Raw genomic sequence first — 131,162 nt, 5'->3', positions numbered from 1 at the left:
AAAACAGTAAAGAATTTCAACAACCTCCTCTGCTAGCAGCTACCGTGTCAACAATAACGCAAAGCTCAGCTGCACTCGGAGGGGCGTACCTACCAACATGGCGGAAAGGGGGGGGCTTACACGGCTTACTGTGCCGTGACGTCAACTCCTCATTCCTAAATGAGAACACAATTCGGTGTTTAGCTAGGCTAGTTGCACACGTCTTTTTTATGTAGACTAGCCTAGTCAAGGCCTGCGGTTCGATGAATACTTTTCTATTAGATTAGGTACCCAATGTGTTCGCGTTATCCATACAGCATGGCATTTTCATGCATTTTAATTGCCCATAGATAGGCTACACCAGCGGTCCCCAACCACCGGGCCATTCAGCTCTTAGCAAATCTTAGCTAGATTCCTGACCGGGCCTATGGCCGGCGGCGGAACCCCGACCGCGGAGCCCCCCGGCGGCGGAGCTAAGATCTGAATATTAGCCCCAGCTTGATGATTCGGATCTTAGATTATGGTAACTTTAAATACTTTATTTACCGCGCCGTATTAATTCCCAAGTTTTGAAAAGAAAAGAAAGTATTTGAAGCGAATAAGCGACGACACACACGCACGAACACACGTGCACGCACGTTCATTCACGCAAGCAGGCACCCACTACAACCTGGAGAGGCTGTAAATGCTTTTAAAAATGATAATGGCTATAGACAATTTTTGACAGGTTACAAATTCTCCCAATTTACTTACTATTCCTCTGTACATATTTGTTTTTTCCTGCATTTTACAGATTTGTGAGGAGTTTTTCTGTATTACAAACATAGATCTACTCGGAACATTCAGAGCTGCTGTAGAAAAATATGCGCCCCTACTGCTGAGTTTGTACCGCGCCCGAAAAACAGAGTTTGGCAAGGATCTGAAGGAGATACTGAGAAAGCTTGATGATGAGGTGTGTGCACAGTACAGTACCAAACAATACTTTTGCCCAGATGAAATTCAATCTGTTGAATTACAATTAGTCTTGCTATTATTAGAGCTATCTTTCTGTTTTTTCTTTTTTTCTTTGAGACCACCAACATCGTCAGACACGGCAAGGAAGCAGCCATGAAAGGACTTCCTGTGTTCCTGCGTGAAGATCCTAATCTACTTTTCAAGCAGTGTCTTGTAAGTATTAATGGTCATTAATATACATTTTACAAGCATAGAGATACAATTGTAAAATGAAGATACTGTAATTGAAAATACTAGAAAATCTGAAAGTTTATTTCTGTTTCGCCCTCGGACTGCTTGAGAGAGGGAAGGGAAGTTAATTGCCTGTCTTATATAAAAGCTTATTGGTTGTGAAGTGAGTCCCTCTAGCACATTTGACAGGGGTTTCAGATTATACCATGAGGAAGATGCTGCTTTGATATACAGGTTGTTGTCGGCAGATGTTAGACCGAGGCTACCTGCTTTGGCTAGAACTAGGGGGCTAGATCACAGCCATATCACTCACCACCTGTCAGGTCATTCTTTTGATACTAGTGATTAGGTCTAGGCCTCTAGGCTACAAGCTATTATTTTTCTTACAGTCCGAGTCAAATGTTCTGGGCCACATAACTACAAGGGTGATATACTCTTCTACATTGGGTTGGAACCATTTCCTTGGTTTTGTGGACATTGCAGGTTATGCTGGTGAGCTGGCACGCATCTCACAGGGGTGAATTATACCATAGATTATAGATAGATAGATTATACCATGAGGGAAGATGATTTTATTGAGCTGGCTCCTCTTTGCTCTTTTATCTGTTTAAATGTGCACTATGCATGATGGTGGAAGTTCAGTTTGTATTATTTGTTTAAATTTCTTGGTTGATGCTTTTGCCCAACAGAACGTAGAGTAGGTTTAAAGTTTAGGATCACTTTGAATGTTCTTGTTTTCAATGGAAACACACATGAGTTATCCTGCATAGGAAATATAGGAGACCAAATCCTGTCTTTATTCATTTGTTCCAGATTCATATGGCGGTCTTATCATGGTAAACTAGCTCATTGTCAGGTGTTTAACAGCGACACACACTCTGAGACAGTAAAGAAAGACGGGTCCGAGCTGCTACGCGCGTTTGATGTGCTCTCACCGTTCTCATGCACACAATTGTTTTTTTAATACATAAATCAAAGGCTTGCGTTTTGTCCACGATGCGGCCTATATGCGGGAAATTACGGTAGTGTAGTTTACTGAGGGTGTTGTGAGTTTTTTTACAACACCCTCAGGGGTCGCATAGCTATTGGATCATGAGGAGATATTAGCTGAATGCTTGGCATGCTATTTTATGGATGCTTTAATAAAGGTGTTAGTGGGCCCCTAATACAGTACTTGAAGACGTTTACTACAAGCCAGTCCCACAATGAGCTCTCCACAAACGTGCCGTTTTTAGAGGCGGGTCAAGGTGGCGGGTGGGGGTGTGGCCCTGAGCAGCTTGCAGCCACGGTACCATGCGCTAGTGTTTACAGTGGAACACTGAACACGGGAGTCCTGGAGCTCTATATCTAAATAATATCATATTATATTTAGATATCTATATAATATATATTATCATGGTCAAAAGCTGTTTGCGCCTCCGTATGATATTATGAATCTCAAACGACTGCGATGGGTTCTCAGACGCCTCTGGTTCTTCCACTTCCACGTCAATATTAAGTAGGCTACAGACTCAACGGAGAAATGAAATGGAGGAGAAGGGGATTGTTGCCCGGGATTGTTGCCCGGGATTGTTGCCCGGGGTTGTCTGCGTCGGGTTGGTTGAGAAGGAATTGGGAACCGCGACATGGAGGAGAAAAGGATTGTTGCCCAGGATTGTCCGTCGGAGCCCCGCGGAACGCTGGCCGCCCCCGGGGCTGCCCGCCCAGCCCTGCTGCCACGGCAGCGGTCCGTCTGAGCCCCGCTGCCCGCTGGCCACCCCCGGGGCTACCTGCTGAACGCTGGCCAACCCCGGGGCTGCCCGCCCAGCCCCACTGCCCGCTACAGCGGGGCTCCGACGGACAATCCTAGGAAACAATCCTTTTTTCCTCCATGTCGTGGTTCCCAATTCCTTCTCAACCAACCTGACGCAGTCTAGTCTTTTCACCAAATGGGAGCTACATGCAAGCTTGCGTTATTGTGTTGCATGTTATGCGCCATGAAGGCCGCCTCATACCTCCGGATCCGGACGAAATTTGTCCGTCCATACTAAACGTTGTCTCCGGGACTACCCTTCATACCTCCGTCCGGTTTCAGTGTGCTCATTGTCTCATTGGCGGGCCAAATTCTCTGGGCGGGCCAAGCAGAGAAAGGGGAGGTAACATGGCCCCATATGACGTCATATGGGGCCGGAAGCCAAATCGAAGCGTTTCAGCGATCCTTTTTTCAAAGACGGCGCAAGATAGCTACTTCTCGGTTTACACCTAACGCAATTTTTAGCTACTGGGGGACCATAGGGAGGCTAGGGGAACTCGACTTAATGTTAGAAAACCTCAAAGTGAAAAATTTTAAATGGCTTATAATTCATAGGGCTCCTTTTTAGGTATAGGCCCATTTGATTGTTGTTTCTGCTGATCAGGTGCACCAACCCATTGCAGCAGCAAATTTGATGATGGAGGTGTGATTGCTGCTCTGCAGCGGGTGCATCACATAGCCCTGGGCAGAGCCCTATATAGAGAGAGTTCTGCCAACTGAAATCATGGGTGCCATCTTGTAGACCCAAGTCAGCTCACTGTACAACGTCTGCCAATGGAACGAAGATGGGATGTTGCAACAAATCGCTCATTATCATCATAAACTGTTTGTGAATGTTAAAAGGTTTCTCATACTTTGCTAAAATATAAACGCTTTTACAAATATATCACGTTGAACGTCTCGAGAAGACAGACAATTATGCCTACATCACCTACAGGGCTCCAGACTAACTTTTTGACAGGTAGCACTGGTGCCACCTAGCTTTTCATTTAGTAGCACCAAAACAAATTAGGTAGCACCATATTTTTCTTTGTAAAGCGTGTTATTAATACATGACCTTATGTTTATGAAAGATTGACAAATAAATAGATAAAGAATAAAAATAACGATAGATAAACGCCTTAAATTAAGCACGTAACATGGAATATTTATATTTACACACACACACACACACACACACACACACACACACACACACACACACACACACACACACACACACACACACACACACACACACACACACACACAATTCTGTGTGTTTTTATAAGATACCTGGGCATGATGGCATTAAATAATAATTTGATTCTAACGGAAATTATAATTAACCTATAGAGCATTTTTCCATATAGTTATTATCATTTGGCTATATGAGACACACTCCTTACCTTCTGCATGGCCATGTTCAACCACAATATGGCCAATAAGAATATTGGTTTTCCATCTTCAACGATACGGGCATATATAATCTCGCACTCTTTGGTGGATTTGTCAGTGGAACCGTCAAGCATGAGCGAGAGGTAGGGGGCGGATGCGACTTTGTCAGCGGTCTTTCCCTTGAGTGTGTCTGCTATAACTCCCATAAATTGTGCACACGCAGTGTCGTTGGAATATGTGGGGTTGATGTTCAGTCCGTTATTCTTCATCATTTTGTGAATGGGAGTTCCTCTTTAGCGATGTTGTAGGCGGTGTTAAACTTGATGATCATTTGTTCATTCTCTGCCGAGCAATTGGTCTCATCTATCCGATTAAATGAGGTGGGGAGAGACTGGGAGCTTCATGTGATGCAGCGGTCCCTGCACGTCTTGTGCTTTTGGCTTTCATTGTGTAATTTTAATGACTGAACTTTGAATTGTGTAGACCCATTTACAAAATGTGTTTTGCCTGCAATGGACAGGCCACATGTCCTGCAGTACACACACCATGTTTTGTCCCTCATAACGCAACCACGGGAACTGCGCCAGCCATTTTTGTTGAAAACAATACTTTGTTTTTTCTCCCCACTGCCCCCCGCCTCTTTCACCAACCTGTCACTGTCCTCTTCAGAATAAGAATCTGATATTATTTTTGCTTCCTCTGCTAACCCTTCTCCAGCACCAACAACAGCCTCATTTGTTTCCTCCTCTGAGACATTTTTCTTCTTAAAATAATCTACTATCGACCGCTTCATATCTGCTCGTCCTCCTGCAAGTAGCACCGGAGCGACCTCATTAAATTTTAACTCACACCTTAAGAAATTAGGTCGCATATGCAACCTAATAGGTCGCACTCTGAAGCCCTGATCGCCAGTCAGTGGAGCCGCGTTCACCTTCTCCGATAGCCGTCGCCGTGTAGCCTACGATTACTTATTGAGACATTGGCTAAAAATTACAACTTCTTGGTTATTTATTTTAATCTAGACTATAAATATTTCCCCTAAACATCAAATTAACCCTTCTCGTAGCCTACTTAGGTGTCATGATCAGACTGTGTCTATTGTTAAAAGTCTGACTGATGACTAATGCCCAAGGGAAAAAAGACCACACACGTATGATTTTGTTTATCAATTAAAGAGTTTTCTCTTTCATAAAAAATGAATCAGACGTTAGCAATATAAAAATAACTTTGGTTACTTCTTAGACTATAACTTATAATACATTCTGAATGTTTGCATTCAAATCCTAGCAGTACGCAATAATTTGTACAACATTTGAACAACACTCTCAGGAAGATCCTCCAACAGGAAAATTCATATTCAATATTCATATTAAAATATCAACAGTGAAATCAGGGAAGAGCCATTAAAACATCTCAAATATTACGGTAAAAGTATACATTTTGTATTAGACAATCTTTAATATCTTTACTTCTTACACTATATAGCGTATAATACATTCTGAATGTTTGCATTCAGAGATGGTTCATCTTCAGTCCGTTTCGTTTGGTGGGTCTGCTGGGCGGTGTCGGTGGGGTAAAGACGAACAGTGTTGGGATGGAATTTGGCTTGAGCTTCCTAACACCATCAGCTCTGTGACTCTAACTGTGTCTCATCGAAGTGGTCCTACAAACGGAGTCAGACATTTTAATGCAATTTCAAAGAGAAAGTAAATGATGGTAATGGATTTTCACAGAATGGCATCTAACCAATCCATAGTTATTGCATGGATTACATAAGCGCTTTGGCACCATGCTGTTTGCACTAGACTCTAGACAAGAGTAACATAAATCTCTCCAGCAAACATGAACTGACCATGTATTATCTGTAACTCGAGAAATAGCTGACCAAGCAATGCTGCAAAAGGGCATTTGTTTGCAATATATCCACATGATTTCCGTGCAAAGTTAATCACAATCTTTCTGACATGCATGAACATAAACAAAGACAATGCAGCCGGTGTTTTGAAAGAATACAGGGTAAAATGCGGCAGTGCAGAAAGATAGCACGTCAAGTAGGCTAGCCTTGCAATGATGTAGTATTAATAGTTGTCATTATTCTAAAAATTGCATAGATTTTCACAGAATGGCATCTAACCAGTGCATACTTATGCATAAAAGAGCCTGGTGGAAAAATACAGACGGCAGATGCAGGTTGTTTGTCCCGGAGTTCAGTGCCTGCATTAGCATAAAAAAGGCGCAAAGAGCTAGCGAGCATCGTGTAGCTTAACACTACTAGGCTAAGTTCAAATCAAATTCACTTTGGTTAGTACTTTTTTGCATGCCATGAATTGATGGGGTACAATAATATTTTCCAAATGTGTTTTCTTTACAAAGTCCATGATAGAAATGTTCTTACCTCACACAACAAGGAAAGATTATTCGGCTTCCAGTTCATCCTTCTGACCCTCTGCTCCCACAATTTCCTCCTAGTAGGGTCCTGAGGGAAATGATGCAGACGTTTACCACGTCCGGGCCTTAGAGAGCAACCATAGGCTACACAACACGACATTTTCTTTCGAAAAGTAATGATATTACAGATATATATTCCTCTCTTGTAAGTTGTCGCACTTGCCTTGATAGCATGGTAATGACGATTGATTAATGTTTGGTCTGTAAGATGGCGTACAAAAAAACAAAAAAACATGTGACTACCTTTGAACCAATCCACGACAGAATTGTCCTGAACGTTCTAAACAGAGTTGGCGGAACTCTCTCTATATACGGCTCTGGCCCTGGGAAGAACTTGTGCTGAGGGATAGTGGATGTCACATATTCTACTCTGGCCACCTGTGATCGGTTCTTTTAAGCAATCTTACACAAGATGGCGTTCTTGAATGTCATTGGTACGCAAAGCACAGCCGTAGGAACGAGGCGCTTGCGCCGAGTTCCGAAGTCCTGTGCTTCAAGTACCAATAATGACATTCAAGAACACCATCGAGTGTAAGATTGCAAATCAATAACACAAACCATCTTCATTATCAACAATATTGTAAAATGTTTTCATATTGTGGGTTAATTTGCCCTCAAATTCAAGCTTTCTGCCCGAGTTCATCTCCATCAGAAAATAGTTCCTATAGTAAAAGCGCCTCGTTCTTACTGCGCAAGTGAAACAATAACAGTTGAACGTTGTTATGGAAACTAGGCTCATGAAAGTAGTTTCAGCTAGTTAGCGTAGCGATACTTTCTGTAATTAGGCACATTATTTTTGTCCGTTCTTTCACCAGGCAGTTAAACACACTCTAGAATGGGAATTGACCAATCAGAGTGCTTGCTTAAACTTGTGTGTTATTGAATACCACATTAAGTCAGCTTTACAAATTTTTCCCATGGACAGCACCAGATAGGCTTGAATGACGGGGATATGGATCAGTATACACCGGAATGGTCCTTCAACAACAAAGCTAAAATGACAGACAACTTCATATTGGATATGACAATCCAATTTGAGATGCCTGGCTCCCTACAAGACATGTAGTATGTGATGTGAGTTTGAATTGAAAATCATATTTCTTAATGTCCTCAAACAGGAAACTGATCCAGATGACATGGCTGCCAAGGGAGTCACTGTGGGAATTCTGTATGTCCTGTGTGGCTGAAGCCTCATCCCCCAAGATCCAAAACATCGCACTCATCTTAGAGGAATCCATAGTAGTAAAGGACCTTCCGGATACTCCCATGGCCTACCTTCTCGGCCTCCTTTATGCACTCAATATTTCCTATCCGGAGGACCTTAAGTACACCTTTGAAACACGTGTTCCTGGATAATGGCCCAAAATGCTCTGTGTGCGATCTCTAAAGAAAAAGCTTTGTTTTGTCTAAACGTTGCAAAAAGAAAAGTGAAATAAAGAAACAGGTTTTCCCTCTTGGAGTCAGCTCTGATTAGCAGCTGTGAAATTTGACAAGTTCACATAATTGTTTTGTGTTGTGTTCTCAGACTAATTGCTGGTTAATAACTCAGAAGTTTGTAAAATGTGTGTTACACCCATTTGTAAGTTATGTAGTTATTTCTAATAAGGCAACGTGAAATTTGACATTGATTTATTTTATTTATATTTTTCTACATTGATTGTTCTAGCAAAATGTTAATGCAGAATGTATTTTCAAGTTAGACCTGTGAAGCCATACGTGTCAAGACAGCTGTGAATGACATGTTATGTGAATTTTAACAGAACTTTTTCATGTTAATTCTCTTGATGCCCATAGTCATCTCTGACCAGCAGCTGGCAAACTAATGTTTTAAGTGTTTATCACACATTTTATTGTTTTAAATTGTATTTTAGATGCATCTGAGCAGGGATTATTGTTCTAGCATAAGTGTAACTGCAGAATGTTTTTCAAGTTATACCTGAATATTTGGCCATATTGTTGAATTTGAAATTCACACTTTGATCACTGACTAGCAGCTGTGAATGACATGTCATGTGAAATTTAACACTGAACTTTTTCATGTTAATTCTCTTGATGCCCATAGTCATCTCTGACCAGCAGCTGGCAAACTAATGTTTTAAGTGTTTATCAAGTGAAGAATGGGGAGATCGCACACTAGGGCTGAGAAGTTCCAAAAGTATTTTAAAAGCCGAAACAACAATTACAGGACACATAAACAAGGGGAAACGTTTCGGGTCTAGCCCTTCATCCGTGTTCCTTGTACGTGATGCGTCACAGGGCGCAGCGGCATTTTATAGGCTCGCCTGCCAATCACCCAATCACCCCAAGACACATGAGTGTGTTTGGGGTCACAGTGTATCCAAATCACCAAAGTTACACCACAGGTACTATAATATAATTATATACAAACATGTACAGGAGATATAACATTTGTATACAGAAACATAGTCACAAAAAATATATATATATATATAAAACAATATTTAGAAAAAGGTACACATCACCCTTATCAAAAGCAATATCATCATAGCACATTAGGTTATCTTGCGTCCATGTTGGCCTAGTCCATTATTCAACCAACTATTCTAATTACAACAGTTACAGCGAACATGTTAAGGTAAATTCATCATTGATACCACATAGACGGTCTCCTTAGACCAGTTCAGACCAAAGATTCGCGACGCAACGAGACTCTTGGGACGTCGCAGGGGAAAAGTTGCAGCAGTGTGAACTGGTCGTCGCAAGGCGGCTGATGCCGTTGCAAGGAGTCTCCAAAGATTGAACATGTGAAATCGCCAGGTCCAGTTTTAGAACGCAACGATGTGGCGATTTCTCTTCAGCTAATCAGGACACCACAACAATTTAGGCTTATTAAATACAAGTTGTAGATGCTAACGGTATTATCTTTGGTTTTACACCGCACTTATTTAACATGCCCTGCAAATGTATAAATCAGTGTTCGAATTACGTGGGAGCCAGAGGGAACCGAGCTTCCAAAAAGGCAAAGTCCAAAAACTGAGGGGTCTCATATCTGAAGGTGTCTGCCATATTTGGCATTGTAATTTCATCTTAAACAACACTCATCCATCCCCGTGCAGTCTCTTACCATTAAAGATGTTAGATTAAAATATAGGCTAGCCTACTATACGTCACGTAGACTGACTCATTTCACGGATTCCTGTGAGACCGGGTTGCCTTAATTACATCGGTCGCATTTGTCAGGTGAAAACTAAATGTCAAGGGAAAGAGGCGGTGGTTGAAAAAAGTATTTCGATCGCTTATTAACTCGTTCACTCGTGGCGTGTAATGATTTATTCGTTTCCCTGTATCATTTCCTTAATTTAGAAGACAGTTAAAAAATAATAATTAAAAAATAATAATTATTAAAAAAAATGATATAAAAAATTTTATATAAAAAAAAATTCTGAAAAAAAAATTATATATAAAAAAATTATATAAAAAAAAAATTATATAAAAAAATTTATATTAAAAAAAAAATTAAAATTATAAATTAAAAAAATAATAATAAAAAAATTGGACCTGCGCACAAATGTTTTTTTTGGACCTGCGCGCGCATCTTTTTTTTGACATGCGCACGCGCATCTTTTTTTGGATCTGCGCGCGCATCTTTTTTTTGACATGCGCACGCGCATTTTTTTTTGGATCTGCGCGCGCATCTTTTTTTTACATGCGCACGCGCATCTTTTTTTTGGATCTGCGCGCGCATCTTTTTTTTGACATGCGCACGCGCATCTTTTTTTGGATCTGCGCGCGCATCTTTTTTTTGACATGCGCACGCGCATCTTTTTTTTTGACATGCGCGCGCAGGTCCAAAAAAAGATGCGCGTGCGCATGTCCAAAAAAAAGATGCGCGCGCAGATCCAAAAAAAGATGCGCGTGCGCATGTCAAAAAAAAGATGCGCGCGCAGATCCAAAAAAAGATGCGCGTGCGCATGTCAAAAAAAAGATGCGCGCGCAGGTCCAAAAAAAAACATTTGTGCGCAGGTCCAATTTTTTTTTATTATTTTTTTAATTTATAATTTTAATTTTTTTTATATAATTTTTTTTTATACAATTTTTTTTATATAAATTTTTTTTTATATAATTTTTTTTATATATTTTTTTTTTATATATATTTTTTTTTTTTCATTATTTTTTTTTCAGATTTTTTAAATATCTTTTTTTAAATCTGTTTTTATATATATTTATATATATTTTTATAATTATATATTTTTTATTATTTAATAATAGGTAAGACCGCACGGGGATGGATAATGAGCCTTGTTTAAGATGAAATTACATTGCCAAATATGACACCTTCAAATATATGAGAGACCCCCTCAGTTTTTTGACTTTGTTGCCTTTTTGGGAGCTTGGTTCCCTCTGGCTCCCACGTAATTCGATTTATACATTTCAGAGCTGCCAACTTGCAAGGTGCACCGTGTGACACACGTTTTTGCCTGCTTACACACGCCACACATCCAATTTCTCACGGCCAAAAAAACAAAAAACACGCGTCCCCCCCCCCCCCCCCCAATCCCGATCGTCGGTCCGTCCGTCCCCCCCGTCAACAATCACGATCGCCCCCCCCCCACAGTCAACATTTAAGCCCAGTTCAGACCAAAGATTCGCGACGCAACTGCTTGCAACTCGCAACGAGACGGGCTGAGACGTTCTAAAAACGGGGCAGTTCACACTGCTGCACCGGGCGGCAGCGGCAGGTGGTCTCCCTAGCAACTGTGAACGCTCTGGCACAGCTGAGAGCCGCATCAGCATCACTTCCGTCCTGCTAAAAAGTAACCTAACTTAGGTTTGCGATTAGTTTTATTTTGGTTGAGAGTAGGCTAGAGTTGCTGTGTTTCGCCATTCTCCACTACTTCTGCATTGTAGTAATTCGCTGGAGCTTAGTTTGTTTAGATCCCGCTAGTTGGATACATTGCATTCTTTCGTAGTGGCGACTTCTCGACTGCAAGGGAAGCTCGGCTTCCCCTAAAATTCCCCGAAAATGAAATGGTCAGATATATACTGTTGTGTTAACATTTCATTGATAAAAAATGCGTTAGAACACGTCCATCTCGAAGACGAGTTCGTTCAGAATCAGCTGCTTATCGCAGGTCGACTGACTCGATGTCCTTCTCATACACTTACGTGTTTAATTTGCGTGTGTTTAGACAGATGGGCGTGCACACACACGCGCACCAAGCATCACCCGCATTCATTCATTATTTTAAACACTCACTCGCGGTAAAACTATATTTTCTCACGATCAAATACTCATCAATCCTAAAAGTAATGGGCTTGTACACGATGTCTTTGTCAAGAACATATGTGTTTGCTGTACGGTGTTTGCAGATGCATTGATTTAAAAGTAGGCCTACAATTTACCGCTGTATCAGCTGTTCTTTCCCAAATCATTTAACCAATCATTTAGGCCTACCCTAAAACTAGATTTTGTTTTGGAAGCCTGGAATATACTTTCTCGAATGTATTATTGTTATTATTATTATTATTATTTTAACGCATGGCATAGCTTACTATACTTCATTCATGTTCATTCATGCAGCCCTATGGAAAAAAAAATGTTTCCACAATCCACACGCTATTTCTATGCAGCTTCACACGTATGCATAATCTTTGACATCATATGGTGCCTGGTTGCTGCGGGGGAAAATCAGCTTTGTGCCGGGTGCAAACTAGCAACGACACATGCGTCGGTGTAGAAAGTCAATTGCGCCGGGCGCAAGACAGGGCCCTTCTTCTGTTTGGCGCACATGGCTAATTTGCATACGCGCACAGGACTGTCGGAATGGGAACATGTCGGACTGGCAGCATTACGGGGGCGCGATTACGGGCTGGCGGAGTTACAAAAAAAACGCGTTCAAGTAAAAATAAATAAGAAAAGCGGAATCAATTTGTGGCGCTCGTTGTTCAATCTGTGGCGCAGCGCCACACATTGGCCTATGTGTGGGAAACACTGCACGGCCATCATCACACATGTGCTCATTCGGAGCATTGTAAATAATTTATTGTTTCATTGTTGTAGCCAGTTCATTTATGTAATAAATGAACCGTCAACAATGCGATCGGGATTTTTGACGGGGGGGGGGGGAGCGATCAGGATTGTTATTGTTGTTGGATGTGTGGCGTGTGTGTAAGCAGGCAAAAGCGTGTGTCACACGGTGAACCCAGCTCTGCAACTTTAAAAAAAAAAATAATCGTTCATACTCCGCGCACCACCGTTTGAGAACCACTGCCCTAGTGGGTCTGTGTTTTCCTTGGCTCACGCATCATTCTCACCTTTTTCACCCCAAACCAATGTGCATGCCTGCAGGTGGGCGTGTCCACCTAGATGTGTGACGGATAGATGAGCAACGTTTGCTACAGTCCACTGGGTAGACTGATATACTGATCTATCCACCACACATCTAGGTGGACACGCCCACTTTCTGCCCCTTATGTTATAAGGGACAGATTTCCAAAACAGCTTGTAACGGCTAATCACACCACACCTGGTGGCATGTCATGGCACCTTTAAATGATTGATTAGTTGCAGGGACCGATGCAGCTTTGGCTGATCTTATGAATGATCCAACAAATTAAAGTTTTTGCTGACTGGGTCTAATGTCCACAAGTGACATTAGTCTTTCATTGATTTGTTCGTTCTTAGCCTGGCAGACTGATGTGTTAAGATTCAGTACCATTTCCTTTCATAGGAATCCAGTAGTAGCGCTTACCCCGTTATCCCCTGCAGCATCATGTTAGCGACGAAACCAAGCTACATAGCCTGTTTTTACATGCAGTGTTTCAACAAACGTACCAGTAACACAACAGTATAAAAAAAATTCAAATTTATTTGAAACAAAAGCCCACTGATACAAAAAAAGCAAAGGGCCTTTCAGCCTGAATGGAAGAAGCCATGTTATCCCATAGTGGTTACGTGTGCTTTTTTTAGCAGCAGGAATACAGCCAACCATTGAATTCTGCCAGACTGGTTCAGAAGACACAATTACACAACTAGTCGCCTTTTGTGATGTCCTGACAAATACATGAGACACAGTTAAACAAAACAATTTCATGACTCTTGCATCTTCCGAACCAAGCCACACTGACGGTGAACCAAAATCTAAACCTGATGCACATTCTTTTGTCCTGCACAAGAGATTCCTTCAGAGGTTTTCAAGTAACAAGTCGATGTACAACAATGCGCTTTGTAAAAAGACGTTATTGGGACAATTATAAAAGTAAATGAAACCTGTCTTAACATTTGATCAACTGGCTTAAGAGGAACCCTGCTGTTTAACAGAAGCCACACCCCTCCTTTTGACTGTAGTCGTTTGCATGAATACCAATGCAAAGTCGATGATCCGGGCCCTTCCAGGTGAAACAAAAACCGTTGGTTGGACTGGTTCTTATTTGCTTGTACTTTTGCTGTAAAATAGCAGCACACACACACAGAACAACCTGCAGTGTGTGCTCAACAAACCGGGACAGAATACTACAGACTTGACCAGTATGAACAAAGTGTTCAAGAATTAAGTCTCGACCAAAAAAAAGAAGAATCACTAGGTATATACATATAAATCTATCTTAAAAAAGGTCAGCATGTTCTCGGTGTAATCATCGTCTTCGTCGTCTATTTTACCAGCCCAATCTTCTTGGACTCGGTTTCGTAGATGAGCAACCGCCACATCTTCACTATGAAGACTTCAGCTTCTTCATCAAGAACCTGGAACATGGGAGAGAAACCATGAGAAAAGCGTGTGAGAGAACCCATGTGACCGTGGAAATGTCCAATAGGCCATATATGACTCATATAGGCCATGTGGCTGGTTGATACATCATCTTTATTGAAGATATTCCCCATGTACATGAATTACCTAACCAAGCCACACTAACAGTGACTCTAAATGCAACTGGCTCCAGTTTATCGTGGCTGTAAATGCGTGGGTGCTCTCAGCTCAGGAGTGAAAACCTAGCAACTAAGAAAACCATCGTCTCCCATCCGGCCGTTTACTCACCATGGCAACATCATCCAAGATACCCTGCGCCGTGCCGTGAGCCATCACCTAAAGGAGTGGGGGTGAAAACAAAACGCTCAGGGTCGGCATCTTTATTTGATTGTCATCATCTGCTGACTATCATTCAGACCATGGAGGAGTACCTTAGAGCAGACAAACTCCACCAGTGTGGGCTCTTCCTCTCCGATGTACTCTATGATCTTCTTGTTGATCCAGGGCCGGACGCGGCGCTCCATCAGGGTCTGAAATAAGAGATGAAATAACAGACGTATTTAGAGGAGATAAAAGTCCACTGACCGCTTCGAAATGACACCAGTGTGTTTGTGTGTTCATGAATTCATTTTGACAGGGAAGGAAAAAAATAAGTCTGGCAAATGGCAGACAATCGCTGGAAATGCATTGATGTGCAATAATCAATTGATACATAAGTCACACCGCTGGTCAATGATGATATCAATACCCCATCAAAAATACAACGGCCACAAATGTTTGCATTGAAAGTCGAGGAAAGGACCATTGATCCATCATGAACTACACGTTGTTTCTCTTCCTTTGTTTCTCTTCTCATGGCATAATGACATTGAATATTGACGACCAGACTAAGAGCCTGTGAGCCGCATGTGTTCCCCTCGGTCCCCTCACCGCGTCCACCATGGTCCAGTCCAGCGGGTAGCTGAACAGCTCGGGCTTGGCTGTGGGGATCTTCTCGATCAGGCTCTTGATGTGCTTGCGCTTCTCCTCGCTGCCGTCGTCCGCCTTGCCGGCGAGCGCGTCGGCACCCAGGCTCTTGTCGTCGTCGTAGTCCAGCGGCACCAGCTTCCTCTTGGGGATGCGCTCGTCCGCCTCCTCCTCGTTGAACTTGTTGAACACGCTGTCCACCGGCAGACGCTTGCGCTTGCCCACGTGTTGCTGGCCAGGGCTGCCTCCGCCGGCTGGTGGTGGGGGAGGAAACGACAACAGTGAGGACATTGTAGTGTTCCGTTTTTATTCACAGTGCCAAAGTGTTGCTTAAGGCCACTACGTATAAAGTTTGGATCTCGAATGCATAATTACCCTGTCTCGAGGCTGTCCCCTGTTTCCAGTTGAATTAAAACTTTTTGCTTATGGTGGAGCAGGGTGTTTTTTTTGTTGCAAATATGCAAGTTAAGGCAAGATAGATTGGAGGTTTTGGTATCTTGACTATTGTGATGAAGAGAGTCCCTCACTTGATTGATACATTCATTCTATTCAATAGCGTTTCTCCTCAATGGTACCTATGGTATGCGGAAAGCCAATGATTACCCTAAGTAGTAAGCACTGGCGACCACAACAAGAATTGTTTCTTAGTAAAAAAAAAAGACCTACCCATTTTGAGGCTGAGTCCGATGCGGGGCCGCTGCGGCTCCTCCTGGGGCAGGGTGTCGGGGGGAGAGTTCTCGTGGGGGATGATGATGCCGCACGGCGAGGCGTCCTCCGGCGTGCCGGGCGACGCGTTGGCGCTGGGTGGCGTGGCCACCGCCGGCGCGCTCACCACGGGCCGCATGGCGGGGGCCTTCAGCTCGGCCCGGGGCTCGGGGTGACTGTGGCTGTGGTCCTCGCCGGCGTCGTCGTCGCAGTCGTCGCCCTCCTCCACCACCTCGCCCTCCTCTGACTGGGCGCCGTGCGGCCCACTGGGCTCCTCCTGGCGGTGCTGGCGGCCCTTGTCCTTCTGCCGCCCGCTGCGGTCCCGCGAGGAGGCCTTGCGGCGGAGCTCCCGCTCCTGCTCCAGCTGCTGGATGACAGGGGGCTGCTGCAGCTGCAGCCGCTGCTCCTCCTCCTCCTCCATCTGGACCAATGGGGGCGCAGAGAGGCGGCGGGTTAACAGCCAATGTCAGGACGGCTTTTCTTTTTTATATATATATATATATATATATATATATATATAAATAAAACATTAGCCAAGCAGACATCAACACATTTACCACACAGGGATGTAAGATAACCCTCGGATGCCTCAGTGACCTTCAAACACATGCTAGGGAGCAAGCTGGGCTAAATATACATAGACACCAACACACAAACACACGTGCGCACACACAGACATGCGTACCCTGCGTAGCTCTGCGTCAGGGTCCGGGTGTCCTTGGTCCAGGAGCCGCTGTCTGACTTCTGCCAGCTCCTCCTTCTCCCTCTTCCTGTCACGCTCGTCTGCCTCCATCTCCTTCTCTCGCTCTCGGAGCCGCTTCTGCAGCGCACTGCCCCTAGGGGTCACAAGGCACAATGACACCCTTAACCACCAATAGCTGCAACTGCAGGAGGGAGGGGGGGGGGGGGGGGCGCTTTAAATAGCAAAGCCTGTCGGGGAGGATCGCCTCTGCAGAGAGCATCTAGGCATACATGGAAGAAATGCATTTGTCCACATGCCCATCTTTTTGTGTCAGATCTATCTCTATTATAATTACAACCCTGCCCGTTTGACAGTTGGATCAAACGACATGTGAAACAGACGTGCATTGCATTATATGGGCGATGCTGCAAAACAAAAACACACATTTGGTTGGGTCGGGGCCCCGCCCTGCTTACCTGTAGAATTTTGGGTCGTCACGCTCGTCGTCGTAGTCTTCAAGGAACTCCCTCAGCCGCTTGCCCTCCTTCAACTTAAAAAAAAAGACAAGCTCTCCATTACCATCCAAATGTCACTCAACATAGCACTAGCAGATCCCCCCCCCCCCCCACACTTCCTTGGCCAGCTGTGCAACATCTGTTGATATTGCAACAGATGTTGCATTTGTAGCAACTGGGATTGTGTTGGGACACACACACACACACACACACACACACACACACACACACACACACACACACAACAACGTGAGGCCGCTGTGGGAATGGACGGGGAGGGGTTCTACCATTTCCCGGAGCCTCTCCTCCTCCCTCTCAACGCCCTTGCTGTGGTCCCGGGTCTTCTTCCTCTCCCGGAGCTCCCAGTTCTTCAGGCGCTGTGGGGGAGAGACAACATAATGGTCAGACACCCTCGTCGAAAAATGCCTTCTTCCATAGACAGAATTGATTGTCCCCTCATTACTATGAGGAGCCTCCTCCCAAGCCTACCTCCTGGTAGGCCGCCTCCTTCTCCCTCAGACGCCTCTCCAGCTTCCTGCGCTCATGGAGCCCCTCCTCTTCCTCCGGATCCCGCTTCTTGTCATTGTCACGGCCGCGACTCCTGTCCCTGTACCCAACAAAAACACAGCAACACCCTTTCAGCATTCAGGCACCATAGACACGTTGGTGGAGGGAATGCTTCTGAGAAAGAGGGTGGGGTGGGGATGGCCTCTAAAATTGTCCTTTCTAACAAATGACAGTCAAATGCTAGGTTTTAGATCATATAGTTAGGCTATAGGCTATAGGATTCTTCAATGGTGGAAAATTTGGGTTTTCTTTATAAATTGGGAAATTCTAAAAGTAGTACATATCAGGATACTGTACTCAGATGTCTGTATTTTTATCTAATTAATTATCTGAACATCCAGTTTTCAATGTATTTTGAAAACTGGGAAAACAATGGGAAGGGGATACACCAATATTGAAACCCTGGACACATAAAGCAAACTTTTAAATATAGGAAGATGTTTTGAATAGAGGCTTTGGTTTAAAATAGAGGCATAGTTTAGAATACAGGATATAGTTTTAAATAAGAGGATATAGCTTTAAATAGACCAGTGTTAAAATAGATATTTCTATTACATTCATATGATACATGAATTTCCCCATCCAGGATCAAAACAAAAGAATGACGGCATTTTAGACGAGGAGGGCCGAGCGCTGAGCTCACCTGGAACGGCTGCGGTCGCCGCCTCGGTCCATCTCCCAGTCCTTCTCTTTGGTGCGACGCTCCCTCTCCCGCTCAGCTCTCTCCCTCTCCCGGTCCACTCGCTCCCTCTCCCGGTCCACCCTCTCTCTGTCCCGGTCCACCCGATCCCGGTCCACCTTGTCCCTGTCGACTCTGTCCACCTTATCCCGGTCGCCCTTGTCCCGGTCGCCCCTCTCTCTCTCCCTCTCTCGCTCGCGCTGCTGCTCCTCTCGTTCCCGCCGCTGCCGGTCGCGCTCCCGGCGGTCCTGCTCAAACTCCTGCCGCTCCTTCTCGCGCTTGTCCTTCTCCTCCTCCAGCTTCTGTGGGGGCAAAGCGGAGACGGTGGGGGGGGGGTCAGCGGGAGATTTGGGAAGCATGGCGAGCTGGAGTGACTCTCAGAAAGACCCGTTCAAGTGGTTTCTAGGCCCCTGAGGTTAAGCCAAGTTCAGTTCTACTTCCTTGAGGTCCTTAATCCCCAAGTCAAAAGAAGGGGGGGGTGCAAGACGGCTGGAACTAACCCCCAAGACCAAGACCTCCATGGACTTAATAGGCCGATTCCCCCACCTTCATGCCACTCAAAACTTAGCAGGAATGAAATCATGCTCAACCCTCGCATGTTACCTGTGCTAGAGTCACTTGAAACCACTTAAGCGGTCAGAAAAATCGGCCATTGGACATAGCGAGAAAAAGGCTCTGTGAAAAGACATTGCTCTTTTTCTCTCTCCTTAGGAGTCTCCCCGTCCAGAGAACAAGGATAAAACAGAACCAAACCAAGATAATAACGACAGTTAAACAATTGAAGGAAATAAAAACAGAGTGGTGAGTCTTTTCATTTAACTTGTTGATTGTGACTTACAGGTGTTGAACTATGGACTCAGCCCTTCGCTGCCCCTACAAGCCTTTTAACTTAGGCCTGGGAGGAAAGCAGGTCACAATGGTATGCAAAAAGGAAAAAACATTACGGAGTTCTTCTAGCTTGCTCAGATATGTAACATCAAAAAGCGGCTCACTTTAACGGGTGCAGTGGCAGTTAGCATAGCGCCCAATAAAAACAGAGCAAATGATCAGTCACATTTCTGTACAGGTATAGTTAATTATTAGAAGCTGTCTTACCCCTTTGCAGGAATCCTGGGAGGGTTGTTCTAGATCCATTACTCAGACAAACCCACACACAATCACACTCGCACCTTGCTGGACACTAGACACAAGGCTTGTGTGTCATTTTAAGAATGTATAGCTCTGTGCTACAGCTAGATCATTGGAAAAGTGACCATAGCAATGTTACTTTGGAACTCTATACGCCTAAGTGTCCACATACAAGAAACACAGGAAGCTCAAGGTGTATGATCCGATTGTCATTCGATGAAGAAAACATCTTCAAAAAGCTTCAAGTCCCTTTGACCGGAAGCCTTGTGGGTAATGTAGTCAATGTGGTTTAAATTAGAATGGTATGGATGAATACATTTGATGAACAAATATAAGAAGCCATTGGAAAATATCATTCATGGAGCCGCCTCTCATAAGAACAGGCTTTTTTCAGTATACATTTTTACAATTTCTCATTTTACTTACCACTCAAGAGCTGATGCTTGAACAGCTATCGAGACAGACAAAATGTGCGTGGTTTTCCCTTCATCTTTTTTGAGTTCAGGTAGACATGGCAAGCCAGAATTTGAATTAGGAATTTTGGCCCGACAGATAAATCTTTGTCCCTTATAGATACGACAAACATAACATGATGTGGTTTGAAGCATTACATTTTTTCACAGAAATACTTATAGTGCCTACTATTACTCTTAGGTTGTTTCCTTACAATCCTTGTGTTGCTGGTCGGACCAGCATCGCCCTTTGCGTATGTGTACAATGGATGCATTAAATCAATCCCGTCTCGCCCACTGACATGAAGGATAATGACGCAATGAGGGACGTGATGAAAGAAAAATGTATAGAACTCACATGCATTCAAAGGCGTACGCACCTTGAGAGTCTTCGATTCGCTGTGCTGCTGTGGAAAGGACGCCCCCCTCCCCAACCCCACCCCCTCCCCACTAGCAGTATATGAGGATACGTGTCCAAGAAGACACTGGCAGTGGCTATCGACATGAACACCATCCAGACATAGCAGCAGTTTGCTGAGGACTCGCACAGGTTCACTGGGCCCTGAGGCTTTGTGGGGCCTAGACTGTCACCAAATTCAAAAACCCTTTAAAAAAAAAAAAAAAAAAGGGAATGTTGCTCAAAAAAATAAAGTCTGGCAAAAACGCCAGAGAGCCTATGCAGTTGCTCCCAGTGCAAGCCCTCAAGAGAGGGGCGCCCGGTATATGTAATTAGTAAATTAAAGCTGATACTTACATCCTATCCTCGCAACCTTTTCCCAAAGCTCTGAGATTCATCTTGCTTTAGTCACCAAATGATCACTATCATATTGGTGGGGTTTAATGAATAGATTAGCCTTCTGGTAACTTTACATTGTCTCCATGCATTAGTTTTGTTCTGTGTGAAGAATGAATCATGGATCTATTATGGTCACACCTAGATAGCTTGATTTAAGGTGATCACAAGTGTCAATTCGGGCCTCAGAAAGCTAAATATATTGTTCCTGCTGACATGCAGCCCATCATGTAGGCCTAGGATAATACACTACTCAAATCAAGTACTGGGCAACTTGTGTGCATGTTAATAGTGCATATGGTCTTTTCCGAATGTGTATCTGTGGGACCAATTTACGCCTTTTGGTATGCAAGGTGTCTTCTAGCACAATGTAGACTATTGGAATGCACTATGTGAGGGGCTTCTGTCCAAAGGAGAGCCTGTATTGTCACTTCAAGTGCATCAAATGGGCCACTGTACCTTGTGGGTGTCACGGAATTTACTAATCTCGCGGGAAATTAGGTCCCTCTTGTCATCCTCCATGTCGATGGCATTTAGGTCCTCCTATAGAAAAATGTCACACACAAAACACTGAATGAGCGAACCCATTTGAAATGCAACTTCTTCTGCAGGAAGGCTAAATCAATGAAACAATTTTAATCTGCATAATAGTATTTCTAATTCATTTAAAAGTAATTTGTCAAGTTAACATTACAAACTCAAAGAAAAACATTTTCTATCCATTTCAGAGAATGAAGTCATAAGTTCCAATCCTAGTCTGAACAATACACTTTTTTCTGCCCATACATATAACTGCACAAATACTTTTAGTAAGAAAATTAAACATCACCTCTTCTTTTTTCTCCCTCTTTCGCTTGCGTCGGTTGGACTCGTCGTCCTGCGAAGGAGCGTTCAGCTCACTGGCGTTCTCCTGGATCAACGCATCAATGGCGCCCTTCACAGTCTGGTCCTTCTTCTTCGTCTCCTCGTCCATGTCTTCATCCTTCTCCTCCTCTGTTCCCTCAGGCTTCCCTGTCTGAACCAGGATTCAAATATGTATACTTTTTTTTTTTAAATTATCACAGTAAATGCACTAAACTCTCATCTTATTATAGTACATTAATTTGTATATTTTCTTGGCCTTTTTTCCTTTGTATGTCTTTCATTCAGTTTGCACTGATATTTGTAAGCATAGTTGAGGATGCCTGGTAGTATAGCATTTCATGGTCATGCCTTCTCGTTCTGTAATGCACATATTACAAATAAACCTCAAAACGCACAACTTGATCAGCTAGTTGAGTCCAGAACCCTTTTACTCAATGCATAACCTCATCCATTGCAGCCCCATTAACTAAAGAGGAAAAGAGCTCCTCACCCCGTTGGACGCCTTTTTCTTGGCCTTCCACTCGTCTAGCTGGGCTTTGGTCTTGGCATCCACCTTCACCAGCAGGTTCTTGTCTCCAATCTGCAGGTCGTGGAGCAGACGCAGGGAACGCAGCGTCGACTCGGGCTCCTTGTACTCGCAAAACCCGAACGCTGGGCCAAGAGTGGGTAGGAAGAAACGTCAAAGAAGCACAAGGAGGAAAGGGATTTTGGCCTCTCAGGTAGAACTAGGCCAAGACACTGCAACAGCGATGACCTTATTGAACAGTTAATTGTTACCTTGTAGCTTCCCAGAGGCTCCTTGGACTCTTTTCCAGCTCAAGACGATTCCACATTTCTGATAAAAATGATGTGGTAGAGAATACATAGTTTATAAAGCCAAATGCTGATAACATTGTGTTTCAAACATAAATTGATACAATAAAGACTAGAAGCCAATGCATAATCTAATCTGCATGGCAAAGCAATTCCAGAGATGTTGCAACACATCTGAACACCAAGACTAGGAAGGAAGAACTAGCCTAATACATAGCGTACAATATAAAGTGGAAGACATTGGTGCAGTTTCCCAGACAGGGGTCTGTGGCGCTGCCACTAAGTCTCATCCCTTACCGCCAGCAGTTGTCTGATGAGCATATCCGAGGCCTTCTCCGATATATTCCCTACAAACACTGTGGTTGTGGGCCCACTGCCCTCTTCCGCCTCTTTGGCTCGGATAGAAACGACATCCTTCTTAAGGGCCGCTGGTTTACTGACCACTGCTACTGATGTAGGCATCAAGACAGCACGGGCGGGAGTCATTAAGCCCATGTGAACAGGGATCATTGGGGCTGCAAAAACAACATGATATATCAACAACATGTATAAGTGGTAAAAACATTTACATTTGTGCATCATTTAACATTTAATATGCTTACCTGAAGGGAAGCCAGCATATTGGGGAGGCATTCCTGGTGGTGGCAGCAGTGGTCGGTTTAGATGAGGGAAGGACATCTTGGGTGCTAACTGGGCCGACCTCTTGAAGGAAGAGAAGAAAGTATTATATATGGAAATAGTACAACACGATTATGTGTGTGTGTGTGTGTGTGTGTGTGTGTGTGTGTGTGTGTGTGTGTGTGTGTGTGTGTAAAGTTGGTATAGGCGGTACACAGCAGTTCCTTTATTATTTGATCAGTTAGTAAACGATTATCATTAACAAGACGAGCAGTGTTGCGTTAATAATACACCAACGTGAAGGGGGTGATATTCACCCAGATGACGATTAGTTTAGCTTAGGCTCATATCAAAACATATATGTTAATCATCCTAATTGTTGTTGAGTTGGCATACTATATTATACGGAATGTTCTCGTTCGGTTATTTATACGATCGATCAAAGAGATATTTCGAAACAGTTGCTTATACAATAACTATTTTGCAGCAACCCGCGTGCTTTGGGCTGCCGTATGTGAAACCGTCCCTGTGAAGCTAAAAGTAGCTAAGCTAACACGAGTAAAACACACAATACTACTGCCGCCCAGACTCATTAGATAGAAGTTTAGATGTACAACATACCCGAAATCAGGTGGCACGTCAATTGAAAAACAGCTACCAGCTGGTTATTGCCGCTGAATCGCTTACTCCACAATTTGTTTAAGCAGGTAGGTCTTGGGGGCCTTCAAAAACATAGACGCAAGTGAGTCCGGAATTGCGGTGCGCTTGTTTTGTATGTCGGCTCTGCCCTCTGAAACGGGGCACACTGAGAGAAGGCCCTATGCACATCGTTCCATTAAAAGAACACGTACACCTTCGAATTTAAAATAGAATATTAATAACAGTATCACCGACATATTAAATATCGTGCATTTTGCGTGTAGTCTCTGTTGTATAGTTTAATGTCATCCACGTATTACAACTTGCAGAAAACGTACAAGAACATTATCAATAGATAAAACGACTACTAATATATTATATGTACGCGTATCAATACATTTAATACATATGTAGATATAGATATAGATATAGATATATATGTAGATGTAGATCTATATATAAATATAGTTATCGAATATGTAATGTTATATTCGTATCGATTGATTTATAATTTATCCTTGATTATTTATACTTTTAACTTCGATTCAATTTATACGAATCCAGCCTATTGCCGAAAACAATCATTGGTGTATCATCAAATATTCAATGTTTGGGAGGTAGGTTGCTATAGTGTTTTTTGTTGTTGGCAGCACAGTATGACAGCAGTAGCCATAGCGAGGGCGGCCTGCATCTGACAAGATGGTGACGTCAAATTCAGGCGGGTTTTTGATGGAAAGTGCTAGAACAAACGAAGCGCACCCTCTCAAACGATGATATCCCTCCGACACATAAAATAGATCCGTTTCTACACCAATTTTAAATCATTTATCGTTTTAATTTGTATTCAATTATATCGAAACATGTAATATATAGCAAACCTAAATATAGTCATCATTTGTTTTGCACGAGTTTCCACTGAATAAACAAAGGAAAGAATCAACATTCTTCATTAAGTGTGATATTTGATATAATATATACAAGGATATATTCAACCAGATACATGGAGGACATGATTTCTATGCATATATCCAATAAAGGATGTATCGTTTGAAACCATTATAAGATGCTCAGCATTATGTTATTACATATAACACATGTACACACGTACTATTACAATGGTTAACTAGACTAATTCAAATATGTATGATTGTTAATATGTGTGACAATTATGTGCATATAAAGTGCACATTTTAGTTGGAAACAATATCCTTTAGTCAGGATGAACTGCAGTTATGAGTGCGGAGGGATACGGCCGCACGTTGAAAACGCATGGTTATAAAGAAATCGGTCTTTTGAAACGGAAGTCCCTTTCTATCTTCCTGCGTCTGAGTGCAGCAGGGATTTTGTATTGGTGGCATTTTATTCAAGAAAAGTCAACGAAACAATCAAGGTATGTGAACAAATGTTACACATTCAGTAGTAGTTATATCAGCGGCTTTATTGACGCTTTTCTTAAATCGCCGTTTTGCTTTAAAAAGCTCAATATCAGTGTTTTTCCATTTCATCGCTAGTCACGACATTGTGTTAGCACCGCCATTACCCATTTACCCCAAATAACGACATGTCTTTGTCCCTTAACGGTGGAAATGCATTTTGTATTCGTACTGGCTTGAGAAGGCTGAACATCATTGCACACCCCTGGTTTTCACAGTTGTGCTAATGTGCATCTCGGCCCTGCGTCAAAGCAGGTGTGACCAGGATGACTGTGCTAATGGCTTTATTGGCCCATGCATCTTTATTTAACCCCATGTATGGTTTAACATTTCACCTTGCTTGCTCAATTAACATTACAGGCTATTACTACATTTTTTTTAATCGTATTTTTGAGAAATCCTGCGGTATGGCTGTTTCAGCTTGGGGTTAAATAAATGAATTGACTGGGAGGAATACATGGTAGTCTCCATTTTAATATCCTAACCCCCCGGTTCTCTCAACATGGTAAATGGCCGCTAGTGTAACACTCGGCCCATTTTCAGAATGGCTTCTTTTGTATACGCTTTTTAAATTATAATTAGTACCATCGGGGTTTTTTTTAAGTTAAAATGACTTATCATTTTCATTCGATTGTGATTTCTTCGAATTTGCCCATGAAACTGACTTTTTATTCGTGGTCGGCGGTCGTTGAACTTCCGACTGATGTACTGCGCTATGACTTTTGGTCTGGCACTAAGAGAAACTCAAGGATGTTATATTTCACCAAACGTCTCGCCCGACACGTGCTTGTAGTCTCCATTGTCTATGTGACGGCGCCATGTTTGGTTTATGGTTCCTGTTCGGCAAGTGTTCCCGGTATGGCCAGACCGTTGTCTGCTAATGTATCGAATTTGCATATTTCCATTTCTTGGGTATTGACTGGTTTCCTATGTCACTTTTCAGATGCCTGAAGATATGCGCCAAGAAGAGGAGCCGGAGACCTTTGCCTTCCAGGCAGAGATCGCCCAGCTTATGTCCCTGATTATTAACACCTTCTATTCCAACAAGGAGATCTTCCTTAGGGAGTTGATCTCCAATGCCTCTGATGTAAGTTGATGCGTGTGTACTTTTACTTTTAGACTCAACAACCTGAATTTATAGGGTGGGAAAATAATTTAATGAATGTACATTTTATTTCTGGGATTTCTAATGGAAATATTGTTTTTGAAGGAAGGTTCGTTGGGCACTACAGATTAAGTTCACAAATTGTCTTTTAATAATTAATTGCATTTATAGAGCTATTTTCAATTCAACTAAGCACTGGGGGAGGATATATGTCCCCTCATCCATAACAAAGTTCTCAATTAACAATTATTCACTTTTAGGCTTTGGACAAAATCCGTTATGAAAGTTTGACTGACCCCACCAAACTTGACGACGGAAAAGAGTTGAAGATAGACGTCATCCCCGATGTGGCTGCACGTACCCTAACCCTTATTGATACTGGAATCGGCATGACTAAAGCTGACCTCATCAATAACCTTGGAACCATCGCCAAATCTGGCACCAAGGCCTTCATGGAGGCTCTTCAGGTATGAGAGCGACCGGTCATCAAGTTTTGCTGATAACCGTGTGTTGGAAAGCGTTGCTATTTTTGCTACAGCTATAAACGAGTGGGTCAACATTAAGTTAATGAGGGAAATGTATTAATTTAAAAAGGAACAAAAATTGTGGTTGCTTATATGCGTTTTTCTTTTAAGGCTGGAGCTGACATCTCCATGATTGGTCAGTTTGGTGTGGGTTTCTACTCTGCCTACCTGGTTGCTGAGAAAGTGGTTGTCATCACCAAACATAATGATGATGAACAGTACATCTGGGAGTCTTCCGCTGGAGGCTCTTTCACAGTCAAGGTTGACAGTGGTAGGTTCACAATCGCTATTTCATTTAAACAAGTTAATTTATTAGGATCTCAAATTTGGCTAATTTAAATTATTCCAATCTGTTAAATCCATCGTAAATGATGTTCTCAGGTGAGCCCATTGGCCGTGGAACTCGGGTAATTCTGCACCTGAAGGAGGACCAGACTGAGTACATTGAGGAGAAGAGAGTCAAGGAAGTGATCAAGAAGCACTCCCAGTTCATCGGCTATCCCATCACCTTGTTTGTAAGTATAACAAGATCACATCCCTACTGATGGTGTTTATCTGTGCTACAGGAGTTTGCTAGGATGACTATGCATATGTTAAAGCAATGTATATTTCAAATGCACCCACTAAAATTGAGGACTCATCATTGTAAACATTTAATGTTTAAAAGCTAACACTAGGAACTGTTGTGCTTTACCATAGGTGGAGAAGGAGCGCGAGAAGGAGATCAGCGACGATGAGGCAGAGGAGGAAAAGCCGGAGGAGAAGGAGAAGGAAGAAAAGGAGGAGGGCGAGGACAAGCCAAAGATTGAGGATGTAGGCTCGGATGACGAGGAAGACTCCAAAGACAAGGACAAGAAGAAGAAGAAGAAGATCAAGGAGAAGTACATCGACCAGGAGGAGCTGAACAAGACAAAGCCCATCTGGACCAGGAACCCAGACGACATCACCAACGAGGAGTATGGAGAGTTCTACAAGAGCCTGACCAATGACTGGGAGGATCACCTTGCTGTCAAGGTAACCACCTGCAGTGGATTGTGAATGTGTTCATAAGTATACAACCAGTCATGTGGCGTTAAATCACAACTATTTTATGTGGCGTACTTAACTTTTTCCCTTTTCACAGCACTTCTCAGTGGAAGGCCAGCTTGAGTTCAGAGCCCTGCTCTTCATTCCCCGTCGTGCCCCCTTTGACCTCTTTGAGAACAAGAAGAAAAAGAACAACATCAAGCTGTACGTCAGGAGGGTCTTCATCATGGATAGCTGTGAGGAGCTCATCCCAGAGTACCTGAGTAAGTTGGCACTCCTGTGTTACTGATGTGGCTTCACCCGTTTCCAACCTTTGGCGTTGTGGTTGCCCTTATTGTAAACTTGAAGTCTGCCTGTTCAAATGAGACAATTTGTTTCCCTTGCAGACTTTGTTCGTGGTGTGGTGGACTCTGAGGATCTGCCCCTCAACATCTCCAGGGAGATGCTGCAGCAGAGCAAGATTCTTAAGGTCATCCGCAAGAACATTGTCAAGAAGTGTCTGGAGCTCTTCGCTGAACTGGCTGATGACAAGGAGAACTACAAGAAGTTCTACGATGGCTTCTCAAAGAATCTGAAGGTAAGATTGGCATCATTTTGAACGCATTAGTCATTTGGAGAAAACTTTGTCCCAAAAGACCAATTGTTATTTACTTTACTTCTAAAAAATGTTTTAATGAGTTCCCTGACTTTAATTATAGCTTGGCATCCATGAAGACTCTCAGAACCGCAAAAAGCTCTCAGAGCTTCTCCGCTACCACAGCTCTCAGTCTGGGGATGAGATGACCTCCCTCACGGAGTACCTCACACGCATGAAGGAGAACCAGAAGTCCATCTACTACATCACCGGTGGGTCTGCCTCTGCTTTGTGCAAAACTAGAACCTAACTTTCCCAAGACATTAATTTGACTACATCTTACAACTTTATGTTAAATAATGAAGACTACTTGTCAGAAGTCTAATTTTTATAATTCTTCTCATAAGGTGAGAGCAAGGACCAGGTTGCCAACTCCGCCTTCGTGGAACGCGTGCGCAAGCGTGGTTTCGAGGTCCTGTACATGACCGAGCCCATCGATGAGTACTGCGTTCAGCAGCTGAAGGAGTTTGATGGCAAGAGCCTGGTCTCTGTCACCAAAGAGGGTCTGGAGCTCCCCGAGGATGAGGAGGAGAAGAAGAAGATGGAGGATGATAAGACAAAGTTTGAGAACCTCTGCAAGCTCATGAAGGAGATTCTGGACAAGAAAGTGGAGAAGGTCAGCAATGTGAAGTTATATAACGATCAATGAGTTAATATAAATTACTTAAAAACCTTGATACAATTGACATGTCTTATTTGGCAACAGGTGTCCTAAAATATCATTTGATGTTGGTGAGTTAGTGTGGTCATTGAAATGGTTTTGTATTTGTGTGAAGCATTGCGTCGAAGATGGGTAGATCGCACGTGGAAGATGGAAAAGCATTTTTGAAAGCAAATGTGTAGCATAGAAACAATTTTTCTGACTTAAGGATGTGAACTTGCTGTTTGGTTTTTGTTGTACCATGTTGGTCATTAACAAGGCTTGGCTAAGATGTTTTGGTTTTTGCAGTAACTCTACTAAGACTTAATGGTATTTGACTACCAGACACTGTCTGTGTGTGACATAACATTACTTACCTGCATGCTTCACTCACATTGGAGCTCCACTTGATGATTTATGAATACATTTAATGGTCTGTCAGAAAGGTAATTTCAGACAATGTGCTGTTTGCTGCCACCTACAGGTAACCGTGTCCAACAGACTGGTTTCATCGCCTTGCTGCATCGTCACCAGCACATACGGCTGGACGGCCAACATGGAGAGGATCATGAAGGCCCAGGCCCTCAGGGACAACTCCACAATGGGCTACATGATGGCCAAGAAGCACCTGGAGATCAACCCTGATCATCCCATTGTGGAAACCCTCAGGCAGAAGGCCGACGTTGACAAGAACGACAAGGCTGTGAAGGACCTCGTCATCCTGCTGTTCGAGACGGCCCTGCTGTCCTCCGGCTTCTCCCTGGACGACCCCCAGACCCACTCCAACCGCATCTACAGGATGATCAAACTCGGCCTGGGTGAGCATGCTTGACCATTGCAGCTGTGGCGTGTATCCTGACTAGTGCCACCAGTTTGCTAACCCAGTTGTCCTAGTAACCGGATCCATGGACTGCAGTAACTTAATATGCATCCAACCTAACCTGCCTCCTCTATCCACGTTCAGGTATCGACGATGACGACGTACCCGCTGAAGAGCCCACCTCTGCCCCCGCACCCGATGTGCTCCCCCCACTAGAAGGTGAAGACGATGCGTCACGCATGGAAGAAGTGGATTAAAGCAAAGCTTGGTTCCAAGCCTTTAGCCTCACCTTTTCAATTGTACATCTTACTGGGAAACATGGTCATATCTTTGGTTCTAAGAAAGTTTAACTCCTGTTGTCCAGTGGACGTTGTCTATCCCAGACATTTTTCCTTTTTGCTCAATATAAAAGTTAATGGTGACAAACACATTTTAACCAGTACCCTGTTGCACTGAGTTTGATTACTGGCCGGGTCGATGTGTGAACATGGGGAATGGACATTCCATGGTGGAAAGGGGTCCGGTGGATCGGTTCATGTGCTACAATTGCATGAGTGGACTGCAAGATTCCTTTGCCTGAGTTCAGGCTTGTCTGTATTCAGTCTTTTTGTTTTGGAAAAAATTAAAAGATGTAATACCCTAAATATTTTTGTATGCCTTTCTATGTCAGCGTGACTGAAATCAATGACTCCCCCACAATTATTGAGCACTGTATTGCATAAAAACCACCACTAGGTGGCAGTGGTTTGCATAACGTTTTGTTAAACTAACATCCATTAAAATATGGGTATGGGGGGCATGTTAATATGCAACTGCTATAACAAGTACACAATCAACCAGGGGCCTCATTACAGAAACTTCCTAACCCTATCCTAAGATGGGAAGGCATTTAGAGGTTTTGGTATTACAGAAGGTTTCCTAACGTAACTTAGGAAGTAATCTTATATTAAGATAGGAATTTAGCCATTACAAAACTATCCTAAGTTAGGAATTTCTTAAGTTAGGTGGCCATACACCCTGTCCTCAATTCAAAATAACTCGTAACTGAAAAAAAAAATGGCAGCAGCACTGCTAGTAGGTCTGTATGACAACAGACAAGGAACATCACAACAAATGTAATGGCTGGTTACTGAGACCGCGTTATGGGTTTCCCACAGAACTTTACAGCTTACACACGCCTGCCACCTTAACTACGACATCCAATAAAAGAATAAATGTTTTTCTTTTTCTTTTTTTAATTGTGAATCGTATACAAAAGTATAAAATATTCTAAACTTAATTCATTTTCTGTGTATATATCAGGCTGCAGGGCAACAGTCTGACAGCCTGCAGGAAAATAAGCATAAATGGTCCACCTGTAAAAGAGTGCACTCTTCACAGCGGTTTCACAGGTACACCATGTATTTCAATCTCAAGGAGGTCACCAAAGCCATCTGCAATCTTGCACGTAACTTACAAAGATCCTTTATCAACAGTCTCTGTTAACGTTAAAAGTAACGCGTTCTATCAATCTCGTGCACATTCTGAGTGCAGAAACATACAAACATGATGATTGCCGATCGAAAAATCTGATTGACAGAACAGTTAGGATTTCCTAAATTAAGATAAGATAGGAGGCCAAAGATATGATAGGGAATTAGGGACTGCTTCTGTAAGTTAGGATTTTTCCTGTCTTTGAGTCCCTAACTTAAGTTAGGAGGAGCAGCTAGGATTTTTTTCTGTAATGAGGCCCCTGTTGGTGTATAATGCCATGCTACCATGTTAGCTTAGAGCAGGGCTGATTCGTTTTAAAATGGACAATGCTGGCTCTACATCTAATTTAGTTGTTGGCTGAACGTTAACCTACTTTCCATGATTAAATGTGGCTGCACCCATCTCAGCCCGCATGTTCACATGAAGCTATGTTAAGCAGGCTTTGTTGTAGGGGAGATTGGCCAAACATTCTGCTTTCAAAAGGGAGGCTTGTTTGACTTGTTCGGTTATCTGGTTCGGAGAAAGGGCTTTGCTAAGATTTTAGTTTGCATTGTAAACAAGTAACCTGACACTAGTGTAGGGTACTGTGTTTTAGTAAATGAGATTCAAAGGCTTTCATCTGATAACTGAAGGAGTAACTATCCACACAAGCTGGTAAATGGATAACTGGGTGTGGCCCAAGCTCACCATGACCATCTTCGGCTTTCCCATGCATACAACAGATGTTTGAGAGCTGATGCTCATAAATACTGCATCAACAAAGACAAAGCTGCTTTATCCAGAGTCAAATAACCTATGAATGGCTGCCACCAATCATGTTATGAGTATTGTTAACATGATACCCTTAACAGACTACTTTATTCAGATATAGTTAATAATTAATCCCATCTGGAGTGGAAGATCAAACCACACAGAGGTTCACAACATTCATGTATTTTCAAAGTACAAATTACATTTTTTGGGGAATTGTGGGGTTGTGGATAAAGTAGTCCAGGGGCCTCATGTAGGCTACTAAGACTTGCGTGGATTTCTGACTACAACTTTGCGGACGCCAAAATCTGGAAAGCTGCTGCGCACAAAAAAATCTTGCGTAAGCACGATTTCACGCAGATTCTCTTTGTACATCCCAATTTACGTGAAAGTGAGCGCACATGCACGAGCCCGACTCTCCGCCCAGTCTCCTCCCTCATTTAATATGCAAATTAGTATAAATAGGCCTACAGTAGTGCCCTCGTTAGGAGAAAGGAGAAAATGGAGAAGGGAAGAAAAAATGACCTTAGTGAATGCGAGGTGGAAGTGCTGATTTCGGAGGTAGAGGCCAGAAATAAGAGCTTGTTTGGCTCTATTTCCTCCGGAATCAGCACCAAAAGCAAAAAACTGGCGTGGGAAAACGTTGCCAAGTCGGTCAATGAGGTTGGGGCTGACATTAAAAAAAAGTGGTCTGACATCAAGGTGGACGTAAAAAGAAAGGTCTCTGCCCACTGGAGAAGAGTGGGTCAGACGGGCAGCGGGGCCGGAGTCGGGGAGCTCGCCCTATTTGAGCAAAGAGTGGCAGCTGTGATTTGGGATCGGCTCCTTTTTGACCGAAAAATCATAATAGTCGCGGAACACCCGTTCATTTCGAATGCGACCAACTTCAAGGCCAACACTGCCATTGTCAACCTATCGATTATTGCCACATTTTGCGCATGCTTTTATATTCTCATTTATTTGGATGCATGCTGACGATAGGTTGTATCCATACACCCAAGGTGTCAATAATATGTAGGTACATAATTCGAAATTGGCCGACTGGTTCATTGATGGATTGATTTTAAGTAATAATTTTTGGCTTGTGCTTACTCCACTCAACATCACATAATAATATTGCAGTCAAGAATTTCACAACAAATGTGTGAAGAGAGATCATATGTCATGCGTGGTCCGGAAAATATGTAGGCCTAACGTTTAATAAACAAGCCATCACTGAAAATAATATTGCTGAGGCTTCCTTTTAATTCCAATATTAGTTTAATTACAATTTAGTTTTATGGGTCTGTTTAAGTTTAGCCTAACAACAGAAATCATCACAAAAATATTCAGATTTATAAAACCGTGCGGCGCACACCAGCTGTACGCACTCTTCTCGTTATAAATACCAACTTGCGTTGAATTTGGCGTGCGTGCACGAGCGCCATGCTCCTCCCAAGTTCGTCCCATAATAGTCCTTATAAGGTCAATGCTAATTAATCAATGAATATTCCTAGTATATAAGGAGCCTTTGCTGACCTATCATTACACGGGAACACACGCATGCATTACACGCGCTCGCGTCTCATACCCCTCGCTAAATTCTCGAGCAATTCCAAAGCTGCCATATTTTAGCCCGTTAGAATACAGAGGCCAACAGGAGCATTATTTATTGGCCTTGTGCCAATATGATAATTAATTACTATGTCCTATAGGCTAATTTGATGTAGGCCTACATATATGTATCAGGAAAATTAATACAACTTAAGTGATACAGTTGGTCTGGCCGAGGATTGTGATTTGAATGGGTTGTAGCCTAGTGTGTTGAACATAATATTGCCTTAATTCATATTTCATAATGGGTGCTTTTTATAAAATGAATAAATAAATCCGAAATCATAGTATGTGGTGCGCAATGTGCGTTGGGTATCGGGAGGCATAGACATCTTATATCAGATGTCTATGTCGGGAGGTAGCGTGTTCTTCTTCTTTTGGCGTTATTGGCGGATTGCAAACCGATATGGTGCATTACCGCCACCAACTTTCTGTTGTCGTCTCCGGAGATCACTGTTTGAAAAACTTTGCGGGACCTTTACTCCAGGGTGAAAGGATGCGTAGAACTGCGCACTCTTTTCCGCAAGGAATTTTTTGTATAAATCACGACATTGGCGGTGAAAAATGCGTACGCACATTTCATCCCTGTTTCCGCAACATTTTCGTGCGCAGAGACCTTCATAAATGAGGCCCCTGGACAGTGAGGAGATGGGGCTTGTGGATAATGAAGTCCATGACTCCATGAGAAGAGAGGGAAGGGATTCTGTTTGGTAAATACCAGCAACTGAGAGATGGACCCTTTAATATTACCCTGGAAGAGAGACATAAAGACAGATATATAGATCTCTGTATATCAAAAACACACACCATAAAGATAATGTTGACATTTATATGCCTATATAAATGTTTATCATATAGATGATTTGCGAGGAGCGGCTGCACTTCAAAGTGGTCCAGCTTATTAGGGACCGAGCCAAACTTGGCAAGGACCCTATTGAAACCCTCGTGTTTCTTCTTCTTATTATTTTCCCTCATCTTCGACTGCATTTTTCCCCCCCTGCACATATTCGAAAACTCATTTTTATTTGGCACATTTTGTGGGACTGGTGAAAAATTTGATATTCTAGCCCTCAAATTCACATTCGCCCCTAGGTGGCGCTATACCAACTATGCCAAAATTTCAACGTTTGCACAAGCATAACTCGTCACCGGTTGGACCTAAACTCATGAAACTTTGCACACATATGCAAATCCTCATAATGAAGAAATTTGCAGATACTAACTTAGCACTTCCGGTAGCCACATTTCCCGCCATTTTGAATTTAGTTAAAAACAGTAAATTCCCCAAGGATCCCAGGTTTTTCGACTTTGACAAAAATCCTTTGGCAGATATATTCTATGGCCCATTATCTTCAATCTGACATAAGGATTAGTCTGTAGGATAAATTTCAAAGTACCCATGAGCCATTGAGTTCAAAAAGGGGTGTGTTTTTCACCCCAAAAATAGTAAATTGCACATATCTACATTAATTGGACTCCTATGGTGTTGGACCTCTCTACTAAAGTTGTTCATAATCGAATTCTGAACAAGAATAAGTCAACAATTTTTCAAATGGGGCGTGGCATCGAAGTGGGCGTGGCCCGTTACTAAAATAGCCACAGTTCATAGACGCAATGTTTGATTTGAGCGGGACCAACTCAATGGCCGTTAGGTACCAAAGTTCTAACTGCTCACCAAAAATTAAGTCGATTTAAAAAACAACATGGCCGCCAGAGGAGGGTCGATCACTCTGCGGAGACCGTAGTAGTTATGAATATGAAATTCACAGGGCACGTGTAGACTGTTGCCTCTAGCTCACATACCAAAATTCGTGTTTCTCATGTGTGTAGCGCCCCCTACAGGAACTTTAAAAAGCAGCCCCTGCGCCACGTTTCACCAATATGTATGAAAATCGGTAGGCACGTATAACGTGCCAATACCTACAGAAAAGCCTCTTGGACCCATGCTCCAAACCCCACCGGAAGTCGGAAATTTTTATTTTTTCATTTTCACTCTCGGCGGCCATTTTGAATTTTTTTCACTTTTTTGCCTTGTATTTGAATGAACTCCTCCTAGGGAATTTATTGGATCTGCTTCAAAATTGGTCAGTACAGTCATGAAGTGGTGCTAAACCAAAATCGTGCTATTTGTGACTGTACGTTGAAGGGCGTGTCCGTGGCATGCCGTCAAAGTTGGCCATTTTTGAATTCCGTCGCCTTGTATTTGAACTAACTCCTCCTAGGGAATTTATCGGATCTTCTTCAAATTTGGTCAGTACAGTCATGAAGTGGTGCTGAACCAAAATCGTGCTATTTGGGACTGTACGTTGAAGGGCGTGTCCGTGGCGTGATGTCAAAGTTGGCCATTTTGAATGGAATTTCACTTTTTCGCATTGTAATTGAACAAACTCCTCTTAGGGAATTTATCGGATCTGCTTCACAATTGGTCAGTACAGTCATGAAGTGGTGCTGAACCAAAATCGTGCTATTTGTGATTGTACGTTGAAGGGCGTGGCCGTGGCGTGCCGTCAAAGTTGGCCGTTTTGAATTCCGTGGTCTTATTTTCGCTTTTTTCCCCTTGTATTTGAACGAACTCCTCCTAGGGTATTTATCGGATCTGCTTCACAATTAGTCAGTACAGTCAAAACATGGTGCTCAACCAACGCCGTGTTATTTGTGACTGTACGTTGAAGGGCATGGCCGTGGCGTGCTGTCAAAGTTGGCCATTTTGAATGGAATTCTTTCACTTTTTCGCCTTGTATTTCAACTAACTCCTCCTAGGGAATTTATCGGATCATTGATGTAGGGTTAATGAACATGTAATTCAGTTAAATGTGGTCTTACATGTTAATGTCAAAACAATCAGTAGGACACCACAGGGCACCTCTGCTTCTACAGATTACATAAATTCGCGATTTTTTTTAAAAACTGCGCTTTTTTAAAACTGCGCGCAGAGATGAACGGGACCTCGTGCCGGCTTGCGGCTGCGTCACGTGCGGTCCTAACATGTGCACATCTTGCCAGCACACATGTTAGGACGGCACGTGACGCGGCCGCAAGCCGGCGCGAGGTCCCGTTCATCACTGCGCGCAGTTTTAATTAGGGACCGAGCCAAACTTGGCAAGGACCCTATTGAAACCCTCATGTTTATTCTTCTTCTTATTTTACCTCATCTTCGACTGCATTTTTCCCCCCCTGCACATATTCGAAAACTCATTTTTATTTGGCACATTTTGTGGGACTGGTGAAAAATTTGATATTCTAGCCCTCAAATTCACATTCGCCCCTAGGTGGCGCTATACCAACTATGCCAAAATTTCAACGTTTGCACAAGCATAACTCGTCACCGGTTGGACCTAAACTCATGAAACTTTGCACACATATGCAAATCCTCATAATGAAGAACTTTGCAGATACTAACTTAGCACTTCCGGTAGCCAGATTTCCCGCCATTTTGAATTTAGTTAAAAACAGTAAATTCCCCAAGGATCCCAGGTTTTTCGACTTTGACAAAAATCCTTTGGCACATATCATCTATGGCCCATTATCTTCAATCTGACATAAGGATTAGTCTGTAGGATAAATTTCAAAGTACCCATGAGCCATTGAGTTCAAAAAGGGGTGTGTTTTTCACCCCAAAAATAGTAAATTACACATATCTACATTAATTGGACTCCTATGGTGTTGGACCTCTCTACTAAAGTTGTTCATAATCAAATTCTGAACAAGAATAAGTCAACAATTTTTCAAATGGGGCGTGGCATCGAAGTGGGCGTGGCCCGTTACTAAAATAGCCACAGTTCATAGACGCAATGTTTGATTTGAGCGGGACCAACTCAATGGCCGTTAGGTACCAAAGTTCTAACTGCTCACCAAAAATTAAGTCGATTTAAAAAACAACATGGCCGCCAGAGGAGGGTCGATCACTGTGCGGAGACCGTAATAGTTATGAATATGAAATTCACAGGACACGTGTAGACTGCTGCCTGTAGCTCACATACCAAAAATCCTGGTCTTCATGTTTGTAGCGCCCCCTACAGGAACTTTAAAATGCAGCCCCTGCGCCACGTTTCACCAATATGTATGAAACTCGGTATGCACGTACAATGTGGCAATACCTACAGAAAAGCCTCTTGGACCCATGCCCCAAACCCCACAGGAAGTCGGCTATTTGCATTTTAATTTTTCACTCTTGGTGGCCATTTTGAATTTTTTTCACTTTTTTTGGCTTGTATTTGAATGAACTCCTCCTAGGGAATTTATCGGATCTGCTTCAAAATTGGTCAGTACAGTCATGAAGTGGTGCTAAACCAAAATCGTGCTATTTGTGACTGTACGTTGAAGGGCGTGTCCGTGGCATGCCGTCAAAGTTGGCCATTTTTTAATTCCGTCGCCTTGTATTTGAACTAACTCCTCCTAGGGAATTTATCGGATCTGCTTCAAATTTGGTCAGTACAGTCATGAAGTGGTGCTGAACCAAAATCGTGCTATTTGGGACTGTACGTTGAAGGGCGTGTCCGTGGCGTGATGTCAAAGTTGGCCATTTTGAATGGAATTTCACTTTTTCGCATTGTATTTGAACGAACTCCTCATAGGGAATTTATCGGATATGCTTCACAATTGGTCAGTACAGTCATGAAGTGGTGCTGAACCAAAATCGTGCTATTTGTGACTGTACGTTGAAGGGCGTGTCCGTGGCGTGCCGTCAAAGTTGGCCATTTTTGAAATCCGTCGCCTTGTATTAAACTTACTCCTCCTAGGGAATTTGTATTTGAACTAACTCCTCCTAGGGAATTTATCGGATCTGCTTCAAAATTGGTCAGTACAGTCATGAAGTGGTGCTGAAACAAAATCGTGCTATTTGTGACTGTACATTGAAGGGCATGGCCGTGGCGTGCTGTCAAAGTTGGCCATTTTGAATGGAATACTTTCACTTTTTCGCCTTGTATTTCAACTAACTCCTCCTAGGGAATTTATCAGATCATTGATGTAGGGTTAATGAACATGTAATTCAGTTAAATGTGGTCTTACATGTTAATGTCAAAACAATCAGTAGGACACCACAGGGCACCTCTGCTTCTACAGATTACATAAATTTGCGATTTTTTTTTAAAACTGCGCTTTTTTAAAACTGCGCGCAGTGATGAACGGGACCTCGTGCCGGCTTGCGGCTGCGTCACGTGCGGTCCTAACATGTGCACATCTTGCCAGCACACATGTTACGACGGCACGTGACGCGGCCGCAAGCCGGCGCGATTTTTTTTTAAAACTGCGCGCAGTGATGAACGGGACCTCGTAGTGGCGGCTGCAAGCCGGCGCGAGGTCCCGTTCATCACTGCGCGCAGTTTTAATTATTCTTCTTTTCCCTCCTTTTCGACTGCATTTTTCCCCCCCTGAACATATACGAAAACTCATTTTTATTTGGCACATTTGTGGAGACTGCTGTAACTTAGATATTCTATCCGTCAAATTCACATTGGCCCCAAGGTGGCGCTATACCAACTGTTCAAAAGTGCAAACTTTGCACTAGCAGCACGTGTCACTGGTTTGACCTACACTCATGAAACTTTGCACACACATGCACATCCTCATGATGAACAAAAAAGTCTCTTGAACTGAACATTTCCGGGTTGCCAGATTTTCCGCCATTTTGAATTATGTTAAAAACAGCAAATTCCCCAAGGATCCCAGGTTTTTCGACTTTGACAAAAATCCTTTGGCACATATCATCTATGGCCCATTATCTTCAATCTGCCATAAGGATTAGTCTTTACAATAAAGTTTAAAGCACCCATGAGCCAAAAGGTGTGTGGTTAAAAACGCTAAAATCTTTAATTGCTCATATCAACATCAACTTTTACTCCTATGATGTTGACCCAGATACAAAAGTTGTTCAGAATCAAATTCTGAACAAGATAGAGTAAAAAAAATAATGTATGGGGCGTGGCTTCAAAATGGGCGTGGCCTGTTACTAAAATAGCCACAGTTCATAGACGCAATGTTTGATTTGAGCGGGACCAACTCAGTGGCCTTTGGGGACCAAAGTTCTAACTGCTCAAGTAAAATAACGTCGATTGGAAAAACAACATGGCCGCCAGAGGAGGGTAAATCACACTGTGGAGACCGTAATAGTTATCAATGTCAAATTCACAGGACACGTGTAGAGTGGTGCATGTTGCTCACATACCAAAAATCGTGGTTGTCATGTTTGTAGCGCCCCCTACAGGAACTTTAAAAAGCAGCCCCTGCGCCACGTTTCACCAATATGTATGAAACTCGGTATGCATGTACAACATGCCAATACCTACAGAAAAGCCTCTTGGACCCATGCCCCAAAACCTACCGGAAGTCGGAAACTTTCTTTTTTTCATTTTCACTCTCGGCGGCAAGTTTCACTTTTTCGCCTTGTATTTGAACGAACTCCTCCTAGGGAATTTATCGGATCTGCTTCACGATTAGTCAGTACAGTCAGAAAATGGGGCTCAACCAACGCCGTGTTATTTGTGACTGTACGTTGAAGGTCGTGTCCGTGGTGTGCCGTCAAAGTTGGCCGTTTTGAATTCCGTCGTCTTATTTTCGTTTTTTTCGCCTTGTATTTGAACGAACTCCTCCTAGGGAATTTATCGGATCTTCTTCACAATTGGTCAGTACAGTCAAAAAATGGGGCTCAACCAACGCCGTGTTATTTGTGACTGTACGTTGAAGGGTGTGTCCGTGGCGTGCCTTCAAAGTTGGCCGTTTTTCATGAAATTTTTTCACTTTTTCGCCTTGTATTTCAACAAACTCCTCCTAGGGAATGTATCTCATCTGCTTCTACAGATTACAGAAGTTCGCAAAAAGTTAAAATTACATAAGTTCGGGAAAAATTAAAATTAAAACCGCGCAGTGATGAACGGGACCTCGTGGCAGCGCACATGTTACGAGGTCCCGTTCATCACTGCGCGCAGTTTTAATTAGGGACCGAGCCAAACATGGCAAGGTCCCTATTGAAACCCTCATGTTTATTATTATTCTTCTTCTTATTTTCCCTCATCTTCGACTGCATTTTTCCCCCCCTGCACATATTCTAAAACTCAAATTTTTTTGGTGCAATTGTGGGGACTGGTGAAAAATTTGATATTCTAGCCCTCAAATTCACATTCGCCCCTAGGTGGCGCTATAGCAACTGTTCAAAAGTGCAAACTTTGCACAAGCAGCACGCATCACCGGTTTGACCTACACTCATGAAATTTTGCACACATATGCATATCCTCATGATGAACAAAAAAGTCTCTTGAACTTAACACTTCCGGTAGCCATATTTTCCGCCATTTTGAATTTAGTTAAAAACAGTAAATTCCCCAAGGATCCCAGGTTTTTCGACTTTTACCAAAATCCTTTGGCACATATCATATATGGCCCATTATCTTCAATCTGACTTAAGGATTAGTCTGTACAATAAAGATTAGAGCACCAACGAGTTCTAAAAGCGGTGTGGTTGAAACCTCGAAAATAGTTAATTGCTCATATCAACGTCAAGTTGGACGCCTATGATGTTGGCCCCAATACAAAAGTTGTTCAGAATCAAATTCTGAACAAGATAAAGTCAACATATTTTCAAATGGGGCGTGGCATCGAAATGGGCGTGGCCTGACACTAAAATCGCCACAGTTCATAGACGCAATGTTTGATTTCAGCAGGACTGACTTAGTGGCCGTTAGGTACCAAAGTTCTAACTGCTCACCAAAAATTTAGTCGATTTAAAAAACAACATGGCCGCCAGAGCCTCAAAATCACTGTGCGGAGACCGTAATAGTTATGAATATGAAATTCACAGCACACGTGTAAACTGGTGCCGATAGCTCACATACCAAAATTCGTGTTTCTATTTTTTGTAGCGCCCCCTACAGGAACTTTAAAAAGCAGCCCCTGCGCCACGTTTCACCAATATGTATGAAACTCAGTATTCACGTACAATGTGCCCATACCTACAGAAAAGCCTCTTGGACCCATGCCCCAAACCCCACAGGAAGTCGGCTATTTGCATTTCTAATTTTCACATTTGGCGGCCATTTTGAATTTTTTTCACTTTTTTGCCTTGTATTTGAATGAACTCCTCCTAGGGAATTTATCGGATCTGCTTCAAAATTGGTCAGTACAGTCATGAAGTGGGGCTGAACCAAAATCGTGCTATTTGTGATTGTACGTTGAAGGGCGTGTCCGTGGCATGCCGTCAAAGTTGGCCATTTTTGAATTCCGTCGCCTTGTATTTGAACTAACTCCTCCTAGGGAATTTATCGGATCTGCTTCAAATTTGGTCAGTACAGTCATGAAGTGGTGCTGAACCAAAATCGTGCTATTTGGGACTGTACGTTGAAGGGCGTGTCCGTGGCGTGATGTCAAAGTTGGCCATTTTGAATGGAATTTCACTTTTTCGCCTTGTATTTCAACTAACTCCTCCTAGGGAATTTATCGGATCATTGATGTAGGGTTAATAATGTTAGTTAAAGTTGTTACAACATGTAATTCAGTTAAATGTGGTCTTACATGTTAATGTCAAAACAATCAGTAGGACACCACAGGGCACCTCTGCTTCTACAGATTACATAAATTTGCGAATTTTTTTTAAAACTGCGCTTTTTTAAAACTGCGCGCAGTGATGAACGGGACCTCGTGCCGGCTTGCGGCTGCGTCACGTGCGGTCCTAACATGTGCACATCTTGCCAGCACACATGTTACGACGGCACGTGACGCGGCCGCAAGCCGGCGCGATTTTTTTTTAAAACTGCGCGCAGTGATGAACGGGACCTCGTAGTGGCGGCTGCAAGCCGGCGCGAGGTCCCGTTCATCACTGCGCGCAGTTTTATTAGGGACCGAGCCAAACATGGCAAGGTCCCTATTGAAACCCTCTTGATTATTATTATTCTTTTCCAGCACTTTGACTGCCTTTTTCCCCCCCTGCACATATTCTAAAACTCATTTTTTCTTGGTGCAATTGTGGGGACTGGTGAAAAATTTGATAATCTAGCCCTCAAATTCACATTCGCCCCTAGGTGGCGCTATAGCAACTGTTCAAAAGTGCAAACTTTGCACAAGCAGCACGCGTCACCGGTTTGACCTACACTCATGAAACTTTGCACACATATGCATATCCTCATGATGAACAAAAAAGTCTCTTGAACTGCACACTTCCGGTAGCCATATTTTCCGCCATTTTGAATTTAGTTAAAAACAGTAAATTCCCCAAGGATCCCAGGTTTTTCGACTTTGACAAAAATCCTTTGGCAGATATCATATATGGCCCATTATCATCAATCTGACTTAAGGATTAGTCTGTACAATAAAGTTTAGAGCACCAATGAGTTCTAAAAGGGGTGTGGTTGAAACCTCGAAAATAGTTAATTGCTCATATCAACGTCAAGTTGGACGCCTATGATGTTGGCCCCAATACAAAAGTTGTTCAGAATCAAATTCTGAACAAGATAAAGTCAACATATTTTCAAATGGGGCGTGGCATCGAAATGGGCGTGGCCTGACACTAAAATCGCCACAGTTCATAGACGCAATGTTCGATTTCAGCAGGACCGACTTAGTGGCCGTTAGGTACCAAAGTTCTAACTGCTCACCAAAAATTTCGTCGATTTAAAAAACAACATGGCCGCCAGAGCCTCAAAATCACTGTGCGGAGACCGTAATAGTTATGAATATGAAATTCACAGCACACGTGTAAACTGGTGCCGATAGCTCACATACCAAAATTCGTGTTTCTATTTTTTGTAGCGCCCCCTACAGGAACTTTAAAAAGCAGCCCCTGCGCCACGTTTCACCAATATGTATGAAACTCAGTATTCACGTACAATGTGCCCATACCTACAGAAAAGCCTCTTGGACCCATGCCCCAAACCCCACAGGAAGTCGGCTATTTGCATTTCTAATTTTCACTTTTGGCGGCCATTTTGAATTTTTTCACTTTTTTGCCTTGTGAACTCCTCCTAGGGAATTTATCGGATCTGCTTCAAAATTGGTCAGTACAGTCATGAAGTGGGGCTGAACCAAAATCGTGCTATTTGTGATTGTACGTTGAAGGGCGTGTCCGTGGCATGCCGTCAAAGTTGGCCATTTTTGAATTCCGTCGCCTTGTATTTGAACTAACTCCTCCTAGGGAATTTATCGGATCTGCTTCAAATTTGGTCAGTACAGTCATGAAGTGGTGCTGAACCAAAATCGTGCTATTTGGGACTGTACGTTGAAGGGCGTGTCCGTGGCGTGATGTCAAAGTTGGCCATTTTGAATGGAATTTCACTTTTTCGCATTGTATTTGAACGAACTCCTCCTAGGGAATTTATCGCATCTGCTTCACAATTGGTCAGTACAGTCATGAAGTGGTGCTGAACCAAAATCGTGCTATTTGTGACTGTACGTTGAAGGGCGTGTCCGTGGCGTGCCGTCAAAGTTGGCCATTTTTGAAATCCGTCGCCTTGTATTAAACTTACTCCTCCTAGGGAATTTGTATTTGAACTAACTCCTCCTAGGGAATTTATCGGATCTGCTTCAAAATTGGTCAGTACAGTCATGAAGTGGTGCTGAAACAAAATCGTGCTATTTGTGACTGTACATTGAAGGGCATGGCCGTGGCGTGCTGTCAAAGTTGGCCATTTTGAATGGAATACTTTCACTTTTTCGCCTTGTATTTCAACTAACTCCTCCTAGGGAATTTATCGGATCATTGATGTAGGGTTAATAATGTTAGTTAAAGTTGTTACAACATGTAATTCAGTTAAATGTGGTCTTACATGTTAATGTCAAAACAATCAGTAGGACACCACAGGGCACCTCTGCTTCTACAGATTACATAAATTTGCGAATTTTTTTTAAAACTGCGCTTTTTTAAAACTGCGCGCAGTGATGAACGGGACCTCGTGCCGGCTTGCGGCTGCGTCACGTGCGGTCCTAACATGTGCACATCTTGCCAGCACACATGTTACGACGGCACGTGACGCGGCCGCAAGCCGGCGCGATTTTTTTTTAAAACTGCGCGCAGTGATGAACGGGACCTCGTAGTGGCGGCTGCAAGCCGGCGCGAGGTCCCGTTCATCACTGCGCGCAGTTTTAATTAGGGACCGAGCCAAACTTGGCAAGGACCCTATTGAAACCCTCGTGATTATTATTATTATTATTATTATTATTATTATTATTATTTTCCACGACTTCGACTGCATTTTTCCCCCCCTGCACATATTCTAAAACTCAAAAATTTTTGGTGCAATTGTGGGGACTGGTGAAAAATTTGATATTCTAGCCCTCAAATTCACATTCGCCCCTAGGTGGCGCTATAGCAACTGTTCAAAAGTGCAAACTTTGCACAAGCATATCTCGCCACCGGTTTGACCTACACTCATGAAACTTTGCACACACATGCATATCCTCATGATGAACAAAAAAGTCTCTTGAACTGAACACTTCCGGTAGCCATATTTTCCGCCATTTTGAATTTAGTTAAAAACAGTAAATTCCCCAAGGATCCCAGGTTTTTCGACTTTGACAAAATTCCTTTGGCACATATCATCTATGGCCCATTATCTTCAATCTGACTTAAGGATTAGTCTGTACAATAAAGTTTAGAGCACCAATGAGTTCTAAAAGTGGTGTGGTTGAAACCTCGAAAATAGTTAATTGCTCATATCAACGTCAAGTTGGACGCCTATGATGTTGGCCCCAATACAAAAGTTGTTCAGAATCAAATTCTGAACAAGATAAAGTCAACATATTTTCAAATGGGGCGTGGCATCGAAATGGGCGTGGCCTGACACTAAAATCGCCACAGTTCATAGACGCAATGTTTGATTTGAGCGGGACCAACTCAATGGCCATTAGGTACCAAAGTTCTAACTGCTCACCAAAAATTAAGTCGATTTAAAATACAACATGGCCGCCAGAGGCTCAAAATCACTGTGCGGAGACCGTAATAGTTATGAATATGAAATTCACAGGACACGTGTAAACTGGTGCCGATAGCTCACATACCAAAATTCTTGTTTCTATTTTTTGTAGCGCCCCCTACAGGAACTTTAAAAAGCAGCCCCTGCGCCACGTTTCACCAATATGTATGAAACTCAGTATTCACGTACAATGTGCCCATACCTACAGAAAAGCCTCTTGGACCCATGCCCCAAACCCCACAGGAAGTCGGCTATTTGCATTTCTAATTTTCACTTTTGGCGGCCATTTTGAATTTTTTTCACTTTTTTGCCTTGTATTTGAATGAACTCCTCCTAGGGAATTTATCGGATCTGCTTCAAAATTGGTCAGTACAGTCATGAAGTGGTGCTGAACAAAAATCCTGCTATTTGTGACTGTACGTTGAAGGGCGTGTCCGTGGCGTGCCGTCAAAGTTGGCCATTTTGAATGGAATTCTTTCACTTTTTCGCCTTGTATTTCAACTAACTCCTCCTAGGGAATTTATCGGATCTGCTTCAAATTTGGTCAGTACAGTCATGAAGTGGTGCTGAACCAGAATCGTGCTATTTGGGACTGTACGTTGAAGGGCGTGTCCGTGGCGTGATGTCAAAGTTGGCCATTTTGAATGGAATTTCACTTTTTCGCATTGTATTTGAACGAACTCCTCCTAGGGAATTTATCGCATCTGCTTCACAATTGGTCAGTACAGTCATGAAGTGGTGCTGAACCAAAATCGTGCTATTTGTGACTGTACGTTGAAGGGCGTGTCCGTGGCGTGCCGTCAAAGTTGGCCATTTTTAATGGAATACTTTCACTTTTTCGCCTTGTATTTCAACTAACTCCTCCTAGGGAATTTATCGGATCATTGATGTAGGGTTAATAATGTTAGTTAAAGTTGTTACAACATGTAATTCAGTTAAATGTGGTCTTACATGTTAATGTCAAAACAATCAGTAGGACACCACAGGGCACCTCTGCTTCTACAGATTACATAAATTTGCGAATTTTTTTTAAAACTGCGCTTTTTTAAAACTGCGCGCAGTGATGAACGGGACCTCGTGCCGGCTTGCGGCTGCGTCACGTGCGGTCCTAACATGTGCACATCCTGCCAGCACACATGTTACGACGGCACGTGACGCGGCCGCAAGCCGGCGCGATTTTTTTTTAAAACTGCGCGCAGTGATGAACGGGACCTCGTAGTGGCGGCTGCAAGCCGGCGCGAGGTCCCGTTCATCACTGCGCGCAGTTTTAATTAGGGACCGAGCCAAACATGGCAAGGACCCTATTGAAACCCTCATGATTATTATTCTTCTTCTTCTTATTTTCCCTCATCTTCGACTGCATTTTTCCCCCCCTGCACATATTCGAAAACTCATTTTTATTTGGCACATTTTGTGGGACTGGTGAAAAATTTGATATTCTAGCCCTCAAATTCACATTCGCCCCTAGGTGGCGCTATACCAACTATGCCAAAATTTCAACGTTTGCACAAGCATAACTCGTCACCGGTTGGACCTAAACTCATGAAACTTTGCACACATATGCAAATCCTCATAATGAAGACATTTGCAGATACTAACTTAGCACTTCCGGTAGCCAGATTTCCCGCCATTTTGAATTTAGTTAAAAACAGTAAATTCCCCAAGGATCCCAGGTTTTTCGACTTTGACAAAATTCCTTTGGCACATATCATCTATGGCCCATTATCTTCAATCTGACATAAGGATTAGTCTGTAGGATAAATTTCAAAGTACCCATGAGCCATTGAGTTCAAAAAGGGGTGTGTTTTTCACCCCAAAAATAGTAAATTGCACATATCTACATTAATTGTACTCCTATGGTGTTGGACCTCTCTACTAAAGTTGTTCAGAATCAAATTCTGAGCAAGATTAATTCAACAATTTTTCAAATGGGGCGTGGCTTCGAAATGGGCGTGGCCTGTTACTAAAATAGCCACAGTTCATAGACGCAATGTTTGATTTGAGCGCGACCAACTCAATGGCCGTTAGGTACCAAAGTTCTAACTGCTCAATTAAAATTAAGTCGATTTAAAAAACAACATGGCCGCCAGAGGCTCAAAATCACTCTGCGGACACCGTAATAGTTATGAATATGAAATTCACAGGACACGTGTAAACTGATGCCGATAGCTCACATACCAAAATTTGTGTTTCTATTTTTTGTAGCGCCCCCTACAGGAACTTTAAAATGCAGCCCCTACGTCACATTTCACCAATATGTATGAAACTCAGTATTCACGTACAATGTGCCCATACCTACAGAAAAGCCTCTTGGACCCATGCCCCAAACTCCACAGGAAGTCGGCTATTTGCATTTCTAATTTTCACTTTTGGCGGCCATTTTGAATTTTTTTCACTTTTTTGCCTTGTATTTGAATGAACTCCTCCTAGGGAATTTATCGGATTTGCTTCAAAATTGGTCAGTACAGTCATGAAGTGGTGCTAAACCAAAATCGTGCTATTTGTGACTGTACGTTGAAGGGCGTGTCCGTGGCATGCCGTCAAAGTTGGCCATTTTTGAATTCCGTCGCGTTGTATTTGAACTAACTCCTCCTAGGGAATTTATCGGATCTGCTTCAAATTTGGTCAGTACAGTCATGAAGTGGTGCTGAACCAAAATCGTGCTATTTGGGACTGTACGTTGAAGGGCGTGTCCGTGGCGTGATGTCAAAGTTGGCCATTTTGAATGGAATTTCACTTTTTCGCATTGTATTTGAACGAACTCCTCCTAGGGAATTTATCGCATCTGCTTCACAATTGGTCAGTACAGTCATGAAGTGGTGCTGAACCAAAATCGTGCTATTTGTGACTGTACGTTGAAGGGCGTGTCCGTGGCGTGCCGTCAAAGTTGGCCATTTTTGAAATCCGTCGCCTTGTATTAAACTTACTCCTCCTAGGGAATTTGTATTTGAACTAACTCCTCCTAGGGAATTTATCGGATCTGCTTCAACATTGGTCAGTACAGTCATGAAGTGGTGCTGAAACAAAATCGTGCTATTTGTGACTGTACATTGAAGGGCATGGCCGTGGCGTGCTGTCAAAGTTGGCCATTTTGAATGGAATACTTTCACTTTTTCGCCTTGTATTTCAACTAACTCCTCCTAGGGAATTTATCGGATCATTGATGTAGGGTTAATAATGTTAGTTAAAGTTGTTACAACATGTAATTCAGTTAAATGTGGTCTTACATGTTAATGTCAAAACAATCAGTAGGACACCACAGGGCACCTCTGCTTCTACAGATTACATAAATTTGCGAATTTTTTTTAAAACTGCGCTTTTTTAAAACTGCGCGCAGTGATGAACGGGACCTCGTGCCGGCTTGCGGCTGCGTCACGTGCGGTCCTAACATGTGCACATCTTGCCAGCACACATGTTACGACGGCACGTGACGCGGCCGCAAGCCGGCGCGATTTTTTTTTAAAACTGCGCGCAGTGATGAACGGGACCTCGTAGTGGCGGCTGCAAGCCGGCGCGAGGTCCCGTTCATCACTGCGCGCAGTTTTAATTAGGGACCGAGCCAAACATGGCAAGGTCCCTATTGAAACCCTCATGATTATTCTTCTTCTTCTTATTATTTTTAGCGACTTCGACTGCATTTTTCCCCCCCTGAACATATTCGAAAACTCATTTTTTTTTGGTGCAATTGTGGGGACTGGTGAAAAATTTGATATTCTAGCCCTCAAATTCACATTCGCCCCTAGGTGGCGCTATAGCAACTGTTCAAAAGTGCAAACTTTGCACAAGCAGCACGCGTCACCGGTTTGACCTACACTCATAAAACTTTGCACACACATGAAAATCCTCATGATGAACAAAAAAGTCTCTTGAACTGAACACTTCCGGTAGCCATATTTTCCGCCATTTTGAATTTTGTTAAAAACAGTAAATTCCCCAAGGATCCCAGGTTTTTCGACTTTGACCAAAATCCTTTGGCACATATCATATATGGCCCATTCTCTTCAATCTGACTTAAGGATTAGTCTGTACAATAAAGTTTAGAGCACCAATGAGTTCTAAAAGGGGTGTGGTTGAAACCTCGAAAATAGTTAATTGCTGATATCAATGTCAAGTTGGACGCCTATGATGTTGGCCCCAATACAAAAGTTGTTCAGAATCAAATTCTGAACAAGATAAAGTCAACATATTTTCAAATGGGGCGTGGCATCGAAATGGGCGTGGCCTGACACTAAAATCGCCACAGTTCATAGACGCAATGTTTGATTTCAGCAGGACCGACTTAGTGGCCGTTAGGTACCAAAGTTCTAACTGCTCACCAAAAATTTCGTCGATTTAAAAAACAACATGGCCGCCAGAGCCTCAAAATCACTGTGCGGAGACCGTAATAGTTATGAATATGAAATTCACAGCACACGTGTAAACTGGTGCCGATAGCTCACATACCAAAATTCGTGTTTCTATTTTTTGTAGCGCCCCCTACAGGAACTTTAAAAAGCAGCCCCTGCGCCACGTTTCACCAATATGTATGAAACTCAGTATTCACGTACAATGTGCCCATACCTACAGAAAAGCCTCTTGGACCCATGCCCCAAACCCCACAGGAAGTCGGCTATTTGCATTTCTAATTTTCACTTTTGGCGGCCATTTTGAATTTTTTCACTTTTTTGCCTTGTGAACTCCTCCTAGGGAATTTATCGGATCTGCTTCAAAATTGGTCAGTACAGTCATGAAGTGGGGCTGAACCAAAATCGTGCTATTTGTGATTGTACGTTGAAGGGCGTGTCCGTGGCATGCCGTCAAAGTTGGCCATTTTTGAATTCCGTCGCCTTGTATTTGAACTAACTCCTCCTAGGGAATTTATCGGATCTGCTTCAAATTTGGTCAGTACAGTCATGAAGTGGTGCTGAACCAAAATCGTGCTATTTGGGACTGTACGTTGAAGGGCGTGTCCGTGGCGTGATGTCAAATTTGGCCATTTTGAATGGAATTTCACTTTTTCGCATTGTATTTGAACGAACTCCTCCTAGGGAATTTATCGCATCTGCTTCACAATTGGTCAGTACAGTCATGAAGTGGTGCTGAACCAAAATCGTGCTATTTGTGACTGTACGTTGAAGGGCGTGTCCGTGGCGTGCCGTCAAAGTTGGCCATTTTTGAAATCTGTCGCCTTGTATTAAACTTACTCCTCCTAGGGAATTTGTATTTGAACTAACTCCTCCTAGGGAATTTATCGGATCTGCTTCAAAATTGGTCAGTACAGTCATGAAGTGGTGCTGAAACAAAATCGTGCTATTTGTGACTGTACATTGAAGGGCATGGCCGTGGCGTGCTGTCAAAGTTGGCCATTTTGAATGGAATACTTTCACTTTTTCGCCTTGTATTTCAACTAACTCCTCCTAGGGAATTTATCGGATCATTGATGTAGGGTTAATAATGTTAGTTAAAGTTGTTACAACATGTAATTCAGTTAAATGTGGTCTTACATGTTAATGTCAAAACAATCAGTAGGACACCACAGGGCACCTCTGCTTCTACAGATTACATAAATTTGCGAATTTTTTTTAAAACTGCGCTTTTTTAAAACTGCGCGCAGTGATGAACGGGACCTCGTGCCGGCTTGCGGCTGCGTCACGTGCGGTCCTAACATGTGCACATCTTGCCAGCACACATGTTACGACGGCACGTGACGCGGCCGCAAGCCGGCGCGATTTTTTTTTAAAACTGCGCGCAGTGATGAACGGGACCTCGTAGTGGCGGCTGCAAGCCGGCGCGAGGTCCCGTTCATCACTGCGCGCAGTTTTAATTAGGGACCGAGCCAAACTTGGCAAGGACCCTATTGAAACCCTCGTGATTATTATTATTATTATTTTCCACGACTTCGACTGCATTTTTCCCCCCCTGCACATATTCTAAAACTCAAATTTTTTTGGTGCAATTGTGGGGACTGGTGAAAAATTTGATATTCTAGCCCTCAAATTCACATTCGCCCCTAGGTGGCGCTATAGCAACTGTTCAAAAGTGCAAACTTTGCACAAGCAGCACGCGTCACCGGTTTGACCTACACTCATGAAACTTTGCACACACATGCATATCCTCATGATGAACAAAAAAGTCTCTTGAACTGAACACTTCCGGTAGCCATATTTTCCGCCATTTTGAATTTAGTTAAAAACAGTAAATTCCCCAAGGATCCCAGGTTTTTCGACTTTGACAAAATTCCTTTGGCACATATCATCTATGGCCCATTATCTTCAATCTGACTTAAGGATTAGTCTGTACAATAAAGTTTAGAGCACCAATGAGTTCTAAAAGTGGTGTGGTTGAAACCTCGAAAATAGTTAATTGCTCATATCAACGTCAAGTTGGACGCCTATGATGTTGGCCCCAATACAAAAGTTGTTCAGAATCAAATTCTGAACAAGATAAAGTCAACATATTTTCAAATGGGGCGTGGCATCGAAATGGGCGTGGCCTGACACTAAAATCGCCACAGTTCATAGACGCAATGTTTGATTTGAGCGGGACCAACTCAATGGCCATTAGGTACCAAAGTTCTAACTGCTCACCAAAAATTAAGTCGATTTAAAATACAACATGGCCGCCAGAGGCTCAAAATCACTGTGCGGAGACCGTAATAGTTATGAATATGAAATTCACAGGACACGTGTAAACTGGTGCCGATAGCTCACATACCAAAATTCGTGTTTCTATTTTTTGTAGCGCCCCCTACAGGAACTTTAAAAAGCAGCCCCTGCGCCACGTTTCACCAATATGTATGAAACTCAGTATTCACGTACAATGTGCCCATACCTACAGAAAAGCCTCTTGGACCCATGCCCCAAACCCCACAGGAAGTCGGCTATTTGCATTTCTAATTTTCACTTTTGGCGGCCATTTTGAATTTTTTTCACTTTTTTGCCTTGTATTTGAATGAACTCCTCCTAGGGAATTTATCGGATCTGCTTCAAAATTGGTCAGTACAGTCATGAAGTGGTGCTGAACCAAAATCCTGCTATTTGTGACTGTACGTTGAAGGGCGTGTCCGTGGCGTGCCGTCAAAGTTGGCCATTTTGAATGGAATTCTTTCACTTTTTCGCCTTGTATTTCAACTAACTCCTCCTAGGGAATTTATCGGATCATTGATGTAGGGTTAATAATGTTAGTTAAAGTTGTTACAACATGTAATTCAGTTAAATGTGGTCTTACATGTTAATGTCAAAACAATCAGTAGGACACCACAGGGCACCTCTGCTTCTACAGATTACATAAATTTGCGAATTTTTTTTAAAACTGCGCTTTTTTAAAACTGAGCGCAGTGATGAACGGGACCTCGTGCCGGCTTGCGGCTGCGTCACGTGCGGTCCTAACATGTGCACATCTTGCCAGCACACATGTTACGACGGCACGTGACGCGGCCGCAAGCCGGCGCGATTTTTTTTTAAAACTGCGCGCAGTGATGAACGGGACCTCGTAGTGGCGGCTGCAAGCCGGCGCGAGGTCCCGTTCATCACTGCGCGCAGTTTTAATTTCTTATTATTATTTTTCAGAACTTTGACTGCATTTTTCCCCCCCTGCACATATTCGAAAACTCATTTTTTTTTGGCACATTTTGTGGGACTGGTGAAAAATTTGATATTCTAGCCCTCAAATTCACATTCGCCCCTAGGTGGCGCTATACCAACTATGCCAAAATTTCAACGTTTGGACAAGCATAACTCGTCACCGGTTGGACCTAAACTCATGAAACTTTGCACACATATGCAAATCCTCATAATGAAGAAATTTGCAGATACAAACTTAGCACTTCCGGTAGCCAGATTTCCCGCCATTTTGAATTTAGTTAAAAACAGTAAATTCCCCAAGGATCCCAGGTTTTTCGACTTTGACCAAAATCCTTTGGCACATATCATCTATGGCCCATTATCTTCAATCTGACATAAGGATTAGTCTGTAGGATAAATTTCAAAGTACCCATGAGCCATTGAGTTCAAAAAGGGGTGTGTTTTTCACCCCGAAAATAGTAAATTGCACATATCTACATGAAGTTGGACTCCTATGGTGTTGGACCTCTCTACTAAAGTTGTTCATAATCAAATTCTGAACAAGAATAAGTCAACAATTTTTCAAATGGGGCGTGGCATCGAAGTGGGCGTGGCCCGTTACTAAAATAGCCACAGTTCATAGACGCAATGTTTGATTTGAGCGGGACCAACTCAATGGCCGTTAGGTACCAAAGTTCTAACTGCTCACCAAAAATTAAGTCGATTTAAAAAACAACATGGCCGCCAGAGGAGGGTCGATCACTCTGCGGACACCGTAATAGTTATGAATATGAAATTCACAGGACACGTGTAGACTGGTGCTGGTAGCTCACATACCAAAATTCGTGTTTCTCATGTGTGTAGCGCCCCCTACAGGAACTTTAAAAAGCAGCCCCTGCGCCACTTTTCACCAATATGTATGAAACTCAGTATTCACGTACAATGTGCCCATACCTACAGAAAAGCCTCTTGGACCCATGCCCCAAACCCCACAGGAAGTCGGCTATTTGCATTTCTAATTTTCACTTTTGGCGGCCATTTTGAATTTTTTTCACTTTTTTGCCTTGTATTTGAATGAACTCCTCCTAGGGAATTTATCAGATCTGCTTCAAAATTGGTCAGTACAGTCATGAAGTGGTGCTAAACCAAAATCGTGCTATTTGTGACTGTACGTTGAAGGGCGTGTCCGTGGCATGCCGTCAAAGTTGGCCATTTTTGAATTCCGTCGCCTTGTATTTGAACTAACTCCTCCTAGGGAATTTATCGGATCTGCTTCAAAATTGGTCAGTACAGTCAGGAAGTGGTGCTGAACCAAAATCGTGCTATTTGTGACTGTACGTTGAAGGGCGTGTCCGTGGCGTGCCGTCAAAGTTGGCCATTTTTGAATTCCGTCGCCTTGTATTTGAACTAACTCCTCCTAGGGAATTTATCGGATCTGCTTCAAATTTGGTCAGTACAGTCATGAAGTGGTGCTGAACCAAAATCGTGCTATTTGGGACTGTACGTTGAAGGGCGTGTCCGTGGCGTGATGTCAAAGTTGGCCATTTTGAATGGAATTTCACTTTTTCGCATTGTATTTGAACGAACTCCTCCTAGGGAATTTATCGCATCTGCTTCACAATTGGTCAGTACAGTCATGAAGTGGTGCTGAACCAAAATCGTGCTATTTGTGACTGTACGTTGAAGGGCGTGTCCGTGGCGTGCCGTCAAAGTTGGCCATTTTTGAAATCCGTCGCCTTGTATTAAACTTACTCCTCCTAGGGAATTTGTATTTGAACTAACTCCTCCTAGGGAATTTATCGGATCTGCTTCAAAATTGGTCAGTACAGTCATGAAGTGGTGCTGAAACAAAATCGTGCTATTTGTGACTGTACATTGAAGGGCATGGCCGTGGCGTGCTGTCAAAGTTGGCCATTTTGAATGGAATACTTTCACTTTTTCGCCTTGTATTTCAACTAACTCCTCCTAGGGAATTTATCGGATCATTGATGTAGGGTTAATAATGTTAGTTAAAGTTGTTACAACATGTAATTCAGTTAAATGTGGTCTTACATGTTAATGTCAAAACAATCAGTAGGACACCACAGGGCACCTCTGCTTCTACAGATTACATAAATTTGCGAATTTTTTTTAAAACTGCGCTTTTTTAAAACTGCGCGCAGTGATGAACGGGACCTCGTGCCGGCTTGCGGCTGCGTCACGTGCGGTCCTAACATGTGCACATCTTGCCAGCACACATGTTACGACGGCACGTGACGCGGCCGCAAGCCGGCGCGATTTTTTTTTAAAACTGCTCGCAGTGATGAACGGGACCTCGTAGTGGCGGCTGCAAGCCGGCGCGAGGTCCCGTTCATCACTGCGCGCAGTTTTAATTAGGGACCGAGCCAAACTTGGCAAGGACCCTATTGAAACCCTCGTGATTATTATTATTATTATTTTCCACGACTTCGACTGCATTTTTCCCCCCCTGCACATATTCTAAAACTCAAATTTTTTTGGTGCAATTGTGGGGACTGGTGAAAAATTTGATATTCTAGCCCTCAAATTCACATTCGCCCCTAGGTGGCGCTATAGCAACTGTTCAAAAGTGCAAACTTTGCACAAGCAGCACGCGTCACCGGTTTGACCTACACTCATGAAACTTTGCACACACATGCATATCCTCATGATGAACAAAAAAGTCTCTTGAACTGAACACTTCCGGTAGCCATATTTTCCGCCATTTTGAATTTAGTTAAAAACAGTAAATTCCCCAAGGATCCCAGGTTTTTCGACTTTGACAAAATTCCTTTGGCACATATCATCTATGGCCCATTATCTTCAATCTGACTTAAGGATTAGTCTGTACAATAAAGTTTAGAGCACCAATGAGTTCTAAAAGTGGTGTGGTTGAAACCTCGAAAATAGTTAATTGCTCATATCAACGTCAAGTTGGACGCCTATGATGTTGGCCCCAATACAAAAGTTGTTCAGAATCAAATTCTGAACAAGATAAAGTCAACATATTTTCAAATGGGGCGTGGCATCGAAATGGGCGTGGCCTGACACTAAAATCGCCACAGTTCATAGACGCAATGTTTGATTTGAGCGGGACCAACTCAATGGCCATTAGGTACCAAAGTTCTAACTGCTCACCAAAAATTAAGTCGATTTAAAATACAACATGGCCGCCAGAGGCTCAAAATCACTGTGCGGAGACCGTAATAGTTATGAATATGAAATTCACAGGACACGTGTAAACTGGTGCCGATAGCTCACATACCAAAATTCGTGTTTCTATTTTTTGTAGCGCCCCCTACAGGAACTTTAAAAAGCAGCCCCTGCGCCACGTTTCACCAATATGTATGAAACTCAGTATTCACGTACAATGTGCCCATACCTACAGAAAAGCCTCTTGGACCCATGCCCCAAACCCCACAGGAAGTCGGCTATTTGCATTTCTAATTTTCACTTTTGGCGGCCATTTTGAATTTTTTTCACTTTTTTGCCTTGTATTTGAATGAACTCCTCCTAGGGAATTTATCGGATCTGCTTCAAAATTGGTCAGTACAGTCATGAAGTGGTGCTGAACCAAAATCCTGCTATTTGTGACTGTACGTTGAAGGGCGTGTCCGTGGCGTGCCGTCAAAGTTGGCCATTTTGAATGGAATTCTTTCACTTTTTCGCCTTGTATTTCAACTAACTCCTCCTAGGGAATTTATCGGATCATTGATGTAGGGTTAATAATGTTAGTTAAAGTTGTTACAACATGTAATTCAGTTAAATGTGGTCTTACATGTTAATGTCAAAACAATCAGTAGGACACCACAGGGCACCTCTGCTTCTACAGATTACATAAATTTGCGAATTTTTTTTAAAACTGCGCTTTTTTAAAACTGAGCGCAGTGATGAACGGGACCTCGTGCCGGCTTGCGGCTGCGTCACGTGCGGTCCTAACATGTGCACATCTTGCCAGCACACATGTTACGACGGCACGTGACGCGGCCGCAAGCCGGCGCGATTTTTTTTTAAAACTGCGCGCAGTGATGAACGGGACCTCGTAGTGGCGGCTGCAAGCCGGCGCGAGGTCCCGTTCATCACTGCGCGCAGTTTTAATTAGGGACCGAGCCAAACTTGGCAAGGACCCTATTGAAACCCTCGTGTTTTTTCTTATTATTATTTTTCAGAACTTTGACTGCATTTTTCCCCCCCTGCACATATTCGAAAACTCATTTTTATTTGGCACATTTTGTGGGACTGGTGAAAAATTTGATATTCTAGCCCTCAAATTCACATTCGCCCCTAGGTGGCGCTATACCAACTATGCCAAAATTTCAACGTTTGCACAAGCATAACTCGTCACCGGTTGGACCTAAACTCATGAAACTTTGCACACATATGCAAATCCTCATGCTGAACAAATTTGCAGATACTAACTTAGCACTTCCGGTAGCCAGATTTCCCGCCATTTTGAATTTAGTTAAAAACAGTAAATTCCCCAAGGATCCCAGGTTTTTCGACTTTGACAAAATTCCTTTGGCACATATCATCTATGGCCCATTATCTTCAATCTGCCATAAGGATTAGTCTGTAGGATAAATTTCAAAGTACCCATGAGCCATTGAGTTCTGAAATGGGTGTGTTTTTCACCCCGAAAATAGTAAATTGCACATATCTACATGAAGTTGGACTCCTATGGTGTTGGACCTCTCTACTAAAGTTGTTCACAATCAAATTCTGAACAAGATTGAGTCAACAATTTTTCAAATGGGGCGTGGCATCGAAGTGGGCGTGGCCCGTTACTAAAATAGCCACAGTTCATAGACGCAATGTTTGATTTGAGCGGGACCAACTCAATGGCCATTAGGTACCAAAGTTCTAACTGCTCACCAAAAATTAAGTCGATTTAAAATACAACATGGCCGCCAGAGGCTCAAAATCACTCTGCGGACACCGTAATAGTTATGAATATGAAATTCACAGGACACGTGTAAACTGGTGCCTGTAGCGCACATACCAAAATTCGTGTTTCTATTTTTTGTAGCGCCCCCTACAGGAACTTTAAAAAGCAGCCCCTGCGCCACGTTTCACCTATATGTATGAAACTCAGTATTCACGTACAATGTGCCCATACCTACAGAAAAGCCTCTTGGACCCATGCCCCAAACCCCACAGGAAGTCGGCTATTTGCATTTCTAATTTTCACTTTTGGCGGCCATTTTGAATTTTTTTCACTTTTTTGCCTTGTATTTGAATGAACTCCTCCTAGGGAATTTATCGGATCTGCTTCAAAATTGGTCAGTACAGTCATGAAGTGGGGCTGAACCAAAATCGTGCTATTTGTGATTGTACGTTGAAGGGCGTGTCCGTGGCATGCCGTCAAAGTTGGCCATTTTTGAATTCCGTCGCCTTGTATTTGAACTAACTCCTCCTAGGGAATTTATCGGATCTGCTTCAAATTTGGTCAGTACAGTCATGAAGTGGTGCTGAACCAAAATCGTGCTATTTGGGACTGTACGTTGAAGGGCGTGTCCGTGGCGTGATGTCAAAGTTGGCCATTTTGAATGGAATTTCACTTTTTCGCATTGTATTTGAACGAACTCCTCCTAGGGAATTTATCGCATCTGCTTCACAATTGGTCAGTACAGTCATGAAGTGGTGCTGAACCAAAATCGTGCTATTTGTGACTGTACGTTGAAGGGCGTGTCCGTGGCGTGCCGTCAAAGTTGGCCATTTTTGAAATCCGTCGCCTTGTATTAAACTTACTCCTCCTAGGGAATTTGTATTTGAACTAACTCCTCCTAGGGAATTTATCGGATCTGCTTCAAAATTGGTCAGTACAGTCATGAAGTGGTGCTGAAACAAAATCGTGCTATTTGTGACTACATTGAAGGGCATGGCCGTGGCGTGCTGTCAAAGTTGGCCATTTTGAATGGAATACTTTCACTTTTTCGCCTTGTATTTCAACTAACTCCTCCTAGGGAATTTATCGGATCATTGATGTAGGGTTAATAATGTTAGTTAAAGTTGTTACAACATGTAATTCAGTTAAATGTGGTCTTACATGTTAATGTCAAAACAATCAGTAGGACACCACAGGGCACCTCTGCTTCTACAGATTACATAAATTTGCGAATTTTTTTTAAAACTGCGCTTTTTTAAAACTGCGCGCAGTGATGAACGGGACCTCGTGCCGGCTTGCGGCTGCGTCACGTGCGGTCCTAACATGTGCACATCTTGCCAGCACACATGTTACGATGGCACGTGACGCGGCCGCAAGCCGGCGCGATTTTTTTTTTAAACTGCGCGCAGTGATGAACGGGACCTCGTAGTGGCGGCTGCAAGCCGGCGCGAGGTCCCGTTCATCACTGCGCGCAGTTTTATTCTTCTTCTTATTTTCCCTCGTATTCGACTGCATTTTTCCCCCCCTGCACATATTCGAAAACTCATTTTTTTTTGGTGCATTTTGTGGGACTGGTGAAAAATTTGATATTCTAGCCCTCAAATTCACATTCGCCCCTAGGTGGCGCTATACCAACTATGCCAAAATTTCAACGTTTGCACAAGCATAACTCGTCACCGGTTGGACCTAAACTCATGAAACTTTGCACACATATGCAAATCCTCATAATGAAGAAATTTGCAGATACTAACTTAGCACTTCCGGTAGCCAGATTTCCCGCCATTTTGAATTTAGTTAAAAACAGTAAATTCCCCAAGGATCCCAGGTTTTTCGACTTTGACAAAAATCCTTTGGCACATATCATCTATGGCCCATTATCTTCAATGTGACATTAGGATTAGTCTGTAGGATAAATTTCAAAGTACCCATGAGCCATTGAGTTCAAAAAGGGGTGTGTTTTTCACCCCAAAAATAGTAAATTGCACATATCTACATTAATTGTACTCCTATGGTGTTGGACCTCTCTACTAAAGTTGTTTAGAATCAAATTCTGAACAAGATTAATTCAACAATTTTTCAAATGGGGCGTGGCATCGAAATGGGCGTGGCCTGTTACTAAAATAGCCACAGTTCATAGACGCAATGTTTGATTTGAGCGGGACCAACTCAGTGGCCGTTAAATACCAAAGTTCTAACTGCTCAATTAAAATTAAGTCGATTTAAAAAACAACATGGCCGCCAGAGGAGGGTCGATCACTCTGCGGACACCGTAATAGTTATGAATATGAAATTCACAGATCACGTGTAGACTAGTGCCGATAGCTCACATACCAAAAATCTTGTTTCTCATGTGTGTAGCGCCCCCTACAGGAACTTTAAAAAGCAGCCCCTGCGCCACGTTTCACCAATATGTATGAAACTCAGTATTCACGTACAATGTGCCCATACCTACAGAAAAGCCTCTTGGACCCATGCCCCAAACCCCACAGGAAGTCGGCTATTTGCATTTCTAATTTTCACTTTTGGCGGCCATTTTGAATTTTTTTTCACTTTTTGGCCTTGTATTTGAATGAACTCCTCCTAGGGAATTTATCGGATCTGCTTAAAAATTGGTCAGTACAGTCATGAAGTGGTGCTGAACCAAAATCGTGCTATTTGTGACTGTACGTTGAAGGGCGTGTCCGTGGCGTGCCGTCAAAGTTGGCCATTTTGGAATTCCGTCGCCTTGTATTTGAACGAACTCCTCCTAGGGAATTTATCGGATCTGCTTCAAATTTGGTCAGTACAGTCATGAAATGTTGCTGAACCAAAATCGTGCTATTTGGGACTGTACGTTGAAGGGCGTGTCCGTGGCGTGATGTCAAAGTTGGCCATTTTGAATGGAATTTCACTTTTTCGCATTGTATTTGAACGAACTCCTCCTAGGAAATTTATCGGATCTGCTCCACAATTGGTCAGTACAGTCATGAAGTGGTGCTGAACCAAAATCGTGCTATTTGTGACTGTACGTTGAAGGGCGTGTCCGTGGCGTGCCGTCAAAGTTGGCCGTTTTGAATTCCGTGGTCTTGTATTAAACTTACTCCTCCTAGGGAATTTGTATTTGAACTAACTCCTCCTAGGGAATTTATCGGATCTGCTTCAAAATTGGTCAGTACAGTCATGAAGTGGTGCTGAAACAAAATCGTGCTATTTGTGACTGTACATTGAAGGGCATGGCCGTGGCGTGCTGTCAAAGTTGGCCATTTTGAATGGAATACTTTCACTTTTTCGCCTTGTATTTCAACTAACTCCACCTAGGGAATTTATCGGATCATTGATGTAGGGTTAATAATGTTAGTTAAAGTTGTTACAACATGTAATTCAGTTAAATGTGGTCTTACATGTTAATGTCAAAACAATCAGTAGGACACCACAGGGCACCTCTGCTTCTACAGATTACATAAATTTGCGAATTTTTTTTAAAACTGCGCTTTTTTAAAACTGCGCGCAGTGATGAACGGGACCTCGTGCCGGCTTGCGGCTGCGTCACGTGCGGTCCTAACATGTGCACATCTTGCCAGCACACATGTTACGACGGCACGTGACGCGGCCGCAAGCCGGCGCGATTTTTTTTTAAAACTGCGCGCAGTGATGAACGGGACCTCGTAGTGGCGGCTGCAAGCCGGCGCGAGGTCCCGTTCATCACTGCGCGCAGTTTTAATTAGGGACCGAGCCAAACTTGGCAAGGACCCTATTGAAACCCTCGTGTTTCTTCTTCTTCTTATTTTTAGGCCACTTCGACTGCATTTTTCCCCCCCTGCACATATTCGAAAACTCATTTTTTTTTGGTGCATTTTGTGGGACTGCTGTAAAATTTGATATTCTAGCCCTCAAATTCACATTCTCCCCTAGGTGGCGCTATACCAACTATGCCAAAATTTCAACGTTTGCACAAGCATAACTCGTCACCGGTTGGACCTAAACTCATGAAACTTTGCACACATATGCAAATCCTCATAATGAAGAAATTAGCAGATACTAACTTAGCACTTCCGGTAGCCAGATTTCCCGCCATTTTGAATTTAGTTAAAAACAGTAAATTCCCCAAGGATCCCAGGTTTTTCGACTTTGACAAAATTCCTTTGGCACATATCATCTATGGCCCATTATCTTCAATCTGACATAAGGATTAGTCTGTAGGATAAATTTCAAAGTACCCATGAGCCATTGAGTTCAAAAAGGGGTGTGTTTTTCACCCCAAAAATAGTAAATTGCACATATCTACATTAATTGGACTCCTATGGTGTTGGACCTCTCTACTAAAGTTGTTCATAATCAAATTCTGAACAAGAATAAGTCAACAATTTTTCAAATGGGGCGTGGCATCGAAGTGGGCGTGGCCCGTTACTAAAATAGCCACAGTTCATAGACGCAATGTTTGATTTGAGCAGGACCAACTCATTGGCCGTTAGGTACCAAAGTTCTAACTGCTCACCAAAAATTAAGTCGATTTAAAAAAACAACATGGCCGCCAGAGGAGGGTCGATCACTCTGCGGACACCGTAATAGTTATGAATATGAAATTCACAGGACACGTGTAAACTGGTGCCTCTAGCTCACATACCAAAATTCGTGTTTCTCATGTGTGTAGCGCCCCCTACAGGAACTTTAAAAAGCAGCCCCTGCGCCACGTTTCACCAATATGTATGAAAATCGGTAGGCACGTATAAGGTCCCATGACCTACAGAAAAGCCTCTTGGACCCATGCTCCAAACCCCACCGGAAGTCGGAAATTTTAATTTTTTCATTTTCACTCTCGGCGGCCATTTTGAAATTTTTTCACTTTTTTGCCTTGTATTTGAATGAACTCCTCCTAGGGAATTTATCGGATTTGCTTCAAAATTGGCCAGTACAGTCATGAAGTGGTGCTAAACCAGAATTGTGCTATTTGTGACTGTACGTTGAAGGGCGTGTCCGTGGCATGCCGTCAAAGTTGGCCATTTTTGAATTCCGTCGCGTTGTATTTGAACTAACTCCTCCTAGGGAATTTATCGGATCTGCTTCAAATTTGGTCAGTACAGTCATGAAGTGGTGCTGAACCAAAATCGTGCTATTTGGGACTGTACGTTGAAGGGCGTGTCCGTGGCGTGATGTCAAAGTTGGCCATTTTGAATGGAATTTCACTTTTTCGCATTGTATTTGAACGAACTCCTCCTAGGGAAATTATCGCATCTGCTTCACAATTGGTCAGTACAGTCATGAAGTGGTGCTGAACCAAAATCGTGCTATTTGTGACTGTACGTTGAAGGGCGTGTCCGTGGCGTGCCGTCAAAGTTGGCCATTTTTGAATTCCGTCGCCAAAAGTTGGCCATTTTTGAATTCCGTCCCCTTTTATTTGAACTAACTCCTCCTAGGGAATTTATCGGATCTGCTTCACAATTGGTCAGTACAGTCATTAAGTGGTGCTGAACCAAAATCGTGCTATTTGTGATTGTACGTTGAAGGGCGTGGCCGTGGCGTGCCGTCAAAGTTGGCCGTTTTGAATTCCGTGGTCTTATTTTCGCTTTTTTCCCCTTGTATTTGAACGAACTCCTCCTAGGGTATTTATCGGATCTGCTTCACAATTAGTCAGTACAGTCAAAACATGGTGCTCAACCAACGCCGTGTTATTTGTGACTGTACATTGAAGGGCATGGCCGTGGCGTGCTGTCAAAGTTGGCCATTTTGAATGGAATTCTTTCACTTTTTCGCCTTGTATTTCAACTAACTCCTCCTAGGGAATTCATCGGATCATTGATGTAGGGTTAATGAACATGTAATTCAGTTAAATGTGGTCTTACATGTTAATGTCAAAACAATCAGTAGGACACCACAGGGCACCTCTGCTTCTACAGATTACATAAATTCGCGAACTTTTTTTAAAACCGCTTTTTAAAAACTGCGCGCAGTGATGAACGGGACCTCGTGCCGGCTTGCGGCTGCGTCACGTGCGGTCCTAACATGTGCACATCTTGCCAGCACACATGTTACGACGGCACGTGACGCGGCCGCAAGCCGGCGCGATTTTTTTTTAAAACTGCGCGCAGTGATGAACGGGACCTCGTAGTGGCGGCTGCAAGCCGGCGCGAGGTCCCGTTCATCACTGCGCGCAGTTTTAATTATTATTATTTTCCACGACTTCGACTGCATTTTTCCCCCCCTGCACATATTCTAAAACTCAAATTTTTTTGGTGCAATTGTGGGGACTGGTGAAAAATTTGATATTCTAGCCCTCAAATTCACATTCGCCCCTAGGTGGCGCTATACCAACTATGCCAAAATTTCAACGTTTGCACAAGCATAACTCGTCACCGGTTGGACCTAAACTCATGAAACTTTGCACACATATGCAAATCCTCATAATGAAGAAATTTGCAGATACTAACTTAGCACTTCCGGTAGCCAGATTTTCCGCCATTTTGAATTTAGTTAAAAACAGTAAATTCCCCAAGGATCCCAGGTTTTTCGACTTTGACAAAAATCCTTTGGCACATATCATCTATGGCCCATTATCTTCAATCTGACATAAGGATTAGTCTGTAGGATAAATTTCAAAGTACCCATGAGCCATTGAGTTCTAAAATGGGTGTGTTTTTCACCCCAAAAATAGTAAATTGCACATATCTACATGAAGTTGGACTCCTATGATGTTGGACCCCTCTACTAAAGTTGTTCAGAATCAAATTCTGAACAAGATTAATTCAACATTTTCTCAAATGGGGCGTGGCTTCGAAGTGGGCGTGGCCTGTTACTAAAATAGCCACAGTTCATAGACGCAATGTTTGATTTGAGCGGGACCAACTCAGTGGTCGTTAGGTACCAAAGTTCTAACTGCTCAATTAAAATTGAGTCGATTGAAAAAACAACATGGCCGCCAGAGCCTCAAAATCACTGTGCGGAGATCATAATAGTTATGAATATGAAATTCACAGGACACGTGTAGACTGGTGCCGGTAGCTCACATACCAAAATTCGTGTTTCTCATGTGTGTAGCGCCCCCTACAGGAACTTTAAAAAGCAGCCCCTGCGCCACGTTTCACCAATATGTATGAAACTCAGTATTCACGTACAATGTCCCCATACCTACAGAAAAGCCTCTTGGACCCATGCCCCAAACCCCACAGGAAGTCGGCTATTTGCATTTCTAATTTTCACTTTTGGCGGCCATTTTGAATTTTTTTCACTTTTTTGCCTTGTATTTGAATGAACTCCTCCTAGGGAATTTATCGGATCTGCTTCAAAATTGGTCAGTACAGTCATGAAGTGGTGCTGAACCAAAATCCTGCTATTTGTGACTGTACGTTGAAGGGCGTGTCCGTGGCGTGCCGTCAAAGTTGGCCATTTTCAATGGAATTCTTTCACTTTTTCGCCTTGTATTTCAACTAACTCCTCCTAGGGAATTTATCGGATCATTGATGTAGGGTTAATAATGTTAGTTAAAGTTGTTACAACATGTAATTCAGTTAAATGTGGTCTTACATGTTAATGTCAAAACAATCAGTAGGACACCACAGGGCACCTCTGCTTCTACAGATTACATAAATTTGCGAATTTTTTTTAAAACTGCGCTTTTTTAAAACTGAGCGCAGTGATGAACGGGACCTCGTGCCGGCTTGCGGCTGCGTCACGTGCGGTCCTAACATGTGCACATCTTGCCAGCACACATGTTACGACGGCACGTGACGCGGCAGCAAGCCGGCGCGATTTTTTTTTAAAACTGCGCGCAGTGATGAACGGGACCTCGTAGTGGCGGCTGCAAGCCGGCGCGAGGTCCCGTTCATCACTGCGCGCAGTTTTAATTAGTCTTTATCATCCTTAAACATATCAGCTAAACGCTGGAGGTTTCTCAGTAGCTGTATCAAACGAACACATTGTATTATCTACAAGCTATAGAACAAAACAAAATTATTTATCACACACACACACAATATACCAGAAGATATCCGCCTCTTTTACAACCCTTATTACAACTAAAGTACACAACCTACACTCAATGACCTTGTAACAAAGATCTTTTTCTAATTTGAGACTGGGTTGAAGTCTTTGAAGTAATGGTTAACCGTTTGGTTGTGTCAATAAACATTAAGATAGTCAGATCATTAACCCATGTGTTCTGTACGTCTCGGATGTGTCAGTTCAACTCACCAACCTTAAAATAAAAAATAATAAAGTTAAATATTGTTTTACAGTGTGTTTTCGTACTTGACTCAGAGAGGTAGGCATGGGGCTAGGTGTGTCGTTGCGCCTCTGGGAGACTAGAGTTAGCACCACTAGTGTGTAGGGGTGTTGCGAGATGAGCTCATAGGGGATGCCCATTGGTCCTCCGCCCCCGATGCTTCCTAAAAGTGAGGTGGGTGATGTGTAAACCGAGGTATCTGTGTGAGTGCGCGCATGTGTGTGTGGAGGGGGAGGGGTCCAATGGGAGATTGCGGTGCTTCTGACTGATATGATCAGGGTATGATTGTAAGCAATCTCCCGTTATGAGTCAAGGCTACGCTGCCTACGAACTCGTCTTGATTCCCCGCAGCCGGAGACGCTACAGGGTGTGTGATGAATGGAGTGACAACAACAAACACTTTCCTGTTGAGTTGTAAGCAGAGGCTGAAATAAATAACTGAAAAGGTCACAACCTTTCAGAAGGCGCCCCCAGTGGAAATAAGGGGGTCGGATAAGACACCTCATATTTGGTCCACATTGAATATAAAAACCACCACTGCTATACACGTCTTGTAGTTAACTTATTGTATTTATTATTAATCCAGTTACTTGGGTAAATACACAAATAATATAAACACAAAAAGGAGCAAAGTATCCACCGTTTCTCCTCCACTGTTTTTTTTAACTCAAACCTCCAGCCATAAAACACACACACACACACACACACACACACACACACACACACACACACACACACACACACACACACACACACACACACACACACACACACACACACACACACACACACACACACACACTCATGTCATTTACAATGAACAAAGGCTTTTATGTTTTAAAATCCATCCACATACCCAAGTGTTGGTAAGAAGACCTCATAAATCATGAATAAGTGATATTTGAGAAGTAAGAGTCAGGGAGATAAGACAAAAAAAGAGTCTGCTTCTTGAATCTCCACAGAAGGCTCTTATTGAGGTGATTCGCTAGACTGTCAGTTGTTTTCTTTGCCAATCCACCAGTGCAAGTGCAGGTGCAGACAATTCCAACATTGAATTATTCCTAGCACTGGAATGATCTTTCTCTTTGAAACATGTTATCATTAACATTATTCTTATTTTTGGCCTTGAGGTTGAGGCTCACCGTGACATTACACCTTGTGTATAGAGGAGGAGGGTGGGATTATTTATATACAAATATTTGTATGCGTTAGTTGACCATAGTTGACATTTATTCAAGTCTTGCGTAAATGACTCTTTGTTTGCTACTTTCTTGAAACAGGCCTCCTTTGTAACATCAACATCAAAATCTAAATTTTTTGATTCCCGGCTGTACCTTCAATGTGGACCAGTGTCCGTTCTCCTTACAACCCCTCCAGGTCTGATCTTGTGTCACGGTAAACACGATGGAACACAAATTGTTGACGTGCACAGGGTTGCCTGTTTACCGCCACATAGCAACCTCAGCATCTCTGGAGAAACCGAGCCCAGTACCGTACCATCAACGAGGAAGAGTTTTGCAATTGATTGTTGTTGGTTTTGTTGGTGCCTTCATCAAGTCTTTGGGGGATGGGTGGGATAACGATGCTTTCATAAACACACTCACATTATGATGACCCACTTCACAGTCACTGAAGACGAGTGACAACCGGCAAGTAACGTCTTATTAATCCCTTTGAGCCATCTTGCAGAAATGACAAAGAACCAAAAATTGCAGGATCCCTTTCAGTGTCTTTACTCAAAAGAAAGAAATAATGCACCCCTGGAATAGAATAAAATAAAACCGGATTCCAAAGAAAACCAAAATGTAAAAATACAGGTTACAGGTTTTAAACCATCGTGCGTACAATCAAAGGGGCCACAGCAGAAAAAAATGGCCTCGGCTCCCATTTCGGTAAAAAAAAGGAAGAGAAAACCGAAAAAAACAAAGAAATCCCCCCCCGCCACCCGCCCCCAAGAACCAGGCCACTCAGACCTTCTGCGCCGGCGGCATGGCCGAGCGGCGGCCGGCCTTGGCGCGGCTGCGCGCGTACAGCCGCAGGAAGAGCGCCAGGAACACCACGCCGATGCCCAGCATGCCCATGGTGGTGACGGCGTGGCCGTAGAGCAGGCACGACAGCAGTATGGCGATGGCCTGCCGCAGGGTCATGATGATGGTGAACACGGCCGCGCCGAACTGGTTGATGGTGTAGAAAATGAAGAGCTGGCCGAACGCCGAGCACACAGACAGCAGCGCCGCGTGGCAGGCGAAGTCCGGGTGGCGGTGCATGAAGCCCAGCGCCTCCACCAGCGCGCCCTGCTCCAGCAGCGAGCCCACGGCGAACAGGCACGAGAAGAGGTTCACGCCGAACATCATCTGCACCGACGACATCTTGTACTTGAACAGGTGGTCCTGCCAGTTGGACGTGAAGCTGTCGAACACGATGTAGCCCGCCAGGATGATGGCGCCGCTGAAGGTGGTGACCGTGGACGGCTGGTGCGCCGCCGAGCTCGACAGCAGGAACATGCCCACGCCCACCGATATGAGCGCCGCCGTCAGGTACTCCCAGTACTCGTAGCTCTTGTGCGACACCATCTTGCCCATGAGCATGACGGGGATGACCTTGGACGCCTTGGCCAGCACCTGCGTGGGGAAGCTGATGTACTTGAGCGCCTCGTACTGGCACCAGCTGCTCAGGATGTTGGAGAGCGAGGCGAACGAGTACTTGTAGGCCGGCGCGCCGTGCCGCGGCTGCTTGACCGTCAGGCACCAGAGGCCCGACACCGTCAGCGCCAGGATGCGGTTCATGAACACCAGGAACTGGGAGTCGTTGAAGCGCTCGCCGCCGGCATCCGGCTCGCCCACCGCCTGCTCCGCCGTGGCCTCGCCGTAGGAGCGGGTCATCACGCGCTCCTGCAGGACGCCCCACGTCAGGTAGGAGACCTGTGGCCGGGTGGGGGGAGGGGGGGAGCCCACGTGGGGTTTTATTATAGCGCTGGTGACGTGCTGAATGGAGCACTGAATGCAATATGAACGTTAATGGTAAATGGCAAATGGACTGCGTTTATATAGCGCTTTTATCCAAATCGCTCATCAAATCAAATATTGCCTGACATTCATCCATTCACACACTGACAGCGGAGTCAACCATGCAAGGTGACAACCAGCTTATCAGGAGCAGTTAGGGTTAGATGCCTAACTCAGGGACACCTTGACACTAGGAGGAGCCGGGGATCGAACTAGCTCTACCTCCTGAGCTACTGCTGCCAACAGTGAATGTGGTCCATAATTCTTTGCATGATTTACTTCCACAGCAGGTTTAGCTCCTAAATGCTAAAAAACGGTTGCATTGCTGTAATACCTTTGTAATAAAACACATATACAGATATATATTCAAATGTCACAGTCAAAGCACTGATGGGATAGGAGAAGCTAGTCAGTGGAACCGAGGTTAGTCTGGATGTGATGCTGGCCCTTCACTTGTGACCACATCATAGGCCCCATAGCAGGATGTAGGTGGAGGCATGGGAATATAAAAGGGTGCGTGTGGTAAAACAAGCTGACCTGAAGGCCCACCGCACAGAAGGTCAACTTGATCATCTGTCTGACGGGCGATCCCGAGTCCACCTCCACCCTGGGCGCGTTGGACACCTCGTCCAGCAGGCCCGACTTGGTCTCACTGCCGAACACGCAGGCCTTGATGAAGGGGTAACAGATACCGTGACCTAACATGGAAGAAGTCAAACAGAACAGAAACACCATTAACATCTGTGTTAATCCACGAGACATTTGAAGGGGAAGTTTCGCCAATATAACGCATTGAGGCTACTGATGGCATAGTGGGAAAGAGTTTTCAAATGATGTTAAGCACCAGAGAGGAGAGTCTACCCAGTCACAGACTAGGAGTCCCTGGTGCACTCGCCATGTTGTCTCGTTAAGTCTCTTGTTAGTTTGCCGTTAGTTCGATCCCTGGCTCCTCCTAGCTGAGCGTCGTGGTGTCCCTGAGCAAGACGCCTCACCCTAATTGCTCCTGACGAGCTGGCTGTCTCCCTGTGTGGTTGACTCCGCCGTCGTTGTGTTAATGTGTGCATGAATGGGTGAATGTCAGTCAACACTGTAAAGCGCTTTGGATATAAGCGCTATATAAATGAGGACCATTTAATTCGAAAAATTGTACTTTAATATTAACTTTTACATTATTTAAAAACTCTTTCCCCACTACCCCCCAACGGTAGCCTCGCGCTCTGAGCGGACCAGTGAGTCTGGCGTGTCTGACCCGTGTCCTGGTAGTTGGTGCGCTTGAAGTACTTGATGAGCAGGTAGCCGGGGATGATGATGGTGGAGTAGCCCAGCATGTTGAGCAGGAAGCGGAAGGGCCACACGTCGTGCCAGCCGTCCAGCAGCGACCCCTCGCCCTCTGCCGCCGCCGCCGGCGACCACAAGACGAGAAGCGCCAGCGCTGGCCATAGCCTGCGGGGGAAACAGACACACAAAACAAGAACAAAACACGAATCACTGCTAGTTAGCCGTAGGGACAAAAGTTATGCCGATGCCAGCGCGCAGGTAGACGGGCATGAACCAACAGCTAGGCTGAGAGAAGAGAGTTTTAGCCTTGGTCCGGGGCGACCATTTAGGCCGATTCCATTCTCTTACTTAACCGTGCAACTAGAATAAATACGGAAATACGGAATACGGAAGTTGATGAAGAATTTGACATATCAACATCTGAAACAACAGGGATATCCCTCTATTGGAAGTCCCCTTCCAATAGTGCTCCTTCTCCTCCAGACTCATGTAACTGAATGGATATTGCTCCCTCCAAAGAATGCTTTGAAGTGCTGGTCACTCTCTTACAAAAAACACACATTTGAAGCCCCCCATTCCCGGCGTTCCATGGTGAGATGAGAGTGCCTGGGATGAGGTTAACTCAACCAGTTCTAAACATTTAGCCTCAGCTGATGTAAGCCCAGGTGTGCATGTTGCATCCTTTCACTTTAACTTTGAAACCCTGTGAACTTTAACCGATAGTTTGGGGTAAATATATATATGAATTATTTTACAATGTGTAGATAATAAAAACTGTAAATCAATAATCAGGTTTGGCAGTTGGTAACCAATCTGTGTATGGTGGAGATATTAAAAAATCATTTTTCAATCATTTTTCAATCATTTTTGAATGACTGGTTCCAAGTGACAAATCTCTTGGTATACTCCAAACCTTAACAACTGTGTGATTGACGTTCCAGAATTAAAAAGAAAACGAGTTTTTAAAGTAAGAGCAGTTGAACAAAGAGCTCATAAAAACTAAGGTCAAGCGTTTTGAGAATGTAGTCAACTGATATCTTGCTTCACAGTTCCAGCATGTATTTAATGTCCAGGATAACTACTAAAGATAGCCCTGGGCATATGCAAGTAGCACACAGTTAGTCCACAGACGTATGCATATAATAACACGACCATTGAGCTGAAACCGTGGCACAGAAAAATGTGCTCCTTGCTGTCGTGGCGTATGTGTATCGCATTCACGCCGAGGGCCTCCGCCCAGGGGGGCTTGCTTGCCTGGCTGCATGACTCACACAGGTCCTCTTTGTGTGGGACTGTACGCCGGCCAGGGCAGCCACACCACAGAGCCAGCAGCCCCACTGCAGCACGGCGTGTACTTGGGAGACAAGCACTCAGTTACATGGAGGAATGTAGGACAGTGCCACAGACAGGCAACTGACCAACAGGAGCACTGCATTGACTTACTCTGGGGATGTGCATAATGGCTGTGTCAAAAACACGCGACGATAGGAAGGAAAGTTAACTTAATGAATAATCAAATCCATCTCCACATGATTCACATATCAACGTGCCAACGAAGCAGCACCTACTGGGATCGGGCTCGGACGTATACATATACATATAAACCATTTACCAAAAAGAAAATTTGAAATGTTTGAGACATTATCATCGGGATACAATCATAACTCGCATAACATAGTTCGCTTGTAAAGCAGCATGTGATACTGATCGACTGGCCACTTGTCAACAAAGGTGCACTGTCATCTAGATGAACGTAGACAAGTAGGAGTGATTCCGTGGAAAGTTCCAAGTGAATTCAATATTACAAAGGCATCTTATGTTACCTGCATGAAGTAAATGTCATTTTCCCCCACTGGTTGGCCCGACACCTGGCGTGCACGCCACTCGATCTAAGCGGTTCTGCCGGGACCGCGCATGTAGCCTCGCAGACACAGCGGGGATATGGATTGACGTATATTCAGCTGTTGATGTGTTTTTATCTAGTCTCCAGCTCGTATCTTTTCCCTGTGTCGGCTCAACTTCTCTTCTGTGTTCACTTGTTCAGGAAGGAGACACCCATCTCATCGGAGGGATACCGGAGTAAACAGAGTAACACATTATCGCTGTGCTGCCCCCTAGGCGAGGAGGAACAGACGCGCATACAAGCCGATGTTTGCTCCAGACCTGAACTGATGTATTTCTAAATTCTGAAATATACATGTTAAACGGATATTGACCTAAATGTATAAATATATAAAGTCCGCATTGCATGAAATTGAAGGGGCTTTTATTCAGAACCAGTGAAAACCAAGACAATCCATTTAAGAGTAGGCCTATACAGACAGCCAGGGATAATGATTGTGTAGGCCTACTTGTAGAGAAGATGTTTGGATGAACAGGTATGTCCAGTTTTCAATGTGGTTTCTATAGCTCATCACAGTGACTTTCAATAGGCAGTATAATTGTAATTGTGGCATGCAATGCATAGGCCAACAGGTTTATCAGTCCATCCCCCTTTCTGGTGGTTAGTTGATCTAAGTAGCCTACAGGTTGATAACCGGTTTAACAAAAAAAACAACTAAACGTAAATAGCTTCTACACATTACATCCAAAACGGAACAAGCAACCACAGTTTCAGAACATAATGTTCCCGTTGGCAACCACACATGCAGTTTTACTTCTGAATACTTGTGGGTTTTGAACCCAAGATATTAATTTATTTCTTGTTTCTCATTACTTTTTTCAACAGGAAACAAGAAATTTCACTGTTGCGCACTGAAGGGACTCCATTATCATCTTGGCTCCAAGCTGGTGTTTGTCTGCTGAGTGGGCTTTTCAGTCATTGTTTTAATGAGGTGATGGGGAGGAAGCCCTGAGAGGAATTCAATAGAAAACCCCTCAGTGAGGGAAGGAAATAGTGTTGAGGCGTACAGATCACAGCGCTCACGTTCATCACCAGATGATGAACCATGTTGACGGCGATTCCATTTGATTGCTCTTCCCATCCATCTTATTTAAGATATATTATTGTTTAAGATCATATTTAATTCAGATATGACTTATATTTATGGCAACAAGAGTTATGGCACTGTGTGGGACACATGGCAGAATATCAAGGCCAAAACTAGATAAATAACCTTAAAACGCAAATTGAGTCAGTGTCATGTTTGCTTAAGTGTGTCCATAATAAACAACATTCTAAATAAATAAAACAAAAACAATGTCCAAGAATAATTTAATAATTTTCATAAAAAATAAAATTTGAAAGCATTTCTGAATTACCAGGTGGACCAGTTGTCATTCCCACATCAAGGCTGATTTACTGCAGATCAGAGATGGGTTTGAGGGCCGACAGGCTCCCTACATCACAGCAGCTATGGTTGGCATTACGGTGCCTACAACGCCACTCACAGTAGGTGAAAGGGAGATGCGTTTCATAAAACTAAAAAGCCATCCTATCCCAGTATACCATTTTATATTAGGTTACTAAATGCAATAAAAATGAGAAGCAATATGTGTTTTTACTATGTATAATTGAATGGTTTCATTTCTGCACACAATTCTTTCAAGAAATGCAACATCGGTTTTCACAACTTCTATTTCATCATAGCTCCATCAAAAAAAGGTTAAATTGAGCTACAAGGGTAAAAGCCATTAAAATGAATGATACTTTCACCAACACCTGAAACATTTTAATGCTATTGTCTGAGTATCAGTAAAAGTTATTTTGATTACAATTTTACTAAGTACTATTTGAAGCTCTTGAGGTGTTGCCTTTGCTTGCCAAATATTTTCTAGAGAAATTTGCAAAAATGATTTTGGATTAGAATGAGTGTGTGGGGATGGCTGGTTGCTACTGTGGCCCTTAGATTACTCAACGCACCAACGTCAGCAGCCCCACTCGGGCTAATCAGTCCAACTCGGGCGATGGTGAGGCTGCTTGAACAAGCCATCCACCACACACACACTCCACAGGTTATTTTGAAACAGTCAATAAGAAGAAAAAGATAAATAAAACAAACGTTTAGCTTTTGTACCTTATGTAAGAATCCAAAAATGTGCCTCAAAATCTGATAAATAACAATAAAGATGAGAAATATATTACAAACAGACCAACAATTTGATCAGCCAACAGTGGAAATACTGCTCGTATTCCAGTGTGGTCCAGATACAGTGGGATTATAGGTACATCCAAGATGGCCGCGCAATCACTCCATTTTCAGCATCCCATAGGAAACTCAGAACTTCATAGCGACCACTGACCTCCCAGAGATTTGGATGTCATCGAACGGGAACAGAGCGAGGATCTACAACAGAGCAGTACAGCACAGGGAGGTTATTTAAAAACAATCAATGCTACCAACACTAAGCAACTTCTTAACGATAAAATATAATCTTAATGAAACACATCCGTGATATTTTGCACTTTAGTGTGACGGTTCTCCACACCAAGCCCTCCCATCTTTTATCTTTTTTGAACCTTTTTCTATCCACCCTTAACATCAACAACAACAAAACATCAACAACAACAACAACAACAACAACAACAACAACAACAGCCGAACCAACAACAACTAACACAAGCTCGGGCGGGTCCGCACTCACGTCGTCGTTGCCGTCGGCGAGGTCCAGCGGCGTCTCGTTCTCCGTGTTGCGCACCATCTTGTCGGCGTCCGCCTGGCACAGCAGGTTGGCCACGGCGGCGTCCTGCCGGCCCACGGCCAGGTGCAGCGGCGTGCAGCCGTTGTACATGGTGGCGTCCACGTCCACGTCGGCGCTCTGCTTCAGCAGCAGCGCCACCAGGTGCAGGTCGTGCTGCTCCACGGCCAGGTGGAGCGCCGTCTTCCCGCTGGTTCCCTCCTAGGCAGGTGGGGGGGCGGGGCGGGGGGGGGGGGAAACACCCTTTACTTAAGTGTTCGTATTCACGTCTTGTTTTGTTCAAATAGTGCAGGCAGAAGGTCAATCAAGAAGAATGTCATGTTGAACTGGTTTTCTGCAGCTTCATGGAATGTGTAGGCTGGGCAAAGCTTTAGTCTGGCATGTACACTTCCTTTATCGGCTCTAATTGGCCCGGGGCTTTTCCCTCGTCAGACCGGGTCCACTTGGCAAGGCGTGAACCAGATAAATACTCCAGACAAAAATAAAGTTACCACATATCTCAGAACTACTAATTAGTACGGAAGGAACGCCAAAGGCCAGCGTGTAATGTGATTAGCGTGCAGCCAAGTTGTGGAACTCCAGGCTGGTCGGGAGAAGTCAACATAGATCAAGTAAAGGATGAGGGTGGTTATGAATAGTCAAATTAATTGGTCGGGGGAGGTTACAGTGACATCCAAAATGCAGATTATATTTGTTAGGGAGAGTCAGTAGTATGTGTGTAAATGCTTTCTAAGCATCGCAAATATAAACAGATTGAAAGCCAGAGCTTTCGAGAAAGACGTTTCGAGGGAGTGAGAGTCAGCTGATCCATGTCCCCCCAGGAGAGGATAGTTGATCTGTGTTTGGGTAAAACAAATCACCCAAGCCTCTTTAAATAGAGAGGCTGCATAAGGCAACTCCGGCCCAGTTGGAAGGTGGACCCTTCTGCAGTCACACAGTGCTCTGTAACAAACGACAAAACTACAACCTGGATGTGGTCTTGTGTTCACGTTCCAACAGGGTTACAATCCAAATATTGTGAAGGTCAAAGCAAAGTGTGCAGTTGAGTGGGTTCTTTCGGGGTGTAGTATAGCTTAAAACACTTACCTGGATATTCAGGTCCGCTCCCTTCTTCATCAACAGCTTCACTAATTGGAGGTGCCCGTTCAGAGATGCTACGTGAAGACAGGTCAGACCTGTGGAAAACAGAGCATGTTTGTTTGTCACCTGGACAACCCACTAAAAAGGGTGTTTCAGAGAAAGGTTGAGGTGAATCATATTAAAACAATGGTGCATTCATGTTTTGGGAATCGGTAAACAAATGCTGCGGAACTGCTGCAGAAATACCCGACATATTTTCGACACATGCTCATCATAGAAGGGCTTCTTAAAGTGTAGGCAACAGGTCATTTACAATGATTAGAAATGTAAAAAATATGACAGAAAAATGGCTCTGGTATGAACAGATGAGCACTGTATAAATATAGGAAATCAGTGCTGAATGCATGGCCCCAGAACCAAGTGGAGACCCACAACTCTGTGTACATGAACGTGGATAATAGAAACTACATCAAAACAAACATCAGCAGAAAAGGACCTCAATCATCTGATCCTGATGACGCATCTGATCCTGATGACGCTGGACCGACTCCTCACGTGGTCCAACTGCACCACATGGACGCCCGCAGTGTGTGGTTAAAAAGCCCTCCCTCCCTCCTACCTTTCCAGTTCTGCGTCTCCAGCACCGGGACCAGCTTGCTGGGGGAGATGTCCCGGGTCATGCTGGTGGCGCAGTCCATCCAACCGTGCTGGCAGGCCACGTGCAGCGGTGTGTTGCCGTCCCGGTCCTGCAGATCCAGGCTGGCCCCGTACTCCACCAGGTTCTGCACCACCGAGGGCAAGTTCAGGTAGGTGGCCAGGTGTAGTGGGGTCTGGGAGGCAGAGGGAAAAGTAAGCCAGTAGATCCATCAATCAATCAATCAACGGAACAAAACATTAAATCACAATAGCACAGAGGCTTTCTATCCATTCATCTTTCTATCCATATCCGTTCATCTTAACACATTTTAGTCTCTGGTTAGCCATGTGACTCTGATAAAAATGACAAAATTATAAATATAATAAGAAATGTAATAATAATAATAATAATAATAACATTCCTCAAGCCAAGGCACAACAACACCATTACAAATAGTCCTATTCAGACAGGAGGTGTCGAGAAATCGTCTGGAGTTTCCAGTTGGTCTCTAATAAGTTCACAATGAACCACCAGGAAAGAGGAACAGCGGTTCCCTTGAATTCCAAGGGCAGAAATGACATTATTGTTGCCACACTCCACTCTGTGATTTTGAGGAAGTACAAGCCTGGTCTCAAAAAGAGAGCTAGAGAATTAAAAAACGGTAATCACCCACCTGGTACAGGTTGTTTTGGATGTCCAGGACGTCTTTGGGGAACCACTGAATCAACTGATGGGCGAAGTGTTGGTCCTCGTGGATGATGGCTAAATGCAAGATTCTTTGAAGAAAAGCGAGAGTGAGAGAGTTGATGATGCATGTGATTGCAAAATCTCTTTCGCATTTTTTGTTTCACATTGAGAAATCAACCTGACATCTAGAGTGCACAGCAGAAAGGCTACATTTCAACAGCAGCCAAGAAGGAGTGTTTCATCATCATGCCTTCCACAGAATTCATATTTCACTATCTTCAAATGAGGATGACTGGCAACAAGGGTTTAGATATTGAGCAAACAGAGAAAGCACCTTTATAAACACGTTTAGTTGGAATGTATTAGCACAGGGCATGAACAAAAAAAAGAAGACCACATCAACCTCACCGAGTGGGAAGTTGTAGCGAACCAAAGTGTAAAAAAAAAAAAAAAAACAGGAAATGGAAACATGCTTTATGGTGCTTATTTTAGACTTGCAGCACCTTTACACGCACATACATACATACAGACGTGTTGCTTTAAAAAAAAAAATTATATTAAACTTCCACTTAATTTAAGCAAGTCATGCTTATGGTGTAGAGCGCCAAAAAAAACTATTTTGACAAATTAAATATACTAATTAAATATACTGCTCTAGTTTTTCCATTGTTCATTGTTCCAATGTTAAAAGGAAATGCCTCAACCCCTGTTAAATGTCACAATATATACACACACAATATACTGTAAGCAACTATAATACATTTCAAACATTATAAGTTGTATCAGAATTATACCATTGCAAAAGATAATTAATTGCTGATAGGCCTACTACATAAAAACGACCATGGCTAGTTGATGTTCTTTGTCTGTCAGAATATATAGCATAGTGGAAGTGTGTATTATTGCTCAAGCTGAAGTAGACGGGTATTGCACGAACTTGACATGGACTGCAGGGAGTCATCACGGTCCTGCCTTTCCCCCACTCGCGTCTCAACCTGACCTTCAATTTAAAACAAGATCTAAACTTTCCACAAACGAGTTAATTCTATGCATTAAAAATATATATATGCTTGCCAGTTATAATAGGTATTTGGGTGCATTTTTCTATTTGTACGGGTGATAGTGTTGTTCAGAGAGTTAGGCCTACTCTGACAAAAAAACGTCACTATCCCAACTGGGCCTACACCTCGTAAACATGGACCACACGTTCATTTGAACGTGATATTTAGAAACTGGTAACATCATAACAACTCCTCTAACAATAGTTTTTGAATATTGTCTCGGAATAAATGTCTGAAGCATAAAAGACAAAAGGGACTTGATTGCTTAAGACTAGAATGAAGAATGAGCTCAAAGTCCCGAGGGAAATTAAACATTTTGCATGCTACTCCGGTGCAACGCAGTGCGGTATATTCCTTAACAAGCACCTCTGCCTTCTTGCTGGCATCCATAGAGGGGCTGTACAGCGTATTACTTTTTCCTCAGAGGAAATAACAATCTTTTGGTTAAAAAAATGTTTTGTTTAAAGAAATGAAGTAGGGAAAGCTAGTATTTTAATTTGTTTGTGTGTGTGTGTGTGTGTGTGTGTGTGTGTGTGTGTGTGTGTGTGTGTGTGTGTGTGTGTGTGTGTGTGTGTGTCTCTAGGGGAAGTCCGGGCCTATCTCTTTCACTTCTGCTCACTAGCTGAGACAGCCAACGGTAACCTATCTATCCACAAGCTCCATGTCTGTGTGTGACGGGTCTAATAAAAAAAAAGAAGACAGCAGTAGTAGGCCTAGGTAGTCAATGACCCTTCCTCCTGACCCTCCTCCCACGGCCACCTCATTTGAACTTCACGAATACCTAGAGTGAACAAAGTCTATTTTACTTTACACATAACTATGTCACTACGAATAGGGCTTGTCAAAATACGACTACTTGCTACAATGTTGAATCAACGTTGAGAAACTTGCAACCTGCTGCAGAACTTAAATAGTTGCAAACGGCTAAGCTTAGTTCTGTTATTCGTCCTTTGGGGAAATAAAGAAAATACCAAAAACCTTAGGAGTATAGCAGGGGGCCTAATGAATGTTGCACATTCTAAGCAAGGCTAGTTACAAAGCAATAACATTTTTTTTTTTTAATCCAAAATCTAAGCGAAAAATTAAGCAGTAAAAACAACGTAGGCCTACGTGTCTCCATCTTCAGTGATGGTCGTGAGAAAGTTCTCCTCCTGTTCGCTGAGTCCTCCGTTGCTGGCGGGCGCCTCTGCTGCGGTAGAAAGGCTGCAGTCCTCCACAATCTCCGACAGACTGTCCACCGTCAGGGACGACGAGTCGTACGCAGAGTCCAGCCGCTCGTCCGCGGTGCTGCTGATGCTGCTGCAAAACTTCTCAGCGCCATCGTTGTCTTCAGCAGGATCCCCCACGAGTTTCCCGTACGACTCTTCCGCGTCTTTCAACATGGACCTGTACGAGTCGATGCCGGAGTCCGTGCGGTTGTCATCCATGCGATAGTCTTTCTTATAGTCACCGCTCGCCATGGTGATGCTGGTGCTGTTGGTGCTGCTGCCGCCGGCGGCGGTTGGTGTCAATGTCGAGGTCTACCTGTTGCTGGCTGCTGACCCCTCAGAACCAGAGGTGAATCCCACCCGAGGAAAGCACCCCTCTTTTGTGGAACCAAAGAGGTACACGAGCTGCTCGCCGTTCATGCCCCCCCTCCACTACCACTACCACAAATACCCCACATTAGACAAGCAAGTACACTGCTTAATTATTAATAAGTGTTGCACAAAAGTAAGCCTAAAAAATAAAGCATGATTAAGACGACGACGAAAACATTACCAGGGGTCTGCGGCAGGTTAAATAAAGCCGAATATATCGAGCACCAGTCTGCGTGCATGTGAGAAAGAAAAAATATTCTTGCACGACTTAAACTGTTCTAGGGGAATCCCCAAAGGGCGTGGCAAAGGCTGACTTTATAGCCTGGTGTAGCCTAGTGGATTAAAGTGTGATTTGCAGACTGTAAATAAAACCGAAGCACTCATGAATTGCTTTTTTTTGTTGTTGTTGTTGCTCGCCTTGATTTTAGAGCATGTTTGCGGAAAATGAGCCTGTGATAACGCAACACATAATGGTTCATATATATGAAACGTTTAGCCTACTGTAAACCATGATGACCTAATTTAACCCAAACGTGAACGAGCAAACTGCACTGGACGTTGATATTCTTGGGAAATCATGCATTGGTATATTGTATGTTTCAATATGTATTAAATTCAACATAGATATAGGCCTACATCAAATTAAATATTTAAAGTGTATTTTATTTAGCTATAATTTAAAAAAAAAATGCGAGCCTAGACCAACAGATGGCGCACGTCGACTATCTCGCCAGGCTTATTTCTCTCTACAGGCCTATTTCCCACTGAGAAACCTTTTGGTTTGTTTGTCTGTTTGTTTATTTGGGTGTTTTTCCAAACACTAGACACTAGTCAGACGCACCAGTGGGGTTTTATAAGGCAGAAAAGAATATTCCTTTGGGATGGTGCAGTTTCATTATTACCTCCTTGTTGTTTGTGTGGATAGTTCAGTGCTTTCCAGAGCCGTCATTCCTCAGGCATGATGATGAACAACTAAGTTCGTTGCAAAGAAATGCAATGTCATACTAGGAAACAAAAAGTGCTATAAATCCAATTAGTGTTTAAATCCTACCAATAGGCCATGTTACTTTCGACAGCTATGTTCTAATAGCCTAAGTAATAATATATCTACAGCCTACTCACCACGGAGGTGAATGTTAGGTCTGTTTTATGGCTGAAATGAAACTCGAGGTGTATTTTGTGTGAACTTGCCAAAGGGTCAAAGGGTGACTTGAACAGCGGAGTTCCCCTCGGCTATATTTAGAGCAGGACAACCGCTCGCAGTCTAGGCATACCACAGTGCAGGCGTGAAATCGATGCATGTAGGCTTACAGATGAACCATAAAGACACACAAGCCATAAATAATGAACGCTGATTGCAACTATAATTGGACTGGACTATAAATCGCACTGACATCATTGAATGAGTTTAGCTTTTTTCTGAATTGTTATCAAATTCACCCGAGATTAATGACTCTCTGAATGTTAGATTTGCCCTCCATATTTGCAATGCGATCAAAGTTAACGTAGCCCTATAACAAATTGAAATGAGTGTTTATTATGGTAAATATAGGCTTATAATATCTATTTGACTTATTCACTCATGTAAGCCTATTTTGCTGGACTGTGTGCTGTGTCCAGCACCAAACCACTCCCGAGGGAGGTCTTATTTACATTTGGCTTCTGACCACGTGTGAACGCCTATAGTCTCTTTGTCCAGGGCTGGTGACCCCCCCCCCCCCCCCCCCCCTTGTTACGACGCGCAGGCGGCTGCAGGAGCATCTCCTCTCTGTGCAAATAAGGCACCACTGAAAAAAGATACAAATCTGCCATCTCATATAGCATCTTACACGGGCGGACGTCACAAGACGCGAGGCCTACCTCTACCAATTCCAAATGGGCAGTGGTGGTGGGTACCGAAACACTGACTTCAAACACACACACATGCGCGCGCCAGCGAGCGAATACACGCCCTCGGAGCCGTAGACTCCCGTAGCCACGCAACCGCCGCTCACGTAAAAGAGGAGAGAATGCATCTTTATTTTAAGGGAGTGTGTCTCAGTGTTCCCCCCGCGAGTTCCTGCCTTGGGGCGATGCCATGGTGGTTTCTCTCGGAGGAAGGCGGTTTTATAATTTCTTAGTGGTATTTAGGGGATGGTCAGTAGCATCGCTGGTGCTGAGGAGACCCATGCTGTGTGGTTGTTCGCTGTCAACACAAACATGTCCCCGGCATCCGAGGCATCCGCGGCCAGCGAGAGCAGCAACACCGACACGGTCCCCGAGGAAGAACCCACGGCGGAGAGCCAACGAGAGGAGGTGAGGGACATTTTACCACAACCCTAAACAGTTTAAACCTCAACCTAATTTTCGAGTTTTTTTTTGTTATGTAGCAAGCCTATTGGATCCTACTACGCTTTATCCTTTCAGATGAGTTCAGTTCTGTTTTCATGTAATGAGTTGAAAGACAATCTATGAAAAACATACTTGAAGACATTGTAAATGAATTACTCATCGATGTAGTACTATGAGTTGTAGACTTCTTTGTCAAGGATCAGGTGAAAGAGAAAGAAAAAACGATAGCGTGCCCTTTGTTTGTGTTCGATCATAGAGTGCACATCACAGTGACGTATGGCCAGCCCGTGCTGCCCTCACCCATCCGAGGAGGGGTGTGTGTGTGTGTGTGTGTGTGTGTGTGTGTGTGTGTGTGTGTGTGTGTGTGTGTGCCTTCTCAACAACATGAACAAGTTGTATTCAAATTGCATTCGTATATATAAATATATATTTTGTTTTAACTTGAATTTTGTTCTTTAGATTTTCCATGAACTCGTACGTGATTTTACATAACAGTGGTGTTCCTATTATGTCAAAAGAAAGCAAAATACAGGTGAAAGACAAAGGCCTACCAGTTAAAATCAATTCGGTGGACTTTTATAATGATGAACATTTATAATGTTCAGACATTTATGTATGCAGCTATGGATAATTAGGCCTATGTAAAAGTTGATATACAAATATGACTAAGGCCTACTTAAATTAAATTACCTAATATTCTACATAACATACCATAAGTTTAAACAAGTAAACCTCAGTCAGAATTCAGTATTCCCTATGTCTGGTGGCAGTGTTCTAGTTACCCGGAAGTTTCTGGGTTTTATCCCCAATATCCTCATCAACCCTACAGGCATTGTTGAGAAAGATGAAATCCTAAAATATAGCTACACCTGTAATTTTATCATTACTTTATCCTAAGTGTACTTAAACCTAGGGGCTGTCATGTGTGTATGATAAGTTGTACATTCCTTAACTACCTTCATGCCATTATATATGGAAGAGGCTTTTATCTCAAACCTTGTCTGTGCCCTGTTTTAGAAACAGCTGAATATTGATCATTCATGTTAAAATTGATATACAGTATATATATATCCCTAGGGAACAGGAATACATTCATTAAGGCAGAGTTGCTATAATGATATATGATAAAGCTATTTTCAAAGTGTAGGACGGTAATCCACAGTGACTTATTCTGCTTTGTTGAGTAGCTAATTTGACATCAGAAGAACATCGCTACAGGCTCACTCTCATTCTGTGGGCTTTGGTCATTTTGTAAGAACAAGGTTTTGCCCTAATCAGAACAGAAACCTCAAAAGAAATCACATTTTAATCATATGGAAATAGCTGGAAATATATTGTGATATAGTCATATAGCTGTTGGTCCATTGTTTTTTCTAGTAAAATTAAATTACATCATCAAAAAATTGTTTAATACAATTGTTTGGATCATTTTTAAGCTTCATAACCTTTAATATCTTATTAAAGATAAGATAAGATATAGATAAAGATAAGATATAACCGTGATTCAACCGTCATTTGGGAGCTGAGGATCAACCTGAGTAAATAACTATAGATTTCCTCTCTTGGTTCATGTTCTTTCCAATGTTTTATGAGAATCTTTTTATATTTGCTATCTCTACATTAATGTACACTCCAGTGGCTGCGGCCCAAGTGAATTCATAAAAGGATTCAAACCCTTCAGTGTTACTTTGTATCTGCAGTCGATCCATTATGGTTTTATGTATATTGGCCACGGCGGAGACAGGGATGAAGTATGTGTACATCGTGCGCGTGCCCAGCCAACAGTGCCCTGTTCTATCGATTGGAGTTGTGAGTTGATTTGCTACTGCATGAAGCCAGTGGAATATAAACTTCCCAGTGGCAAATGTGGACTAACCTGACTAACTAACAAGGCAGATGTTTTTTGCACAGAAACATCTGGGAAGTCATCCTTGGAAATAGTGGCTGGCATATAGGGGCTGGCATTTAAAAAATACTTGGCAGGGATTGGGTAAACTGTCGGTCCATAACTGTCTACCACGTATCCCGAGATCACATAGTTATTCATAGGATTCTGATTCACAATCCACCAACGTGTGGACAACTTGGAGCCTGGCAAGATGGATTCTGGTGGGACCAGAATGGCACAAATCCAGCAGCCTCACAAGGGTTTACATGCAACAGCATCCCGATAGGAAATCTTAAAACAACGCCCCCCCGGTGGGGTAGTGGTGGCCATGGCAGTGATGATTGAGATGGTCCCCCATGGCTTGGGATCATGGGGGAGGTTGGAGGTGGGGGAGGTGCAAAGGGAATATACATCTATTATTTAATCCCCTGCCCTGTGTGTGACTGCTGTTCACTGCAGTGCATTGAGTTCAATACATCAATGCAAGCTGGTTAAAACATTGCGACACGCTTGATGTGCCTTTACTCCGATCACACTTGGTGCTTTGTCCCTCTCTCCACACACACAGACCCCAACATCCACATACAAACATACATAAATACATACATACATACATACATACATACATACATACATAGTATACATACATACATACATATAGTATACGCACATACATACAAACACACATACACACAATATTGCTATCATTTGTATGTCAAACATTAAGATTATAGTTATTTCGAACTTGGCACATCATTTTCTTATTTTTCGTAGGTATTCATTTTTTCTATAAGTGGAGACCTATATATGAGCAATCACATTACATTATTATGCTCATGCATAAACTATGGAAAAGCACTTAGAATGTAGTTTCTCTTAATATTTCATACTTTCCATCAAGTCTCTTCCCTCTCTTTTTTCTTCATTAGGTCCTATAAATACAACACACAGTGGAAAGATATCAAAGGCGGTTTTCTAATAATAACATTGTAAGCGTACATAATGATTGGTCTGAGTGTGTGTGTGTGTTAGGGGCTATTTTGTGTTATTTCAGCAGCGACAACGTCGTAAACAGTTTCAAATTGAAATGCAAAGCTAACATCACAAAACAACCACTAAGCTGTTCTCTCCTCCCCCCCCCCCCCCCCGGGTCTGTGCAGCAGTGGCCCGTGAAGCAGTCCCTGGCCAAGTCCTTCTGCCGCGAGAGCCACTGGAAGTGCCTGCTGCTGTCAGCGCTGATCTACGCCTGCGTGGGCACGGTGGCGTGGTGCAAGGGCCGCACGCCGCTGCACTACGACCCCAGCCCCTGCTCCCACGGCTACCTCTCCATCCCCCTGGCCTTCCTGCTCATGCTCTACGTGGTGTACCTGGTGGAGTGCTGGCACTGCCACGCCCGCGACCACCTGCAGTACCGCGCCGACGCTGCCAGCGCCGGCCAGCGCGTGCTCCGCATGCAGCGAGCCACGCCCTGCGTCTGGTGGAAGGCCATCAGCTACCACTACGTCCGCCGCACACGCCAGGTCATGCGCTACCGCAACGGCGACGCCTACACCACCACGCAGGTGTACCACGAGCGCGTCAACACGCACGTGGCCGAGGCCGAGTTTGACTACGGCGAGTGTGGCGTGCGGGACGTGTCCAAGAGCCTGCTGGGGCTGCGAGGCGTGGCCGCCGCCCGGCTGCGCTTCACCAAGTGCTTCAGCTTCGCCAACGTGGAGTCGGAGAACTCGTACCTGGCGCAGCGCGGCCGCTTCTTCGCCGACAACGAGGGCCTGGACGACTTCATGGAGGCGCGCGAGGGCATGCACCTGAGGAACGTGGACTTCCGGGAGCACGTGCTGGTGTTCTCCGACCCCGAGCGGCCGCCCTGGTACGCGGCCAGCGCCACCTTCTGGACGGCGGCCGCCTTCACGCTGTCCTGGCCGCTGCGCGTGCTGACGGAGCACCGCACCGCCAGCGTCCACTACCACGTGGAGAAGCTGTTTGGCTTGGACTTGGTGGGCGGCGCGGGCTCCACGCCCCCGGAGGCAGGGGAGCGGCCGTCCGGTCGCGGCGTCCCCCGGGTCAACACGGTGGACAGCACCGAGCTGGAGTGGCACATCCGCTCCAACCAGCAGCTGGTGCCCAGCTACTCGGAGGCCGTCCTCATGGACCTGGCCCAGCTGTCGGGGAGCCGCGACAGCTACTCCGCGTACGACGACGGCGGCGGTGATGGCGCCGGCACCGGGGGCGGCAACAACAGCAGCAGCAGAGGCTCCCGGCACAACTGTGATCGCTGCCACCGCGCCATCAGCAGCTCGTCCATCTTCTCGCGCAGCGCGCTGAGCGTCTGCGCCCGGGCCAGCCCGCGCCTCCCCTTCAGCGCCAGCCGCTTCTCGCTGGGCCGCCTGTACGGCTCGCGCCCCGGCTGCCTGGGGCTGAGCAGCGGCAGCCTAGACGAGCAGAGGCCCGGTGAGAGCCTGCGCTGTCTCTGCGACACGCAGCGGCGGGTGACCGACGAGGCCGCCCCCCCGGACTACCAGGACGCCCTGTGCTTCCCCGTGCTCATCGTGCACCGCGGGGACGGTTGCCCCGGGCACGAGCAGCACGCCCTGCACAGGAACGGCTCCTGCGTAGAGACCTCCATTTGACCCCGGTGCCCCACCACCCCGGCCCTCTGCTGCTTACTACCCCATCCGGCTGAGCAAAGGAACAAAGGGATGGCGAGCTTGCTCGTATTGTTTTTATACGTGGCTTGCCTTTACCCTTTCAGCCAATACAGGGTGAGGAAGGCGACCATTGGACTGGGCCTGGATGGACCTGCAGATAACCCATATATTTGGTTTACTCCAATGTTTGTTGAATTCCAAAGAGGTTATTGAAGGACATGTGTGCCGTTGCAGCGGCACAGCAGTACAGTACACAAATGGGTCAGCTTTACAATGTAGTTATGATGCTCTGAGAAGAGCATCATAACTACATTGTAAAGCTGACATAACTAGAGCTGCAATCTATTCCATACTGTAACTAAAGGACAGCTTCTCATCCGTCTTGAGTTTGAGTAACCAAAGTGACCTGCATCTCTATTGATGTCAAGCATCAAATCATGAATGAAGAGCTACAATGTTTAGTATTGTTTTTCATTTGAGACAATCAGTCACTCAAGTGTAAATCATTAAAATAATTCATTAATTATTAATAAAACATTTATCATTTCAAAGTCATTGAAAGATTGAGCTGTGCTGAGCTGCTACAGTGTCTTGTTCCGTGAAAAGGAGTCAAAGAAGGAACTTAAAAATAGCATTGGATACTGTATTCAGACATTAATTCAATATCGATTAGACGGCAGTGACAAGATACTTCCTGATTTCTAAATATAGCAACATAATCAATTAATAATTGAGTAGAAGGGAGTGGAGATAAAAGACACATGATATCCAAGGTGCCCCACCAAAAAAAACCTATCACCAAAATATACTGTAGACAAATACCCTTTATCCAACAGTGATTCATCAACCCAATGCCTCATGAAAAACTACTACATTTAGTGTTTTGACAGGCGCCATTGAACTTCGTATTTGGATAGATCCTTGTTGATTTATGTATTATTAGGTTTTAATTTCAAATAATAATCTATTATAAATAGATAAATATTAAGAGATAGAACAGCTTCAAACGTATACAGACACTGGGCAACAAGAACCAGATTCTCAAAAAAATAAATAAAAATAAGCTGAGTGTCTGCTGATGTATATGAGAAACAAACTAAATGTGTATGCCTTGGATAACAGACTTGTTTGTATTATACAGTTAATTTAATTATCCGATCACTGGGTCCTACTTATTTTAAATCAGTGACCTGTATAACATTGTATACATATAAATAAAAATGGAGCATGGATAAGCTGTGCACTAACTCAGTCATCGTGCATTAACCTCCAAGTCATTTGAGGTTAACCTGTCACAATTTCCGATGATCCTTACAAAGGGAAGAGGCTAAAGGTTAAGGGTCAGAAAATATGGACTGAATGACCACATTTTCCTCTTCACTCATCGGAATTGTTAATCCTCTGTGATAAGAGCGTAATTAATAAAAACAGCAGCCCCCAAAATGTCCTAACTGACTACTGTATATTCAGTTGATGGAGGACCTGGATTTTTGGACTACCTGACAGTAAAATGACAAGTAAACAATACCAATACAAATGTTCACTGTAAGCTGATATTCGGGTGGAGTTTATGTTACAACTTAAGGTGTCCAAAGTGAAAACATCCTCTCTGTAGATGACCCAGATATGCAAAGCTAACCCTTAATATCACATGCACAACATGAACTAGTTCCTTCTTTGGCTGAAAACCCCCTTGCTTTATAACATAACCTCGTAATATGATCTGTAGCTCTGGAGGTGCTTTTTTATACAAGGAATAAGGAAGTCAGATTAGAACAGGTGTACCAGGTGTACCTTGAACAAATTAAAAACAAGTTTTAAACCAGTTTATAACATCAATATATTGTGAAGCTGGAGTCTGAAAGGTGATAACTAAATGTGTAGTTTTTTTACATGGCACATATGTATTATAGAAATCTAGCATTTGGATGATTTTCTCTCGTTGATGTGCTTTTTTGTAGCTTAAACCAATTTTTTATGCGTTGTAAATTACTTTTGATACACACCTGATACACACAAAATGTATGCGTTTACCTCAAAATGATCATGAAATAATCTTGCCTGTTGCCGATACACACAATCGAAAGCCTTCCGTTTTGCTTGTTGCTGCATAGTAAAGGATTTCACTGTTCTACAGCAGATCAGAGTTACATTTCAAAACATATGACAACACTGTCACCATGTCTACTGTACATTCCCTGTGATATCAGGCAGGGTCATGGCTCAAATCTGGACACTCAAATTAAATAAAACCACCCCATACAAATTATATTGTTATGTTGTCATGTTTTGGTTTTGTATTATCCAACATCATGTGTCATAAATAGCCCATATTTTTGCAGTAATCCATCGTGGTCACATGCTGTTCTCTCTGCAGATCGGTCTGGCCTGGGGCCTGTTGAAAGCCTTTTCAGATAACATAAATATTATAGACCCAGTCAGTCCTAGGGGGAGGGAGTTTAAGTTCACGACGAACAAGGAACACCGCAGTCTGACGAGTAACAAAAAAAACAATGGCGGCACCCAAGGAAAGTGTTGCAATCTATGGAGCAATCAAAACTGTATTATACGAAATAGACTAACAATGATAAAAGATGAACAGAAATATGCATGGAGCGCTTTTCTCAGAGGAGAATGTGTGTTGGCTTTACTTCCCACCGGATTCAGCAAGAGCGAAGAGAGCACAGCAAGAGAGTCACTCTGATCGGCTGGATTTTTATGGAAATCCCATTAATTCCCAATATTTGGGAATTAAATTTTTACCAAGCTAAGGCCTACAAAGTAGAACCAAAAAGAAGTGCTTCCTATATACTGCGTGCTACTGTGTCCATAGGTACTTTGGACTGATTTCCGCTCCGCATTGATCCGCCCCACGATCAATCATGTTAGTACGGGCTCTGAAAACGATTTTATCCAATGGTTCTCGGAGGAACCATTGGATAAAATGACGCCATCTTCGAAGATGGAATGGAGGTGGAACAAAGAGAAAGAAAATACATCTCAACTTTGTTAACTACGGGCGCAGCCATCTTCGTTCGTCGAGCGTCGTGGGAATCTTTCGCTACTGTGGTGTACGGTGTGCTCACCAGAAGCCCCAGTGGGAGCTTGATATCCCCAAAGAAAAGGAGGCGTGCCTCAATGCCGCAATGCATAAATGCCACAAGAAAGCTGGGAGATTGAACACATTCCGACAGGGATGGTGGGCGTACCACACAAATGGATCGCAGCGTCATTCTCCCCCACGAGAGGTGAACAGATGAGCGGTGGGAACCATGAATGTGTGAGCATCGTTCTGATTTTACTGTGTTGAATCACACAGTCTACTTGCCATTCTCGTTCTCTCAGGCGGGCTGCTCACGCACCCTGCCCTGGTTGCTTCGCACCTTCTGGCCGATAAAGGCCTCACTCCCCTCGTCCACCTCTGTCAGGCGGACGTCAAACTCCGTCACGGCGTTGTTATGGGACATCCCGTCTTCCAGACACTTACCTCCAGCCTGGGCATAAAGCGCACACACACACACACACACACACACACACACACACACACACACACACACACACCACTCGTTATCAACATCTTGCTGTGTCGTTGTTGTGCTGTTTCCTCATCTTTCCCAGGGAGTCGAAAGGTTGAACGGTCACAGATAGCGTAGGCAATGGCTGCTGTTTCTCAGCACACCTGCCATCGCCAACCCCAGTGTGAACATCCCTGTAACATCACTGTATGACTGTGACTGCAGCTCACCATCCACCCACCCCACATCTCACTCACTAACGACACCTACCCACTCTCACATTACCCCCACCATTTAATTTGCCTATTTTAGCTATAGTTAGAGCCTCCGCATGATGGCTTAACTACCGGAAACTGCAATGCAACTGAATGGTAGAAGCAAAAGCAAAAGCAACAGGGCAATTTAGAATAATCTATTGTTTTTCAAACAATTACGTTTCGTCCCTAGTGCAAAAGGTTTGTAAAGATGTCAGCTTCTATAAAGTAAGAGAAGCTTATGTATAGACAATTAAATCTTTACAGCCTCACATAAAACCTTTAATGAATTCCAGTATTCTGTATAAACCACTTCAACAATATATTGTTTAGTAGTAGAAGAAGAGGAAGAAGAAGAAGAACATAAAAACATTTGCTACACACAAACTTGCTACAAGCAGTGGGCTGCCACAACCACACAGTGTACCGCCCTGGCCTCGGTTGTAATCCATGCCAGTCACATGCAGCTCAAAAGGGGTTTTGTTAAGCTCACCGCGCCCAGGCTGTTGCAGGAGAGGTTGATGCTGGTCAGCGTGTCGTTCTGGACCAGCACCTGCGCCAGCACGGCGGCGCTGGGCTCGCCCATCTCGTTGGCGCCCAGGTGCAGCCGGCGGAGCGCGCGATTGGTCAGCAGGGCCTGGCCGACGGCCCGGCCTCCCTCGTCCCCCAACCGGTTCAGCCGCAGGTTGAGGGTGCGGAGGGTGGCGCTCCGGGACAGCGCGTGGGCGATGGCCCGCGCGCCGGCGCCCGTGATCTCGTTGTCGTACAGGTCGAGGCCCTCCAGGCGGCTCCTGGACAGCAGCTTGCCGATGGCCCGGGCCCCCCGGTCGCTGATGAGGTTGTGGGAGAGGTCCAGCTCGAGCAGCGACGGGTGGTCCAGCAGTTGGCGGGCCAGGATCCGGCAGCGCTCGTCCTCCACTTTGCTCTGGCGGAGCCTCAGCACCTTCATGTCATGAGATGAGGAAGTGAGGCTGTCTAGACTTAACTTAACATGGGTGATGGTCAGACACATTAATGTATTCCCATCAGCCAGTATCGTCTATCATTGTGATTGAAGCTCTGTTTCCATGCCCGAGTGAACTCAGATTACACAACACCGTGTGGCAACATGATGATTGATGCATCTTTCAGGAGACAGGAGGGTCAGTTGACTTCCCTTTCATATAAGTATGGCCAATCTGCCAAGAATAATCTGATTTGATCAAATGTGCAACATTACCATTGTCAGTACCATAGACTAAAACACAGTCAAACAAGAAACACACACTCCGGGGAACATTATGTGTGAGCGAGGGCAGTGCTGCTGCCAACAAACATTCTTATTACCTTCAGGGTGTGGCAGGACTTCAGCGCTCTGGCCAGGGCCTCGCAGTCACGGAGTGTAAACTCAAACAGGTTCCACTCAAAGTTCATACCACAGCCCCGGACCCCGTACACCAGCCGCAGCTCCTCCAGGCGGCTGAGCCGGTCCAGCAGCAGGCCGAAGTCAAAGTGGTCCATCGACGGCCCCGCGTCACTGGCCGCGTCCTCCTCCTCCTCCTCCTCCTCCTCCCCTTCCCCTTCCTCCTGCTGCTGCTCCTCGCCCGGCCTCTCCCTCCCGGGGGTCCAGGGCTCCTTGATGGGGGGCAGCAACTGGGAGACGTCCAGCCTGAGGACGTAGTCCCTGCACAGGGGCACAAGCTCCAGGATGGTGTGCGGCGGCGTCACGTCCGGGATGAACAGCTCCAGCAGGTTCTCCAGGTGCTTCTCAAAGAACATGCGCTTCCAGCTGTGGCCGTACTGGGAAACGTCGCACGGGTTCCAGCGCTGCACGCAGCAGCGGCGCCAGTAGCCCGGGTCGGAGATCAGGTTGGCGGTGACGTGCAGTGGCAGGGAGGGGGGCAGCCGGCCCAGCACGTACTCCTTATGAGCAGGCAGGAGTTCCTCAATAGTCTGCTTTTCTGTAATGACATGGACAGTTGTGATGATCATCAGATCGTTTTTTGGCGTAAGTACACCAGAACATGTACAATTAATTATTATAAATATTTGTATTTATTACATAATAATTGGTCAACTTTTTCTCAATTATGCATTGGAGGAGCATACCCTCGAAGTTTGTCACAATGTTTTGCAGGCAGAGTATGGATAAGGGAGGCACCAGAGCAAGGGACCAATCTGGGTCTTCAGCAATGATCCTGCGCAGTGGTCCATGGTCCCCAATCACGTTGAGTTGTTCCACTGGAGGATCGATGGACTTGGACATTGTCCCAGAAGAAATACTGTAGGCATACGTGGGCAATATGGTCAGATGTATTATGTATAAAATGTTATTTGCAAGGACTGCCTACTCCGTAAGATGCGAGATTAACTTTAAGGAGGGAACATAGGTCTGATTCAATTCTACTTCTACTACTACTTAATTGTACTTGAAAACTAAAGCTAGATATGCGTTTGTCAAAGCTACATCTTGCTTAACATTAGCGGTAGCATCTTCCCAAGAATCCCGGTCAAAACTATTTGATGTGAAACGCGAGTGGCAGTTAGCGAAACACAAAGTCTGGTTTATGTGGAACATAACCATTCTACAAACTTAATATCTAGAAATGTGGAAATAGTGCCATTATAACGTACCACTAGCGCTTGTCTGGATAACTTGACTCCTTGGTAACGAACCTAACAATTTGAAAGCCAAAGCTTCGTTGCTAGGCAATCAGATTCACCAATCGGTGACGAGTCTGCAACGTTTAGCAATACAATGCTCTTGTATCGAGTCAGCACTTTTTAACCAAACTAAGTTCAAATAAAACCGTTAAAGAACCATTCGTAGTTATAGGCCGTATTTTTTGTTTTATTTAAGTACAAAGGACATAATAAAAATTGTCCATCTGAAACCAGAAAGACTGTCTGTCAAGTGAATTTATGTGTGCAGATGATGTGAATGTAAGTTTGTGTATTTCGGATGACTCAATCTTTGCAATCTCTGCCATTCCCTATATGATACATCCACAGAGATAAGCATATTTACACAAATAACTAGAGTATTGTATTGTAGTATGGGTAAATATACAATGTGTGAACAGTGCGTTAGGGATGCAGGCTTGTCCCATGTTGGAGATCACTGGGGGTAACAATGTGGCGAACACAGAGTAGAGCAAACTAAAATGGCAAACAGTGCTTCTGTGGTTCCTGCAGATCCAAGGATGCTCGTCTGTAGTCTGGGAGAGGAAATACAGAGCTGAGTAGAGAGAGAGAGGATAAGTACAGAGATATCCGAGTATAGAGATAGATAGCAGTTAGTGGCATCCCATTAGGTGGAAGTAGCTCGTTGAGTAGTGGGGATGGAGGTTCGAGGATGATTTAAGAAGCAGGCTCTGACCGTGGCTCCGAGGCACTGCTCCGTCACTGTCGGAGTTGTGCAACACAGCCCGACAAGACGCACGCTTCCATCGCGCTGCACTGGCTCTAATGGACTGCCCTGACGTCAGCCGTCCACCGTGCAGGAAGGAAGGTCAGTCCGTGCACTCCGGATGCTGCTCAGCTGCAGTTGTTAGATGCAAGTGCCCAGAAGCACAGTGAAGTGAGTCCCTGACTCACACTGGTTGACTAAGAAGATGTCAAATCCTGGTCAGAGCTAGTGGCCACGAAAGGCACATCGTCTTGGCAAGGCAGTCAACATGGTCTGTCACGTCACACTTAATGACCTAATCAATATGATGAAGTGTCACGGTTGCTCGACAGATCACAGTCTAGTCTGATGCAGGATGCGACCGCTGAGATATCCCAGAAGAAAACCCAGAATATTTCAACGAATGCAGTACGATCATCGAAGTGTAACCAAAGTGAGAAGTGTACAAGTTTCCCATGACATCCAAGGAAATATTGATTTGAATGATACTGAATGCATCATGTTACACATTACACCTTATTTCTCCAGTGCTTTTAGAAACGTTGTTTGTATAACCATGAAGAGTTAATACAAAATGTCACATTTTAATGCTTACAAACGTTTTTTTCTAATTTCTTACAGCTTTGGCAAGTGCAATTCATGTTTTTCTTTTAGAGTCTGGTCGAGGCAAACAAGAAGAAGGCTGCAGAGTTTGTATTTAAAGATAGTGCTAAAACATGTCTGTGGTCTCTTTTTCTTTTGCATTAGGCAAAACATGTATACATATAACACATTACATTACATTAGACGCGTGAATGAGGTTTTGATTACCTGGCGCCACCTCGTGTCGACATATAACCTAGCAGGTAGAGAATGTGTCATGGTTGTAAAATTCCTTTAACTTTAACATGTTTCACAATTGCAACTAAAACACACTTTTACTCGTTTGCATTCATCATGATCACAGAATTATTACTACAAAGCACAAACCAAAATAAGAGAAAAGTCAACAGTGGAGCAGAAAATTGCACCAACGGCCAACTGAGGTCAACAACATTGTTGAACTGTCAGGTACATTTTAATGAAAAAGAAAACAAGAACATTCTCATCATCACAGTTAAATTGCCTCATTCAAAATATATTGTTCAATCGCTCCAGTCTTTCTGTTGAAGAACAGAAAACTGCAGTGAAGGTTGGAGTCACAAAAACGTCCCCTTGTTGCTCCCCTCGCTGCGCACGGCGGAATCCACGTGCTTCTGGTGCCATGGGAACGTCCTGTTACCCCCAGCTCCCCCAGACCTTTCACCAATCAAAAAGGCTGTCATCGTCCCCCATTGTGTCGTTGCTGTTGGAGGAGCTGAGGTCTAGGCTCTGATAACTGCTGTCCGTGCCCACCGAGTGCACCGACCCGTCCCCCGAACTGTCCAGGTGAATGCTTCCCTCCGCCGAGCTGATGTTCTCCACCTCCCCGTCCACCACTTCGCTGTCCAACTCGCTTCCACTGGCGCTGTCTAGGCTGCTGCTGCTGCTGCTGCTGCTGCCACCGCCACTGCTGCTGCTCGAGCCGATGCTGTTGCTGCTGGTAGTGCTGCCATCATCTTCGATCACCGTCACCTCCCGAGGCGTGGCTTTGGCTCCTGATGAAGCCAACAAACAAACCAAAACATAACCATGGTGATACTTGGATGGAGGGTCAAAAAAAGTATGAAGTATAATAATTCAGCCAGTGGCACCCTTGAGCCTGGGAGGTGACCCAAGAAAATTAAAAAAAATGGAAGAAGGAAGAGGGCATCACATCTCTCTGGTATTTTAGCACACAGACCAACAGACTAGCCCAACCAGCCCGTGGTGCCCAACCAGCACGTTCTCTCTGAAACCAGGAGACCATCGGACATTTAAAAGAGAAACGTAAAATAAACCATAAGATGGCACGAGCATAAATAAACTAGACCATGTTCTAAAAAGCCGCAGCAAACTGAAAAGGTGTTGAGCCATGTTTGAAAAAGAATTAAGTGTTGTGGGGCAGACTTCCCACGTCCTACACTCGCAGGGCCGTCGGACGCATCTCTGCAGCCGGAGAGAGACTGGCACCGTGACGCTCGCTCGCTTGCTTGCTCGTGGCGTTTGACGCACCTCTCACCTTTCCTCTCGTCGACGATCACCTGTCGCCGGGTCTTGGTGTCGGCGCTGAGGTTCTGCACCATGCTGTCGATGAAGTTATCCAGAGGCAGGCAGCGCGTCTGCGAGCGGATCGTCTGGCGGCAGATCGGACACTCGTCTTTGCGCTTGCGCCACTCGGCAATGCAGTACAGGCAGAAGATGTGGGTGCAGTTCAGCACGTAAGCCTGTCGCCCAAAATTAGACATGAAAATATTTGAATTCAATAGCATTTGTTAGATACTTTTCTTTTTTTCATTTTTCCCAGATTCAAAGCTGAACGAACACAAGCTGAGCGCAGCATTATATTTAGAGACAAATTATTATATTTTGACAATGACAAGCAACGACGAGTCCGACGCTGCAAGTCTTAAAATACTTCTGTAATCTAAGCTGTGTCCATTGTTCAAACGCAACACCAAAGATTGAACCGTTTGAACATTATGGTCATTTTATGATTGAGTACAGTACTTTTGTTACAGATAGTTCCTTTAAGTTCCTACCTGAATGAAGAGCTCAGAACAAATGATACACTGGAGCTCATTCTCCATCACCTCTGTCATCTGCGTGACCACTTCCTCTTTCTGGGCCCTCTCCTTTTCCTTCTCCACCTGGTCCCCCATGACAGATGCAGTGTTAAGGAGAGTGTGGATGGAGCAGTCATTGTACAATACATGTCCCGAACAACGAAAGGTACCTCAATTGTCTACAGTAAGTAATGGTTTTGTACTGCACAGTTTGAAACAACAGTCGCCATGCTTGGTTTGCCAAGACTTCTATTACAGAATGAGTGGGATCGAAATGTGTCAAAGATCCAACTTACCTTGGTCAGTTCTAGCTCCCTGTTTTTCGCCAAAAGGACTTGTTCAAAGCCTTGCCGAGAGTTGGCGAGCTCCTCCATGACGTTTCTTTGCTGTTGGCCGGCACAGAACAGCTTGAAAGACTTGGACAGACTCAAAGCTGTGCTGAAAATACTATTTGGTTAGATAAAAACAAAATATTTTTGGGATTTTATGTTCAAATCGAAGAGCATGTGTAACTGATTCCAGTTTTTACTTTTCGTTTTCTCAATTGTTAAATGTTGCTAACCTTCTACTGATAAAAGCACAATAAGTGAGAACACACGTTTGATATTTAAGCAAAAGAATCATTGCTACGGGAAACTATTAATCAAAAAATCGAAAATGGCAGCAAACTTTGAATCCGAATTACCTCCTGTAAGGCGTCTTCTAGTTGTTTCTTTAAGACCTCTTCTTCCTGCTTTGTCTTCTGTGCCTTTAAATCAGGTACCACATTGCAGACACAATTTAGTGCAGCCACTAGGTCATTGTGGAGATAGTACAAAACAAATTGCCTTACATATATAAGGCAAACAACCTGAGCTCAATGCTGACACAGTGTAAGGGGAGGTTGTGAAAAGGCAAGTAAAGCAGGGAAAATTGTATCATTGCTGTGAACTCCGGTATTTCCTCAAGATACAAGTCTGGGACCAAAATAAGTCTGTCTGTCTAACAAATTCTGTCTGCTAATGAGCGATGTAGATGATTACAGCCACAGTTTTGTATACGTTACGTATACAATTGCCTCACATATACAGTAAAATAATATCAATGTTGCTTTGGAATTCATTGATTCTATGTTTTTTTAATTGAAAGCAACAAGTATTTACTTCAATGAACATGCAGCAGAAATGTTTGTTAATGGTGTTTACTTGATATGGGAACAGACTGGCTGAAGTTAAAAGGTCAGTCACCCTTTTGCTTTGCTAGCCCTCTGTTTAGAGCAAACGTTCCAACACATGGCGGGGCCAAGTTAGCGTTCTCCTACTTCTACCCTTTTGGAATTGGAAACACAGAGGGCTCACATGCCAGCCCCGAGGTGCTCTGCTCGGTGACTGACCAGTTGTGCTTTGGTCTGGCTGAAGGACTTCTCCAGCGTCTCCATGTGCTGCATCTTGGTGCGCAGCGCTCCCAGCTGGCCATGCAGCTCCCTGACCTGGGCCTCCTTGGCCGCATCTCCCTGCTGGGACGTGCCCTCCAGCGTGGCCACCTGCTTCTGGGTGTCCTTGACTCGCTCCCGCAAGGTCAGGAGGTTCTGGCTGAACCTGGTTGGGGGGGGGGAGCAGGTGGGATATTAATTATTATTATTCTCTTTCTTCATCCGTCAGTCAATTCAGCTCAGAAGGTCAACCTTGCAACGCTGATGGGTGAGGATTCAGTACACTGCGAATAACCACAATGCCCATCGCTACTACATACATCTGCAGATTGTCCAGGTCGCTGGGACTGTTGGAGTCGTCGGAGATCAAGATGGTGTCCTGCCGTTTCACAGCGTGAAGCGACGGGTGCTCCGATGGCAGCCTGGCCTTCTGTGTAGGTTCTAGAGCCGGGCCCGGTGGGGCACAGGAAGTGTTTGGCATGGAGCCGCGATAAAGCTTCTGCTTTGAGGAGGTGGACGGCTCCGTTTCATCCGTGCTGAACTTCCTTTTGCTGGTATTGGCCACAGGGACTGCCTTGGGACTCTGACTGAACACCTGCGCCAGGTGGGGTTCTAGCTCTTTGAGTGGCCGTCGAACGAATATATACTCATGCTCCACTTGGGCTCCAGCTGCAGCAACACCCAGCTTTATGGAGTCCCCTAGGCGAAGTCGGTGGGCTCTCTCCGCAACTATGCGAGTCCCATTCACCCACACGCCATTAAGACTCTAGAAGGGGTGGAAATATACACTTTTAACAAGTTATAGTAATGACAATCTAGCAACATGTTATTATTACAATATAAACTACAGCCAAGTCATTTCACTTTTTTTTTGTATGGCCCCTAATCACAGTTACAGTCTCAAAAGGGCTTGCCACATTTAAGGCTTGACACCCCCCTCACCCTCCAAAAACGGTTGACAACTTTGCTAAATTGTCAAGAAGGAAACCTTTGGAGTGGTGTAGTGTGGGATCCCTCCCCGCAGAAATGGTTAGGAGTGCCACAATGGAAATACATAATGGTAGCATAACAAGCATATATTCTAGATATACAAATAAGAAATAAGTAAAAAATAGGGTACTTAGAGTACTATTACTGGATTTTTGCATACCTTTTTGTCAGTGACAGTCCAATGCCCATCTCCCTTTTGCTTGAAGCAACAATGCAGTCTGGAGATCATCAGAGGGCAAGACGGCGTTACGAGCTGGTAAGTGACGTCTACACCACGTCCAATCTTGATCTGTCCAGTACACAAACAAGGTTCACATCAGGGTAGTCATCTGTTGAAGGGAAGCTTTGCATCTAGCTTCGTTCCGGAGTTGTAATTGAGTGTATATCGTACAAGCTAGTTGTATCGAGAAAACGTATGTTCCTAAAAATAAAAGCCAAAGAATAGTACGTGTTTAAAAACGGCTTGCATTTTGATCAATACGGTCTGCCTGGTGAGTAACCGCTAGTGCTACTATACTTAAATGTAGCTAGTGTTAAAGAAAAATTAAAGATAGCCTGTGATTTAACTAGCAACACGAACCTCTTGATTCTCCAGCAAGAGAAGCCATTCTGCATTACTTCCGACCCGCGTCAAACAGCATGCTTCAGGAATTGCGAATTCTTGCTCATCACCTTCGGAGGACTCGGATGTCACTGTTTCCATTTTTAACTCATCCTATAACTAATTCAAAACAACGAAACTGATATAAATAAAGCCCAAACTTGCTAGGAGCTTCTTCTTCCTCTTCTTCGTCAGCTGTTTTGTGTGTGTGTGGCGGGGGAATTACTGCCACCCTGTGAACAGGAGACGGAATCAGACAGGCGATAAAGTACAAAAACATGACGATAACAACACTATGATCAAATTCTGTAAATCAATCCGGTTGATTGTAGAAAGTAACGTAGTAAAACAATGCACGTAAATAATACACGTTCGTTTCCATGGAGTTAAATGTATGTACTTTCTTAAAGTGACGACGTGTAACATTTGCGTGTCTATAAAAACAACAACATTGCAACCATGAATGAAAACACTGTTTATTGTAACGTGGCTCATCCCACGTGTCAACGCGCTACAGCTGCCAATAAAAAATAAAAAGTAAATAAATAAAAGGAATGAAAGATCAGAAGGTGCAGTTGTGCAATGATGAAAAGAGGTTGGTTGAGAATGTTAAAACAAGAAACTTTCAATTGACCATTTATCAGGTGTATGATATATATATATATATATCATACACCTGATAAATGGTCAATTGAAAGATAAAGATAATTGTACTTAAAAAATAATAATAAATACGTGACAAAATATTATACATTTTAAATGTAAACTATTTGTTCTCTTTGAGCAGTTCACACTCAACAAAACATCTCCCACTGTTTATTTTTTTCTTGCCAGCAATCACACATTCTATTTAGGTGTTTAGCTATTGGTATCTGCTTTATTTTAATTAACTATCCCAAGGTTGATGGGCTAACCATTTACTAACACTAATCAGATGTGTATCCACTGTACTCTTTCTCGTGTCCCTTCTCGACATTCCTCATTCTCCTCCAGACCTGCCAACTGCCACATCTCTGTTTCCCTCCCCATGCAGGCCTGTTGCAGCAATAGGACAACACATTTTGCCTTTAGCGACAGTGTTCAGCCCTAGTCTATACAATAAGATTATTAAACAAGTAATATAATTCTAAAAATATTACTTTATTACTAAAAATAATAATAAAACTTAAGTTTTATTAAAAATATGATCTGCAATATTCAAATTGACTCCCCAGTGGTACATGAACTAAAAGGCGGGACTTCCTGTCTGTTCCGGATGCAATACATTGACCGAGCAATAAGGGCTTGGTCGCCGGTTGTTTTCAACACAACGGTACGCCTTCGGATACCGTCCTTACCTGTACAACGACGATGCTACAAGCGTTATAGAGTAACATCGGCGATGCTAACCCCGAAAGAACTTCGCATAACGAGTGTGTGAAAATGTCTGATGTCAACAAGACTATCCAGAAATGGCATGCGAGTTTCAATAAAGGCACAGACTTTGATTCGTGGGGACAATTAGTGGAGGCTATTGATGAGTACCAAATGTAAGTTAATCAACATGTGTCATACAATTGCCTCTTATCAGTTTGACCTGTTTTCTCAGTTGCTCTATCCTTCTGTATCATATAATACCCTTGCCCAGGCATTGTTGCACGCCATCTATGCTGTTCAGCAAGTGACTGCATTTGTATTACCCATTCATGATATTAAAAGCAGCCTTGGACCACAGATATCGGACACGCCATGTAATTATGTTACCATTACCATCATATCTGCGGCCATACAGGTCAGGATGTGAGGTGTAGTCCTTTTAAGCTGTGTGTGTGTGTGTGTGTGTGTGTGTGTGTGTGTGTGTGTGTGTGTGTGTGTGTGTGTGTGTGTGTGTGTGTGTGTGTGTGTGTGCGCGTATGGGGATGGGGAGGACATGTTCCACAGTACACGTCATATACACCAACCTTTCTCAGGTGACAGCCAACACCCTTTTGTTCTTATACTGCAAGCATTTATATCTCTCCTGAAAGAAAAATAATAATAATTCAGTGCACCTTTATCATGTACCCTCCTAAATGATATATATTTTAGACATTTTTGATATGTATTAATATACAAAACTTCATCTGCTCTCTTTACTTTGTCAATAATGGTTGATCCAGATTGGCCCGCCAGCTCCAGAAAGAGGTCCAGTCAACCAATTCCACATACTTCACAGAAGATCAGAAGGTATTAAAGCTGAACTTTAGAGTTTAGCATAAGTTCAGCTTTAAAATCTCAAGTTAGGTTTAAAATATCAAAGAAAAGGGAAAAGGTAATCAAGTTTTAGTCAGATACCATGTATTTTAATGTATTTGTGCACAGATGGACTGTTAGAACCGTATTTAGAGATGAATTGGCATATTTGAATATACATTGTGTAAAATACACCATGGCATGGACCTTCATGGAAGAAACAAATATACGTATTGTCTTCTTCATTGTACACATGTGTTGTTTTTCAGAAAACATTAGGGAAGTTTGCAACATGTCTGGAGCTGAGAAGTGCAAGTTTGCAGGTATGTATCAAACTGTTATTTAAGCTCTTGAAATTACCATTGTGTACAATAAATTAATATACTCTTAATAATGAGTCTTCAATCATACCAGTTATCTATTAATAGTATAGCACAGTTTTATTATTAATAATATAACATTTATTATGTTGTGTATGTTGTTTGTTATTGTTTTGGCATAGTGCTCACAGCCAACGGAAGACTTCAGGTTAGAGGACCTGAAGACATTGGAGCCCAGTTAGTATTGATCGACTTAAGAGGAAATAATAGTGCATTTGCAGCCAACTCATTTGGCAGAGGTAGATAACGCTGACTTATGTTATGTCTTTCTCCATAGTTATAAAAAATATACTGACTTACAACAAAGAATTCCCCTTTGATGTCCAGCCGGTGCCATTAAGGTAAGACACAAGAATCAAACAGCTTTTATTAGGGAGGTTTTCCAACACTGATATTTATATCCTTCAGCATTGAATACGAAAATACATTTGTGTATACATCGTCTGATGTTAAAGATACATTTATTTTTCAGATGTACAGTCATCTTAGACATTTTACATTTCCAATTTAGAACATGATATCTCAATAAGCAACCGTCAAAGGTCTTGAGTCTGACTAGTGTTTATTAGAGTATTGAATAGCATCGGTACCTGGTTTGGATGAGGCATTAGCGTTGAGGTATTTAATCCAAAATAACATGATTCAAACTTTAAAACGATCAGAAAAATCCTAGCTCCAGGGGAAGAGGAGAACCTAGAGCTGGAAGAGGAAGAGGATGCTGCAGCAGGAGCTGGGTCTGTTGAGACCTTCCAATCTCAAGTATCAGGTACTACAGCACGCCTACACCAACACCAATGCGTCATTCTCATCTTCGTCAGGTATAGCTTTTAAACCCACAGGATCGCCAGACCTCTGTGATAACACAGTGCACAGGATGATACCATCCCCCTAATCGTAGCCTACTGTCAGAAATGTACACACACTTAGCTACTAATCAGTGGTAAACATCAGTGAAACTTGCCCATTGGTTTTGCCACTGCAGTTCATTGTGAACTCAACTTTGGTGCAGTTTCGTCTTATCATTCACTTTTCTTTTTGGTAAAAGAAACATAATGTGTGAGATCAGGAGTGTCTCACAAGGCCGGTCTAATATGGTACATGGTATTACCTTACAGTATGTGTATTTTCAAGAATACCTGACCATATTTAGAATGTCCTGTTTAACCATGGTCTCTTACAGGTACATTGTTACCACGGTTACCCTCAGAGCCCAGCATGACACTTCTTACACTTAGGATTGATAAAATTGGCTTGAAGGATGCTGGCCAATGCATCGACCCCTACATGACCATCAGTGTAAAAGGTATGTGCATGTATATATTCCTTCTATTGCTACAGCTGAACGTGGAAAAAAATGGGGACGATCCATTAAATAACAATATTTCTTTATAAATTATGGATAAATAATGATAAATTAGTATTCATCTTAGAGATTATCTGGTTGGAAAGATACCCTGGCATTTCATTGCACCTAGAATGTTGATTTTCTGCCTCTCAATGTCTATCAAACCCCTAGCATGTCTCCTGTGTTCAGATGTGAATGGGATCGACGTGAACCAGGTGCAGGATACCCCTATGGCCACCAGGAAGGAAGACACTTACATCCACTTCAGCGTGGAAGTGGAGATCCAGAAACACGTGGAGAAGCTACCCAAAGGTACCACTTAAGACATAGGACCAGACTGTTTAAATTCACCATCTTCTGTTCCCTGCAGGGGTTTGGTGACCATGCTTTGTGTTGGTTCAAAAACTCATAAACTTACAGTGCAGTTTTATAGTTTAAAACATTTACTTCCAACGGTTCAAATGTTGAACCACAAGCAAAGGGTCTGCGTACAGCATTAAAACATGTCACAATGTGTTGCAGAACTGTCATTACGAGTCTTAATGTTAAAAACATACAACGCAATTTCTGTTTTGTTGATTTATCTGCTGTATGCAGGAGCGGCCATCTTCTTCGAATTCAAGCATTACAAACCCAAGAAGAGGTTTACCAGCACAAAATGCTTTGCCTTCATGGAGATGGATGAAATCAAGCCTGGCCCAATTGTGATTGAGCTGTGAGTCTCCTTTCCCATGTCCCCTTGTAACTAAGGATGCACAGAAACCAATACCAGTCATCCATTATTTGAATGGATGGCTAAATAATGGCCTTTCCTGATAAAAAGTATGCTGATCAAAAGCCATCTAAAACATATGTATGTATTTGTTGTTACATAGAGAAACATGTCTTGATGAAAGTTGATTCTTCATTTGATTCCAAATTACCGTAAAACTACTGGTTAAAGTAGTCGTGAAATAGTCGTACCTACAGTGAATCGTGCCTTTCATGGTGTGTCTGTTGTGGCGTCAATGAAGACCAATTCTTTCTGTTCCAAACTGCTTGTGCCACAGGTACAGGAAGCCCACGGACTACAAGAGGAAGAAACTGCAGCTCATGACCAAGAAACCACTTTATCTGCACCTCCATCAGACTCTGCACAAGGACAGCTGAGGGAGAACCTGCTACATGCCTGGAACTGCCGGCGGCACCACTTGTTAAGCTACACACATCAGCCTCATCAACCATTCATAACCCAGCCAAACTTTGGTGTGAAACATTAACACAGCAAGTCAGCAATACTTACTTGAACCACAGTCGGTTCGCTTTTTCCACCGCGTTATTGAATGTGCATGTCCAACTTTTATTTACTCAAACCAATAATGACACAATGACACACAGTCTTGTCTGCTATGGAAATTCATGCTTTTTTATTTTTAGTTTTTTTACCAATGGATTGAAGTATAAATGCAAACGGATTTCAAATTAAATTAGGCACTAAAATATTTTTTGGTTTTATAAGATGTGATGCAGTCCCAGTAGGAAGGAAAATATAGTGCTTCCTGAATCACTTTGCATTGAATATTGTCTGATTCGTATCCCATGGGTGTCCAACAAACAAAAAATACATTCTCTCTTAATTTGGAATATCATGGTAATGTTTTTTTTTAAGATTTTATTTTTGTAATATCAGGCGATAAATCAACCCGCAAAGATAACACTAACTGATTGAACTGATTTCTGTGTGTGTGTTTTATATGTGTATGCGAGGGCATGAACGGATGATGAATCATGTGCAGTATTTGCGGGCATACAATAAAAACATATCAATTATTTACACTGCTTTCATTTCTAATAAACTTTACATTTTAAACGCATGCATTACTCTCCAGTTAATTTGTATTTTCAGCTATGTGTAGGTATAGGTGTATCTTTACCCAACATATGCTTAGAGATAATACATTGTTTAGTATTTATTGACTGACTTAAACTCAGGATGTATTGCTTTTAGGTTTATATCATACCTGCAAACTCATAAGGGTTGAAAAAGGTGACAAACTAAACCGTTGTAGGGGGGTCTGGGGGCATCCCCCCCAGCCAAATTTTGCTATTTTAACATGTAAATTAAGCATTCTGGTGTACTCCCAGAAGAAAATAAAGGGAAAATACAACATTTTCTTATAGTAAAAATGGCACATTTATTAACCCATAAACTGGTCAGTTACGACTGAGCAGTCCACTCCAGGACTGGAACGATGGGGAAAAAAACGCGCGCTGTGGTATATCTTGATAGCGATTGGTGGTCGTGGAACATGGAACGTGGAACGTGGAGCCATTTGGCCAAAGATTTTTTTATTGTGAAGATAGCAAACTTGTTTCTCGCTCATTATACAGTCGGTTATTATCAGGGGTGCACATAACTTTTTTAGTGAGTTACTCATTTGAGTACCAGGAGATGGTGTTCGGTACGCACTCCACACGTAGCGTCGTTTTGATAATAATAAAGGCGATTAATTTATTAATTAATGATAAGGGGGGGGGGAGAGAGTTTGGTTGCGGTCGGGCAGGATTGTTGACGAGGGGGTCCAGTCCGTCACTGCCACGGAGCGATAGGATGTCTCACAGTGACGGATATTGCGATCAGCTGATTTTGCGCAGTTCTCCAGTGTGCGCGCGGTGCACACAGCGCTCCGGCTCCGTTTTGCCTTTTTTTTGCAGGTGGGGAGACGCAGAAGTAGTACAAGATACACATGTAGTTTTGTTTTGATGACCTGACGGTGAGTTACGCAAAGGCGCTGTAGTGGCACAAGTGACGTTACGCATCGCTGATTATGGGCGCGCATGCGTACTTGCGTACCAGTTATGCGCACCCCTGGTTATTATAGTCTATGGTTGGTTGATTGGTTGGTCGGTCAGCCGTCGTTTCTCTCTCCCCCCCCCCCCCCCCCCTCTTTGGATCTACACGATTCACGTAAATTATCTATTTTGAGTTGAAAACGGCGAAAGGTGACTAGTTTGAGTTTGCAGGTATGATATATATATATATATATATTTTTTTTAAATTATATTAAAAAAATATATACAAAAAAATATTAAAACATAAAAAAAAAATATATATATAAAAAAATAAAAGCGTGCAGATTTTTTTTATTATTTTATATATATATATATATATATATATAAGCAATAGATCACGACAGGCTGTGGTATACGGTCATTATACCACAGTTAAGGGGCGTTGTCCGTCCTGACGCGCAGCGGAGGGACGGCGACCCCAGCATTCAGAAAGAAATCAAGCACTTTCCTGTGTATATAACCAAAGAAAAGCTTACGGAGGATTTTGCACTGTTTATTAATAAAATTTCTAAGATCATACTAAAATAAGTTATACATCTGGCCGTCAAATTACACATTTCCTTGCAGTTTTTTCTAAAACGCCCTGCCCCACATTTTCTTAACTATTTCCACAGGAAATGACATGAAAAAAAAAGTTTCCCCTCTTAAAAAACCCTATTTGCTAAAACAAAAACTTCAGTCGTTGAATAGAAATGTTATTGCACAATAAGCATTCTTACATGTAGCAACCCTCATCCATAATCATACAATTTCCCGAAACACGAATGATTTGATCTTGAAATGCAAATATGTCTTTAATAATATTTTTTTTTCCTGATGCAGTTTTTTTCTCTTCTTAATTAAATGAAATGATGAAGTAGGAAAATAAATCAGAAATAAAGACAGCATCCTTGATTATAGTGGTCAATGGGGTATTCCTGTTGCTGTCTTGTTGCTAGGCAATCGGTTTGGTCGTCAAGGCTCGGACATACTGGTCATGGAGTTCACAGAGTCCTGAGGGGCCGGGTCCCGCCTCGCGTCCTGCCGACCCTGTCCAGGGCCGGCCGCCGCAGGGGGCCGCTGGGCGTCTGGCGGTGGCGCGTGTGCGTAGCCGTCCCCGTGTGGAGGTTGGTGAGGCGGGACGCCTCCTGGAGCGGGTACGTAGGCCTGTCTGGGAGGGTACCCGGGTCCGGGCGGTCCTGGTGGTCCCGAGTAGCGCATGTCAGGGGAGAAGGGTGGCTGCGGTCCCATTGGTCCGCGGAGGCCTGGTGTGGAGATAGACCCAACAGTTTAATTCAGTGGGCGTTAACGAGTAATGCAAAGCTCTAAAGACAAACTGCTACGTTCATGCATGGCAAGTGAGATCTACTGGCATTATTTCAGCTCATTGTAAACGACAATTGTAATAAAAAGGATAGAGAGCATACCACTTCCAAATTGCTGTTGGATATTCTGTTTAATATCCAATATCTTACTTCCATTTAAAAAAAGACTTTCAAACTAGATAAGCTGCTATTAAGATGTGTGGCTCTTTAAATCCACAACCACATTCAATCTCACATTACATTTTGATGTTGGCAATCATTACTATAAGACTAGTCGAACTTGGAGGGGGAAATCCCCTAAGTTCACAACAAGCAAATGTCAGCCAACTAACATATTTGAATTTCAACGGTAACGAAACCATGGCAGACTATAAAACGAGGAAAGCACAAGCTTATAACACAAGACAACTACTCGACCGACACAAACCTCAGCCCACCAATAGCCCTGCGACCGATGAGTCGCCTAGCGGCCTCTGAGGACTCAACCCTAGAGCCTAGTCCCGCCCCCCTTTACCGTGTGGTCCGTAATGCTGTGGCGGCAGCTGAGGCCGCATGTGAGGCGGCGGCGGCGGGCCTCTGGGCTCCGGCCGGGGGTTGAAGGCGTGTCCGTTGGGCGGGCGGGGGCCATACTCCCCTCCCATGTACCCCGGTGGCGGGGGGCCGCCGTTGGCCCCCGGCGGAGGCGGCCTGAAGTGGAGCGGGGGAGGGGGCGGGCCACGGGGGCCCATCATCCCGGGGGGCGGGGGGTACATGGGGCCGAGCGGCGGGGGCCGGTACAGGCCCGGCGGGGGCGGGCCGCCGCGCGGGCCCGGGGGCAGGAGGGGGCCGTCGTAGTGCGCGTCGTGGGGGGAGCCCCGGGACGGGTTGGAGGGCGGGGAGTCCATGATGGCGGAGGCGGAGAAGGAGCCGGGGCCCTGCGGGACACAGAGCTGGGGTCAGTGGGGGGGGGTCAGGGTCCGGTACAGTGGTGATGTTAGGTCACACGGAGTGAGTGAAGACAGAACCGCAGCCCCAAGTAGTAGTAGTGTGAGGCCCAGGACCCGCTCCCATCGCGTTACCAGTAGCCATACACCAGCATTGTCCAGAGCAAAAATCAAGCCTCCAAACCAAGCACACGCACACACACACACACACACACACACACACACACACACACACACACACACACACACACACACACACACACACACACACACACACACACACACACACACACAAACACGGAGAGACAGACAGACAGACAGACACATGCACCGTTACTATGCCACATAACCGCAGTACATCAAGATCATATTCATTCAATGCTGTGAGAACCACAACAAACAATGATAACACAAATCCAGCCCACTGATTAAATGAAGCGGTAACACTTGATCTCCTTCCCAAAGTCAGCTTTAGCCAAAAACCAGAGCGGGTTAAAAGCCAACGTGAGGTCGTCTTCACACCTGGTCTCCAGCTTCCTTCATACTCACTGCCTCCGGTCCCTCATCGCAGGCCTCAGCCTGAGGCTCAGAATCTACAGTCTGCTTTCAGACATACATGGGTGGACATGAATTCAGGGCCCAGCAAGTGCATTACATTACAAGAGGCACAGGAGTCACAGGTGAATAAATAATAATGTGTTGGTCCAGAGAGCCAGAGCGAAGGCGCTTACTGAGTCGTCCCTGGTGGCCGGAGACGAGGTCCGCGGGCCCGACATGTCTGCAAGAGATTCAGATGATACAATAAATAAACCCAAGTTGAAAGTTGAAGAAGTTAAAAAACTTTCCAGTCCCTCCATCAAACATCACGCTTACAAACAGACGTACCCATTCGAGGGCCGTGTTTGTTGTCATGATAACGGCCCTGCGGGTCAGATGGAGGCCGGGGACCTGGGAGCAGAACCACAATGACAACATGAGATTAGATACATGGACTCATAGAAAGTAGGAAGGCAGTTAAGGAGATGCAACCCACAGTATTTTGGCTACTTGCGTTGAGCGGACATTAGTTAATACCAAAATTTGAAAGCCACGAATGAGCACCAAAGACATTACACAATAGCACCTTTACTTTCCACTGACGAAACGTCAAACAAGATTATATGTATCCAAATGAAATAATAAAAGGTGTACCAGATTTTGTCTGGTGCACAAGGGCTCAGGGCTGGGACTCACCATAGCGATCTATCCTTCTGTCCCCCAGTGGGGCGGAAGGGGCCCGCCGGGGATCCTCCATCCTGGTAGGGGGGGAGGGGGCCCCGCCGCTGACAGGAGAGGGCCCGTAGGAGTCCCCTGCTGCTGTCGTTCAATTAAAAACACACAAGGGAAAAAGCAGGGGACAAATTACCGCCTTTTGTTCAAACGGCTCATTTTAGCTTGTGCCATGGAAACACAACGGTGGGACGAGAGTATGATGGCGGAATAGATCATACCATACCAAATCTAATTTGCCACAAAAATAAATGAACGTTTCTCTTTGGTCATAGCCATCAGAGCAGATTGGGAGTTCAATTTAAAGCACACCGTAAACAGAAAGGGGACGTCCACTTTTGTTTGGAGATGTTGTGGGCGGGGAGAGACAACAGTTAGGGGCCTAATCATCAAGTGTCATGCTGTGATGCTACGGCTCCATCGCCCTTGCCATCGGGTTCCTATTCTACAGGGAGAAGCGAGCGGAGGACATTACCTTGGCGGGCACCGACGTGTCCCGGGTTGGGCTGGAACAGGTGGGCGCGGTACTCGTTGAGCTGGGACGAGAGCAGTCCCAGCCTGGTAGAAGGCAAGAAGGAACAAAGTGACACGCGTGACATTTTAACCAATGCCGTTTAAGATGCAGATAACAGCACTGAGACCATCGGACCGAAGCGCTCGTGTATATAATAAACTCACTTGTCCCGCAGCCTCGACGTCTCAATCTTTTCTTGGTTCACCGCTCGCTCAGCGGTCCGCGCGCTCATCTGAACACGACAGGAACGGACGACATCGTAAACAATCGAGTCGCACACAAACAAATCCTCTTGAAAACAAAAATAAAATCGCAACAAAATAAAAGTATCACAGGACTTCGCATTCCAACGTACCCAATTTGAATGAGTCTTATTCTCCTGCTCTTTAATCTGTCAAAAAGACAACAGAAAAACAACAGCGGTCACAATCAACACCGACTCGGCGCAAAGCAAGCCGCACCGCAGCCAGCAATAGACTGGGTTGACGGCGGCGTACCTGTTCCTTGTAGGCCACCTCGGCCTTCTTCATCTGGTCCTCCATCTCGCTGATGCGCTGCCGCAGCAGCTTCACCTGCGACTCCGCCTCCTGGGTCTTGCCGCCGACCGTGGACAGCAGGGTCTCCTTGTTGCGCCGCTCCATCTCCTCTTTGGTCAGTTTCCTGGGCGGGACGTGGGAAAGGTTTAGGGACACATTTAGTCAGTTTATCAAAAGGGACAGGTTGACACTGACTGCAGCGGCTGCATGCGTCAGAGGATGTGTATTTCAGGTGGCAAGGATGATGGGTGACGATGGCGATTATATGTCCCTACAGTTCTCGAGTTGGAATCCATTACAAGCAGTAGACAGCTATGCTTCGGGCTATGCTCTGATTGTGTGGTTAGCTGAACATAAGAGCAAACTGAGTATTGCAGAATGCCTGCTGTCATAGTTTTCCCCCAAAATAATTGCATCAATAGAACACCTCCAACATGATCAAAGCATCAGATCGCAAGAACAGGAAGGGAAGGGTCCAAGGCTTTACCTTCGACCATGAGGGGGATAAGTGCCACATGGGTAGGGAGGTGTTTACGAAGGTGACTTACTGCTGCAAAGCATTCTGCTTCTGCTGGTACATCTCGGTCAAGATCTCATTCTTCTGCTCGAGGATCTTGAACTGGTTTTCAATGTGGCTCTTCTCGCTTTTTATGGTGGCGATGGAGTGCTCCAGCTCCTGGTGTTGCTCTGCAGGGAAACACAATAGGTGTTTAGGTGCACAATATATAGATCAATTATGATGTTTAAACCCCAACCACTTTAGGAATAGTCCTGTACACAGCATAACCATCAACTCATTGAAAAACCTTAACACACACACACACACACACACTTTAAATGTGATACAATTTAAAATGCGATTGGCATACCTTCAAGCACCTTCCTAGTCTTTTCCTCTTGGAGGAATTTGGCCATGAAGCCATTCCGCTCCTCTTCCACCACAAACAGAGTGGTCTGGACCTGCAGAAACCATATACATAAGCCCTTAGACACAGCTTAAAGATATTAAAAATAAGCCCTAAAAAGTCTAAAGGAAAAGTCGATGAGTGGCATTTTGAATATGTTTGATAATTCTATATTTTTTATTTAATCATTTGATATTCTGTGACAAGTAACATTATCATATTTGCAATATATATTTTTTTTTCTCAGCCTCGTCCAGGAGCAAATTTAACCCGTAAGGGAAAAACATTCTTAATGCAAGTCAATAGTTTATAAGTTATACTTTACCAGTGAAACGTCCGTCATCTGCCTGATCCTGTTTTTGATCATAGTTTTCTTATCTGTCAACAAGATGGTGACATGAAAGTCAGCACTCCAATAGGGTAAAACACCACCTCTCAGAACATGAAGGCCTGTACGCAAACATGGCTCACCGTTTGGTACCTCGCCGTTGGCTAGTACTTGTGTGTCACCTTTTTGGTAATCAAAAGCATCCAGGTCACCCAGAAGATTAGACAGTACCTGATGGAATAAAACGCAAAGATGTAGACCTACTCCCACGCACACACACACACATGATAAGGCAAGGTGAAGATGGATGTGATCATTAAAACCAAGGGCCAAGGGTGTAGCACCAAGGACAGTGTCCAGGACGGACCTCAACATTGTGATCTTTCAGAGTGACCAAGTCTTCAAGCTCCTTCTGGGACTTCTGGTAAAGCTTGATCCTCTTGCTCAGGTCCTCGTGTTTGTCCTCCCAGCCTTTCATGGATGCCTTGAGCTGGGAGAAAGAAAGCCATATTCAACTTTTACACTTTGTTTAAAGGCAACATCAAGTCAAACTAAGTTATTCTTGGAAAAATAAATAATACACAAAATCAATTACAGGATTGCGGCCCCACAGATAAAGTTTAATTTCCTCTTACTTCATTGTTTTGCTCTTTCAGCACTGCATAATCCTTCTCCAGACATTTCTGCTGGACTCTTCGTGCATTCTCGTGGAGCTTGGCTTCATCCAGGAAAACGGTGGCCTGTGGGGAGACACAGCAGGCCGGTCGTTTAAAGCACCATCTAAACACGGGCCGATGTTACTGAGGGTGAATGGCACATACCTGCTCGTAAGCTTGCTTGCTCTTCTTCCGGCTGAGCTGCAGCTGCTCGTTGGCCTTCATCAACTGTTCAATCTGTTTCATGAAAACAGCAGCACAAGGCTATTAAGGCAAGAAGAGGAGGGGGGGGGGGACAAACCAAAAATAATTCACACAAAATAAAGGTAGGAGATAAAACATACTTTGGCATGATCTCTCTGATTGTTGGCTTTCTGCTCGTCCAGAAGCGCTGAGTAGGATCGGACTTCCTCCTCAAATCGTTTAGTTTGTTTTTCTGACTTCCCCAGTTTCCTCTGGAAGCAGAAAAAGGCAAGTTCATAATCAGGGTGACATAAGCCATCTCTTTTAATTTAAAACAACGTTAAGAATACTAAATTAAGCTACTAAATACACAAAAAGCAAAACAACAGTCTTGGTAGGTTGACATCAAATCTATATGTACAGATAACATATGTATCTCACCTCTAGCTCCTTATTCTTCCTCTGGGCATGACAAGCGCTTTCTTCTGATTGTTTCTTTTTTTCGTGCAAATCCTGAATCTGTGAACAGAGCCATTTCAAAGTGAGGGATCAACATATGGTTCCTATGATCCTAATGAGAGAGTATAAATATAGGTCATGTAGTTATATGTCATTGATTCACTTGGATACCGGACATACCATTTTCTGGAGCTCTGACACCTTTAAAACGGCGTCTTCTTTTCCTTTTTTGAGCGATGTTATTTGGTCTTTAAGCCACTTGTCAGTCACTTTACAGAACACAAAGACAAAACACTCAGCACACACATGATTGATTCAATTACAAATGTAATCATCATTACTTTTCAGATCATGCAGATAAGTCAATGTAATGTTAAGACTTACCAAGATATTCTCTCTTTTTGACCTATACAAAGGGATACATTCAAAGATGACGAGTTAAAATAAATAAAATAAATAAAATCTTAGAATAGTCTTATCAGAAAACATGTTTAAACAATTTAAGCAAAATAAATATTCTAGCTGAAATAGCTTAAATTAGGCCTGGGCGATATGGCTGAAAGACATATCACAATATAACTTGATCATATTGATCGATATCGATAACTATTGATAATTTGAATTACCTAAAAAGACTAGAATTACCATGCTGGATTTAAACACTTCCGTTTAACACTTAATATGACCTTCCACTGTTCTTCATTGATGAATACTCCAATGTTGATACAACAATGAAAAACACTTAAATATTGTATATATATATAGTATGGAACCGTGTTTGTGTAACAAACCCAGCTGCTAGATTCAGTGGTCCAGTCTCTTATCGATATATATTGAACATGTTTTCTCTTCAAGTATGTTTCATGCAAAATAAACACCCTTATTTTAAACTTATATGAGAGTTCAGGAATGTGTGTGTTAATCATGCTAGTGTCACAATGCTTACAGCCAGAATGGTATTCCATATGAAGACAATGATGGTGAAGACCCCAACCAGGGCCGTGACAATAACGGCTTGCCAAGGACAGCCCAACAGGGTCTCCCCCGGCCTCCATTCTTCTGGCAGAAGGGAGATCATCTGGGTACACACAAAGGCAAACGCATGCAGACATGGGGTCAGGAACACAATGTTGGCAGAGAGGATGGAGAGGTCGGAATGGGCTTTTATGTAAAATACACATAACTAGTATTACTATAGCCTCCGATCCAACACCTATACATGGACTGTTTCAAGAGTTACCCAGTCCAGCACTTGTTAAATGTGTATCCTATATCATCAATTATTTACAACCTCAGGCAGTATCAAACCCTTTCAGATGGAAACCTTATGAACTACAGCCACAACATCCTGATCATATATATACACAAATCAGTCATTAACCAACGACTTGGCAACAAAGGTGATAATAGATCATTTTCACATCACACACACACACACACACACACACACGATACTATGGCACTAGCTACTCCCAGTGGGATATTGCAAATGGTAAATGCAACACCAAATAAGAATGAAAGCTGGCAGCTAGTCAAGGCTTAAAAAATGTACAATCAAAGCATCATACTGGAATGCAATGAGCTCTGTCCAGCAGCACGGCCAGAGAAACCTTTGAACCAAACATGATGATGATAGATCAAACATTCCGGATTGAGAAATAATCATAGATTAGGGCCTACATTTTACGAATACTTTGTTGCCTGGATTATAGTCAAGTACAGTTTAAAGTGCGTTTTGCCCCCTATACATTACACACACATCCCAAGTTTTACCGTTTGGATATTGTTCCTTTGTTAAATTGAAGGCCAACACTAGTTTAGCACAAGGCTCAGATATCGTTATCTTGTCAGGGTAATCGTTTGTCATTTGATATTTTGAAAAAGATCGACTAAATGTTGTCTACTTACATGCTGTAGCTCCTTTATGAAAAACAGGTATACTTGATCTAATTTGATCACAGGGCGGGATATATCACTCTCCATGCTTTGTGGCATTAACCCAGAAAACACTCCCGGACTGAGGCAACGCGCGCTATCTGTCAGCAGGCAGCTACCACGAGCCTCCTACCGCCTTACTATGAAGCAATGTATCGTTAAACCCAACAACCATCAACCTCGACTACCACCTGCAGGGTTGTACACATGGTCAACGTCATGAACACTACTTGATCGCGATATTTTGATGTCGGCTGTGTTCGTAAAGGGGTCCATGAAACCCCATCCGCGGTAAACAGAAAACAGAGCTGACCAGCTGATTAAGCTAACACGGTGAGTAAAATAAAAACGGACAGGAAACGCTACTTTCGCTTTGAAGGTGCAGGAAGACGCAAATTGGCCTACTATGGCCACACAGCGATTTAACAAGGCTACTTCAAACGTCGGTTATTATTTGTACCATAACCACTTAAGCTACATATGCTGTGCTAGCCGGATAACAGCCGGTTGTGAGTTGAACTTCAGCCCTACGCTACCCAACACGTCAACTGAGGGGGAGGACACAGGCAGTGCACCTTGCTGCCAATTCCTCCAGAAACGCCGTGCTAGAGACCCCTAGTGGGCCGACTGAGCACATGTTGTGAGTATCATCCTGTTAGATAAAACATGCAGAATTGCTTTTGGAGGTGTACAACTGTAAATCCTAGGCTGAACCTCAATAACACATCATTAACACATACCGTTAGTATAATTCTAACCGAAGATGTTTGATTTCTCTTTACAATATCCTACATCAAAAAGTAAAAGGTCTGATTCATCTAAAAATATATAGTGAGACATTTAATAAGATAATAGCTTATATATACACATTAAACCATATTCCCACAGTGCAAATCAATATGATTTAAGGTTGACCTTTCCCATGGTCATTGAAACCATGTAAGAGTATCCTTACATTCTATTCTATAAGGGTGTATTTTCAAGCTTTTTTAAAAGGCAGTGTTTCAAACTTACCACTATCACCCAACGGGTCGTACTTGTCTTCATCATGGAAAGAAGACAACCACTGTAAAACAGTCCACTTGAGAATAAACCCATTTTTTCTTCTTCTTCTTCTTTTTCATGTAAATCCCCCACTGGCGTCACTGTGTCCAGAGAACCTGAAGGTTAATAATAATAAACAACAGTTAATATACATTTCAAGCCACGAATTATCACTGTTTATGAAACTGTGTAGGCCTTCAAAAGCTAATGAAATGTACTTAAATGTAGGAAAAAAGCTAACATAAATGTTAAAGTCTTGTTACTTGGGAGATAGACTTGCATGATGACTATGAGGCTATGGTAGGGGGGTATCATTTGTATATGCAAGGGGCCAAGTTAAACCAAGTTAAGCAAGGCGATACAACTCTATTTTAAGATGGCAATCGAGGAGCTTTTGACTCTCAGTCAAGACGCCCGCTCGTGTTTCCCTGTGTAAACTGAACTGTGTGAGCAAGGAGTGTTCAACCAAACACTGCCCGATGGATCAACAGGCTGCCCACCTGAGGAGTGCTCCATCTCCACACCCAGGTCAAAGGGCTTCTCCAGGACAGCTGGTGGGATCTTCTGCATCTCGTCAGCCCCGCCGTAACTGGGCTGATTGTCTTCGTTCCTGTTGAAGTGTGCTCCCACACCGTCTGCCCCCACACTGAGGTCTGTGCCCTGGTGGGCCTCGTCCAACGCCCCCTGCTCTGCATCACTCTCCGGCTGCTCCTCCGTCCTGTTGTCTACCACAACGCTGCCATTGTTCTCCTCGGCGGGGCCGTCGTCCTGCTCGGCCCGGACGACGGGTGGGGGGATCTCAGCTCTGACTTCTGGGTTGTGTGATGTGTTGTTAACTTTGGAAACAATGTAAATCAAGGGAAAAAAAATATATAGTGATAGTGTTTTTGTCAGGAGTGTGATACACATCTCCATGCTGAAGCATCCAATACACCTGCATGCTATAGTTTTGGATGAGATACATCACAGAGAAACGGCACTCTCATTGAGGTTATCATAGTATAAGCTGAGTGGGTTCAGTGATGCAAAAGGTACATGTTATTTTGGTTCTCTGTTCTGTTTCGACTTTCAACACTACAAAAATGACCAGGCTGCACCTCTATTAAAACAAGCCAACATATAGTTTAAAATGTAAAATAAGAATCACATCCAACACTTAGGGTGATGATAAAAACACACCTTGGGGAGGTACTAGTTCTCCATTAGCTGTCAGAGGTGTGCTGTCACTGGCCGCAGAGTACTTCTGCCGTAGTTTAAACACAAGCTCCTGAAACTCGTCCAGCAGTTGAGCCTCCTCGTCGAACAGGACTGCCTCCGTGTGATCGGTGTCATAGGCCTTCGGGTCCCTGCTGTCCAGCATCTTCTCGATCTCGTCCAGGATGGCGTTCTCCGAGGCCTCCAGGATGGCGTCCAGAGACTTTTCGATGTCCTCGGCTGGGGACATGTCGTTGAGGCGCGCCGCCTGCAGCTCTAAGTCGAGGTCGGCGAACAGGGCCTCCGCCTTCAGGAGGTCACGGAGGCTGAGGAACTTCCGCAGGCGTTGCATGTCCTCGTCCTTAAAATGGGCGCGCATGAGAGTCAGTCTCAGCACATCGTCGCCGTATTCTGGCTCTGGTGTTGCGGACGCGTCGCTGCCAGTCGAGGGTTCGTATATTTCTTCGCTGAGGTCGGAGTGTGAAAGGGCGTTTTCGTCTTCAAGTAATTCGCCCCGTTCCAACTCCTCCTCCTGCATGTCATATTCTTTTGAAAGCTCCTCATCTGTGTGCAGGTCATCGTTGTTCTCAGTTTCTTGAGTTACATTGTTTTCCAGCTCTGTCACAGAGTTTTCAGAATCCTGCCTCAATAAGTCGTCATCCCCCTCAGGCGCATCTCTGTAGTTCTCCTTTTCCATTACAGACCCCTCTTCAGGGCGGGTCAAGGTTTCCTCTTCTTTTAAACCCCTGGCTCCTTCCCCAGCACGCACTGACATGTCGCTGTCCTGCCCTGCATCATCGTCATCATCATCATCATCATCATAAGTGTCTTCATCGTCCTCCTTTTCGTCGTTTTCTTCACCCAACTCAGGAGTTCCTGACACCTGGGGCTCGGTGGGTTCCTCTTGTGCTTCAGCGTCCCACGGGTGAGATGAAAGATGGGCGGGGAGCTTCCTTGTGTTGGGATCTTCTGCGGTGAAGACCTCCTGTGGGTTCTCTTCTGTCGCCTGCTGGTCAGCGCGCTCATGCTCCTGCTCGGGTGTGTGCTCGACCACACCGTGTTTTTCATCATCGTTTCTTTGGTGATTAAACACCAGAGGCACAGCTTCATGGTCTATGTCTTCTGCGTCCGCCTCCAGGAATATGAGAGTATCTTCGTCAGCTCGATCGTCGTATGGTGGCTCTTTGGCGGGAGGCACGTTGATGTCTACGTCGTCTGTGGCCACATGTTTTTCCGGGGTCATTTCTTCCACTTTGTCCATGACGTCTTCTGAAGTCGAAACCTCTGCCGTCCTTCTACCGCCACTGACGATTGCAAAAACAGTGTCGCCAAGTGAAGACCACCTGTTTTTAGTCGCGGGTATGTCATCATCATCGTCATCATCTTCCTCCTCCTCCTCATCTTCATCATTATTATTTACAGCTTTGTGCGTTTCACTGGGACCCTCATTAGGATGGCCACTTCCAGGAACACGTGGCCTAATCATGTTATTCTCCACATCTTTGATTGGCTCTTCGCTCTTTGCCTCATCAACAGGGATGACATCACTGGCATCCTCCTCCTCCTCCTCCTCATCATCATCGGTGGTATCTTCGTCTGGTGTTTGGGATGTCATTCTTGACTCTGGGACACTCTTTTTCAATAGGGAGGCAGATCCAACTCCAGCCTCAGGATCTTTTTCAGGGACTGGTTTAACCATGGTCTCATCATGAGGGCTGGCCATGCCAGTCTCCTCATTATCACTGGCAACGGTAGATGTAGGTCCACCTGCAGTAGAACGATTCTCTCGAGGGACTGGTTCAACCGTGAGATCATCTGTGTCTCCTCCATTGGCTTCATGTTGGTCAAATTCAGTGTTTTCCAGAGTGGAATCTCCAGCAGTTGGTGGTTCATGAGCAGTTGAGTGGTCCTCATGATCAGCTGAGTGGTCTGCGTGGGTCTGGGTCACATCAGATGCAGCGCCTGGCTCCTGCTCTTCAGCTTCTTGTCTGGCCGACTCTGTTGTCCCTGCAGGCAGAGAGTCAGCACTTGGCTCCTCTGGGACAACATCTGTGTTATGAGAGGCATCATGACCACCATCATCATGAAAATCATCATCATCATCATCGCCACCATCGCCATCATAAATATCATCTTTGTCCATAGACACAATTTCAGCCGGCCTATCCGTTGGTTCTGATGGTATTTCTGCACCGTCTGCGGTTTCAGTCTGGTCAACTGTGTCCTCGTTGTCACCATCCTGCTTTGTGGAATGGTAGCCTAACAATGAATCTATATCATAGTCATCATGACCATTAAATCCTGTGTCGAAGCAGACAAAATCTGTTTCCTGAAAGAAATAAGAAAAGTACAATTATTCAATAGCATTTTTAAAGTTGCTTTTTATTTTCTGCTCCAAGACGGTTACAGGACTAAGAACCGTTACAAATTAAAATATTTGCATTCCAGCCAAATAGCAGAAGGGCAAAGCCCTAGATTTCATACCTCTGTTGGAAGTATGATTTCAGTTTCAGTATATACATAGTTAACTTCTATTAGGTGCTCTGGGAAGTAGCCAAATTGACGCCCAACCTATTGACAAATCAGGAGAAATCATCATGTTAATGGTTATGACCATACACACCTACTAACATAGTCATTACACAGTAAGGATTAAACATTAACAACACTTTTCTTACACTTCCTGCCCACATGTCTGTTCTCGTACCACCTAATTTGTAGTACACATAAACATTTTCAGATTTCTTGGCGGACAGGAATCGACAATCGGGTCCTGAGAAATCGTCAATCATTTTCCCCCGAACAAGGAGCACTGTAAGGACACAAAACAGAAAATTACGAACAGGTCTGAAGAGTAAGTACAATTACTATAACGTCCAGACACTGTAAGGTGTATCAAAATTGCTATATTGAATGTTCTTTAATAATGTATATTGTAATCATAATTGTGTTGCTGGTTCCAAGATAATATGTCGTTGGTGAAACTAACTGTTGGTGATCGCGTCAGGTTTGTCATTGCCTTTTTATTGATGTTGTTGCAATTGCGCCTACCAAGTCATTTTGTGTAAGGGAATTAACATTATAGCTAAACATTACACATCAATTAATTAATAATTCCTCAGTGCTTGTCAGTGTTTATATCACTTCTCAATACTTTTGAAACGAAGCAACCCCTCCATACTTTTGAAACGAGGCAACCCCCTATATATCTTAATTACATAAGTTCAGTTTGTCTGCTCACGCAAACAAACATAAGTTCAGTTTCTTTGCTCACGTCTGATATCGCATTGATCATGAGAAACACTGATGTCAACATCAGCGTACGTGGGCTAATGCCGGTGGGTAGCTTATTAGCTGCTAGCCTTGGCTAATACCAACAACCGTAGCAAGCCAGGCCAGGACTGCCAGGCAAACCGCCAACACACGGGCCGCCTGAACGTGTACTTTGAGTGGTGTTGCCTTGCTCTCTGTGTCAACGTGCAGCAGATAAACATCGTAGTTGCAACTTTATGGGGGTATCAGTTCGGAATTATCGACTCGCAACAGGTCAAAGATAAGACGCAGTTTACAGCTAGCTGAAATCAATGTGAGCGGATGGAGGCATACCAAAAGTCACAGTGAGGCAACAACAAACAAGAACTTACTACTGCACTCCTTGTCTGCACATATTTTGAGGTCGGAAAATCTTCTATCCAAAGCGGTAATTGAACTAAAATAGAATATGAGTAATAACACGCATTTTTGGTAGAAGAGCGCAGCTGCCATGGTGGCAGTGTATTGACCGGGTGCCGCCTGGTCTCTCCTCTCCTCTGAAGAACCAGAGGCCGACACGTCAGCAGATCCGGCTGCGGGGTATTCCTCTACTCCAACATAAGACTCCGATTAGATTCGGAGAAGTTTCTAGTACAAACTTAGGGTTAACCCACTCAGACGTGGACACCGAAGCTAAACAAAAATGATCTTATGAATTAAAAAAAAAAAAAAAAAGGGAAATAAAATCTGCTACCGCTTTAATGCATTTAACTGAAGTGCTGGAATTACACAGCGATGACCAACAACATCGTTGTAGTTGAATACACTTGTAACGATATTAAATAAATAGATGCGACATATAGGCCTACGATTTAAAATATAAGTATGGAGATTAGTGGGTAGTCAGTGGCGGTAGGGAATAAGCTGCGCTTATAAATGCTATAAATATGACTACCAAATAGGCTGCTACACTATCAATGACCTCTTACTATCATATTGTGATTATGATGATGCTGATAGCGGTTATTATCGGTAGTAGAGTAGTAGTAGTAGCTGTAGTTAATTTCCTAAAAGTGGTCCTGGTAGGCCTATGTATCGTCGTAACAGTAGTAGCCTGTTTTATTTGTTGTTTATTATGTAATTTATCAGCTGCATCAGCATCCTAAATCATATTAATAGAGGTAAAGTCCATAGACCAGAGATAACCGGAACAAGGTCTGTCTTTGACTTCATTAGCTAAATTAAATTAATTCACATATTCATGTCACATCAGCTGTGTCTTGACAGGGGAGTTTGGGTTATGGAGTGATTGGGTGAATTTACCAAGGACTAAGGTCTCATGACCATCCAAACTGCAATTCAGAAGGTACGTTTGAAGAAGTGGATTGAACCCTTGGGTTAACCCCTATGCTGTGATAATACAGCCATACTTGAGCCAACCAATGAATGAAACCCCAATAGTTATGTAATACAGGCTATGGGTTGAACGTACAATAGAGGGCAGTATAGGTAGAATTTCTAGAGGAAGAGGAAGAAGAGAGTGTCTCGCCCCGCCCTCTTACTTCCGGGTTGCAGCCCAGTAAACAGTAAACATGCTGGGTGATGCGATCCTGCATGGTATACAAGTAGCCAACTGATGTAAAATCTAATTTCTCATTTATGCGTCACACTTAATAACACATTTAATTTATACGGACTACAATTTAAATACGTTTACTATTCAAGGTTTGTCAGGACTTCAATACTTAGTAAAACACTTTCATTTAGAATTTAAGTCAAACCAGAAACTCTGGCATTTTTATGTTGGTAAGACATTTTTATAGTGAGTCGTTTTATTGCTACTGTAGTTCTTTAAAGAAGCGATAACCTTAACGCTAGATTAACATGGAGCCTTATATGTAATTAGACTTTACTTACGTTTATGCTTTGTTATGATCGCATTTTAAAGTGAAGGCTAAATGGACGCTTCCCATCTCTTCCTATGATGCTCCTTTCATAGGATTCTGATCTAAACGAAGACGATGGACGACCTAGAAATGCAGCCAATAACAGATGATACCTCGGATGGAGATAGGAACACGGTCTTCAACTATCCAAATGGATCAAATAATAAATCAAAGCTGCCTTTGGCTGATGCCACATTTTATGGTAAGCTGTTTTTTCTCCATACAGTTAGTTAATCTAAATATTAGTTGCTTAACACGTTGGAAGTTATTTCAACATAATTGTGTGCATTGTCTCCGTAGACCATCGCATTGAAAGTGGGTTTCATCAGAGCACAAGGACCTGTTTTCTGCAAGTTAGAAACGCAATGCTGCACAATGAATGGCACAAGGCAGGCCAGTACATGGCCAGTTACTTTCAAGCAATAGAGGACACAAACGTGTCTGTTGCCCAGCAGCACATAGAGGTAGGTGACGTTTTCATTAGAAGGAACCTTTTAAGTGACTGTTAAAAGTGACTTATTTTAATGGAGTCCACCTCCTTCAGATCATTTGGAAAACAGGAACAGACATTCTCCACCATCTTCCGACTGCAACAATGGAGAACTACAACGACTTCTATGAACAAATGAAGCTCTTGGGACTCAATAATTACCTCTTGGTAAGTAACCTAAAGTCTGCCCTTTTGTAGCTTTTTCACTGCAACCATTGCTATTGTTCAAACTGTATTAGAAACATCAAGTGTCTGAAGAATAATAAATATACAAATCCACCACTATCCAAGCAATAGTGCAGGTTTACATTGGCCACGACTGTGATACATATATTAGTATGCCATTTAAAAGTGAAGTTTGAATCTATGCTTATTTCTAAGATTTGTAACGTGTGTGTGTGTGTGTGTGTGTGTGTGTGTGTGTGTGTGTGTGTGTGTGTGTGTGTGTGTGTGTACCTGTAGGTCAGCCTGGAGCACAGTTTTCACCTGATGGTAAACGGGCAGCTTGATAAGGCCAGGCATCAGCTGTCGATGGCGGAGACCTGGAGGTACGGCAGGCTGTCTGAGAGCCAGTCTCAGAGGGTCAAACTGGTGCAGGCCTACCGCAGCCTACTGGACTACTTCACCTGGTGCGACAAGAGAAAAAACTTCTCCACAACGGCGGGTAAGAAGAACACAAGGAAAGGGCAAGCAGAACTCTTAAAGAGGACTTATACCACCATGTGTGAGTGTGATTAGCCATTACAAGCCGTTTTGAAAATGTGCCACTTCTGACATCACAGGTGGGCGTGTCTACCTAGATGTGTGCTGGATAGATCAGTCTACCAGCCTACCCAGTGGACTGTAGCAAACGTTGCTCATCTATCCGTCATACATCTATGTGGACACGCCCACCTATGATGTCAGAAGCGGTACATTTTCAAAACGGCTTGTAACAGCAAATCACACTCACACCTGGATGGTATTCCATCAACCAAGCTAAACCCAAAGCCGCGCTTATTTTGCTTAGCCTGGCTTCTTTCAGCTAGAGCTGCATTCCATCAATGTGGCTTAAGGGAATCTCCGCTAAGTAACCATGGCAACTTATCCGACCAAACAACCATCAAGCTAAACATAAAGCCGGGCTTCCTTCAGCTAGAGTTGCGTTCCATGAACGTCACGTAAGGGAATTTCCGCTAAGTAACCATAGCAATTTATCCGACCAAACTAACCTGGTCGGGAGCAGGTTAACTGTCAGGCTAACGAGCGGTGTTTCAGAGAAATCCATCTGTCAGCAACAATTGTACGATCAGAAGGTTCCGCCAAGCCTAGTCCTCACAATTTTGTCATAAATGTACATATATGAAGTACAAACAGCGTATATTTTCACTAAGGGAATAAGATTAAATGACGCAAATGAAATAATTCAATGAATTGCTATCTATTATTACTGTGGCTATTTGTTCAACACATTTTTACACAAATCTATGTATTATCGCATCATCAGTAATCAGTGGCTGGGTGAATGGTCTAGCACTTGCCCTGTGATACGTGCGACCCGAGTTTGCGTCTAGACTAATGCGTAGTATTCTTGGCGTTGGCTTCATTTTGTAATTCCCTTTATTAATTTTATTAATTCCCTAATTAAGAATATTCAAAGAAATGGAAAATAAATGGCATGAAAAGTTATTTACTTTCTCTAGTAATCCTTCCTATATTAGCCTACTATCACTTGCGTCTGGATAGAACCCCGGACGACCGGGTGCAAGTCCGACACGTTAACTCGAGACTATCTCCCTGCTTTTAAATCCATGGTCAATATTAAATAAAAATATGTTACGCTTAATACTACTTATGCATTCAACAGATCGCCGATTTTTGTGCCAGGCAGCCTCCCTGTTTCTAGTAATGGTTACGGTGTTCCCTTTTTGAGTTATTATATGCGTGTACTCCTCATAGACCTCCACAAGCAGCTTCTGTTCGCCGCTGGAAAAGATCCCGCTCTGTCCTTTTCAGACATTTGATCCATGATTCGACATTCACGGTTCTGGGCTGGTTACATATCTCGTGAACGCGCGTAATCCACGATAACGTGAGCCTGGTTTGAACTAACCTGAGCAAGGCGCGGCTGAACTGCGTTGATGGAACGGCTTTAGCCTCAAGTGGAAGTTGGCCCTAGTTCTAACCAGGCTTAATCAACTAATCGCCGCTTTCGTTAGCGACTTTGATGGAATACCCCCCTGGTTGGTGATAATATGTACCCTTTAAGACCATGCAAAATGGGCTTTGGAGTGCACCTTACCACTAGACAGCCTGGTTTATAAGTAAAACGGGTGAACGTATAAATATAGGAGGGCTTTGATTTGATTGGTTTGGTATTGGATGGTGCCAAATTAACACACTTGACAGCAGTTCCTGGGGCAGGCTTCTTATGATGGGAAGGGGAAATGTAATACATTATGGCCTTAAAAGTTGCACAGACTCCTTTCCACAAGTTGTCATAATGACTACAAAAATGTGACATATTTAATTGATTAATGTTGAAATGTGCTTTAGAAATGTAAGATTAGCTGAAGGAAAACATTTCATGGTGATTTTTTAATTTGTAGTTTCAATTTAGGTCTGACATATAGGTCTGACACACTGTTGGGCTGATATAGTCAACAATTTTATAGCATTGTTTAATAATCCTACACACCTCTAGAAAATGGACCTGAAAGTATGGTTGCACGCATTTGAAATTGCATACATTTTAGGACACGTGACTACTACTACTACTACAACGAAGCACCTCTCGCCCTTTTGACTAGATAAATTTCAAGAATATTAAATTTTGACCGTTTGGATTCTCAGCAATTATGTTTAAGGCGGTGTGCATGGACTCTGTGTAAGATGGATTGAGGGTCACATATTGTAATGGCCAGCTTTCATCAGGATGAGCTTGTGTGTTCATGTTTTAATGATATGGTCCTCCTACCTCCCATCTACCAGCTTTAAGTACTGATGAAATGGCCGCGCTGGACATGGAGACTGTCTACAAGAAGTCCACTGTGAACCTGAAGGAGATTTTGAAGAATCCAGGCGTCTGGGACCCCTTCATACTTTGCTACATCGAGGTAAGCCGAGCCCTTCCCTGCTCCGATGGAACGCGTGCGTCTAATGTAATACAGACTTTGTGTGGACCAATGACTATTGTATTGGATTTGACTTCATAAAAGTAATGCAGGTTAAACGCTGTCTAAACAAAAACAGGTAGTTTCATAACAAGCTCAATATTCAATTAAATTATTCTACTGCACTACTCTAATGTCGTAGAAACTAGTTTTATAACTGTTTCACAAACGATTATAACATTAGAGTATTCATTTTTACTTCTATAAAATCTTTCAGACAGAAATCAAAAAATTATAACACTGTCTCAACTTTCAGTTTCATATTAAAATGTCTGCGTCAGTAAGTGTCTCGTCTAAAAGAGCTGTACTGGATTCTCCTGGCAGATGCTTGAGCACTACCAGCAGTACGAGGAGGTGTCCAAGGTTCTGGAGGAGTACGCATACGACGAGTCCTTCCCTCCAAACCCCAACGCACACGTCTACCTGTACCGCCACCTCAAGAAGAGAGGCACTCCGGACAAGAAGCTGAGGCGCGTTTTGAAGGTAGAATGATGTTTTCGTTTTATTTACTTAGCTGTATGTTTCTGGTCAGGTATATTATTTATTATGGTGAGACCGATGTTGAAGCATCAGAGGTCGGACGCTACAGAGAGTTTCTATTAGCGGGTTTCATTTACTTTTTTAAAACGCCTGCCGTCTCTCTATGTAATTAATACAGCAGAAGATTACTGGAGATTGGCCGGAACTTGACCCAGCACAGCTCCCACCCCCATGAATTATTTCTGAAAAGGGTCATGTTTATAACAATGATAGTTTACCTTCTCTTTTTTTGTGTGGTACCTTGTAACTGTGTGAGCCATGCCGACATAAACTAACTCCATTTTAAGACTATTAAAAGCGACTACTACTTACAACATGTGTGCATCTGTTACCATTGTAGGTCCTGCATGACCTGGTCCCCAGCCACGAGCTGATGCCTGAGTACTTTACTCTCCTACTCCGGTCAGGTAAAGACAACAAACCTGCGTTCACAAACATAATGGTTAAAAACATACTGTAAAACATCAGTGAACTCCAAAAGTGTTCCTTTGCTCTTGACACAATGTTGTGGTCATTTGCATTCATTATATTGAATGCAAGTGACCATTGATATTTTAATATTTGCTACATTGTGTTATTCTGCAGTAAAAGCAGATTCAGTTAATTTATGTATTATGGTCTTTTTTTATATATAAAGTGGTAATCAACTGCTGCATTACATTTTCATTCCAAAAATGCAACTGTAGTCAAGAATTTTAATAAAACTCAGTAAGCGGATGAGTTTGGTCCGATTTATAAGCTTTACATACCACATTGTCCAGTACACATTGTTTAACATGAAAAATCCTCAGATTGTCAACGTTTAATTAAGTGAAATGCATTTTGTGACTTGCTATGTTGCTATCTGCTTCCACCAGAAAAAGAGGAGGACTTTCGAAAGGCGTTAGACGTGTCCTTACTGATGCTCGACTACGCCTGCTGGAAGATAAAATTGGTCGCATGGAAGAGTTTGAAGGCCGCCATCATCAGACTGAAAAAACAGTACGTAATGAGGAATGTGATCACATTACCTGCACCTCAAAGGAGACTCAAACCCCATCGCCACTTTCTACATGGGTTTGCATGAGATGACCACCTCTAGTCTCTAGGTTAAACGCCGATGCTACAGAGACCCTTTTGAACAGCGTCATCATAGGGGTATTACGGGTAGGACTAACTCAGGTGTCAATGATACCACTTATTAGTAGTCTGCTCCTTTCATGTACTAGGACATGGGTATATCGCTAGATTAGTCTACTACCTGTGCGCTGGTACATAAAAGTAGCAGACCCATAATTAATGCGAAGCGCATCACGCGTATGTTTCTGACTATGACACCTCTATGAAAGGGATGTTTTGCGTCATTATCTGATTCTGATCAAATTCTCTGATATGGTTACCTGGTATCTGCTGACAAGCATTGATGTGTCACATTTATTCTCCGCTTATCCGTACCTCGATACTGCTCCCTCCATCGGTAGTAAGTAATGTTTTCTAAGCCCAGAGAACGGGCATATGGTTACGAGTGCTTGCTAAGCCCACCTATGATCCACACAGGAACGTCGACGACTGGAAGGACGTGGTTGGTGATAGCATGGCGTCGAGGCGGGACTGGTGGCCGGCCTTTCACTTCACACACTTTCACGCCAAGGAAGACCTGACCACGGACCCAGCACTGCTGAAGGTCAAGGCCTGGGTGTGCAGGCTCCTCTTCCCAGGTATTTTGTGTGTGTGTGTGTGTGTGTGTGTGTGTGTGTGTGTGTGTGTGTGTGTGTGTGTGTGTGTGTGTGTGTGTGTGTGTGTGTGTGTGTGTGTCACAGCCACCAATGGACCGAAATATCTGCAATAACCAAACCAAGAGTTGCGGAACCGTGACACAATAAAGCAAGAGTCAGATTTTTGTATTGGGTGACATATTTTGAGTCCAATAGCGTACTGGCCCAGAAACAGCCAGACCATATTCACTTCGGTGGTTGGGTCTGGAAGGTTGGCTGTCGGCAGTGCTTGTGGGGGCAGTCAGTCAACCTTACTTCACAGCCGATTTGGGTTAGCTTCAGCCAGAGGAAACCCCATTAGTGGGCATAGCCACTACAACGTAGAAGCTTGTGTTCAAGTAAACAACTTCCAAAGAAACATGAATATCGATGGTGATCTCCACCGCGTCACTGCCCTGTGTCGTCACCAACGACGTCACTCACTGGGGCTCGCTGTTTTGCCCACTGAATGTTGAGTAGCCTGACCAGTCGTTCCTAGTATCTCGATGCCGAACCAGAGGTGAGCTTGAGGGATTTGGGCTGGCCTCATGAGGCTGGTGGTGACTAGGGTGGAAGAGGTGCTGGGTTGGATCTCAAAAGTCTGCCTTTAGACATCTGAGAGAAAGATGCGTTACCCTGTATCTGCCCCTTCATGACGATGAGGAAGGATCATTGGCAGTGGGAATCTGGTGGGGTGTTATTTCTGGAATTTATGTACAATGATGGCTGCTTATTTAAAAGTGTACAAAAGTTTTTTTTTTACACAGTCCAACTCAATACTATATTTGGTTTTTCTTTCTTTGTTTTCAACAGAGAAGGGCTACATCGTTGAATGGCTGTCCCTGAAAAAACCCCTACCCCCGACAGAAACCCTACCACCGACAGAAACCCTACCCCCAACAGAAACCCTACCCCTGAAAGCCCCCCTACCCCTGAAAAAAACCCTACTCCTGAAAAAAACCCTACCCCTGGAAAAAAAAACATCCTGAAAAAACAACAACAAACCTCTAAAGTGATCCCTTAGATTAAGTTGAAGAAGAACAATCTAGAAGTGATTCTGGAGAAGGGGCCCTCCAAAGGCAAACTGTTGGGTCGGCACTGTGGTTAGATGGTGAGATGGTGTCCGGGTACCACTAGATGGCGCTCATGTTACAGACTTTGTAAACAAACATTGTCTTGAGTCATTGATGGATGAGGGGTTTTCTGGCCTCTAAATAAGTAATTAGGGAAGGAAGGAACCGATTAAGGAAGGTTGCATCGTGGACCCTCAGCGGACTCAAGTGGAGATCACATGGATTGACTGGAGGGGACGACAAACGATCAAAACATGAAATGGTGTTTAATTCTTTTGTAGTTACCTTACCAACCGGACATCATGGAGCATGTTTTCAGAGTGATACAGACTTCCTGTTCGGAGAAGTATTGTTACAACTGTCAGAGCCATTTTTTCCACTAAGTGCAAAATGTGCTTTACCTTGTAGATACAATGTTCCTTTGTAATTTATTGTATAAATAAATATTTTTTTGGTAGCCATATTGAATAAATGAATCTTTTACGGACAAAACTTCTATGTATAAAATGTAAAACCAAAAAAAATCCCCTCTAAGCATCTCTTGTACATTTTTTTTATTTTGCTCTTGACGACATCTTGACATGACCTTTTCTGTGCAGATTCAGAAAGGCCTTCTTCCCCAATGTCATGTAGGTGTTTTTGGTTGTACGGATGTACAGTTTTGAATAAGGCTGTACATGCAAAAAGCCTAACAATGTAATAGTTCGAACTGCTTTCCATGCTTCTCCCACACTGGGGCAGAGGCGTGTCTGTGTGCTCTGCAGTCGTTACATAACCCCCCCCCCCTCCAGACCGCAGAAACAGAAGGTGGGCTTAGATCACACACCAACCGAAAGAAAAGAAAAGGGGTGCGTGGGGAGGTCAAGGCAGAACCAGTAGG

General features: G+C 43.7%; 10 protein-coding genes across 17 annotated transcripts; 4 read left to right on the top strand and 6 right to left on the bottom strand.

Moving 5' to 3' along the window:
* Window positions 1-13,599: 13,599 nt before the first annotated feature.
* Window positions 13,600-24,047, bottom strand: rbm25b (RNA binding motif protein 25b). The gene is made up of 17 exons (XM_084483969.1): window positions 23,894-24,047; window positions 23,257-23,356; window positions 22,952-23,169; window positions 22,619-22,676; window positions 22,332-22,492; window positions 21,807-21,992; window positions 21,437-21,520; window positions 18,569-18,906; window positions 17,848-17,965; window positions 17,646-17,735; window positions 17,320-17,393; window positions 16,847-16,997; window positions 16,123-16,582; window positions 15,421-15,710; window positions 14,922-15,020; window positions 14,779-14,826; window positions 13,600-14,486 (listed from the first exon to the last, which is right to left on the bottom strand). The coding sequence occupies exons 2-17, from the start codon at window positions 23,330-23,332 to the stop codon at window positions 14,394-14,396; spliced, it is 2,544 nt and encodes an 847-aa protein (XP_084340095.1). The 5' UTR covers window positions 23,333-23,356; window positions 23,894-24,047; the 3' UTR covers window positions 13,600-14,393.
* A 1,159-nt stretch (window positions 24,048-25,206) lies between these two features.
* Window positions 25,207-30,737, top strand: hsp90ab1 (heat shock protein 90, alpha (cytosolic), class B member 1). The gene is made up of 12 exons (XM_084483871.1): window positions 25,207-25,301; window positions 26,288-26,431; window positions 26,710-26,916; window positions 27,085-27,244; window positions 27,355-27,488; window positions 27,673-27,987; window positions 28,097-28,262; window positions 28,386-28,576; window positions 28,698-28,845; window positions 28,981-29,249; window positions 29,758-30,091; window positions 30,238-30,737. The coding sequence occupies exons 2-12, from the start codon at window positions 26,288-26,290 to the stop codon at window positions 30,348-30,350; spliced, it is 2,181 nt and encodes a 726-aa protein (XP_084339997.1). The 5' UTR covers window positions 25,207-25,301; the 3' UTR covers window positions 30,351-30,737.
* A 36,267-nt stretch (window positions 30,738-67,004) lies between these two features.
* slc35b2 (solute carrier family 35 member B2) lies at window positions 67,005-72,741 on the bottom strand. Its single transcript, XM_084483928.1, has 4 exons — window positions 72,530-72,741; window positions 70,678-70,871; window positions 69,966-70,126; window positions 67,005-69,344 (listed from the first exon to the last, which is right to left on the bottom strand). Exons 1-4 carry the CDS (start codon window positions 72,547-72,549, stop codon window positions 68,391-68,393), a joined length of 1,329 nt encoding a protein of 442 aa, XP_084340054.1. The 5' UTR covers window positions 72,550-72,741; the 3' UTR covers window positions 67,005-68,390.
* Window positions 72,742-73,076: 335 nt separating this feature from the next.
* Window positions 73,077-80,625, bottom strand: nfkbie (nuclear factor of kappa light polypeptide gene enhancer in B-cells inhibitor, epsilon). The gene is made up of 6 exons (XM_084483929.1): window positions 79,920-80,625; window positions 77,735-77,837; window positions 77,044-77,254; window positions 76,431-76,519; window positions 75,291-75,545; window positions 73,077-74,992 (listed from the first exon to the last, which is right to left on the bottom strand). The coding sequence occupies exons 1-6, from the start codon at window positions 80,267-80,269 to the stop codon at window positions 74,924-74,926; spliced, it is 1,077 nt and encodes a 358-aa protein (XP_084340055.1). The 5' UTR covers window positions 80,270-80,625; the 3' UTR covers window positions 73,077-74,923.
* A 1,963-nt stretch (window positions 80,626-82,588) lies between these two features.
* On the top strand, window positions 82,589-87,238 carry tmem151ba (transmembrane protein 151Ba; the record flags this gene model as incomplete). Its single annotated transcript, XM_084483829.1, has 2 exons — window positions 82,589-82,684; window positions 85,769-87,238. The coding sequence occupies 2 exons, from the start codon at window positions 82,589-82,591 to the stop codon at window positions 87,236-87,238; spliced, it is 1,566 nt and encodes a 521-aa protein (XP_084339955.1).
* A 3,359-nt stretch (window positions 87,239-90,597) lies between these two features.
* On the bottom strand, window positions 90,598-93,270 carry drc5 (dynein regulatory complex subunit 5; the record flags this gene model as incomplete). The annotated part of the gene is made up of 4 exons (XM_084483834.1): window positions 90,598-90,750; window positions 91,519-91,968; window positions 92,352-92,965; window positions 93,114-93,270. 4 exons carry the CDS (start codon window positions 93,268-93,270, stop codon window positions 90,598-90,600), a joined length of 1,374 nt encoding a protein of 457 aa, XP_084339960.1.
* Window positions 93,271-95,062: 1,792 nt separating this feature from the next.
* rnf8 (ring finger protein 8, E3 ubiquitin protein ligase) lies at window positions 95,063-100,247 on the bottom strand. 2 transcript variants are annotated; one of them, XM_084483825.1, is made up of 9 exons: window positions 100,058-100,247; window positions 99,638-99,766; window positions 98,808-99,253; window positions 98,449-98,653; window positions 97,762-97,824; window positions 97,373-97,462; window positions 97,053-97,160; window positions 96,533-96,737; window positions 95,063-96,029 (listed from the first exon to the last, which is right to left on the bottom strand). In XM_084483825.1, the coding sequence occupies exons 1-9, from the start codon at window positions 100,178-100,180 to the stop codon at window positions 95,695-95,697; spliced, it is 1,704 nt and encodes a 567-aa protein (XP_084339951.1). In that variant the 5' UTR covers window positions 100,181-100,247; the 3' UTR covers window positions 95,063-95,694. The 2 variants fall into 2 exon arrangements, with proteins under 2 accessions (XP_084339951.1, XP_084339952.1); XM_084483826.1 differs by having other exon boundaries at window positions 95,853-96,029; window positions 96,526-96,737.
* Window positions 100,248-101,363: 1,116 nt separating this feature from the next.
* aida (axin interactor, dorsalization associated) lies at window positions 101,364-105,897 on the top strand. Its single transcript, XM_084483835.1, has 10 exons — window positions 101,364-101,607; window positions 102,217-102,283; window positions 102,559-102,612; window positions 102,792-102,846; window positions 102,947-103,010; window positions 103,332-103,435; window positions 103,850-103,972; window positions 104,204-104,326; window positions 104,612-104,729; window positions 105,064-105,897. The coding sequence occupies exons 1-10, from the start codon at window positions 101,501-101,503 to the stop codon at window positions 105,161-105,163; spliced, it is 915 nt and encodes a 304-aa protein (XP_084339961.1). The 5' UTR covers window positions 101,364-101,500; the 3' UTR covers window positions 105,164-105,897.
* A 1,426-nt stretch (window positions 105,898-107,323) lies between these two features.
* On the bottom strand, window positions 107,324-121,915 carry mia3 (MIA SH3 domain ER export factor 3). Of its 4 annotated transcripts, none has more exons than XM_084483821.1 (28): window positions 121,741-121,915; window positions 120,775-120,908; window positions 120,581-120,667; window positions 118,082-120,425; window positions 117,403-117,738; window positions 116,873-117,018; window positions 114,870-115,001; window positions 114,308-114,329; window positions 114,104-114,192; window positions 113,906-113,983; window positions 113,626-113,736; window positions 113,447-113,518; window positions 113,261-113,365; window positions 112,993-113,115; window positions 112,769-112,856; window positions 112,623-112,675; window positions 112,262-112,352; window positions 111,941-112,079; window positions 111,354-111,516; window positions 111,212-111,247; window positions 111,021-111,088; window positions 110,818-110,900; window positions 110,307-110,429; window positions 109,959-110,021; window positions 109,805-109,851; window positions 109,596-109,676; window positions 108,665-109,064; window positions 107,324-108,090 (listed from the first exon to the last, which is right to left on the bottom strand). In XM_084483821.1, exons 1-28 carry the CDS (start codon window positions 121,859-121,861, stop codon window positions 107,801-107,803), a joined length of 5,625 nt encoding a protein of 1,874 aa, XP_084339947.1. In that variant the 5' UTR covers window positions 121,862-121,915; the 3' UTR covers window positions 107,324-107,800. The 4 variants fall into 4 exon arrangements, with proteins under 4 accessions (XP_084339947.1, XP_084339949.1, XP_084339948.1 ...); XM_084483823.1 differs by having other exon boundaries at window positions 109,596-109,673; XM_084483822.1 differs by having other exon boundaries at window positions 110,307-110,426; window positions 121,741-121,914.
* taf1a (TATA box binding protein (TBP)-associated factor, RNA polymerase I, A) lies at window positions 120,713-130,769 on the top strand. 4 transcript variants are annotated; one of them, XM_084483830.1, is made up of 12 exons: window positions 120,713-120,741; window positions 120,837-120,950; window positions 123,348-123,496; window positions 123,595-123,758; window positions 123,839-123,952; window positions 124,247-124,448; window positions 126,755-126,879; window positions 127,261-127,419; window positions 127,817-127,883; window positions 128,334-128,457; window positions 129,013-129,173; window positions 130,023-130,769. In XM_084483830.1, exons 3-12 carry the CDS (start codon window positions 123,370-123,372, stop codon window positions 130,196-130,198), a joined length of 1,419 nt encoding a protein of 472 aa, XP_084339956.1. In that variant the 5' UTR covers window positions 120,713-120,741; window positions 120,837-120,950; window positions 123,348-123,369; the 3' UTR covers window positions 130,199-130,769. The 4 variants fall into 4 exon arrangements, with proteins under 4 accessions (XP_084339956.1, XP_084339957.1, XP_084339958.1 ...); XM_084483831.1 differs by lacking the exons at window positions 120,713-120,741; window positions 120,837-120,950 and adding an exon at window positions 121,636-121,796; XM_084483832.1 differs by lacking the exons at window positions 120,713-120,741; window positions 120,837-120,950 and adding an exon at window positions 121,864-121,948.
* Window positions 130,770-131,162: the final 393 nt, after the last annotated feature.

This window comes from Micromesistius poutassou (genome assembly GCF_964030765.1).
Source record: "Micromesistius poutassou genome assembly, chromosome: 19".
NCBI classification, from domain to species: domain Eukaryota; kingdom Metazoa; phylum Chordata; class Actinopteri; order Gadiformes; family Gadidae; genus Micromesistius; species Micromesistius poutassou.
Note: the sequence above shows the minus strand (reverse complement) of the source record. Positions and strands in the feature narration are given on the sequence as shown.

Coding starts and splice junctions, on each gene's coding strand:
- rbm25b (XM_084483969.1), bottom strand. CDS start 23,332: ATGTCCTTCCCTCATCTAAACCGACCACTGCTGCCACCACCAGGAATG. Junction 21,993..22,331: donor AGAAAAAGGCGTCCAACGGG/GTGAGGAGCTCT, acceptor ATCCTGGTTCAG/ACAGGGAAGCCTGAGGGAAC. Junction 21,521..21,806: donor AGAGGGAGAAAAAAGAAGAG/GTGATGTTTAAT, acceptor ATTTTTCTATAG/GAGGACCTAAATGCCATCGA.
- hsp90ab1 (XM_084483871.1), top strand. CDS start 26,288: ATGCCTGAAGATATGCGCCAAGAAGAGGAGCCGGAGACCTTTGCCTTC. Junction 28,846..28,980: donor GTCCATCTACTACATCACCG/GTGGGTCTGCCT, acceptor TCTTCTCATAAG/GTGAGAGCAAGGACCAGGTT. Junction 29,250..29,757: donor TGGACAAGAAAGTGGAGAAG/GTCAGCAATGTG, acceptor TGCCACCTACAG/GTAACCGTGTCCAACAGACT.
- slc35b2 (XM_084483928.1), bottom strand. CDS start 72,549: ATGACATTTACTTCATGCAG. Junction 70,872..72,529: donor ATGACATTTACTTCATGCAG/GTAACATAAGAT, acceptor TTTCCCCCGCAG/GCTATGGCCAGCGCTGGCGC. Junction 69,345..69,965: donor TCTGTGCGGTGGGCCTTCAG/GTCAGCTTGTTT, acceptor ACCCGGCCACAG/GTCTCCTACCTGACGTGGGG.
- nfkbie (XM_084483929.1), bottom strand. CDS start 80,269: ATGGCGAGCGGTGACTATAAGAAAGACTATCGCATGGATGACAACCGC. Junction 77,838..79,919: donor ATCACTGAAGATGGAGACAC/GTAGGCCTACGT, acceptor TTTTCTTCAAAG/AATCTTGCATTTAGCCATCA. Junction 76,520..77,043: donor GGAGACGCAGAACTGGAAAG/GTAGGAGGGAGG, acceptor TGTTTTCCACAG/GTCTGACCTGTCTTCACGTA.
- rnf8 (XM_084483825.1), bottom strand. CDS start 100,180: ATGGAAACAGTGACATCCGAGTCCTCCGAAGGTGATGAGCAAGAATTC. Junction 99,254..99,637: donor GGACTGTCACTGACAAAAAG/GTATGCAAAAAT, acceptor CACCCCTTCTAG/AGTCTTAATGGCGTGTGGGT. Junction 97,161..97,372: donor GGGAGCTAGAACTGACCAAG/GTAAGTTGGATC, acceptor ATGGGGGACCAG/GTGGAGAAGGAAAAGGAGAG.
- aida (XM_084483835.1), top strand. CDS start 101,501: ATGTCTGATGTCAACAAGACTATCCAGAAATGGCATGCGAGTTTCAAT. Junction 102,613..102,791: donor TGAGAAGTGCAAGTTTGCAG/GTATGTATCAAA, acceptor GTTTTGGCATAG/TGCTCACAGCCAACGGAAGA. Junction 103,436..103,849: donor CTTCCAATCTCAAGTATCAG/GTACTACAGCAC, acceptor GGTCTCTTACAG/GTACATTGTTACCACGGTTA.
- mia3 (XM_084483821.1), bottom strand. CDS start 121,861: ATGGCAGCTGCGCTCTTCTACCAAAAATGCGTGTTATTACTCATATTC. Junction 113,984..114,103: donor TGTCAGAGCTCCAGAAAATG/GTATGTCCGGTA, acceptor CTCTGTTCACAG/ATTCAGGATTTGCACGAAAA. Junction 113,519..113,625: donor ATCAGAGAGATCATGCCAAA/GTATGTTTTATC, acceptor TTCATGAAACAG/ATTGAACAGTTGATGAAGGC.
- taf1a (XM_084483830.1), top strand. CDS start 123,370: ATGGACGACCTAGAAATGCAGCCAATAACAGATGATACCTCGGATGGA. Junction 123,497..123,594: donor GGCTGATGCCACATTTTATG/GTAAGCTGTTTT, acceptor TTGTCTCCGTAG/ACCATCGCATTGAAAGTGGG. Junction 123,759..123,838: donor TTGCCCAGCAGCACATAGAG/GTAGGTGACGTT, acceptor CACCTCCTTCAG/ATCATTTGGAAAACAGGAAC.